This window comes from Medicago truncatula, chromosome 4 (assembly GCF_003473485.1).
Source record: "Medicago truncatula cultivar Jemalong A17 chromosome 4, MtrunA17r5.0-ANR, whole genome shotgun sequence".
NCBI lineage: Eukaryota > Viridiplantae > Streptophyta > Magnoliopsida > Fabales > Fabaceae > Medicago > Medicago truncatula.
In genome coordinates, this window is record NC_053045.1 from 58,558,392 (window position 1) to 58,671,478 (window position 113,087).

Genomic DNA, 113,087 nt, shown 5'->3' on the forward strand with positions numbered 1-113,087 from the left:
TTTCGGTTTCTCAATCGGCTTTTTTGAAAGGGAGGCGTTTGGTAGATGGTGTGCTTGTTGTGAATAAAGTGGTGGACTTGGCGAAAAGAGCAAAACGTGAATGCTTGATTCTTAAGGTGGATTTTGAGAAGGCTTATGATTCGGTTAATTGGGGTTTTCATATATATGATGAGAAGGGTTGGGATGGATGCCAAATGGATTAGGTGGATGAAGGCGTGTGTTTTTAGTGGTAACATGTCTATTCTTGTTAATGGGAGCCCAACCGAGGAGATTTGTGTCCAAAGAGGCCTAAAGCAAGGGGATCCGCTTGCACCTTTTTTGTTCCTTTTGGTGGCCGAAGGTTTTAGTGGTTTGATGTCAAATGCGGTTAACCGTAACTTGTTCAAAGGTTTTGAGGTGATAAGAGGAGGTACGGTGGTTTCGCATTTTCAATATGCCGATGACACTTTATGTATTGGAGAACCTACGGTTGAGAATCTTTGGTTGTTGAAAGCCGTTCTTAGGGGTTTTGAAATGGCGTCGGGGTTGAAGATTAATTATCACAAAAGCTCTTTGATTGGGATCAATGTAAATAGAGATTTTATGGAAGCGGCGTGTCACTTTTTACATTGTAGAGAGGGTTCCATTCCTTTCAAATATTTGGGGTTGCCGGTAGGTGTCAATCCTAGAAAGTTGTCAACTTGGGAGCCTATGTTGGACCAATTGAAGAAAAGACTCAATTCGTAGGGGAACATGTATGTGAGTCTCGGAGGTAGAATTGTTCTCTTGAATTCCGTTCTAAATGCTATTCCTATCTTCTATCTATCCTTCATGAAGATTCCGGCTAAGGTGCTTAAGATGGTTATCCGGATCCAAAGAGAGTTTCTTTGGGGAGGGGTTGGTGGAGGCCGGAAAGTTTGTTGGGTGAAATGGAGCAAGGTGTGTTATCCTAGAAACAAGGGTGGCCTAGGTGTTAACAGGGCCGGCCCATAGCCCGTCGAGGCTGGGCGACGACACCGGGCCTCCAATTTTTTTTTTTTTTTTTATATGTAAGCCACGAAAATAATGGTTATATATCTATTAAAAGTAAATTAATTTAATCTGTACAGCTTGCTTTAGTGGCATGGTCACTTTTTGATGAGTGTGAGGTCATGTGTTCAAGACCCACAAAAGTGTGATTTTTAATATATTTTTTTTAAATAACTTATTTATTTTTTTGGGGTCCAGATTTTTTTTTTTTTGCATCCCTTATAAAATTAAAACCGGGCCTATGAATTTGTTAAGACGGCCCTGGGTGTTAAGGATGTGAAATTGGTCAATTTAAGTCTTTTGGCTAAATGGAAATGGTGACTACTCCAAGAAGACCAACCTCTTTGGAGAAGGGTGTTGGAAGACAAATATGGTGATCATGTTGGCGGTTTGGTCCATAGTGAGGTAGCTAGATGGCTGAGGTTCACTTCTCTTTGGTGGAGAAACTTAAGGTCGCTAGAGGATGAGGAGGGAGGCTATTGGTTCACAAACCGGGTGATGAGGAAATTAGGAAATGGGAGTGGAACTAGCTTTTGGAAGGATAGTTGGGTGGGGAGCGCCTCTCTACTTGACATTCCCTAGACTTTTCGCCCTATCAAATCAAAAGGAGGCCAAGGTGGGGGAGGTGGTGGTGGTTCAAGATGGGGGGCGTTAGTGGAATATTACTTGGCAGAGGGATCCATTTTTGTGGGAGCTTGAATTAATTCATAATTTGATGGTTTTGTTGGAGGAGGTAGCGTTTGGTGGTGAGGAAGATAAGTGGTTTTGGGCACCGGAGGAGGATGGTTTATTTTTCGGTCAAATCAACCTATTCCATTTTGGAAAATCTCTAGAGAGTGCCTAAATAGACGATGAAAGACTGGCTTTTTGAATCTGCTGCAGAGGCTTCAGTGGCTCGGTTTTATCTGATTTCTAGTGCAGGTGGTTTTCATTGTGTAGGCTATAGGAAATGTTTTTGTATAGTTTGTTTTTTGGCCTTTTTGCCTATTCCTGTGGCTGTTTTTGGCTGTACTAGCTCTGTTTTGCTGCTGGTTTTTTCTGTCGATCAGTAGGCTCCCTGCTGTTGTGTTTTGCTATAGCCATTTTGCATTTCTGGTGCGTGGTGTTATAATATATATGCCGATTCAAAAAAAAATGTGTATTTATTTTTTTAAGAATAAATTTTAGTATATATTTAATGTTACAAATTATATATATGTTGCCCACATATATAAAGGTATTGCACCCAAGAGCGTTTAAATGAGATTAAACGGGTTTTTTATAGCTTAACCAAGATCCAGGAATTAGTCTCCGCGGAGGATACCCGATTTGCACCAAAAGAAATACATAAAAGTTCTAGGTGCATCTCGTGGAACAACAAAAGAAAGAAAAAGCAACAAGGATGCTGAGATAAATGGATAGTGAAATGCTTACCTCCTGAAGAACAAAGAGTTTGTGAAATCTTGTCTACAATAATTCTTGTTTACATTCAGTATTTTTCATAGTTTCGTTCTTTCTTGCCCATGTTTTATAGCGATTCAGTAGCCATAGATATTCACCCCTTCGCTATGATGTTGCCCATGTCTCAGACGTGCATATGTAAACATAACTCAGTTGATAAAAGACGTTGCATTATAAATATGCTGGGGCGGGGTTCAGGTGTCACTCATTTTATCACTGTAATTAAGTATTGCACAATGCCAACACCAATATATTGACTAAGGTATGATCCTTAGATCCTTATCTTATATCAACCAGTACTAAAGGCCAGGTTTCTTGAATTTGGAACATAATCATCTAATTGCCCTTCACTTTGTTTTATTTGGGGACTTAGCATATGGATTCATTTTTCTCTCTTTTTTTTGGTACAACATTTTTATCTTTTTTGATTTACGACATACATGATAATGTGCATAATAACAATGATTATTTATCATATTTTTAAGGAGCCATGATTAAGATTTTGGGGATATATAGTTATCTTAACTGTTGTGTTTCTTAAGATTGTTGTCAATTGTGTATGCTTCACTTGTGCACCATATATAATAGTCTATTTTGGGGATATGTTTTTTCCCATTAAATCTAATTTAACCTGTATATAATAGTGATGAGAAAGTTCTTTGTCAGACTTGAGATTTGGTCTTTTAATCCACTTATTTAAGCTAGAAATTCTCGATTTTGATTCGAAGGGGTCCAAAATGGGTTCTAGAGCTTTAAATGAGTTTTTATTTTCTCAAGGAATATCGGATTTGGTGCAAGAAGAAGATTGATAGAGACCCGAGTAGAAGTCGTAAAAGAGATATTGTTATGTACTCCCTCCGTCCCTATATGTAATCACCCTTTTATTTTTATTTTTGTCCCTAAATGTAAACCCCTTTTCAAATTACAACACGCATTAATTATTTTTTTCCATATATACCCTTATTTAATAGTACTACTAATTCTAAAATTACAATAAATTGACTTTTCACATTATCTCATTAAACAACACCGGGAAGAGAAAAGAGATTAATTCTCTCTTTGGTTGTATGCATCCGTAACAATTACTCCCTAGTGACTCTTGATAACCTTACTCTAGTTTGGTAGGAGTAGTATAAAATGAAAAGTCATTGTTATTATCAGAACCATATTAGTACTACGGCACAAATGGAGGTAGTCCAAGATTCATACGATTTTGACATTACAATGGAGGTAGTGGAAGATTCCTATGATAGTGTTTCATCAGAGGTAGTCCAACAAGTTGCTGCTATGGTACATGCTGAAGAAGATGAAGTCCAATCCAAACAAACTGAAGAAAATGAAGTCCAAGGTGTGCACATTGAGAAGTTCCCCGAATATGAGTATGAAAATGACAGCTATGAAGAAAAAGAATACAAAAAAGTGGTAATGAGCTTTTATTTTGAGGCGTTGTCATAAATATGGTGGTGTGGTTCTTGATCTTCATTGAAAAAGTACAATTAATGTAAGTATAATAAAGGCAACCGAGGTAATCCATTAATTGTGGAATGAGGGTAGTTTAGTAAAATTGTAACATAAATCAGACACATTAACTGCACAGACAACATTTCTTAAGAAATGTGAAAAATGTAATGGGGGGTTATATTAAGGGACGGAGGGAGTAATAAAGAGTGTGGTAAGAATCTATGGTAAATAATGAGTGGTTGGATGCTTAGTTGACTAGTTTGTTATGTCTTAGTAAGACAAATAGTTAGGGGATGATTTGTAGTGGGTATGCAAGATTATTGTGGGAACTGGGAACCATTATGGTTAAGTATAGAGAGTGTTCTCCTCTGAGGAGAACGTATGTGTAGCTAGCTCCAGACCCTGCCCTACAACAACTTCATGTTATGCATAGTGCCTTAATTTTTAATCCTTATAACGTCTATTATTATGTCTTTACAACTCAGCTTCTATTGCCATTGACTATTAAAGAGATTTTGACCAAAAAAAGATATAAAGTAATGTACGTCAGCAAATATGCAAAGTTATGAACCTTTTTTAAAATTTATTCTTTTAAATTGTAATAACACCACATAATCAATTCACAACTACTACCCTACCACTTGCTAATATTGAAAAAACAATGGTTTCTTTGTAACACAGTATCCATTTGATGAAATTTGTGGTCCTGCACTTTTAAAGTAACAAACATTTTCTCCTTTTCACTACCTTCTTCTGTACAACTTTTAAATAGTGACACAAATATTTTGTATCGAAAATTTAAAGTAATTTGGGGTTGTAAGTTTGTAACAGACAACTAATCCAATTAACAATACATGAAAGAGACAAAAAATGAAGAAAAGATACTTATGGTGGCAAAGAAAAATAAAATGACTAACCCCAATCAATATAAAAAAGTTTGGCGATCATCACCTTTTTAAAATTTATATCTCACCAGAGACCCATTCCCCTATGAATCGGAGGGTTATAACAAAAAAAATCGTTATATCTTGTTTATATATATTACATTGGCACGCAAATGTTGATGAAGACCTCAATCTCAGACCAAGTATGCTATATAGCTCCATGACCAGCTGTTTGTAGCAATTCATATACTCCAGGAACTTAAGTATATGCACATCTTATGATTATATCAGCCATGAGTGACAGAGAAAGAATAGTTCCAAGGCTGTACCTAGGACTCCTTTCTTTGGGTGTTTTCGCCACTAGCAGACCGGGCTGCCTGGAACTGAATGACATACTTTTTTTGCAACTCTCTAAGCCTTTCAAGCAGTTCCAGAAAAGTTGGTCGACAAGTTGGATCACTGGTTGGAATGAACAAGCATATAAGTAGACATAATATGTTTGGTTATTGCACAACATTGGCTTCAATATTAATGGAATAAGAATACAAGGCTGATCGATAAGATTAATAATTTGCATAAAAGAGTATCAATATCAATAAGAGAAGTGCTAGCAGCACCCTTTTCAATACCAATAACATACAAAGTGTTGGAAAGAGTGTCAAAGAGGCATCGCTAGCAATTCTCTACTAAAAAATCCAAAACCAAAGGCATTTATGCAACTACTAATTTCTTATTGCATTGCGGTACGGAAATGAAATATGGGCTTCATGATGTATGCTACCTAATATTAAATAAATAAAAACGCCAGGAATTTCAATTTAATGAAACAATAATTGATGTTTTAGGTAAGATGGCCACCTATTTAGGACACAAATCACAATTACATTGATCTACGTTCTTTTGGGTGATAAAATTTATGCTTTATTCAGAGCAATGAGGAAAAAGATAACAAGTACAAAGTTTAACAATGAGATGAGAATGCACACCTGTGCCAACAGATCTCAATTAAAGAAGCCCACCCTGGATCAATATCTTTTGGAATTTCTGGACGCTGATTCATGAACCCTACAGCTCCAATTACCTGCAAGATTCCTAGAGGAAAAGTTGTTCATATATGAAAGCCACAGTGATACATATAGTTGCATAAAAAAGAAATATTCAGAGGTCACATAAGAAGGAACAAGGCAAACAAAATTTAACTGCTGCCAACACACTGTTCTTAAAATATCTAACCAAATTGAGAAACATTATTATTTTGGCAGTGGCTTTTCATTCAATAGGTTTGCAATCTTCTTGTTTTGTATGTAGTATGTATGCATGAAAGCAATACCTGCATTGGGTTGAGATTATCCCAAGGAATCTTTTCAGTCGCGAGTTCCCATAATATCACCCCAAAGCTGTACACATCAGACCTGATGTTCACAAGAAGCAGAAAAATAAGATATTCAAAGGCTGAAATTTATGTTAAAACATGTGGGAGGAGAGAGTAATAAAGGGCGCAGATTGAACACACTTCTCATCTGACGGTTCATTACGAAGAACTTCTGGTGCCATCCATTGAGGCTACAAAAAAGAAAAAAGGTAGAATCAATAAGAAATTTTGAGTCTCTTTAGTAGTGAAAATGTAAAGGAGGCAATTTCAAACAGATTTAAAATATTATGCTCCATGAAAAAGATGACGAGCCTACCGTGCCCCTTCCTGTCTTAGTTGTGAGATATGTTTCATGCTTAAGACGTGAAAGACCAAAATCACCAACCTATATGGTTAACAAGTAATTTAAGATATTGTCCAACCCGATAGAAAACAATGCTATGAAATCCTCAAAGCGATCAAGCGCAAGCATCCAATCCAACATTGTAGGATAAATAGAAAATGACAAGTGACATACCTTCACAGTCCAATTCTTATCAACTAGAAGATTTGAAGACTTCAAATCTCTATGGACAATCGGCGGGTTATAATGATGAAGATAATTTATGCCTCGCGCCTGAAAAAAAGTAAGCCTTAAGTATACAACATTGCATTGCTTCAAATACAGTGAAAGAGGTGCTTTTTAAGATGGCAATGGAATGCATGTTTCATTACAATGCAATATCTTTACTTTTAATAAAAAAGAAAGATATCATGTAGTAGATTATTCTATTTTAACAAATACTCACAATATCCAAGGCCATCTGAACTCGTCGTCTCCAGTCAAGTTTGGGTGTGTTTCGGTGTAACAAGCGACACAAGCTTCCGCTGAAGTTATCAAATACAGTTACAAATGAAAACAACAATAATCGGCCTACTTCAGTACTTTGTGAGACACAGCACAATTATAATCAAAATGTGAGGATACAAAGAATCAACTCAAAAGTAAGGTTCAGAACAAACCGCGGGAGAAACTCTGTCACGATGCAGAGACGTTGGGGTGAAGTCACTGCTCCCATAAAGAGAAGAATATTTGGGTGCCGAAGTCTTTTCATGACAGATACCTTCACATAACAACATATCGTCAAATTAATGTTAGGAAGAGTAAATTTTTAGGGGGCTGCCAAGCACTCGGGAGGTTCACAAGAAGAAAGTGATCAAAGAAAGAGAAACTTGTAAGAAATAAGAACTTGATTTATGGCTAAACTCAATAACTAATAGTTCCTCTTCACTAATCCAAAATTTCTGGCATTCATTTAGTTAACAAAATATAAGAGATTTTAAACAAAAATTTTGGAAACAAAAATATAATGCAATCTTGGTTAAAAACTAAAATCACAGTATTGTGTATGATAAAATACTATGTGGGCATGTGGCTAAGAAAGTAATGCTGACAAACTAACTAGTATTTTAATTGAAGGATGAGTAATGAAGACATAAATCCATCCAATCAAAAGGAAAACCAAAACTTTTTTTCTTTCCTCAATAAATGAACTGACCTCCCATCCTCTTAAACAATTTAAAAAGTAACAATGTTATGTCTCCTAGGTTCATGGATGTTGTGTTTAAGAGGATTGGTTTTGCCATCCAAAAAGGGTTAGTGGCGCAGCTTGTTGCCCGCTTGTCTTCCATTCCTTTGTAATTATATATATTTTTTTGGTGGTGTCTGGGATTCGAACCCAGACCTTGCATATATTATGCATTATCCCTACCAACTGAGCTAAGCTCACAGGGATTTGTAATTATATATTTTAAAAATATATAAAATTATTCAGTTATGATACTCAAAAAAAACAACTACTCCCTCCGTCTAAAATTAGGTATCCTATTTCCTAATTTTCTTTGTCTCAAATTATTTGTCCCTTTAATAATATCAATACAACATTTATTATTCTTTTCCACTAACATACCCTTATTTATTGCATTTCAATCATCTATAACTACTTCACTAACTATAATGGGTGTTTTAGTAAATCATACAGATTTTACCATTAAAATCAACACTATTAATATTAATCATTTCCTTAATAATCGTGTGAAACTCAAATGGGACACATATTTTGAGACGGAGGGAGTATCTCTTTCATTTATTACTTAAGTTTGTTAAATCACTCTATGATAACCATATATTCATTGTTAACCTAAATATATGGTTTTGCATTTCATGATGCTGATTATATCCTTTCTATAATAGGCCATATACCCCTGCTAAAGAAATAACATGGGCTCTCATTTATGACAAGTCAATATAAGTTTTCATCACCTTTATGCGTAGTTAAAAGCACAAACCATACTGATCCCTTTAATATGCTTAGCTAATTCAACATGATCACTGTTGATCCTTAAAGAAAAAAAAACCTAAAATACTGAAGCAATATCATATTCTCTATTATAGATCTGAGCCCAACTTGCAGTGCATGTGGATTAGTGTGTCACAAAATATGCAGTAGATGGTAAAACAAAAGGTAAACAACGTCTATGTTAAATCCTTAGAGGAAAACCTATTATCTTTTAATGATTTTTCCTCTCCAAATCATATTGGCAATGAAAAGATGTTTTTTCAACTTAAGCCGACTACCCGACCTTATTGGATTAGATTCAGTCTTAGGCCCAACATAGTCAGCAAATTAGACTGAAAGAAAGCATACCTCTTGTCGGAAGGATAGTATCAAATCATCTGAATACTCTTGCTTTGAGAAAACCTTGACAGCAACATCCTGCAAAAACATGAATATAAGCGGACATCAGAGTTGCAATCACCAAAATTTAGTTTGTCAACCTGTAAGATGCATTCTAACAATGTCAGGCTTAGAGCAGCCAAACAAATTTTACAGGCCTACAAGAAATCTTAATGTTCTTTAGTTCCAAAACGTCGAATTCGACACATTAAAGGACCTCAGTATATTAAATGCTAGTAACTCAAGTAGCAATATAGACATAACTTTGTACGATCAACATATATGAGAAACTCAACTATATACCGCACGCGACAAAGAAATATTGTCCTAGTAAATTGCTTGTAGAATATACTTTTATAATGCATGAATACAAACCGAAAATTAGAGGAAGAGAAAACAGCATACCGATCCATACCACAGAGCATGGTATACAGTTCCACAACAACCTGCGATTCAACAACAGAGAGGTGAATAAATCACCATTGATAACTAGATAGATATTAGGGTTCGCAAGCTTGGGCTCCATAAATTATCAAAATCCTTAAAGAAGCAAACAAAATTTCATGCTGAACTCTGAAAACAGATAATTTGTCAAGATTTTAAACAAATACTTGTTAAAGTATAGATATAGTCAAAAGATTATTTTTACAAACTTGCCCCTTTAGTTAAGAGTGCAACTTACCCTGTCCAATTTGTTCTCGAATTGTCAAATCCTCCCACAAAATTTCATAATCAAAGCAATCATTGTCTGCGTCCACTTTACTACTGACAGCACCACTGCCAGCACTTCCGCAGCTGCTGGCACTACTTGTGCTGTTAACATTATAGGAGGAAGAACGGGATAATGAAGCCTCATTATTAGTAGGGCGATTACTTTCACCAGCCTGGTTTTCGTGCTTCAAGCCAGAAGAAATAATCTTTTGATTAACTGACTCATTTTCTTGATCATTCTGCCTCCACGGCTCAGCAGCACGAACGTTCCTTGCCTCTGATTCTTCTCGATCATTTGTTCTCCACGGCCATGTTGATGTTTTCTTTTGAATCCAGGTTTCGGGCTTAGTAGGTAAACTTTTGTTAACAGGTTTTCCTTCACTCTCATCACCAGAGTCTCTCGAAGTTTTTGCTTCAAACTTTTCCTCAACACGATAAAATACACCAACAGGGGACTGTGGCAAATCACCTTTAGGCGTGCTAGCTCCGCTTGAATTAGCATCTTCTCTGTGTTCTGAGAAACCGAGATCAGAATGTTGACTTTCTCCATTCCCACCATCACGGTCCATGTTATTTTCTCCTGTCCAGATCTTCGATTTGACTTTGTTACCCATCTTCGACGCCTGTTTAACAGTTCTAACAAATCACAAAACATACCACAGGATACTAAATTGCATAAACATTCAAAGTTAACGAGCTAACCAAATTTGAAATTTTAGATGCTAGAGCAGTTTGTAGTGGCTGCTGAGAATCAAAACCAAGTTTATTTGAAACACTACTGCTACGACGAATACCATAATCCGATTCAGCATTCTTTACACCAAAGAATGGAGCTCTCATTTCAAGAAACGGCCGTGAATCACTCGACACACAGATAATCCCAACTAAACTTCCATCATCATAAAAAGGAGTATTAGTTGTTACAGCTAAAAACTTTTCTCCTTTCTTGTTCTTGACTAGGAATTGACCACTCCATTTCTCTCCCTTCATAACACAATTCACCGTATCACAAGCTAATTCCCAATCCCTAGAGTCCACAAGCAAATCAATCCCATCCTGTCCCAAAACTTCATCTGCTGCATAACCGTATAGATTTTCCGCACTACGGTTCCTGCATACATCAAATCCAGGATGTACATTAATTTTTAAGTATAGGTCTTATCGTAGTTCTAAATTGCGGTCATAACGTGAATTTTGATATTGCAACAAAATTTAGTAAAAATTCAAATACAATGTAGACTGCAATTTAAAACTAAGAATCTAATACATTATATCTCACAAATCATAAACTCAATTTACCATTAAAAACAACATTGAAATAAAATAAAAAAGCAAAAAATAGAAATACAAAAAATAGAGAAATAGAATGAATAATCATTATTACCAGTAAATGATACGAGAATTAAGATCCAAAATATGAAGAGAATGTCCCAAAGAATGCAAAATATTGAGATAATGTTTCTCAGTGAAATTAACAAGCGCGTGAGCATGAGTTTCCTTTCTGAGAGGTGAAGAGTGTTTGAAAGAACAAGAACCTTTGTTCCAAGAACCTAATCTAGAACGTTGAGGTGACACAGAGTGAGACCTTTGACGATGATGATGTTGTTGTTGTTCTCTTCCATCACTAAGTTTAAGCTTTGACATTTCTTGTTTCATGTAAGCATGTCCTTCTTCTAACTCTTGGATCTTCTTCTGAACTGCTTTCTCTCTTTCTTCACTTCTCATCATTTTTTCTTTAATTATTATTACTCTTCATTCTTCTTATTCTTATACCTCTCTCTCTTCTGTTTATGTCTATCTTAAACAGTTAATTAATACTGAAATTAAACTAACAAAGAAAGTCTTATCTGGTTTCATTTTTTCTTAGATATTCTTGTTTCTTACTCCATTCATATGTATGTATCAAAATTTTGTGCAAAGTGTGTTCTATCTTTTTTCGTTTTTTAATTAGATATTTATCTTTAGCTGATTCTTTTATCATAATAGTTAACAAAACTCTCATTATTTAATACGGATTTTAATTAAATTTGGATTTAAATCTGAACCAAAGTATGTTCTATTCTATCACAAAATTACGTAATGAAATAATCAATGATCTATTATTGATTAAAGTTTAGTTACATTTCGTCAAATTCTACGCTACAAAGACACATTCTTTATTAATCAAAGATAACCAAAAATACACAAAGTCGCAAGATTTTATTGTTGATAATTATTGTAATTGTAAAATCAAAAGTTAACAACCACGCTCGAAACTGGAACTTGTGATGTAACGACCCGTGATTGTTTTGAGTTTTTAATATTTGGCCAATAGAAATGGAGCGTGTCATCCAAGCTTAGTTTGAGCGTTTGATTAAGTGTGTCTCTGTTTGATTAAGCAATGTTGATTTTTCTTCTATTTCTATACACGACATTGTCTTTTAGCTTGTGATTCGGACAATACTACTGGGCATGATAATATTTCCTCCTTTTATTGAAAATTGTTGTTCCCACATTTGGTTTGACTGTGTCATACAAGTAAATTACTCAAATGCTCTTCGGCAGTTAACTGCCGAAGTTTTAAAAATACGGCTGCAGTTAACTGTCGAGGAAAACTTCGGCAGTAAACTACCGAGGAAAACTGAAAAACTTCGGCAGTTAACTGCCGAGGAAACCTCAAATCTGTTTTTTTTTTTGACAAAATCCATAAATTGTCATTAATAACAAACCTTTTTTTTTTTTGACAAAAACCATAAATTGTCTTTAATAATATTTATTGATTTTGAATGTTTCAATCATTATTTTGATACGTTTCAAACAATTGCAGTATTATACTTATGCGTATATATCTTAATAAGAATAACATTTAAATCAGTGTAAAAATTAAGCATTTGAATATTGTTTTGCACATTACTTAAATACAAATAATAAAAAAAATTCGTTAAAATAATTGTGCACAACGATTTTTTTTAAGGTATAATATATTGTTATATTTTCTACATTAAAATAATTGTGTACAAAGATTTTTTTTATTTATTTAAGTAATTTGCAAAACAATATTCAAATACTTAATTTTTAAACTTATTGAAATGTTTAAGCGGGTAATGTGTGAATTCCCCTCTGTGAGGAGTACGTGGTGTCCCATGTTTGGCTTACAGTCTTCATTTTCACATCATAATATGTTGAGGTGGCCACATGTTCGTAGCTTATCTACCATGTGGCTTCAGTGCTCATATATAGTCGTTTCTGTTAGTGACACTATAAATATGGAGCGTGAGTTGATTTCCTAATTGTCTTGTTCCACGAAGCTTGATTAAGCCTAATGACTTCACAATTTTTATATACCTCAGTAGACTCAAAAAAAATCCAGGTTGCATGTATTAGACTTCGTTTGTGCTTGCCTAACCTACCATTGGAAGAAGATGTGGGGGTACTCTTCCAACTTTGAGTCATATGTAATCTCAATCTCACTAAAGCCTTCCAAAATGATGCGTCGTTTTACTTCATACCTCCATATTTATACTCTCACCCCTATCCAACCATATGATATTTCTTATATAAACTTGTTTGTAGCCCACCAAAAATAATTTTTTTGGACTAAAAAAATCTAACAAAGGAAAGTTTTTTAAATTTCCATATTTTTAAAGATCTGGTTTGAATATTTAAATAGAAAGTTTTGTAAGCAAAATATCAAATATGAATATAGATATGGGATATTTGGCACCACCAAAAAAAGATATGGGATATTTGGAAATTCAAAATATATTGTAATTTCCACAAACTTACTTTTTTTTATCTTTGGTAATTTCCAAATTTTACGAGAGTAGCCTAATCCATAAACTTTAGATCATAATAGCCAATACCTTTAAAGCTTTGGGCCAACTTTTTCCTTATACAAATAAAGATGAAAATATATTAGTTCGACCGATTTAGATCTGGCTAGGTTTGAATTATTTTAAATAGATCAGGCTAAGACTTAAAAAAAATCATATTTAGCTAAACATGTCAGACTTCAAGGCTTAAAGAAAGCCTTTTCCAGGTCTATGAGGCCGGCCGGTATATTTGAGTAAATATGAATGTTTTTTCATAGTTTTTCTTATTATATTAGATTGTATGCTCCATGTTAAGCATGTTTATCTTCTTTTTTTTTACAAAAGATATCTTCACAAATTTAAAAAATATTAATTCACATTAATTTTTGACGTATTTAAATATATTATTATAAAGTGTAATAAACAATATTATTACAAAAGGTGAATTCAAGCCACCAGACTACTTGACAAAAAAAAAGTATAATAAAAATATTTTTTGTCAAAAATAAACAACATTCATTCATTCAAATTGATAGCATAAAATGACAAAATACATATACCTAAAACATGACTATATTCAAGCAATCGAAAAACGCATGTCTTCAGATCTGCAAAGTTGAAGCCGCAAAAGTCATTAATTGAATATGCACTTGATCAAAGTTAATCTTTTCGACTTTGGGTTGTGTTGTGGTCCTTGAGTTTCAAACCTAAATCCAGACACATCAATGAGTGGTCCATTTGTCGCTCTCTAGTTTCTCATTCTCTAACCTAGCTTGTTAAGGTGTACAAAGAATACCAACGCTGTCTTGTAGCTTCGACTCTTCGTATTCTATTTTTAAGTACTCATAAGCTTTCAACATACGAGACATTTTGGTTGAGTTCTTACATTCTCTATAAGAACATTCAGACTCCCTACATTTGGCTCTTGCTTTATTTTTATCTTTCTTCACCCACTTAATTAATCCTCCCCATTTGTATGGTATAATCATGTACAACATACTTTAAACTTTCTAGATTTCCAAAACTCCATCTCAATCGCAAGGTACACATTCCCTAATCTCCTAGTTTTACGGAATCGTGGATATACTTTCTCACCGCCATCATCTTCGTCATTGGTGCTAAGAGTGATAAGAGTTTGTCATCCTCTCCATTTTCATCATTGACATCTTCTAAGTTTTTCACGAGTCTTTGTCTAGAGTCAACTTCACTATGAAACTCATTCGATGTTTCATGAGAAACAATTTCAAGTTCACCTAATTTGTAGTCATCATATGAAGAATCTTCAACCTAAGATATGTTTCACTATAAAACAACATCATTTTACAGATATCATAGAAAAATCAGAAGAAAAAAAAATAGAGGTTCAAAAAACACAAAAATTAAAACTTAATAGAAACATATTCCATAAACAAGGTCATATAAAACCCTAAAACTTAATAGAAACATTAATCAGTAAATAATGTTGGAAAAATAGAAAATCATAGAAAAATCATTCGAAAAATAGAATCAGGGACAATGAAAAAATGTTACAAAGTGTCAGAAAGTTTCGACATGAGATCACAAAACCTAAAACCTCTAAAACCTAACTAAGCAACAATCAAGCCAAAAATCACCCAATAATCAGACATAATCTTCACTCAACCCAAAACATAACCATTAGTTTTTTTTATCACAACTTCAATATAACTTAAGGGTTTGTGAATAAGTGAAGAAGATGAAGAAAAAAGGCATAGATATGCATACTCTACTGCAGCACTAAGAAGATGCATAGATATTTAACACATAAGTAGTAATTTTTGCTCTCTATATAATTTAACTTATGCAATTTTTTTTTTTTCATTACATATGCAATTTTTTGCTTGCTCGAGTTTTTTAGCGAAAAAATAATTACAACTTTATATATAGTCAAATTAATAATAAATTAAAATGGTCATAAATTACATTTTTAAATAAATTAATGACATCATATATATATATATATATATATATATATATATATATAGTCAGGATCCGTTGACACCAAATCCTATCCGTCCTTTTTATCATCTCAACGGCTGTTATTTATTCACTTTAGATGTTTAGGTGAAGACCCTTAGCTGATAAAATAAACCACACTTCTTTTTTTTTCTTTTTTCTTTTCTGATAGCTATGGTGCTTTTATATTTGCAGAAAAAGTTCCATCATAAGATTGCTCTCTTATTTTTGATTTCACCAGGAATAGATTTTGATTATGTTTCTCACAATTTCAAACTTCACTTTGTTATTATCAATTTTTTCTATCGATCGGCACCCCCCTTTCCATTTTATATGATTAGCTCTCCTTCTTATCTTAATGTTTATAATCAAGCAAATTTTCTACATATCAATATTATAATGGGGGATAAGTATGGATTATCACTCACAACAAACCCTGCAAACTTTTAATCCCCTTTTCGTTGATAATTTATTTCCAATCACCATCAATAAAAAGGTTAATTAACTAATTCATTAAATTTGGAATCCTGTGATAAAAGAAGAGAGTAACGTAATCACCAGCAAGGATGAAAGAAAACTGTTGTTAGATCAGGAAAAGGAAGAAGAAGAGAGGAGATTTCTTTTATCAGCGAAAGAGTCTTCATCTGAACAACTAAAATGAATAAATGTCATCCGTTGAGATGATAAAAAGGACGGATAGGTTTTGGTGTCAACGGATCCTGACTCGTATATACTACCTCCGTCCCTAATTATAGGGCCCTTTTGAAAAAATAACGGGAATTAAGATAGTGAATATCTGTATTAAATATGTTTGTAATTACTATTGTTTTTACAATTTTATCCTTTAAGAGTGAGGAATGGTTTATGTTTTCAACATGTTATTTATTGCTGATTGAAGAAAAAGATATATAATAAATAGGGGCATATATGTAAAGAAATAATTAATGTAGTTTTAAATAGTAAAGGGGTCTTATAAAAATGGACAAAAAAAATTCTCAAAAGGGTCTTATAATTAGGAACGGAGTTAGTATATATTCAGATTCTCTAACATAATATAACATTTGAAATTAATTAATTAATTTTTTTATTATGTCAGACTTAGACCTTGAATTAATGTTATGTCAAATTAATCATAAATTTATGATAGTAGTATCTCTAAAATATTACGCTAAATATTAGTAAAATGGAGCTTTATTTGATTGGTTATCAGCTCTTTAGTCTATTCCAAAAAATGACATATACTTTAAATACGTTTTTATAAAATAAGCATTTACATAAACAGACCCAATAATTTTCAATTTTTTTTTTTTTAAGAAATCAAAATGAAATTATATATCACACCAAGCAGTAGCTCCCAGGCACAAGGTATGCCTAAGATACCACTAAAAGTTACAAGAGATCAGTATCACAACAAACAGAGATTACACAAGTTAGCCAATGTCAGACAATCTAAAGGGTTTGACCACCACCTCTGCGTACCATAAACAAACACAACCTTTTTAGCTTTCAGCCCTCCTAAAGATAACAATTTAACCTTATCTAACATTTGAGGGACTAAAGTAACAGTATTATTGAACAAACGATTATTACGTTCGTTCCAAACTACCCAAGAACACAAGAGCCAAATAAGCTGCATGAACGAACTTTTAGCTTTACCAACACTTGTCAAATGAGTAAACTGCATTAGATGATCTGCAATAATATTAGAGTCCACTCCAACAAAACCAATCCAATCACGCACCTGCTTCCATAAAGATGCAAACGTAGGACAAGATAAGAATAAATGTTCGGCCGTCTCCACGTGACCGCACCCAGAAACACAAAATATATCATCCGTAGGAATAACACCACGAATAGCCAGGATAATTTTCAATAATAAATGAGGGTTAAAATAAATTTTCATATATGTTACACTTTTTGCCTGCAAGTGTAGCCTCTGTGTTTAAAAAATATAATGAAAAATAATAATTTGTTGGAAGATCTAAAGCTATAATTTAGTATGATAGATATACGTTAATTAGACCTAAATCTTAAGTTTGTTGACTATAGCTAGGTCATGCTTGATCAATACCAGACTTTTATATTTTATGCATACCAATACCAGAATTTATATTTTTTAGAAAATTGCTTAATATTTTGTAAAAAATAAAATAAAAATTGCTTAATATGTGTTTATGAATCTTCCAGCGGAAGTGGCTAACAGTATACCCAAGAAAGCTATGTGTTAATTGAAATTAGCTAGTAGTGCTTTGAGCTGTCCATGCACGGCTATCTCTTTCATGTATTTTTAAAATATAATAACTAGCTAATAGTAATAACTTATAAAAAATTAGGAATTGTGCATGGTTATATATATAAAAAAAACAATTTTTTTTGGAAAATAAAATACTTTTTAAATAGTTGGGCACAGATTAGCTAGTATTAAAAAAATTACTTTTTTGTTATTACAATTCTATAACGTAGATATAGGTGATTTTTCTTTTTGTGTGTAACTCGCCATCGTAAAGAAACTACAAAAGATTAATCTCTCAAGTTATGAAATCTAAACAAGTGAATATTTTCTCTAATTTTTTTTACCAAAGCTCGAATTTAAACTCATGATGTTGATTAAACTAAAAGTTAGAAACTCGTGTTATCTCTTGAATATAATGTAAATAGTGATTGAATTGATCATCACTTTTTGTTTACCCATTTTCTTGTAAAATAGTCAACTTTTTCTACGGTATATATTTACTCCATTGAATGAAAAACATTGATTGATATTCTAGTTTGATTGGCTAAATATCCAAGATTGTTATCAATAAAGGTTGTAAGAAATTTACTCACCAACTAAATCGTGAGTGCAACTCTAATCTTGATAAGTCTCGAACCGAACTCACCTAAAAAAAATTCTCATAACAAAAAACATACCCAGGAATGCTAATTTTTTTTTTTTTTTTTTTTAACATACCCAGGAATGCTATATTTTAAATTAAAATTAAATTTAGTCTGATTACAGGCTGTGAGCTTATTAATTTGGACACCGGCATGATGGCTGATAATCTACCTGATCTCATGCAAATTCCTAATGTGGTTTTGTGGCAACAAATATCACATGGTGGGGGCAAGCTTGCCATTTATAGGTGACATGAAATATATAAAGACGTACTTATTGATCGATCGATTCATAAATGCATTCTCACTCATAATTTTTAATGCTAGGTACAGTTTTTACTTATATAAACTCTAAATAAAAAGAAGTTAACCTTTTTTGGTGATACATAAAAAAAAGAAATTAATTAATGGTCGATCTATATATATGATATATCCTTGATCTAGACCAGTTATGTTCATTAATATTCTTACCAACTTGGACTGAAGAAACAGGCTTGTTAATTTTTTTTCTTCGGAACCAATTATATCAAAATAACTGGAAAATGATTTTCAAAATAAAACAAAAAATCATTTAATGTTTTAAATTTGAAAAGTTTTAGGGACTGATTTTTTTCTTCCTGATTGATGTTCATTATTGTAATTTGTAACTCAAACTGTTCATAATTTTCATTTAAATTGTTAATGATTGGAGTCAAGCTTCTCCAATGTTACTAGTACTTACACTTCGCAAAACTTTGACATCTTCACAAATAGTAAAATATTTTTTCACATTGAGTATTTTTTTTTTCACTCACTTTTCTTTTTATTTCGCTATTCCTTTACACTCATCTAACAGTTTTCACTAGGTGCGCGGGAATAGTGTATTTGAAAAAGACTAAGGTTGTTGATGGTTGGGACATGACAATTATGAATACACCGGCTAATAGATTGTCTTCCAACAAGTTTGACATTTAGGTCATGTAATGTAACTAGTCAGAAGAACTATATGAGAGATGCCCCCAAGTCTTTGTGTATTAATGGCATGTGCTCCTATAAATAGAACTCCAATTGCCAAGCATTCTCATTACAAGAGCAAATCAAGTTTTTCCAGCTCTATTACAATTTTCTGTTTTAATTTGTGCAAATTAAGATGGGAAATTTACACAAGTATGTTGGAGTACTAGTTGTGATATTTGCATTGGTGATAGGAACATCGGAATGCCGAAAAATACAAAAAGATGAATTTGTTGACAACTTTGGTAGAGGTGGCTTGGGTGGTGGTGCTGGCGGAGGTTTTGGTGGCGGCAGTGGTGGAGGTGTTGGAGGAGGACTTGGACACGGTGGTGGCTTTGGAGGCGGTGCTGGAGGTGGTGCAGGTGGAGGGTTTGGAGGTGGTAAAGGTGGTGGTTTTGGAGGAGGAATTGGAGGTGGTCATGGTGGTGGAGTAGGTGGAGGTGGCGGTGCAGGTGGAGGGTTTGGAGGAGGTCATGGAGGTGGAATCGGGGGAGGAAGCGGTGGGGGTGGTGGTATAGGTGGAGGTGCAGGTGGAGGCATTGGAGGTGGTGGTGGAACTGGTGGAGGTGCTGGAGGTGGCTTTGGAGGTGGTAATGGTGGTGGTGTAGGTGGAGGAGGAGGAGCCGGTGGAGGTATTGGAGGTGGTTCTGGCGGTGGCATTGGAGGTGGTAATGGTGGTGGTGTAGGGGGAGGAATTGGTGGGGGTGGTGGTGTAGGTGGAGGTGCTGGTGGAGGCTTTGGAGGTGGTGCTGGATCTGGGGGAGGTGCAGGTGGTGGAGTAGGTGGAGGTTCTGGTGGAGGCTTTGGGGGTGGTGTTGGAGGTGGCGGAGGTGCAGGTGGAGGAGCTGGCGGAGGATTTGGTGGTGGGGCTGGAGGTGGTGCTGGTGGAGGCTTTGGAGGCGGTGCAGGTGGTGGTTTCGGAGGTGGTGCCGGCGGTGATAGGGTTTGAGTTAAAATATTCTTAATCCTATTATAATGTAATGGGTTATTCTTGAAAAATGAAATAAATGCAACTTCTTATTAAATATGAATTGATCTTGTTCATTTGTAAAATTGGAGTAAAATTGATGCAAATTTTTAAAATATTTCATGCATCTCCACTTGTACCGCCAAATTCTTGCAAATCAAAGCACAGCAAATCTAGTGATTTCCATTTTCGCAAAAGATCGATTTCTCTTTTATACTTGAATGAAAATTGTAAGGCCATATCAGAAAAATGGTATAAGTAACCTCTTTCCTAATAAATTATGTGTATGGTGTAAAAAGTATAATATAAAGGGTTAACCATATTTGTTTGACTTGTTGTTTTTTGGTCTTTTTGGATGCACATGTATAATGTTTATTTTAAAATAGAAAATATATATTTTTCAGAGGTAGTTTCATGTACTATATCATTCTATTATAGGCTTGGTTTATTTGGAGGGAGGGAGAAAATTCGGTGTGTATCTTCATTCTAATTATAATTCTAAACCATTAAAATGCTTTAGAAAATATAGATACTATAAAACACAAAAAAAAAAAAAAAGGATTAATTAAAAAAATATGATACATGAAAATATAAATGCAATAAAAGAATATGTATCTGCAATGTTCATTCGTAGTTGTAGCTATAATAAAAATTTACAAACTTGTGTAAAAATAGATATATCCGTTGACGTTATACATTGAAAAATCAAAGGATGCGTATTCCATTTCCATATAGTGTTGATCATATGACGGAAGTGAAGTCATTACCTTTTTATATCATGGTTGAACTACTCCTAAATGGACAACTCGAACCAGCAGTAAAAATATATTATGGAGCTGGCTACTGGAGCCATCACATTTTAATGTTTGGAGTCAACCGGCTCTTGATGCTTATCTTAACTAGTTACAATTGACAGTAATACCAAAAATTAGGATAGGAATAAAGTTCTAAACAACTTAAATCTCTGCTAAGCTCACCAAACTATGAGTATCCCAATATCTTGGAGATTACCATAAGACAAAAGGATATGGCATTGCCACTGAGAGAGATGACCTATACTTTGTATCTAACAATATACACATAATGGAAACCGAAAACATTTCTAATTAAGTAGCATAATAACTTCTCTCATCATTGATTGTGAAATAATATGAGTTGAAGCACGTACTTTTCCACTCCTAATTGCAGTGTTGAAGTCCTCAGGAATTGTTGGAGGAGTAAACTCCTTCATTGGTGTGATATTCCCTTCTTCAACCTAACAAAACAAAAGACGCATAACTACAATATTATTTGGTGGACGGGGACAAATTACACTACTTGAAATCTGCGTTATTCCAGTGGAATTACCTACGGATTTTGGGAAATTCTTTTTCCATCCTCAAGACTTCTCGAACATCTTACAACATTATGGATTATATAATGTAAAAATACGATAAAAACACTCTCCAACACTGTACAACATTTCCGATTTCATAATCTAAACCAAGTGAGAATGGTGGAAAAAGAAACTCTTGTATTTTTTTTTTTTGAGTAATCTTGTATTTTTATTATAAGTGATACATTTACAAGATTATTAATTTACTTATGGGAAATAAATGTGTCTAATAAAATATATGACTGAAGAACCATTTTACTAAGTTTTCGGATTTTTGAATACCATGTGGTTCATTTTAGATAATATTGTCTTTTTTTTTATAAAAAAAAATAATAATCTACAAAGATTTATGAATTTTGTTATCAAAGGGACTAAATTTTCCGTTTTTAAATATTGTAAGTGACTTGATTGTTCCTTTTTAATTATTGTCAGGGATCTAATTTTCTTTTTTAGAATATTTTTAAGGGCTTAATGTCCCCTTATATATAAATGAAAGAAAGAAAATTATTAAATTGACTTTGCACACACAATAAATTTGGATGTATTCTATTCCAAATATAATATCTAAATCTTCTTGTCAATAGTTGTGTTCTAAAATCATTTCTAAAAATAAGAAACTCAAAATCTTACAATTTTTATAATTTCATAAAGAAAGAAAAAAGTTAAACTAAACCGCAAAAACATCCGTAGGAAATCAAATTCTTAGAAATACCTGCGGAATTTTCAAAGGATTTATTAATGGGAACGCCGCATGTAAATCCACAGGAAAACAAAAATTCTACAATATTTCTCCAGGAAATTTCTTCTAAATACCGGTATTAGTAGGAAAAACGAGAAATTCTAATAGTGAAAGTAAAAAAATCGTAACTAGAGAGATATAAATAAAATTTAAAGATAAATTAACTTATATAATGTAAATATAAATTAATCTTTGACACCAAAACGAAGATTTCAGGTAATTGAATTAGATTTTTAAGGGTACAAGCAAAATTTAAGGGCACACACCTTATCACTCAAACTAGTTTACTAACACTTATTTATATATAAGTAACACAAGGTGTCTCCCTATTGAATACTTGGGCCAAGGTGGAATTACCAAAATTAGGTGTTACACTGGTCATATATGTAATTAAAATTCAAATGTTGTTTATGATATGACATGCATCTTTATCTTTTGAAAAATATTTAATGAATGAATATCTATTTTTTTTTTTTGGTCAAGTAGCCTAGTGGCTACAGCTCGCACAATTAAATTGTGGAGAAGTGGAGTGTCCGGGGTTCGAACCCTGGCCCCTGCATATAATATGCAATATCCTTACCAACTGAGCTAAGCTCACGGGAATAATATCTATATCTATATTATAAGATGACAACTAGGGTACCCATGGAAGAATGGTGTATAATTTACCTCAACCAATACACATTAGCAACATAAGCACATTTTTAAGTGGTATCCATGAACTATCTTGATCCCACCAACAAATTGCTCATTTTCATTGATTGGTGGATAAATTACCCACCATTCTTCAAAGGTAATCTAGAAAAAACCATATTATAAACATTTAACTTGCACAATTGGTATAGTACACGTCTGTCCAAAAAAAAATTTGGTATAATACACATGACATCTTCCTTTATTGAACATAATTAGTGCTTTTAAATACAACATCGATCCTATACATGTTGCATATTATTCTAAAGATTACATAAAATTGGTAAAGATATGTGATTTGGGCAGACTTATGCAATTGATACTTAAATTATATTGACAAAATAAATAATTTTTTTGTTACTAATTTATCATGGTATGTAAGATAAAATGAACCAATTGTAGGTATAGCCTTAACCTGGTATGTAAGGTAATTTGTTCATGTGGTTTGCTTTTTTTTCTTTCTTTTGAGTAATCTTTCATGGTTTACTAAAAGGCTTATAATGATAAAATAATTAAATATTCGATTACTATGTTTGCTAAAAAAATCTCTCAAAAAAAAAAATATTTGCTAAAAAAAATATTGTATGTTTGCTCAAAAACAAATCATGGTATGTAGTAGAAAATGAGTAAGTTGTAGTATAGCATTAACATGGTATATAAGAAAGGTAATTTTGTTTAAAAAAATAGGTTAAATTGGATATTATGTCCCTTTCATTATTTTATTTTGGTCTCATAACTTCTAAATCGTTCATTTTAATCTCTCAAACATTCTCTCATCTATCAATTTGGTCTCAAACACTATTCCACCGTATTGTGAGAGTATGGTCGTCGTTCTCGCAAGACTAAACCACCACCACCACCACCCCCCCCCCCCCCCCGGTCATTTATATCTCTTTCTTCTCTAATAAATGTGTACATATATAGTTTGAAAAATATTTCTGAATAAAAAAGGACAACCTACATTATTTCCAAACTTCATTAATGATGAAAGGAGTTAAGGCAAGTTTTAAGTCAAAACTTCCCCATTACAGTTTACGCGGTTATGAACAAGATGCCAGACATGTTCAACTAGTATGGTGCAACCTCATTCCTAACTGTTGATATAACATGTATCACTATGAAAATAAACATTTTATTTGTTAAACAATTTTATTTACCTGTCATTCTTATTTCTTCCATATGCTGCAGACCGAAAAGGAATGGATACATTTGGTAGGTATCATCTTATCTATAGCAACGATTAAGATATGAGAAATGTTAACGAGTGTTCTGAAATACTCTTTAAAAATCTTAAATGATAAATTTTTATAAAAATATATATATTCAATGCATTAGAAATTGTACCATTTATCAATACATTAGAAATTGTATAGTTTATTAATTTAGATTGTCTAAAAGAGGTTTGGAGAAATTCATTAGTGAGACCCGGAAAATATTACTCCCTTCATTCTTTTTCTTTTTTTATAAATACTCCCTCCATTTTTAATTATAAATAAATTTAATTATTTAAATTCATTTAATTAATGATATATGTGGTTTTAAAAAATTAAATTTATTTATAATTAAAAACAGAGGGAGTACATGTGAGAAATTCATGTAAAGATCGAGTAGTTAGTTCCATTTTTTCTTACAAGTATAAATTTAATAGGTGAAAGTTCATTGATTCTCAACTTTGACCAACCTCCTACTTGATGGAGAAGATTTATTAAGTATATGAAACCCATGACCCCATACTCTGTTTCCATTGTGTTGCACTTAACTTCACATGATGGATGAGATTCTTGGAGGTCAGTGAAGAAAGCTAGGAAACAGTGTCACATGTCTAGGTGATATTGTTGTAGTGCATAAGTGTGAGTTATATGTTCCACATCGGTTAAAAGAGTAAAGGTTGAACATCTTATAAGTAAGAGGACTCATAAACCCATTATCTTAAGGTTTTAGGTAAGAGCGTGGTGTCTCTCTTGCTTGTGTGGTTGTTCTAGCCTCGATGTGCACGGTCCCTCAAAGCTCCCCATGATCCAACAGATATATGTTCCAATGATTATTCAATTTTATGACCAATCTCTAGCTATAGTTTTTTATAATTCCTTTTTAGCCACCCACTGAGCCAAATATATAAAAATAAAAGATGATTTGATCTTCCTTAAAAAAAATGATGATTTGATCTAATTCAATCACATTTATTCCCTCCAACCAAATGGTTACTACGGCTACTACTAGTTAGTTATATATATGCAATGCAGGGCAATTAATGTTACTTCATCACAATATTATAATACTCTATCCATTAGTTTCTTCAGCTAGTGGCATGTTTTGTGCACATTATAAATCTCATTGATTTTGACACATTTTAGCAAAGAGGTCCATAGCATAAAACAATATTCTGATCATTCAGAACTTCATTACTTTGATAACATATTTTATCGTGCACTTTCTAATGGGGATCAATTTGAACAGGGTCACTATTGTTGATATTGAGCTTCGAATTTTCTTCATAGTCTTGGTCTTTTTTAAGATTTCAACTTCAGACAATCTACCTGCAAATTTTGTATTTGGAGATTCTCTAGTTGATGTAGGAAACAATAATTACATTATTTCTCTCTCAAAGGCTAATTTTTTGCCTAATGGTATCGATTTTGGAAGACCAACAGGGAGATTCACCAATGGAAGAACCATAGTTGACATCATTGGTAAGATTTTATTAGTAATAAAATTATTTCCCTTATTTCATTCTACTTGATAGTCACTATTTTTATATAACGAGTCTTATATTCTTGCACCACCGCAACTGAGATCTAACGCAAATGATTGACGCATAGCATAACTAATTGAGTGTTGTAAACTTTGGGTATCGAGATTGGTTCTTAGTGATATATTCTTGTGCTGCCAGGTCAGGAATTGGGTTTTGGACTCACCCCGCCTTATTTGGCACCTACAACAATTGGACCAGTGATTTTGAAGGGTGTCAATTATGCCTCTGGTGGGGGTGGAATTCTCAATCACACTGGACAAGTCTTTGTAAGTTTTTGCTTCATTTGCTCTCATGATTTCATTTTAATCTCATAATTATGCATGGAATAATAACAATAATAATGTACTTGTGATTTTATTTATATAGGGTGGTCGACTCAACATGGATGCACAAATAGATTATTTTGCAAATACCAGACATGACATAATCTCCTACATTGGAGTTCCTGCGGCTCTCAATCTATTACAAAATGCATTGTTTTCGGTTACAATCGGTTCAAATGATTTCATTAATAACTACTTAACACCGGATGTCGCACTTTCCGAGGACAAATTGGATTCACCTGAACTCTTTGTGACCACCATGATATCAAGACTAAGAACACAGCTCGCTGTAATTTTCTCACAACTTACAATCTTTATTTCAGATTAAAAAATTTCAATGATGTTTGAAATTAAAAATCATAAATCTCATTATTATTCTATATTGTACCATCTGCAGAGGTTGTACAATCTGGGAGCTAGAAAAATTGTTGTGGCAAATGTGGGGCCAATTGGGTGCATACCAAGTCAAAGGGATGCACACCCAGCTGAAGGAGATAATTGTATCACTTTTGCTAATCAGATGGCACTTTCATTTAACACACAATTAAAGGGTCTAATTGCAGAGCTAAACTCAAATTTAGGTGGTTCAATATTTGTATATGCAGATATATATCACATTTTAGCAGACATGCTCGTAAATTACGCAGCATTTGGTATGTATATGGTGTGACAATATATATTAAGCTATTAGAATATTAAATTTCTATACTATTTTTTAAACTAATTAATCAATAGGTACTAATTTGAATGTATTTGTGGCAGGTTTTGAGAATCCTTCTTCTGCTTGCTGCAACATGGCTGGGAGATTTGGAGGGTTGATCCCATGTGGTCCTACGTCAAAGGTTTGTTGGGACAGATCCAAATATATTTTTTGGGACCCTTATCATCCTTCTGATGCTGCAAATGTTGTTGTCGCCAAACGCCTACTAGATGGTGGTGCCCCGGATATTTCGCCGATGAACATTCGTCAACTCTTTCAATCTTAACTTGTTTCTTTATGTGAGAAACTGATGTTTTCAGGCTCTTTAGATAATTTGAATTTTTTAATTCAATGTATGACAAATTGTATAAGTGCTATGTCCTCCTCATTCTATGAATTATATTGTTGATAATTCCAGCCATCACCCCTTCACTTGCTTCATAACCAAGAAAAAACATAATGAGCTTATGTACTTTGGAAATGAGAATTGGTGTTCTTCCTATTTGATTTTGGATTTTGAATGTGTGGATTGAAAATGTTGGATTTCTAATGGACATCAACATGTGCTTACGAAAATTTGAAGTTTGTTGTTTTTGATGGAATAGATGTGAATATGGGAATTTGAATGTGTGAATTGAAAGAATTGTTTGTGAACGTGTTTACTGTTCAAATATGTGTTTTGGTGAGGTGAAAAAAAATTGGGGGTAGTGAATGGAGGGAGGAAGATGGTGTTTTAGATAATGATGGGGAGTGAAAAAATTATGTTTTGAAGAAATTAGATGTGTGTTGAAGAATTTCTAGGTTGAAGAAAATGATACGAGTTCTTCAATGGAAGTGGTTGAAAGGTAGAAGATGAATTTGTTGGAAATGATAATTATTTATGTTTTTTTTTTTAAAATTTTTAGTTAACGAATATGCCACGTGTATAGTGACTGGATAAAGAAAAAAATAAAGAAATTATATAGTTAGTTTGCCAACTCAGCAGATTCTGCTGACATGTTTTAGTGAGGGATCAAAAGTGGAAGAATCTGAAATGATAATGACAGAATTTAAACTTTTTTTTTTACGAGGACCAAAATTGGAATTCGCTAATATTACAGGGACCAAAAGAGGTATTAACCCTAATTTTTTTTTAAGAAGTCAAACTAATCTATTAAAATAGACACATTAAAGAAAATCAAACCTAAAATAGATACATGAATGATTTAAACATGCATGTGTGGATTTGACTTGTTGGATTAGGTGTCGGTACTTCTACGGTAGGACAGACAGCCTTAAAAGTTGCGTCAAGCAAGATGACCAAACATGAGAAAGTGTCTTCCGACAATCAACATGCTTTCATACCATTTGCTTTTGACACTTTTGATTTCCTTACACCAGAGACTGTTGACCTTCTACGTAGAGTTTAAAGGGCCATGCATAACAATGCCATGTCTCCCAAGTATATGATTGTGTTTACGAGGATTTGTTTTGCCATCCAAAAAGACCTAGCGGCGCAGCTTGCTGTCCGCTTGCCTTATATATATATATATATATATATATATATATATATATATATATATATATATATATATATATATAGGACATATCTAGTGAGAATCACTTATTTATATGAGAATGTGAGAATACTTTTTAAGCTATTAGATTAAAATTGATTGGCTGAGATTAGAGAGCCTCATTTAACAACATATATGCCTCTCTCTACTCTATCATCTCTTTTAAACCTTTCTTCCTCGCCGTCTAATATTCATCAGCTCATATGGCATTTTCAGTAATTTCTTTCCCAACATTTTTTTTGGGTTGTCGTTGTTAAATACAGTGTACAAGCTAGTTGAACCTATTACTATTGCTGACTCATATACATGAGTGACACGTGTATTGAGTATATAATGAATGAATACAGTGATGCAAATTAGAGCTCACTGAATATTATTTTTTGTTGTTCAGATCTAACAAACTCTTCTCTCTCTATCATTGTGAGTGTGTGAGTATAGTGCAGTGAAGCACTCAAGCTCCAACAGTCGTTAGTTTTTCTTTAGATTAGCACCACTTCTTTCTTTGTGACCAAAACTTTTCAGATCTCAATTGATAATCCCAATTTTCGTTCTCTGAGAGATCCATCACCGCCGACGAACCATCTCCGCCGCGGTAGCCACCGCCCACCGAGGTGTTTTTCTTTTGTTTCCCTCGCACCAGATCGTCTCTCTCTCTCTTGGTTTCCGACCACGAACGGGTACATATAGGTGGCGACGACGGGATTCCGGAATAGACCAGTGCCAGAATAGATCAGTGTGCCTCTGGCAACGTTTCACGATTGTGAATCTGATTGTGAATCTGAATTGTGAATCTGAATTGTGTTTTCATTTCATCTCTTGTGTTTCCATAGATTTTGAACTAATTTTGATTTTGTTTTCATATAAAATTGAGTTTTACTTTTAATTATTTTTTTAATTGATAGAGATCATAAATCTAATCATCAATTTTTGCCTTAATATACCAATGTCGACGACGGTGATGAAGTTGAAAACGTAAACAGATGTGGGTGGGATAGATGGAAAGCAAGGTGTTTGGTGGTTATATGAACAGATATTGGCTACGGTTAAACATGCTAATTAATTAATTAGGCTTTTAAATCTCAACCATTTATTTGTAATCTAATGGTTGATAATTATTCTCACCATTCTCATATGAAATAATCATTCTCATATGATATGTCCTCCCAAGTATATGAATGTTGACCTTCTACGTAGAGTTTAAAGGGTCATGCATAACAATGTCATGTCTCCCAAATATATGAATGTTGTGTTTACGAGGATTTATTTTGCCATCCAAAAAGACCTAGCGGCGCAGCTTGTTGTCCGCTTGCCTTCTATTTATATATATATATAGGGGGCATATCACATGAGAATGGCTTTTGTACGTGAGAATGGTGAGAATGAATTGCAGCCATTAGATCAAAATTAAAGGTTGAGATTAAAAAGTCTCACATGTGTCTCATCACATTCTATTATTTCTCATGAACCCTTTCCACTCTCCATCTTCTCCAATCCGCCATCCTCAAACGAGATCTGGGCTCTGCCTTGCCACCTGACCTCGCCGCCTAGGTCCACTGTTTTGGCCGCCGCACCTTCAAACTAAGTAAAACGAGATCGGAGAAAGAGAGAGAGAGAGAGAGAGAGAGAGAGAGAGAGAGAGAGAGAGAGAGAGAGAGATATTCAAGGGTGAGAGAGCCGGCGAGGTATGAGCTTAACATAGATGGCGGCGTGGGTAAGATAACATCAATTGTTCTCAATGAGATGAACAACAATGGAACAACAATTTGAGATGGTGAGGCAGCGAGAGAAGACAACAATTAGGAGAGATGATGTGTTAAAGAGAGATAATACAATAAGGAGATGTGCAGGTTAAAGTTTTTAATCTCCACCATCTAAAACCAATCTTAGGGTTGACAATGATTCTTATCATTCTCACATAAGTTATCCATTCTTATGTGATATGCCCCTATATATATATATATATATATATAGACACACACACACATACATAAAAGATAATCTATATGTCAATAAAATTGTAGTCCATTTTAAAAAAAAAATGTTATTTAAATTACATAATAGATTACTAATGTATGTAAACGCTTGAATGAGATAACAAGAGATATCTTACAAGTTAACTAAATGTATTAAATTCAAATCAAAAATAATCAATGTTAAATTTCTTGAGAGAGATAAGCTTATAGAGGTATTAGATTCAGACTTCAAATAATCTAAGGATGTGTTTGGATCCTTGAAAAGATTAAAGAAAGAAAGGCTAGGGTAAGAAAGTGAGTGGATACAGTACATTTCCATCCTTTGGCAGCACATAAAAAAGATGAGAAAAGAAAGTTTTGATGTGGGTCCCACGCTCAAAATCTTTCCACACATCCATGGACGGAAACATGTAAAAAGCACCAACTTCTTGAGAAAAAGTCCAAAATAGCCTTGATTATGTTATTATTTATTAGCATTGTGTCATTTTTTAAGGCATTAAAACGTTGCATCATGCCATGTACAACTACAAGCATACTAGGCAATTAATAATTTAGACACAAACTCTACAAAAAATTTCTCCCGGCGTAAGAAACATACTTAAATTGTTATATTTAGATTAAAATATATTTTCCTTTCACTTTCTCTTATACCAAACAACTAAAAAAAAAAAATTCTTTTCTTATATTTTCATTTCTTTCACTTTCTTTCCTTACACATTCTTCTGCAAACCAAAGATACACTAAATGTGTAATTTTACATTATCTTGTAAAGGTGTTAGACACGTGATTTTCATTTCCTTGGGCTGCGCATCACGCACTTCAACACAATCCTAAAGAAGAAAACGATCCCATATTCCAAAACAAACAAAATAACCAGATCAAAGTAGCAATTGAACCGGACAAAATCGAAACGGTTCGAACATGTCATCGCAGAAGCTGATACTCGTCAACCGCGAACCAAAAGGAATCGCGGTGGTGACTATTAACCGTCCTGATTCTCTTAACTCGCTAACTCGTGCAATGAACGTGGACCTGGCTCAAGCTTTTAAGAGTCTAGACCGGGACGAATCGGTTCGGGTGATTATATTAACCGGAACTGGTAGATCGTTCTGTTCTGGCGTTGACCTCACGGCAGCGGAGGATGTTTTCAAGGGTGATGTGAAGGATCCGGAAAGTGACCCGGTTGTGCAAATGGAGCGGTGTCATAAACCGATAATTGGAGCGATTAAAGGATTTGCTGTTACCGCTGGATTTGAGATTGCACTTGCTTGTGATATTTTGGTTGCTGCTAAAGGCGCCAAATTCATGGATACTCACGCTAGGTTCCTTAAGTTCCTTTCCTTTTTATTGCAAAATTCAATTTTATTAAGGATTGCTATCATTGTCAATGATAATTCAATAATAGCTTATATTATATGAGAAGCAGTTATGTTATAAGCTGCAAATTAAATTGTTTACCCAAACATGGCTTAAATATATTGGTAACGTGCAGATTTGGGATATTTCCTTCATGGGGATTGTCTCAGAAGCTTTCACGCATTATAGGAGTAAATAAAGCCCGTGAGGTATCACTTACGGCCACGCCTTTGACTGCAGAGGTAGCTGAAAAGTTGGGTTTGGTGAACCATCTTGTTGAAGATGGTGAACTGATGAAGAAAAGCAGAGAAATTGCGGAAGCCATTGCGAAAAATAGTCAAGACATGGTTTTGAGGTACAAGTCAGTGATAAATGATGGCATCAAGCTGGATCTTGGCCGTGCTCTTTCCCTCGAAAAGGTTAGTGCTGTAGCATTAGTGTGTTAAAAACTACATAATATGGAGTCAATTATGCATATCATTACATAATACGGATTCAATTTCTCAGCAAATTATGTACAGGGTGCAGCCATAAAGCCATTAATCATTCCTATCATTTTGTGAACTTTACAATTGTAATTTAGGCAAATAGATTTGCACTTAACTTAGTATAGTTGATAGAAATAAAGGGAGCTTAGAGCAAAATTTCACTATCTAAAATTCACTCTGTATTTTGCAGCTGTAAATACTGTAGTTAAAAACACTAGTTATTTAGCATTGTTGGAAAACGTTGGAAAATTATTTTGCACGAGTCTATTCATTATCAGTTACATTTTTTGTTCTGTGTCAGTAATTCTTTGCATATATCTTCATCCTTATATTTGCATCTTAAGCTTTGAGCTGCACAGTTCAGACTATTTTTTATGTAATTTTGATGGAGTTATCTACCTGTGTACGAAATTTAGGAGAGGGGCCATGCCTATTATAATGGAATGACGAAGGAGCAATTCAAGAAAATGCAGGAATTCATAGCAGGAAGAAGTTCCAAGAAACAGTCCAAACTATAGGTCTTTTATTCGCACCAATCTCTGAAACTGTAAAGATACGTGTTTTGTTTCTCAGAGTTGAGGTTTTATGAGTTAGTACTCGTAAAAATCAGCAGACAATGTTTATCATATAGAAATGTATCCCCCCTAATAAAAGTTCCTTATTATCAAATTAAATGTTCTGTTATTAGTTTCATGTTATGAATTTTTATTGGTTCATATGTGTTTTTAATTCCTTAGGACTTGTTTGTTTATCTTCCCCTGTGAGGACAAAATAATGAAGAACTACATTCTTTCGGGGCTGTGTTTACATTGTGTTTGGATTTTTTTTAAGAAGCAAAATCATATTAATAATAATAAATGATAGCAAATTGTAAAAGACGCTCCTTATTGCATTGCCACACACTTTCCTTTAATTTTTACTCCATTATGACATGGGAGATGCTAGTGAGTATTCTTGTTTCCAACTTTATGGACACCTACCCAACTTCTTTCTCACTTCGTTTTCTTCTTCCTTGTTTCTTTGCGTGTGCAAGTTGCTCTCAATCATGACCATGTGAGGTGCTAGTGAGTATTTTTGTTCATCCAATGATTCCTCACCCTGCAACGGTAAGAAGAGAAGGCTAAAGGTGTTGGTGTAGTATGGAATCATCTAATTCAATACTACACCATTTGAATCCAAGGAGAAAGTTCTTTGGAGCGTTCAATACAAGAAGGTAAGGTTCTTGTTCTATTTATGATTGGAAATCCTCCTAAATTTTTTGGTTTGTATGGAACACCATTTGAATTTATTTGAGCAAGGCCATGGGAGGGCATGCAACTTCTTTGTGTGGTATGACGGTGAGGTTAATGAATGTGACAAGGTCTCTGTTATAATTGCTTCCAAGATAAAAGAAAATTGAGGGATAGACTACCAACAAATTGCAAAGGAAAATCAAAATCGCATAATCAACGTAGTTGAAAGATTAAAAGTGGAAGCAACTCAAACTCTGGAAGCAACTCAAACTCTTTGCTAGCATCGTTATCTTTAACACGTATTTTTTCAACATATATTTATTTATCAATTTAAACTCACATGAACTCAACCAAATTATATGGGTTCCATTCCTTAAAAAAAAATATAAAAAAAAAAAACTAAATAATATGGGTTCCATCTAAATTTTAATTTGTAAAAAAATATATTGAAAAATAAATTAAAAAATGTGTTATGAGCATTATTTAAAGTGGAAAAGGAATTAATCTACGAGAATATAGTGGACTGGTCAAACATCAAGCTCAATCTAGTAATAAATATAGTATAAACATTCAGTTTGGTTTTTAAACTACCGCTATCTTATCAATTTGATTTCTAAATTATTTTTAATTAAAAAATCCTTAAAATATCTTTCGTCAATCAATTTGATTCACGGTTAAATATTTTAGAGATGAAATTGGTGACTTATATAATTTAAAGACATTTTAATAGTTTATGATCAGAAAACGCTAATAGTTTAACGATTAAATTTAGAGTTTTTCTAATAGTTTAACGATTAAATTTAGAGTTTTTCTAATTACATCCTGTTTAATCCTGGTTGTACTCTAAAATGATAAAATTATCCTTCTATAAACTTTAATTTTTAAAAAGCATCTTCCTTTTTTCTTGGTTACACCCTAAAATCCTTTTTCAGTTTAAGTATGTCATGCAAACTTAGTGTCAGTAGGTCATGTAAACTGAGTTTAAGTGTACATACTTAAACTCAATTTAAGTAGGTCATGTAAACTGAATTTAAGTGTACATTTAAAAGTTCAACATTGTTCAATGATTCTACGTAATCTCATTTTAAGTATGTACATGTAAACTTATTTTAAGTAGGTCATGTAAACTAAGTTTAAGTGTATATACTTAAACTCAGTTTAAGTAGATCATGTAAACTTAATTTAAGTAGCTCATGTAAACTGAATTTAAATATACATACTTAAACTCGGTTTAAGTAGGTCATGTAAACTCAGTTTAAGTGTACATACTTAAACTCAGTTTAAGTAGATCATGTAAACTTAGTTTAAGTAGCTCATGTAAACTGAGTTTAAGTAGGTTATGTAAACTAAGTTTACATGAACTTGCTTAAACTGAATTTAAGTTAACCTCAACAATGTAAAACTGAAACTGTCGTACACTGCAGTTGAACAAGAAGAAGAAAATTGAAACCAACGTTATTGAAAAAGAAGAAAAAATTCACTTATTTATATGTAATCGAGTATGAATGAAAGATGTTTTGATTCACTCTTTAATCTTCCATAGAGATTAATTGAACATCAGGATTGTTTGATTGTTGTGGGTGAAAGAGAGTTAAATTTTAGTGTGACAATGAATGAAATCAAGATTTTAAGAAAATTTATGTAAAAGGACAATTTTGGTACTATCAAAAACTTTTTAAAAAAATTGGGTGTAACCATAAATATATAGGGTGTGAATAGAAAAACTCTTAAATTTATTTTGTGAAAAAGAAAAGAGACATTCTTGCCCAACACATTATTCTTACATCCAACCAATAAAAATATGACACATGTTATTAACTTTAAAAAAAGTGTAATTTTATTTAAGGAAATGGAAACATAAATGGTGGTGGGTGGTTCTTGTCAGTTAAAGAAATTGGAAAAAGGAAAGAGAAATATTAAAAATAATGAGAAAAAATTCTAATATTAATTCTTCATTATTTTATTGAGATGTTTGATTTTAATTAGTTAAGTGTAAGAATAATGCGTTCAGTAAGAGTTGACGTAAAAATTTTCAAAAGAACAATGGACGAAATTCATGATTTATTAGCCTAAAAAAAATGTATCGGACAAACAAAATAAGTCATTATTCTCTCCAAAAAAGAAAAAAAAAAAAGTCATTATGGTCACTACAAATTTACAAGAGTTTTTCTCAATAAAAATTTACAATAGTTATCAAGGGCATTCTGGGAAAACCGTTATTCACATTTCAGAAACAGTGAAGTCCCGGCGGGTGGACTAAGTTGTTCTCTTCATCCCAGTGAGCTTCAGCGACGGCTGATTAATTCATCGCAACCAACAACAAATTCTCAAATTCATTCATTCACTCACAATAGCAACCAACAACAACTCCGATTCAATCAATCAATCTAACTCGGCGAGGCGTCATGGCGCCTCCTTCGATCATCACACTCATCATTCCCATTTTTCTTCTATTGACTCAGTCCGAGTCAGCACCACAACCCTTCAAGAGAGAACCCGGTCACCCTCAATGGCACCACAGCGCCTTCCACGACGTTCGAGATTCCGTCCGATCCGATATTCGCCGCATGCTCCATTCTCGCGCCGAGGTAGTACCTCATCTCTCTCTACATAAATCGCATTTTAACTCGCAGAAATAAAATTGAAATAATCTCTTACTCTTACCGTGCTTTTTGTAGGTTCCGTTTCAAGTTCCGTTGGAAGTGAACGTGGTTTTGATTGGTTTTAACGGCGATGGAGGATATAGATACAATGTTGATCCGCATAAATTAGAACAGCTTCTCAAAACAAGTTTTCCAACTCACAGACCTTCTTGTTTGGAGACTGAAGAACTTATTGATATTGAGCATCATTTGGTTTATAATGTGTTATCCGTAAGCTACTTTTCATCTTTCATTTCTTTCTCTATCTTTTATCCTAATTCTTGTTAATCACGTTGTTTCTGGAGATTCATGCTTTGCTGGGAGAGCTTATGTAAACAACTTATGACATAGTTATAAGCTATTTTTAGCTTATTTCCAAAGCTCTCCAGGTAACTTATATGAAAGTAGTAGGGACTCAAGTGTTTTATGTGATACTAAATTACGCTCAAGCTGAGTGTTTTTATTGGACAGCTACAAGACCGGCGATGTTTTACGGGAGAGAGTGTTGGTTGGCAAAGAACCAACACAAAAATAAATTAAGCTTAACACAAATGAGAATGTTGTGTTGGATGTTTGCTAAGACTTGACGTAATAGGATTAGAGATGACAACATTAGAGAGACTCGGGGTAGCACTAATAGTAGAAAAGATGGTGGAAACTAGGTTTAAGTGGTTTGGGCATGTAGAGAGAAGACCTGTGAATTCTATATTAAGGAGAGTAGACCATATGGAGAGGAGTTAAATTACTAGAGGTGGTGGAAAACCTAGAAAGACTATAAGAGAAACTACCAAGAAAGATCGACAGTTTAATAATGAGTTGGATAGAAATATGGTATTTGATACCATTATTGTGTTGTTTGATCCATGTAATCGACCCCACTTAGTGGGATAACGCTTGGTTGTTGTTGTATAGAAATAGCTTATATATACACGCTTATATGATAAACAATTATGCTTTAAGTGTGTAATTTAAGTGTTTATCCAAACAAGACACTGGTTCTTTCTTGCATGGTCACAGAAGGATATCCTTGTTACTTTCTTAAACTGCTCATAGTATAAAATAATAGAATTATAACCACTGGTAAAAAGCTTCATTATGTCAATCGTGATGCAAATTGTCAAGTTTTAGATTGCTGAAAGGAATGAACGCCAAGCTTGAGATTAGAGGAACTTAATTTTTTTTCATAAACTTTCACCGGGTTTTTTTCATAAATTTTCACCGGGTTGTGTATCAAAATCAAACTTTACTTTGAATTCTTGAAATTAATCAAGCCTATGTTCTTTTAATAGTTCTTCGTGCGCATACTACAATCGAACTATTTTTTATGTTGCTTAATCATTCTTTACATAGGTCATCCATGTAAATATCCCTTTGTCTGAAATCTGAAAATTTATAACAATTTAAATTGAAATCTTACCATAGGCTGGACAGCCTGAACTGATAGCACTTGAAAAAGCGTTGAAAGAGGCAATGGTTCCTGCAGGAAAAGCAAGGGAGGTAACTTTTTCTTTTCATGTCACTTTCTGCTTATTTTAGTTATAGCCTCCATCCTGAGATATGATTCTAAAGTTTTTTTACAACTTACAGTCTGATTTTGGAAGGGAGGTGCCTCTATTTGAAGTTGAAGCAACAGCTGTGGAGCCAGTATTTCAAATGCTGTACTCCTACATATTTGATATGGATAGTGTGGGATCTTCTGTCACAGAGATGGATAAGCCAGTGCCAAGTGCAATATTTATTGTAAACTTTGACAAGGTATAACCAACATGCAGTACGTTTAGTTGTGAAATGTAAATTACCTTGCTTTATATCCTACAAATTTAATTGATATTAACTTTATACCAATTGCTTGTAAGTTGTCACAAATAATATAATTGGTAAGCTTGCTTTCACTAAGAAATATTAGTGACTGATTGTTTCACTTCATTTTTCCGGCTTGTTTAGTATCATCTTCCACTTTTAATCTGGCAGTTTATTTTACTGCTAATTTAAATTTTAAAATATATTTTACAGGTGAGACTAGATCCTAAACTCAAGGGAATAGATCTTGATAGTTTAATGTATGGAAAAATTCCTCAGCTAACTGAGGAAGATATGAAAAATCAAGAAGCAGATTACATTTATCGTTATCGCTATGATGGTGGAGGAGCAACTCAAGTTTGGCTGAGCTCGGGCAGGTAAGAAAGGCTGTTTTTTATCTAACTTTTCTGTTAAACTTCAGTTTCTTTTGTTAAAAGAGTGTCATCAATTCTTGGAGGTTCTTTACTGGGAATAATTGGTTTCAACACATGTTTTGTGCCTCACAGTTACAAGCAAATTTTCAGTCTTGATTTTTTTGTTTGTTCAGATTTGTGGTGATTGACCTTTCAGCAGGGCCCTGTACTTATGGTAAGATTGAAGCGGAAGAGGGAAGTGTCAGTTCTAGAACCCTGCCAAGATTACGAAATGTTGTGGGTCTAAGTAGCACAGCTTCTTATCGATCCAGCAACGATATTTTTCTTGGACAGCTTGCTTCTTTGGTATCAACCACGGTGGAACATGTTATAGCACCTGATGTTAGGTAACGTAATGTTATTTATAACAATGAAACTTTATGTCACTATAGTTGGGTTTGCTAGTTGCTACAAGGTCAAGGGTTCATTGGAATCTCTAGCAACCGAAATTTCTGTAAAACTCTTTAGGGTGAGACATTTTATATTAGTTTTCTCCTAAAGTTTTCTTAGGTCTTTTATGGGCCTCCAATAAACAGAGAGGATCTTAACTCCCAATGAAGTTCTACCATAGAAGAGGGAAAAGGAATGAGGGTAGGCTGGTAAATGATTTGGGAAATTAAATACGGAAGAAGTCTGCTATGCTAAATTTTCACAGACTGGAAACGTAGCAGCAAGATAGAGGAGAAAGGGATGCTGGAATCATTAAGGGGGACATGAGTATTAGAGGAAAGGAGGGTTGTGGTAGAAGGTAGGCAATCATTTGGGTGGCTGTGCGACAGGTCGTAGAAGCTTTCTTCTCTGATGTTTCTTTCTATTCTAGTTTCTATATCTTTCTGCCCTTGCCATTGTTATCAGAGATGTGTCAGACTTTTCTCTAATCTATACTATTTCAATATAATTTTCTGTTCCTGTCGGTCTTCCATTACCCTTTCAATTGGACTGTCTTTCATTTGGTCTAATATTTTTTTACTGGAGTGTTTATTGGTCTTCTCATGTGACCAAACCTTGGAAAATGAGTAACCATCATTTTCATTTCAATAGGTAGTTTCTCAGCTTTCGCTTGGGGAATGCATGTGTTTCCTAGATTTGTATTTTCCTTTTTGTCCAGTCATCTATCTTGCCATTCTTATATTTGCTGCATTATTTTGTTGTAGTTGGTGTTTCACTGCCCAATGTTGAATGCCACATGGCACATCTGATCTTATTGTTGTCTATAAGATTTTTGTGTGTTTGTAGGCTCTTTAATTATGCCTGAACCTCTTTCCCATTTTAACTGTCTACCTGTAATTATGTTAAAATTATGGTATGTGTAAAGAACCCATATTTCTGTATGTGGGATCCCTATCAATGCCCCAATATGATTGTAATATGGGTTCTAGATATCCATGCTGTGAAATTTATGGTATGATGTAATCCTTATTTTTCACCCAAGAACCATTGCTAACTCATCCCCTTTTTATGCACAGTTTTTAATACTTCTATGAAAGTTGGGTTGCCATTTTCGCATCTAACATGCAAGTTATAAGAGAACGTGAATAATTAAATTAACTGACAGACTGATAACTGATGTATCATCTTTAGAATCTAATTATACTTTTATTGATATGTTCAGGTTTGAAACTGTTGATCTTACTTCAAGATTGCTTATACCAATAATTGTCTTGCAAAATCACAATCGATACAATATTATGCAAAAGGGCCACAATTACAGTATAAACATCGACGAAATTAAGGCAGAGGTTTGTAATTTCCTATGGAGTAGGCTACCAATTATTTTACCTCGGAGTTTGAAGATTCTCTGGTGCAGTTACTAGAATCAATATTTTCTGCAACTTAGCAGGAGCATGCAAGTGTTATAATTTATTCTTTCCTCAGGTGAAAAAATTGCTTAATGATGGACAAGAAGTAGTAATTATTGGGGGTACTCATGCACTGCATCACCATGAGAAGCTGTCAATTGCGGTTTCAAAAGCTATGCGTGGACATTCGCTGCAGGAAACCAAGAATGATGGCCGTTTCCATGTTCATACCAAGACTTATCTGGACGGTGCTATTTTAAAAGAAGTGGGTGCTATCCAGTTTCATAAATCTTCCATTTTTAATTTCTTATATAATTTTACACGGGCAATGTGGTCTCTTCCATTTCACTGGATAATTAGTTGAGAAATTTTGAGTAACTTTTAAGTTTTGAATCATGAGTATGTCTTTGCTGATGCCTTTAATTAGATAGACAAAATTGAATACTTTCCGGTCATGGTACTGCTCATGATCTGTTTTAGCCTATCTGAAGAACATGCATAATTCATTATCCATAATAGATGAATATGTCTTCAACCTGCATCTTAGATGCTAAATATCAATTAATTTTGTTATTTTTTAACATTTCTATATGGACTTGCAACCACCTTTGAACAGGAGATGGAACGTTCTGCTGATGTGCTTGCTGCTGGATTGCTTGAAATGGCTGACCCATCTCTTTCAAATAAATATTTCCTCCGGCAGAATTGGATGGATGAATCTGAGGGGTCGACTGATTCAGTACTTAAGCATAAGCCTCTTTGGTCATCATATAACTTAAAACATGACAAGAAAAAGAGGAAGAATGTAAAGAAACTAGGAGATCTTCAACCAACTTTTGGAACAAGAGTAGTTCCTGTGTGCGTACACCACTATCTCTTGCCTAGATTCATGTTTAATCTACAACTTTATAATCAGAGTATCTTTGCAGTTGTGTTTTTCTTTTCGGTAAAAGCTTTCATATGTTTATTTATATTTATTTATTGTTTATTTTACTAGTAATTAATGTCTTCAATTTTTTAACTGCTCAAATTAAGCTAAATAGGACCCTTGAAATTTATGGTGAACAAAGACAATATTGGTAAGGTAGTACTGTGGGCTATCCGGACACTTGGCAGCCTTATCAATATGAAAGTGAATGCATGAATAACTTGAAGATGTCAAGACTAACTAGCCAAAAGAAAAAGGAACAACTCTATAGGATGTTAGTTAGTTGTGTATTTCAACAATTGGATTGATTATAGTTGAAAAACTCTAGGAGTTGGACTTTTGTAATATAAAAAAATTAAGAATGTTTGGCTGCGTGTGAAAAGATATTATTGCAAAGCAGGGTGTCACTTGGTTGAAATGCTTTGGTATGAGGTGCATTATATTGCTACTAATAAAAATTGATTGGTGTCAGCATTATTTTTGTTTCAAAACCAGTTCAATATTGAAATTTTGAAATGCTATGCTTGTTATCGTGCAGTTTCGTGCTATCATTGGCTGATGTAGATCCAAATCTTATGATGGAGGACGAAAGTATGGTGTGGACAAGCAATGACGTTGTAATTGTGCTTGAGCATCAAAATGAAAAGATTCCTTTGAGGTGGGTGAATATGATATACGGATATCCAGTACTTATGAGTTGAAGATTGATGCATATCAATGTTATTGTAGACATTGCGACATGTAGATGATAGAGGAAGGAATGTAGTTTGCTTATGAGTGATTGTTACTTGCCAACATAATATGCTTATTGTAGACTGTATGAAACATCCAGTTTTTCTAAGCAGAAACTCAACCATTTTTGTCCATTGAGTTTAAACATCTCAATTGACTTAAAAACAAAAACACATCTCAATTCAAATAAACTGACTATGACATATGCCTTCCCTTCTCTCAACAGGAAAAAGAAGATGCCATTGTATTATGATTATTTTCAACTTTGTATTTAAATATGTCTGTCTGTTTTTGTGTAGATGTATTGTTGATGCAGTGAAATATAATTTCCTATAGATCCATTTCATTTAGTTCAGTCTACTGCAAACACTGCTCACTTTTCATGCTGATTGTCTATTTGGCTTTGATTTAATGGACTCTAAGAAGCCACTGAGTCCACTTTGATTTATCTTGGGTTTCCTCATTAATTGTCTGTTTTCTCTTGTAAAATTTGACATCACTCTTCGTTGCCTTGTTTGACAGTTATGTTTCAGAAATACAGAGAAGGCATGCCATCCCATCTCAAGCACAACGTCATATATTGGCTGGTATTGCCTCAGTGGTGGGTGGTTTAAGTGCACCATATGTGAAGGCTTCTCATGTACATGAAAGACCTATTGTGAATTGGCTTTGGGCAGCCGGTTGTCATCCATTTGGACCATTTTCAAATACATCTCATGTCAGTCAAATGCTTCGTGATGTTGCATTGGTAAGTGCCCTCTCAATATACCGATATTAATTTTATATACAAAGAGCTATTTCTCAAATTGGCTTTTCGTTTGCTGACAGAGGAACTCAATATATGCACGTGTGGATTCTGTACTTCGTAAAATTCGTGAAACATCAGAGGTAATTTGTACTCATTTGAGTTATGTTTATATGTTACTTGTTTATCTGATTTTGGATCCCGGTCAATTCTATGCACAGACCGTCCAAGGTTTTGCAGCAGAGTATCTGAAAACTCCCCTTGGTGAGCCTGTGAAGGGAAAGAAGGAGAAATCAACCACTGAACTGTGGTTGGAGAAGTTCTACAAGAAAACCACTAATTTGCCTGAACCATTTCCACACGAATTAGTTGAGCGTTTGGAAAAATACCTCAATGTAAGTTGTTGTTACTCTATTGAAGTTTCTGATCTCTCTGGTCGTTTGGATTGTTGACATTTTTCAATATGTATATGTTTTCCAGGGCCTTGAGGAGCATCTTGTTGATATGTCTTCATTATTATATGATCATCGGTTAAAGGATGCCTTCTTGAACAGTTCAGATATTCTTCAGAGCACCATGTTCACCCAACAGTAAGTTACCTTATTCAATTTTTTATTTTTCAAAAATTGGGAATATGTTTTTATTTTAGTAATAGCAATCGTGCCTTTTCAAAAAAAGTAATAGTAATCGTTCACGATTTTGTGAATTGCAGATACGTTGACCATGTTTTGACGAGTGAGAGGGATAATATGAAATGCTGCAAAATTGAGTACAAGTACCCTGTGCACTCTTCTCAAACGTACATCTATGGGGGAATTCTGATTGCTGGATTCATTGTGTACTTTGTTGTAATTTTCTTCTCATCTCCGGTGCGCTGATCAAAATCATGAAGCCAGCAAACAAGAAGCCTTATCACACCAGGCAGAGCATACCACTGCCATGCCGATATAAAAGAATATAGAACAGTTTTGAATGCACAGCGATCAATGCAGGACAGTTGAATAGAACAAATTCCCGGAGTAAACATAACATCGACTAGGCTGTGTCTTTTGTAGGTTCTGTCAGCAGGGGGCTTTGTGTATTTATATTTGCTTCGACTCTTATACAGTGTTAATAGCTGAACAAAATCATGTGCACTTTTACGCCCTTCCAAAGGAGCGAGGAAAACATGTTTTAGGCGTTTAAATGGAATGTTTAGGTCTCCTGAAGCAGATTTAGCGAAACTAAATGTTGAACTTGATGAGTTATGACAATAGGGATAAATGTCAAAAACAAAACAAAAAAGACAACAGGGATAAAATGGTGTTGGACTTAGTCACGTGTGGTGGCATTTTGCTTGCTAATCTATCCGTTTAAATGCCTATTTAATTGATCAACCAAATGGTCAAAAGAAAACCAAAGATGTTGTGAAATAAAATAAATGAGAGCAAAATTGAGTATAAAATTAAGAGTAATGAGATGAAACTGTGAGATAAAAATTTATTATTCCTCAAATTATAGCAGCCATTTTGTTTGCTCTGTCTACGATTGATTTGTAACATTCAGTTGTTCCCTTTTCTTTTTATGAATGAATGAATATTCAACGATATTCTAAAAGAAAAAAGTTTATTTGTATTTACGGTAGTACTTGCATGAAAGTTGGCAAATGAGACTGATCGGATAATTTTGTTATCAAACAAAACCTTAAACCTAGGGGACCGATCATTTTGAGCAATTTGGAGGTCTTGTTTGGGGGGTGGCAGAGTTTTTGAGTGTCGAGTAAAAGTGGTTTGTTTGTTAGCATTTTGGGCAATCCGGAAGGCTAGAAATATGACAGTGTTTCACGGTAAGGAAGTGAGGGCGGAAAATTTGTTTCGAAGAGATAAAAAAATTGTCTTAGAACTGGTTGAAAATCATCAAATTAAATAGTATCAACTGGAATTGGACTCTCCGAAGCATGGACACCTTTAAGATTAGGCATGTTCTTGTGTCGAACAGCAAAACATGTGTTTACATTCAATTAACTCATTTTCTCAAGTTATCACATGTGTCAATGTTAATCAGTTCAAATATGATTTAGATTGTGGAAATTTGTACAACGTGATATCAGTTTTTCCAACTGGTACATCAATTCTGCTTTCCTTGCTGATTCGTTGATCTCAAAAGCATTTTGGATCAGGATTTGCAAACTGGAAGGATTGGCAACAATTCTTTACGTGCGTTGTTGCGTGGTTTTTCTTGGTCGTGGTATTCAGCTCATTTTAGTCTGGGATGTTTGGAGCAGAGAAGATTGGATGGTCGCAACTTGTATGAGCTGACTAATATTGGTATGTTAATGAGAGTGAATTTTTTTTGAAGCTTACCTGGTTGGTACACTTTGATACATTATAAAGGTCTCTGTATTGTATTGGTAGAGGGAAAAGTTTTGTGCTCCTAGTGTTTTGTAAGGCAGTTTTTTCTGCTCTTTTATTTGCAACTTATCAGACGTCTGTGATTATACTCTTTGATCTAGTCATTGCACTCCTTGTGGTTAGATTATAATCTTATTAATATAATTGTTTTAAAAAAATATATATTGTTCTCACATACGGTGATACATCGTTGTCTCAAAAATCTATTTAAATTCCATTGTGTTTTACGTGATATTCAACCGTACCTTATTTTCTTGAGTTAGGTGTCGACATAGTTGAGATTTGAGTTTCATGTAATGCAATGTTTTGTAATAGATTAAGTAATGTTAATTTTGTATAGGAAGGAAATTTGAAGTTGAGTCAACTTAACCAAGTTTCAATAAGAAGTTGACAATGTGGCGTATAAAATTGATCTATCGACCATAATAATAAAAACGCAAAATGCTTTTCGTGCCACAGTTATACAATCAATATCCTTAAAATGGCTGGAATTCATCATGAAAATTTCGAGAAGTTGTTTCTTTATAAGTCTGACAATTTCATAACACAATTAATTTATTCATGAAGTTATTTCTTTGTTCTTTATAAGTATTGGATAATTTTCATTTGACAAGAAAAATGGTTTCACCATACATATTGTAAATTATTTCTTTGTTCTTTATAAGTATTGGATAATTTTCATTTGACAAGAAAAATGGTTTCACCATACATATTGTTTTGTTCTTGCTCGATCCCATTCACTTATCTTCGACAAAATAGAAAGCCTTTGGAAACATTAAACCTTGTGTTTATTTTCTATTCCTTTTCCTCTTTAGCTGATAAATGAGAACAAATTTTTAAAGAGAGGTTCGACATAAACATGGTTTTAGGTTTTCTCAGAAAGCTTTGAGAATAGCTTGATCAGCGATCAAGTGAGCGAGTTTGAGATAGGGAGAAGCCGATAAAAGCTCATGTAATATTCTTCTCTGAAATCTGTTGATTCTCCGAGCAAAAGCTTCCGCGAAATACTTAGCAACCTTACTCATCGCTCCAGTTGGCAACGAAGCTGACAACACAATACGATTCACAAGCATGTATGCGAGCTCAAGATTGTTTAGCTGAAGAGCTTCGCCACACACCATCAAAGTGTGAACAAGTTCAACCCCTGCTTGTGAGTCGAAGAGGAACCACCGATCTAATGGGTTCAGTCGACGGAAATAATGTTGAAGTTGAAAGAATGTCACTCCCATCCCATTCAGTCACCCAAGTTGTTCCATGTGGGTCAATGGGAACCACCGGTGGTTTAAACCAGAGATAATGTTGAAGTTGAAAGAATGTCATTTCCGTCTCATTCAGTCACCCAAGTTGTTTCATGTGGATTGATGGGAACCACCGGGGGTTCACTGGACGGATACAAGGTTGAAAGAATATCATTCCACATGTTTAAATTCAACAAAATATTCAACCTTATAAGGAGGAGTTTCTGTGCTTAGGTGTTTTTTTGGTTTTGCATATGTTTCATGCCAATGTACAGCTGCTGTGCTGATTGTTTTGTCCATTGTAACAATCTGCCTTTTGCACATCTTGTGCTAGGCTCTTTTCTATATATAATATGCTGATTCAAAAAAAAAAAAAAATACAAAGATCAAGATTACTATTACCACAAAATATATAGATAACTTCATGAGTTGTTTACCATGTCTTAGAAAAATTTATTTTACTAGTGTTTTTGAAGTAGCATTAACCTCGTTTTCGCAATGACATGACATATTGCACAATGCACCAAATTGAGTTTGATTAATCGGTATTAAGAAGTGTTGCAATCGGTTAATCAAACCACTTATCTTCAACAAAACATGTATCCATTTAGAAGTGCTAGCAACACTCTCTCTAGATCACTCTCTTATTGGTTTAAATGATTGTGTGTCTACACTTTGAAAATAGAAACCATACAAAGTGGTGAGACATACTTTGATTTCATCCAATAAAAGAGTGAGTGAGAAAAAGAGTGTTGAAAAGTTTTGCTAGCATTCCTGTTGGAAACAATAACTTATTCTACTCATTTTCAGCCAGCTGAAATTATAAATGTTAGAAATGTTATAGAAAATGGTTGATAGCATATAGTAGCATATCTCTAATCCCATGTCCGAACCAATTTTCAAATCTCCAAAGTAAGTTTTCCCCCACATCTGGTTCTCCATTAAAACAATAAGTATATTTAGAGAACCATGACTGAGGAGATTTGTTATCAGAGGCTGATTTAGCAAAGGAATTACAAACATTACAACACCTACATCAAAATACGTAACCATAAATACAACAAAATATTTCACATTTAAGACTCAGTGATCAAACACCATACTCTATTACTGAATCAATCAGTAGTATGAATTGTAACAATCAAATTTAAATTCAACAAAATATTCAGCCTTTGAGAACATTATCTTCATATTACATAATATTATCAAAACTTGGACACTGGCATGTAGGATAAATAATATAATAGTAAAGTAGATAAGATCAGCTACCCTAATTCACCTAATTAATGGGTTAAGAACAAAAAGAGTCAGATATAGCTTTCTAGGCTAGCAATGTGCATCAAATTATATGCTCAGAGCCCAGTGCTTATTCATCATTCATATTCATATAAAATGAGTAAATAACAAATTAAAAAAAAAAAAAAAATAAAAAAAGATAAAAATAATTAAATGGATCCTCAGTGAGTATGCTTATAGCTGACATCAAATTAAAAATTCAGGTCTCAAAGATTTCATGCCATCATAGGATCCAACATTTTTTACCCAAACAAACACAAACATAAAATTGTTACTACTACAAAATCAAAAATTTGGGAATTGAAAGATTTAACAGTCTGTTTATTCACTGCACCTGTGGAAAAACGAAGGTGAAGTGACTCAACACGGCTGCAAAAAATCTATGCCACTTAACATAGATGATGAGATTAACCATTAATCAATTGAATATCAATCAATGGCATCTCAAGAGGCAATATTAAAATTTATAAACTATATAATAAATAAATAAATAAAACTACATATCTAATCTAATTACATACAAGACGAAAGAGAAAGAGGATTTTCTGCAGCTACAATATGAAGGTGGAGGCGTTCTTGTGATATTTATAGTTGGGGTTGTTAAATTAGGGTTTTTCACCTGCTGGAAAGACTATAAAACCCTCAGTTTGGTTGGTTTATTACGAGTTTACCTTTCCTTTCTAACTCTTAATAAACGGCCCACTCATGTAGGATGACCTAGTAAATCCAGCGGAAATAAATACTACTTCGTACCACCCCCCTCCCACCCCCACCCCCACAATCTTCTTAAATTCAATTTAATTCGTGATTTTTTTTATTTATGTTTAGGTTCGATTCTCTCTTGTGACAATTTCAGGGGGTTAGTTTAGCTTCTTCAAAAAAAAAATGACTTAGTAGACTTATTTATATATCCAAGTGTGACTTGTTTAAGTAAATAGACTTTAAAAAAAAATATAAAAAAGTGGCAGAAAGCGTCTTCTGACAATCAACATGATTTTATACCATTTGCTTTCGACACTTTCGGTTTCCTAGCACCAGAGGTTGTTGACCTTCTACATAGAGTTCAAAAGGTCATGTCACATAGGTCCATGAATGTTGTATTCACGATAATTGATTTTGTAACCTAAAAAGGCCTAACAGCGCAGCTTGTTACTCTTTTATCTTCTATTCATGTGTAAGTAATCTTGGATACATCTAAATAAATAAGCTTTTAAAAAAAAATCTAAACCTACAATTTTTCTGAAAAAGTTAGACTAGTCCGAACATTAGGGTAAGGATCATCTCCATTTAGCAAAATAAATTGAGTATGCAATTTGGAGACAGATAGACACGTAAAATAGATATTCGATCCCACCATTAAGTGAGTCACATTATCATTAATTATTATTTTCAATTTTGTGTCTTTTTCTCTCCTCCCAATGGTGGAAATTGAGAGGATGATAAATGGAGAAGATCTTAACTCCTTAAATAGACTGGGTTATAGATGTTTATCCAATGGTCCGACATACTCCCTTAAATAGATGAGTCAACTCTTTTCTTACTAACGGAAAAAATCTTGATTGACATTATTTCTTCACTTTCAATTTGTTCATGGCATCTCGTGATCACTGACTGTATAACTTTTTTTTCCTTTGAATTAATGTCGACAAAGTGAAGGACCACTGCGTAGCATAACAATTTACCACAACCAGCATGAGTGTTAATGGACGGTGGAATCAGATCCTAAACAAAGAAACAAACAAATCAATGATGTCATGACACACGTAACAAAATCAACATATTCCACGAAAAGTCGAAAAAGTTTACAAAGTCCAACAACACCTTGCTGCCCAAGTCCCGTGTTCCATGTCTTACTAAGAATCGATTCTATGCATGCGTTCCCAATTGTGTGGGTCCCCAAATTCTCGGAACCCCCTATTTATTCAACACACACGTAAACGTTAAAACCAAAACCTACACAACACAAACACATTCATATTTTTCTTCATAACACAAAAAAACATCATCATGTGTCCATCTGACCGCAACCTCCGCCCACAACCTACCGCAACCGATTTTCGACCGGCATTCGACATTCTTGACACCGATTGCGATGGCAAAATAAGCCGTGATGACCTCCGTTCGTTCTACACCACCGTGACAGGTGGTGTGAACGGAGGAGACGATGCAATCCGTGCCATGATGTCGGTGGCGGACACCAACAAGGATGGATTCGTGGAGTACGAGGAATTCGAGCGGGTGGTTAGCGGAAACAACGGAGAAAAGAGACCGTTGGGATGTGGGGCCATGGAAGATGTGTTCAAGGTGATGGATAGAGATGGTGATGGTAAGCTTAGTCATGGAGATTTGAAGAATTATATGGCTTGGGCTGGTTTTGCTGCTTCCGATGAAGAGATTAATGCTATGATTAAGCTTGGTGGTGGTGATCAAAACGGTGGCGTTAGCTTCGATGGTTTGATTCGTTTATTAGCTCTTGATCATTTTGTACCAGCTAATTAATTTCATTTCATTTCATGTGTGACTCAATGATTTTTGAAAAACCCCTTTTTGATTTTGATCATAGGGAGGTGTATTGTGTTTGTTGTGCGATAGGATGTGAAATTGTTGAGGAATGTATTCCGAATGAATGAATTTTGCTCTTAATTGCTTCAATTTGAGATGAAATTTCAGAGTTTTTGTTGGTTTTGATAATATATATAATAAAGAATTCATGGCATGGTACGCATGTCAAATTTAAAATACACAAAATAAACAACCTGTACGTGGTTAGTGTTTGATAGAATAGAACACGTAAAGAAGAATTGCAATCAACCAATTTCATTCGTTCCTTTATCATGTTTTTCTTTAAATAACAAAAATTAGTGATTAGTGATTAGTGATCGTTAAATTTAGTTTTTAAATTTTTTTTTAAGTCAAAACCCCAATTTTTATCTTTTGATTTAAACGAGTCGAGATGTTCAACCCTTAATTTGTTTCTTTTATCGTGTAAAAGAAGTAGTAGCCTTATAATTTGTTTATTTTATTGGAGTTTTTAGTCCATAGTGTGATAAACCTCTCATTTCCCATCTGAACTAGTATTATAGGGATTTGGATTTATTGTTGTTACAGCAAGATGCTGAAACACATGAGGACTGTCTGTATGATAGGCAATGAGAAAATTGCGTGCTCTATTAACAGTTGATCTATTGCGTGCTTTGTTATAGTAGGCAAACCCGTTTTGTGTTACAGTATAATTTTTCAGTTACTTGGTTCGAATTGTTTATTTCTCGCACTATTTTAATAATTAAGCAATGGTTTTGTTCGGCTAGAAAAATGTTTTAGCTTGCTTGAATCGTAACATTTGAGGCATTCCTCTTAGGAATCAAAACTTTTAACCTGCTCTAGAATCCAAACAAACTCCTACTATCCTTCAATTAAATATGTAGATAAAATCGTGTTAAATTCCCTTATTAAAAAAACTACACTCAACATCAATAATGATCCATAATGAATGAACTTTTTTTCATTTCGCACATTAAAAAAAAAAAATGCTCTAAATGAAAATTTAATGTATCTAAAAAGTGAAATTTAGTTTATAATAGTGATGAGATTGAGTACAAACTTGTTACTCTATATTTAGCGCCATAAATTATTGGAGAGAACATTGAAAGCGAAATAAATATGATGGCATTTTATGGTGGAAGAACTCTTTGTACAAAATTGTTACTCCAACCAAGTTGCTTGGGAGAACAACGATTGGCCAGAACGCATGCCTCTACGCACGAGCCGGATTAGTCGCCCACCATTAGTGGGTCGGAAACCGATGCAAAAGCCAAAAAAAAAATTGTTACTCCATATTTAGCGCCATAAATTATTGGAGAGAACATTGAAAACGAAACAACATATTAGTGTGTTCACTACTGCCATAAATACAAGGAGAAGATAGTGAAAAACAGATAATGATATATGGAGTATTAATTAGAGAAATATGTCATGAATTTAGTCAACTCTAATTTTTCGGTTGTCAATTTTAGGGTGCAGGAAGTGTTGAGGTAGGTCCAACCTTGGGGATAATGTTCTAACAAAAGGGAAAATGCTAAAATTGCGCAACAACTATATATATTGCAACTAGTTTGAAGACGTATAAGCTTATCTATCTTGCATCTCTATTGATGATATGAAGAACCTTCCACCCGGATACCCCGTTACTTCTGATGTACATTTTTGGAAAAACTAAACCAGACAAAATAATTTGAGATTTTTGTCTTTTTTCTTTGAGATTTGACACTTTTAGTTTAGACTAGTACTAGTATAGACTAGCATTAGTATAGTATGTCAATAACTTGTGTTTCACTCTTTAAATAGAGAGGAACAAAATCCCTCCCTCAGAAAGAAAGAGGAACAATTGTCATTCATAAGATGCATCAGATTTAAATTGCCTCTAAATATATTATAACACCTACTGTTTCATCGTTTGTTTTTTTGATAATCTCCTTTTCTGCCACTACCTAACCTATTCGCCTTCCTCGTGACAAGCCAACTTGCTTTGATTTACCTTGCCTATATTTGATCATCTTCCCGCTATCCTATTATTTGCCGCCCCCACTCTATCCACCTCTAGGCACTCGGTTTCAATACTTTCACGTACAACTAAAAGCTAACACTGCACTGTTCTTTCAAAAAAAAAAAATAATAATAACACTGCAATCTCTAGAACACAAAAACTCATTTATAGACCCTCCGATATTGTGCCCGTACCACAAACTTTCTCTTGTAATCGTTTTAAAATACACATAAATATAGCCAACACAGAGTGTTCACAATAGAACCCATCACATATTCACAGGCTACTCAGCGACATGTCATCCATTAGTGTTAAGGTTGACCAAAGTCGTAGGTATGATGAAAAAACTTGAAAGGTTTTTTCCCATTAAATCTATTGCACCCTTTCTTGACTGTTCTGTTTTTTCAAGAGAAATCTCTTGATATTGGCATCATATATCCCAACGATTCAAAAACTTTTTAAATCGGCAGACGATCCACAATCCAACAGGCACCGGGCACCATACTGGCCCCAAACCCAGTGGCTATTAGGTTAAAATATGAATAAATTAAAGCAAATACATAGGTCCAGTCAGACTAATATAGAATAGGACCAAAAATAAATCCATAGATGCACTTTACGTTCACCTAGGGTGATGTCTGATCACTCGTTCTTCATCCAATACAAAACTGGCATTTGAAAATTGGTTGCTGTTGAACAAGGGGATAGATGCACTCTATTTTCACCTAGTGAGATAATGTCTGATAACTCCTCGTTCTTTATCCAATTCAAAATTGGCATTTGAAAAGATGCTGCTGTTGAAGAAGGGGGTCAGATCATATATTTCATGCTCTTGAGCCTGCAGTGTTAAACAAAACGACAGTCAGCGACAATTACCTCAGTTAGAAAACAAACATAAAGTACTAGTGTTAATTACCTTGAAGGAGAGATCATCTACTTTGATATCTACATGGGTTAGACTTGATGTAGATCCAGTGAGAATGTCTTCCAAATGCAAAGCATTGGTTACAAGCCCACGGAGAATATAAATGAGCATATCATTATAGTCTTTCTTGAAAGTCATATACTTTCTAAAGCTCTGCAATATCAAGACCATAATTTAGGAGAGGAGCATTTGTCCAGTACAAATTTCATGAATTCCGACCAAATCACTATAGTAATGTGATGGCATATAAAAAAATGCCAAAAGAAAAGGTAATTTGTAACAATATGTCAATATTATTTGCATTTCATAGAATTCTGATGTAGATTGTTTTTCCATACCTTTTGCAGTGCTTTCTGCACCCCAAACTTTTGGGTAGAAATGAATGAGTCAAGTAGTACACGAATTGCCATGTCGACATCCTCTTGTATGACATGCTGTCTGAGATGCATTCGCGCATGGGCTTCAGACATCCTTATCATTGATTCAATGTGCCTTACAGCGATGGGGACTCCTTGTCCGTGCTGAACAAGAGAATAAGAGCAGCATGTTAATGAAACCCGCACAAATAATAACCACAAACAAAATTTCGTTGAGTAAAAAGAGACAGGACATTACTGATGATTCCTTCCGCAGTTCTGCATATACATGTGACAGTTTATTCAAATCAGCATCATGTAACCTTGGGAAAACATTCAACTTGGCATATGTAACGTACTTCTTCAACAGATCTTGAGGAAGTATCTGCAAACAAACCAAAAATGCTTTCAGTCACAGAAGACACAGTCTAAGTTTATCTTAAATTGATGTTACTGGCAGCAGCAGGAATTTAGTTAAGGACCTCTGGGTCAATTGGCATGCCAGATGCATCTTGGGACTCGCTCACGGAGTCATTGTTAGCACCCTTAGGTTGTGACTTGAAGTGACTGTCAACAACAAACTTCGCAAGCATTTCATCAGTGACTGGATCAACTACATCCTGTAAAATCAAGAACTCAATCACTATATGAACAAGTTAAAAGAGTTTATAGAAGAATCGTTGAATTTAAACATTACCTTCACAACACAGAGGATATCGAAACGAGAAATAATAGGATCTGTCAATTCAACGTTTTGAGTAAACAATTTTGATGAATCATATCTGCAAATCCAAGAGTTCAATTAGAAACCTCAAAAAATTGAAACTAAACCATATATCAGAAATCAGTAGTTGATTCAATATCTTTCAATGTGTGACATAGAAGATGAAGTCTTGGTTTGGACACTGATGAACAGTAACCTTGCATATTTGCTTACCTTCCTCCAATTGGATTGGCAGCAGCAATGACAGAACAGCGTGCCTGAAGAGATGTGACAATTCCAGCTTTTGATATGCTTATGCTCTGCTGCTCCATGGCTTCATGGATACTTACCCTGATAATATTTATCTTAGTGGTAAAGCATAACTGAAAACATATGATAATCATAAATAACATAAAAGACTACAATATCTATTTTCTTACCGATCCTGGTCATTCATCTTGTCAAATTCATCAATAAGACAAATTCCTCTGTCAGCTAGAACAAGGGCTCCCCCCTCAAGGGTCCATTCCCTTGTGACTGGATCTTTGTGGACTGCAGCTGTGAGACCCACAGCAGAAGCCCCTTTGCCAGTGGTGTATACAGCTCTCTGTCCAGTTTTTTCAACATATCTGACAGCAGAATTTTGTAATATTTAATAACTAATTGATCACCATTAAAAATTAAAAGAATCCTATAAATAACAAAGGATAAGTTTATACTTAAGAAATTGAGACTTTGCTGTTCCTGGATCACCGAGAAGAAGAACATTTATGTCTCCTCGTAGTCTATGCTTCCCTTCAACATTCTTTTCTTGACCTCCAAACATAGCTAAAGCTATTGCAGTTTTAATATCATCGTGACCATAGATTGATGGAGCAATGGACTTGATAATCTGAAATTCAATTTATAGTCCATCAACAACAAATAATTAAATGGAAAAAAAATACAACTTGGAAGTTCTAAGGAACAAACCCTTTCTCCAATTCGGGGGTCTTTGCCCAAATTTTCAATCTCTTCTTTGTCTTCCTGTGTAAGTTTGTAGGCAGAGAAGAGGTCTTGCTTCTTTGTAACATAATTTGCCTCAACAACAGTGGAAAACACTGGAAAACCATTCTTTGTGTTCAGGGACAAGTCGAAGTTATTAGTATAAACACCTGTGACCTCCTGAAATTTTTATCAGAATATAGACAGCATAAGAAAATCATTACAGAACACCCACGGCCAATATAAACAAGTCAAAGTAGAGGATGTTACAATCTCTTCTCCAGGTCGAGCACAGTCAATCAGATCATTCAATAGTATCACTTCCTTGTATCTCGGCAGCCGTCCTGCAGGAACTATTCCAGGGCTCTCTTGAAGAGTGAGCTTTTGAAAATTCCTGTAAATTGTCTGTAGTATAGAAGTAAAAAATAAATGTTACTTTTTATACAAATATTAGTTGTCAACTTATTTAGTCAGTACTTCCAAAAAAGTTCCATAATTTGTTAATCATGCTACAGTGCATCTAAACTCGGCAAGTCTTATGCTGTCATTTAGCCAAGTCAAAGCGAAGAACAATAATCAGCATGAATTAGGCTATTTCAATGTCCTCATTCTTAACTTATTTTGCAAAACTTTGGTTTGAAATCACAAGGATTTGAAAGGCTGTACCTGTTCAATATTGACAGTGAACGGTCCTTTCGATTGACACTCAGGACAGGAACCAACTTTCACCTCTGAATAGGAATTCTGAAAAAAGGGTCCCAAAACTGCCCCACATTTGCCACAGTCATACTTCACCTGTTGCAACTGGGGGAAAACTCCGGAACGCCTGGTTACAACTCCCCCAATTCGAATCATTGTATTCAAATGGATCTGCCTGCTCGATATAAGGCAGCTATTAGTTTTTCATCCAATGGAAGACATAGGAGTGTAATATATCAGTTGGTTTTTTAAAGTTACCTGATATTTCGAATCTGGTCATAAACCGGTAAGTTGGTAATGCGAACATATATCTTTTGATGTATATGTTTGTAATTGGCATGCAAGTTAAAGACAACACTTTTAGCAACATCTTCCATTACTTCTAAAACAGAATGAGGTGCATCAGCCAGCCAAATGGCAATGTTGGGATGGACATAGATAAATTGCTTGTAATCTATCTCCAAACTGCACTTGTTAGCTACAATAAAAGACACAATAAATTAGGTGGTCAAAGAAGATACTTATGACTGTTGCAGCTACAAATCTTGTAGAAAATGTATTACCTGACACCATTTCACTTATCAGACGCACATATTCAAAGTCTCCATGTTCATTCTTTGGATTGACGTAAGAGAGTAAGAAATCCTTGAACTTCCTGGCTATGAAACGGCGCACTTCATCTCTTGTAACCCATTCTCTAAGAGTTCCTTGAACACGGTACATCTCATACCCAGCTTCATCATCAAAATCCTCCTACATTCCATTACCCCGTAAATAAAATAACAAGATAGCTACTAAAATATCTAATTCAAAAGAAAAAAGTAATTCAAAACTGAAAGTACCTCATATTGATCATCCTCATTTTGATCAGTGGTTGGATTATCCTCCCTTGAGTGTCTTTGTGACCTTCCAGGTGAACTATTCATCCCATCAAGATCATCGTCACTCGGTGCAGAAGACCTGTGATCAGCTCTAGCCCTTTTAGAGGGCCTGTAACTGTCATCATCCGTATCTGCAATACAAAGTTCACATATCAACAACCAACACCTTATACTTCATAAGTCATTATAAGCCAAGAACTCAACCAACAATAAATCTAAGTATTTCTCCCTAACTCGCTTAAAATAAGCATATAACTGTTAACCAGGGCGAATTGTGATATATCCTAATCCATGTTCATTCTCAAGAACAATCAGAAAAAACGTCACTAACAAAGAGTGAAGTTACCAAAAAAAAAAAAACATAGCATTTACAAACAATTTGATAAAATTTAATCACAAACAATAATTCAACCTAAACCCTAAATAGTAGTTAGTAGTAACTAAGCATGAATAATTAATCAAAACTAAACGAAATGAAAGAGAAATGGTTTACCTCCGTCATGGAGAAGCTGAGGAAGTTTAGAGCGATTGGAAGCGCGGCCATCGCGAGTATCAAGTTCAATCTCAGCAGCTCTACGATCCTCCATGATCTGATCAAAATCTCTCTCATCCTCAACCGAATCATCCAACCCAACCGATTCGAACTGATCGGCTTCACCCATCCTCTGATAATCACTGTTCAACAATCATCAATTCAATAAGTTATAAAAATTGAAGAAATGAAGTGAGAAATGAAAAAAAGAGAAATAGAGGAACTGACTCGAGAAAGTTATCATTGTAGAGATCTTCTCCATCTTCCTCTTCCTCTGGATCGGGTTCATCGCGAATGATATCGGGATCAACGGAAGCTTCGTCGTCTTCAGATGCGCGGCTGGTGTGAGTGTGAGGAAGTTGATCAGTGTTGAAACCGGCGGATGGTGAAGTTGGTGAATCGGGAGTTGATGCAGGATTTTCTGGATCCATGATTCTTCACTTCTTCTCTTCTAGCTCTGAAGTGTTTCAATTTCAGTTTCGCTCTGAATAATTCGATTGTGTGTTTAGGGTTGCAACTTCCGAGGGGTTATCAATGGGTGCTGGTGGGGTTCACTGATTTTGGCGCGAAAACATTGGCGCCAATTCTATTGTTGGGCCGGAGCGTGCTTCCGATACCCGGTCCAGGTTGCGCCAAATCATTATAGAAGCATGTGTTCTTGGGCTTTGCAGCTTGAAAACTGCTCTTCTCCCCTCACGTTTTGCTCGCTCTCAACTGAACTTTCGAAAATGTCCCTGTATAACTTAAGTTTTTCTTCTAATCAAAGAAAAAGTAGAAAATGATGTCACTTTAACTAGTCAAAACTCAAAAGTTGTTTAAATGTATGCAATCAATTACGTGTGACTTTAAAAATAGTTATGATAAAAGTTGAGCGTTTTTAATAGTCAAACATTTGTTATTGATTAATGGTGTAAAAACTTTTGACGCAATTTATAAAATTGATTGACAGTGTTGGAACTTTTGACGTGCTATAAAAACAATTTTGAAAATAAATTTGCTTATTCATGTTAAGGTTATTAAAATTTGCAAGAAAGTCTTTGTTGAAGGATTCTATTTAAAATGAACAAACAATTTTGTTCCTTTTAGACCAGTTTGTAGAATTATGGTTTGAAGGTCTTGCGAGTTCAATATCTAAATAGTTTTAAGAATATTTTTCAAGAGTATTAAAACTAACTTAAAGTTAGCATCGAAAGGAATTCATGAATAATTAAAAAATGGGAATCAGTCAAAGTTAAGTACCATTTACGCTTTTTATCATTTTGATTTGATATTGTGACTCATGAAACTATATATATCATTCGTACAGTGTACGTTAGTTTTTTTGGCCGCACATTGTGCAATCTGTAATATAGTTAAGAGTATTGATACACCGCCTTGCGCGGCAAACTCTCCATTCTACACCTCCATATAGCATGTTTGGTGGAAGTGAGAGAAAGGAAATGATAAAAAAAAGAAGAGAAATAAAAAATAAAAAATGCCACAGGATGGTATATGAATGATATGGAAAAAAGGGTGTCAACCCATAGTTATCCTTTAGTTAAACATATGGAATATGTAACTTAGTGTTTATAAAAAGATGTTTAGCCTTACAACTTTGATTAGACCTTCCTTCCAGAAAAAATTGATTAGATCCATATATGCAATTAGAAGATAATTCAAATTTTTTTCTTTCATTTTGATATATGCTAACTTATACCCTTAGGACCAAACATCTAAGAATTTCATTTTAAGGGAGACCATAATCAAGACATGAAATCTTTAAAACTTTTGCAATAACAGACTACACAACAGACTACACAGTTAATATCATACGTAGGTAAAGATAAACACATAAATTTAGTGCTACTCCCATCACTTAAAATCTTTTATATATCTGTAAGTAGAACGAGAACTTGGATCTGAATGGATTGCATTTTTATTCACTCTTCTTTAGCTTTCTACTTTTGAATTTTAACATTGTATTATGTGGTAGACAAATTTAAAACTCTTTGTTCATTTCCAAATAACAACACCATAGCAGGGAATTCAACATATGTTGTGTCTCAATATTAGTTATTTTATGAAAAATTCAACCCAAAAATATCTCAAACTTGATACTTAAACTTAAATTATTAGTCTTGTATTAAGAAATCACAACTCTCCAAGAGTACATGCTTTGTGGTTAATTAATATCAATGTCAAAGTTTTATTTAGCTATCCATTGTGCAAGATTATCATTTCCGGCATATCTTGCTCGCCCTGAAACAATACAGTATAAACAAAAAGTGCATGATTATCTAATTGGATATAAAATGATATGGCAAATGACATTATACAATCAACTATATATTTTGCTTACGAAGGGTAAAGGGGTATTGTGATTTGTGTAAGTTTCTTACTATCATCTAAACCAGTGGTGTGTCATTGCGTAAATTAATAGGAGACCCTATTTGTTTCTATGGTGGGGTGGGACATGTCATGTGTTAATTTTCTTTTTTGGATTTTAGGGGAACCATAGCCTCCATAGGTCACCGTTTACTGTGGTGGCTTCACCACTGTTCAGGCACACGTTAAGAAACTAGAATATGGAAACATTTTATTAGAAATTATACATTTATTACTTTAAAGTTTTGTTTGGGAGTTTGGAGCGGAAGGGAAGGAAAGACTTTGAAGGATAAAAAATATGAGGGAAAATAGAGAATTCTTTCAAAAAATTTAAAAGGATAGTTTTTTAGAGAATGATAGATTAATGCATATGATTACTATATTTTTAATTTTAAAAGTATTATATCAACATAAATTAAATTTGAAGAATTCATATAAACCCCTCAAAACCCTCATTTAATTAATACAATTTTTTAGTTTCCTTGAATGAGGAGGGTTTTGTGTTATGAAGAAAACTTAACCCCCAAAACCCTCCTCTTGGTTTTTTCTAGATTATCCTCTCATGTTTATGGGGTAACAATCAAAATGTAATATACATTGGTAACATTAAATGTCAATAAATGAGTCAATTTTTTCTAAAAAAAATCAACTTTATTCATAAGGTAACTTTATTATTATTTTCTAACTCAATATTCAAACTCAGCATAAAAATAACCCCAAAATTGAGAGCAGCTTTGCACATCAATTTTGTTGTTTTCGGAACAATCTTAACTTTCGTAAAGCCTAACCCTTCTGCCAGTGACTTAGCCTCCACCATCCGCCTTGCAACATTTGTGAAATTGAGATTTTGATTTTTGTGTTTAGAAGAAGATTTGAGCTGAATATAACATTAATTCACGATATTTGAAGATATATTTTAGTATAATTTTTTTATTTATTTAAAGAAGAACATCTTCATCATATTTCTGAATTTTTTTCATTTTTAATAAAAATATATTTTTATAAATAAAATTATGTATTTTTTAATAAAAAAATGAGAAAAAATATGTATATGTGCTTTTAAGAGAGATAAAGGACCTAAATAGGAAAAAATAAAGATAAAGGGCCAAAGTGTTACAAATAAATAAGATAATGGACCCCTGATGTAATCTTGCCTTAATTATATTTAGGTGTTCAATCTTAATTAATTTACACTACAGGACTGGCTTAGAACAATTAAAATTTCACATCAAATTTCTATCTGAATGTCCTTAAGTTTATAATTTACATTCATAAAATTTCTTGTTCTCATTTTGATTGTTAAATTATGTCGTTCTAAACTGCCGCTTTTTTTAATTTTCGTGAGAATCGTCGTCGTTTGATTCCAAATATCGTGAGAATTGCCATTATTTCCAGAACCACGTCAAGTATGGGGACTTGATTTTTCTTTTTGATTTGATTTTTCTTCGTTGTGAGGTAGTTAATTATAACAATTGAGTAAGTCATCCGTTGTACTTTAAGGACTGTTAGCAGGTGTTGCCGCTGTGATGTTGTGGGAGTTTGCTAGCTTTTTTTCCGGTTACTGCTGAAATGGTTATGTCATGAGGCTTTTGTTCTTTTGTTTGGACTTAAAGGCTTTGGCTGATAGTGCGATTCTAGAAACAACGACAATTCTCACTATAATTGGAAACTGCCGCAGTTTGGAACGATAGAGCTGAACAATCAAAATCAGAAGAATAATGTAAAGAAACAAGAATTGATCAATAGGGAAGAATAAAGAAGAAGAAATTTGAATGAAGAAGATATTTTTGTTCTCACGTTCGGGGTTTTGGAATGGATGAAATTTTATGAATGTAAGCGATGAATTTAAGGACATCCAGATGAAGAAAAAAAAAATTGATGTAAAATTTTATTTGTTATAAGTCTTGTAGTGTAAATTAATTAAGATATTCGAACACCTTAATATAATTAAATAAAAATTAAAAGTATTAAAAGTTACCTAATGATTAAAATTAACTCTTTTATTTAGAAAAAATTGACTCATTTTATTTGACATTTAATGTTGCTTATGTGTATATTACATTTTGATTGGTTGATATCATTAGAGGGTAATTACCCCCTAAACAAGAGAGGGTAACGTAGGCCTCACCCTTCCTCTCCCATTTTCCTCTATTTCTTCCACTTACTTATTCTTTTTTTCCCACGCCTTTTTCTCCCTTCCCCTCCAAATTCACAAACAAAGTCTAAAAGGTTAAAAATTTATCTTTTAGTTCTTAAACTCCTTAACTTATATCCTTAAAGTTTTCTAAAAAAAAATGTTTGTCCTTAAGTTAACACGACTCTTTAATATAACTATGGAGTCATAGATGAAGGAACGAGACTTCTTTGATTCTTTTAAGTGTCAACCTCAATTTTGTCTTAACTCAGTGTTTTGATGTTCAAAATCCTCTCATTATTGAACATAGATCCGGTGCTTGCCGGTGTCCACAAGGTAACTCTCGGTGTTCAAAAGTATCTGGATTTATAGAATTTCAAACTACAAAATATTTTACCCTCTAAATTATAATATATTTTTTTTATGTAATATTTGATGCTTAATTATAATAAACACGTTTAATATTATTATTCCTTTTTTTAATTTAAAAATATAAATTAACTTTCAGAATATTAATTTTTATACTTAATTCATCAGTGTATGTTTTTAATTATTTGTTGTTTCAATATAAAAATAGAGAAATGATATTTAAATTTGAGACAACTTTATCTAATACTCTTGTTAGGCTTAATACATCCTCCAGTCCCTCAACTTATTTTAATTTCTCAGTTTAGTTCCTTAACTATTAAATGTTTTAATTTGGTCCTTATCTTTGTTTTCGTCATCGATTTGGTCCAATTTTATTAATTTTAAATCCCTAAAAAAGAAGACCGTTGGATAAAGGAAGTTCATCATATCTAACCGTGCACCAGCAACACCTAAGTATATGAAATTAATTTTTAAAAATAATATAAATTCATTTATATTAATTTAGAAATAAAAAAGATTGGAAAATTAATTTTTGAAAATAAAAAAATTCAGAATTTTTTAATAAAAAAAACCTGGAGAATTACTTTTAATTTGGAAAGAAAAATCTGAATTTTTTCGAAATATATTTTCTAATAATTGGCCAAAATGGCTTTTTGTTAGAATCAGCCAAAATCGTAAAATCTTCATAATTTCGTAAAAAAATGATTTTTAAAGTAATCTGAATTTTTTCGAAAATAATAAAATTTTGAAAAAAAATAATCTGAATTTTTTCTAAATTTGTATCAAGATTATTAAAAGTTAAAAAAATTTCCAAAATTTTAATTTTGTAGAAAAAAATTTAAAAACTTTTTTTTGAAAAAAATCTGACATTTTTTTTAAACTTTTGAATTTTTGCTTTTTTTGTATTTTGAAAATTAAATTCCCGAATTTTTTAAAATCTTTTTATTTTCGAAAAAAATCTGAATTATAATTAATAAAAATCCATTTTGGCTAATTATTAGAAAATATATTTCGAAAAATTTCAGATTTTTTTTTTCGAAATTAAAATTAATTTTCCAGATTTTTTTTTTTTTTATTTTCGAAAATTAATTTTCCAATTTTTTTATTTCTAAATTAATATAAATGAATTTATATTATTTTTAAAAATTAAATTTCAGATAGTTAGGTGTTGGTGGTACACGGTTAGATATGATGAACTTCCTTTATCCAACGGTCATCTTTTTTTGGGATTTAAAATTAATAAAATATGGCCAAATCGATGACAAAAACAAAGATAATGACCAAATTGAAACGTTTAATAATTAAGGGACCACACTGAGAAATTAAAATAAGTGAAGGGACCGGAGGATGTATTAAACCCTCTTGTTATATGCTTACTCTCTCTATTTCTCTTTCTCTCTCTATATATAGGGAACTTCTACTGTACTCTCACAAATTGAGGTTTACCGGTACTCTTACTTTATAATTTTATAAAAGAGTAGTGATACATAGATCACCTTAGGTAGTATGTACCACTTATACACCCATACACAATTGTGACATGTGTCCATGTGGTCCCCACACACACAAGAAACTCACATTCACACACTCTCATATGGGAGTGGTATATAGTATGTATGGAGAAAATGGTGTTCATGAAACATTATCCTTTATAAAATTAACGATTATTTTTTATGTAGTAAATAGCTATTTGTCAACATTTATATTTTATAGAATATCATTTCATAAGAAAAAACATCATTTCATTGTTTATAAGAATCATGTAACTAATTTTTTACATATTATCGTAAAAAATAATGAATGTTCTCAATTATGAGTGATAAAAATTCAATTTTTTTTTTTATTTCAGTGACACTTTTGATGAATAAGATTTAGTTATTATAATTATAAATGATAAAAAAAATTATTTTTATTCAAAAAACAACTCATTTAACTATCAATTTAAAAAGTAAATGTACCGGTACACTCTAATATACTGGAAGTACCATAAAATTTGTCTTTATAGATATCAATACTTATTATAAAAACTATTCATTTATTCACCCCTTAAAATAATATTCCCTTAGTCATGAGCACCTTGCCTGTTCTTCATCTTATTCTTTGGGAAATGTTAAATGTTAATGGGTGCCTCAGAAGCGTTGGTTAAAGAATTAAAAAATAAAATATTTTTTTGGAAATTGTGTATTTTATTTTTTTAAAGTTAAAATATTGCTCTTTTTTTGCTCAAAAATAAATATTGCTCTTTTCAATATAAATCATGTCTTTTCTTTTTACTTTTAATATCTTAATTAATATTTCAAAGACATCGGTTAACAAGACCTTCTTTTTTTAAACACCTCTTCCATCTATTTGATGTTCAGTGTCTTACGGCCGGTGTCTCACACAGGGAAACACCCCCCCGGCATGAAATCATACCTTGTAATGATTTTGCTTTTCAAAATATTATATGGTTATTATGAACATTGAACAATTCTTGTTGGATGTTCCCATTATACACATGTGAGATTGAAGATTGTGCTTGTGGCTATTAATTTTATGGGGATAAAGTAAGGTTATTATTAGAGTGAAGAAGTGTCCCATAATTTATGGTATACTCATACTTAAAAATGGTTTAAAATTTTAATATGTCGTTAACTTTAATTAAAAGTTGAGTTTTAACATTCGAGACGCTCTGCTAGTCAACGTTGATATTCAACAAAAATTTGAAGATAAAAAAAAATGTAGATTTTGCTAACAAATGCTCTTAGGACATTAGATAAGAATTCGAAAAAGAAAATAATTATATTGAAGAAGTTACTTTTTAATGTTTCATTGTGTTGACTATACAATTTACTATTCCACTTTAAATTTTTTATCAAGTGCCTCAAGAGCACTTGTTCTTGTGAGCATTTTTCAAAAATGTAAGTTGGATTTCAAAGTACTAAAATAATATAATTATTTCTCTTAATTTTTTTTAAAACATCAATTGAGATCGTTCCGGTAAAAACTAGGGTCTTGTTGACATGTGCCTATAAAATAACATATTATTAGTAAACAAATAATATGTATCATTTAGCTTGGACCTGTGTAAGTATTGGTCCATAATAAACCAATATTTATAACCATTGAATTATATGTATGCACAATAACATAATGCACCTCACACGTCTAATTATTTTCTTTACTCTTTTCAAACTATTTTCCTGCCTTCTTTTTCTTTCTGTAATTTCAACATTCAATCTTCAATTGTTTTTAATAAAAATCCATCGTTTTCGATCAATATTTAGAATTTAATAATTTAACATATCTTTCATCATATATCATCTAACACACTTCTCCACCTAAAAATCACAGCAAAATAAACCATCCAACCCATATGAAAAAGAGTGTTCGCCTTAGCATATGTTTGATTTTAATTTGGAGGGTCAAAAGTGATTTTAAAAGTTTTTTAGAGAAAAATAACGAAACAAGAATCGAACCCAAATTCGGCACATAAATAGGGCGGACCTTTACCACTGTAGTAGAATTGATTTTATTAGGTTTTGATGATTTATATGAGAATTGATTTTGCTCGTAGAACTAATTCTAATTGAAGTTAGAATTTATAATTTTTGACTACTACGATGGATGTTAGATATAAATTTAGAATTTATTGTTAAATCCAAACACAAATCATTGTAAACACAAATTTATTGTAGAACTATCACCCCAAAACTAAACTTACACTTCGGGCTTAGGCAATCATTTCTATATTAAAAAAAAAAAAAAAACTAAACATACACTTACACTATGTTTGAAACTGCTGATTCTTTGAGAAAAGATAACATGAAGGAAAGAATCACACATTTCAAGAATCCTTCTTTCGTTTGGTTGATCAACCAAGAGGATGGAAAGATCACTTTTGGTTGGGATCCACTAAAGATTGTCTTCTGACCCAATATGAGAAGAAAGGCTAGAGAAACAACAAGTCTTTTGAAAAAGACAAAAAAAACCTTATGCCAATATGCAATTATTTTGGTTTTTACTTTTATTTTTAATTACATAAAGCAAAGATGGATCAAATATATTACTATATATTAAAACACGTATTATATTTATATCCATATATTTGTACTATATTTGTTGAAACACGCATCTATCTATATTAAAATATATATTTTATTTATATAAATTGAGTTTATTAGTTATATTATATATATTTTTATATAAAGGACATTTATGTCATTTGAAAGTTATATATTTTTCTTTCCTTTCAATTTCTAATCCACTTTCATTCCTACCAAACAACCAAATAAATCATCTCACTTTTCACTCACTTTCTACTTACTTTCAATCCTCTAACAATCATTCCTTCTACTTTCTTTCCTTTTACTTTTTCTTCTCATCCAAACAAGCCTTAGTTTTAGCCTTTCATTTGGAATTGAAAACTTATTTTTATGTGTAATTATTGTAACCTTATTTTCTCGTATCCCTCGAGTCCCGAGCTTCACCAAATGAAGTAGGGACAGAGTCCTAAATTTTCATTCGTAGTGTCATAGCACAATGAACGAATAGGAACATGGTGGAAGGCAATAAGAACAGGAAAAGGACAAACATCACCTTCAAGCTTCCTCATAGGCTTAATTAATTACGAAATTATTGAGAATTAAATTGATACTACTACTACAACAATATAGGGGACTGAGATCTATCCAGAAATTCTAGCTCAACTGGCAAAATACTGAAATTGTTAAGCCGGATGTTATGATTGGGATTCGACTCCGGTACCTCCATTTATATGTGTGAGTTTATAATGGTTTTACCATTTCGTCTATCTATAAAAAAAAATAGGGAACTGGGACCTTAATTTCAAATAATGTGTAGCATATTGATGGTTGTCAAGAAGCTGAAAAGGGAATAAAGATATCCAGAAACAACAAAACAAAGCCGAGGATACGGGAAGTGCCAGAGAAACAATCCACATAGCACATGCATACCCCTATTGTTTATTGGATCATTACATTACACCTAATAATCATTGCAAGGGATGAAAACAAATAATTTGTGGGCCTAATACTTTGTTTTATAATGCACTCAATAAGTGGAAGCCAACACCATCCATAAACTTATCTAACGGTTATCCAATTAATTGCTCAATGCTCATCTTTTATGAAATTCGATTCGATATAGTATAATGATGTGTTTGGATTTACGGTCAAAACATCTTTTTCACGTCCCGAGACAATTTTTAACGTAATTTAAAGAAGCTTCAAAAGGTAGTTTTTCCTCAAACGTGGGTTTTTACTGCTGAATTAATAAATCAACCGCTTGCACAAACATACTATAAGTAAGATAGACATATTGATCAATTTAATACTAAAACAGTAGAGTCCATAACCATATGGTAGTAATTTATAAGAGCTGTGTAGGTCCTAGCTACTCCTACCAAAGTGTAATGCATCCAGACCCCAAAACTGTTCCATTATCTCAAACATTATAATTACTGTTATGACTCTGTTTTGTAAGACCAAGAAGCTGCTTATAACTTATAGCGGATAATTTATAAGCTCGTTTGATAAAAAAAGTTATCTTTGGTAACGGTTTTTTACAACGAGTTTATAGCTTATTTCACGAGCTTATAAGCTATTTTTCAGACGCTATTCCAAGTAGTGTTTGAGCTTATGGATTATTAATATTTCTTCCACTTCTACCCTTATTATTTTTTATCAAAACCCACTTTTACCCTTCTGTTGTTTATTTCATTGCCTTTGTGTAATAGTCCAGCTGCACATATCTTTTTCATTGCGTGTGTGCCTTCAGTTATTTTTTTTTCATAGAATAAATATGCATTCCATTATTTATTTTTCAGCACGTCAACTTTTAATAAGTTTTTTCATTCAAATATAACCTCTTCTGTTGTTAATAATATAGTACATGTAACATTCAAAAAAAAATAAAAAATCAAAAGATAATATTCATTATAAGTATCTGTTGTTTGAATGTAACAATCGATCAATTTATTCAAAAGATAATATTTCCTCCGTCTCGTATGTTTGAGTTTCGAACTTCGATTCTTATATATTATACAATATCTCTACTAATTGAGTTAAATTATAAGAATTATTATTCTTTTGAATTTTTTGAGTTAAATATTATCTTTTGAGTTAATATTCATTATAAGCATCTATTGTTTGAATGTAACAATCGATCAATTTATTAAAAAAAAATTCAAAAGATAATAATAATATAGTACATTTAATAATAATTCTTCTAAACAAATGCATATAATAATAATGGTCTATTGTTACATATAATTGTTTTATAAAGTACAATCATTTAATTAAAATAAAATTTTTGCCAATAATTTTTTTTTTAATAAATTTAAATTACTTTTAAAAATAATAAATTATTAAATACTTTTATTATATATATATATATATATATATATATATATATATTATTACGAATTAAAGATGACCTTTTATGTCATTTTACATTTATCAAGTTGAACCGTTAATTTTACCAAACACTTAAATTAACTTATCAGCTATCAGTTATCAGCCATCAGCTATAAGCTATCAGCTAGCTTATCAGCTATCCGCTATTTTTACCAAACAGACTAGAGCTTATGAGTTTAGGCGGAGCCAGCGAAGGCATACACAATCTAATTGGTTTTCTAACTTGCTTTTATAAAAAAAACGTAACACCCAATTTCAATTTCTTTCAAAATGATTTAACAATACTGGAGTATTTCGGTATCATATGGTTTTTCTATTGCTCGTTAACCGTTATCATACGATGATGTATACGTACTTTTAGCCTGTTTGGTATCACGACTGAAAAGTTAAATGCGTGTCTAGAGGGGCTTTCACTGCAATTTTTAAAAGCTCAAATTCCAAGCTTCATCAGAAACGCGGTTTCTGAACGTGAGTTTGGTAACTTCACCGCTAAAGCAAACACACATTTTTATTTATGGTTGGTTTTCTTGTGACTAGGGTTTAGTGTAATCAGGGTGAGTAATTTTTTTGCAGCATGCCTTATTAATACGTGGAAATAAAATCTATCAAGAGTCTTATCACAAATGTTCTAAAATAATCTTCTAACTAAAGACGAAGTGAATATAAAAAAGGCTTAATGATGTGTTTCGTCCTCGCAATTAGGCATCATTTAAAAATCAGTCCATGTAATCGTTAATCTTAGCAATTTACCCTTGCATTGTTTAATCATTTAAAATTCCGTCCTTTGACCAACTTAATCACTGCCACGTCATCAAATTAGCAAAATGGCATGGGAATGGACAAAAATACCCTCGTCTTTAATATGAGAAGAAGATGAAGACATGGGTAAAAATGTCATTTCAAGAATGGATGACGAGGGTATTTTTGTCCATTCCCATGTCATTTTGCTAATTTGATGACTTGGGAGTGATTAAGTTTGTCAAAGGACGAAATTTTAAATGATTAAACAATGCAAGGGTAAATTGCCTGGATTAACGATTACAGAGACTAATTTTTAAATGACGCCTAATTACAAGGACGAAACACATCATTAAGCCTATAAAAAAAGAGTGAATAATAATAACTAAACCCAACTAAATAGGTGAGAGAAAAAGGAAGAGAATTCTTGCAAAAGAGAAACAATTATAAACTCCACCAATGTGCCACTAATCTAGTCGATAAAATTCGATCAATTTATTCTAATTAGTATTTCCTCCGTCTCATGTTTGAATTTCGAAATTCGATTCTTATATATCATGCAATATCTCTATTAATTAAGTTAAATTTACGAAGACGGTGTGATCATTTTTTTTAATAACCATGTATACTCAAATGAGACATCTAATTATGAGACGGAGAGATTACTCGAATTTTACCTTTTTTTTTTAACGCTTATTGAAACTCATTAAGCACTAAACTTTATCCAATTGGTTTTTTTTGCACTTATATTTATATTCTTTCTCCATTGTCACTTTAATTGAAGGCAAAGAGAAAACGACATGTGCTTTGTAATTGTGAGTCTATTATTGTTGTGTTTGTGAGTCCTTTATAAGCATCCCACACCGTTACGTTCTTCCTCCAACCTCCCAATTGCAGGGACACCTCACCCACTCCGTCCCGTTCCGTTCTCATTCATCTCATCTATTCCAACTCAACCACCTTCACTCTTCTTTCATCTCTCAAATATAGGTTTCTTCATTTCTCTGACTCACTTCCTTTTTTCAACAAAAACAAATTAAACAATCATCACTCTCTCAACAATCTAACCAGAATCCACAATCAGTTTCTCTTCCATTTTTACTTCAAGCCAAGGTACTCAAATGACATCACCATCTACTACAATACCAAACATAGTAACAAACACAGACATATCACGTGACACAAGAAGAAAGAAAAGAAAGAACAAGACACAGAAACATCATCAACAAGATCAAATTCAAATCAACCCTAAATGGAAATCCCAAGAACAACAACAAATCTACTCCACCAAGCTCCGTCAAGCCATAACAAGAGTCAACTCATCATCCACCCCGCGCCGAGGAAAAGCCGTTCGAGAAGCCGCTGATAGAGCTCTGGCGGTGACGGCCAGAGGAAGAACTCGTTGGAGCCGGACCATTCTAATGACCCGGCTCAAGATCAAGTTTAGGAAGAAAAAACCTAACAGGGTAACGGCGCTGCCGTCAACTAGGTCAAAGAAGTCAAGGGTCAATGTTTTCCGGTTGAAGGGAAAGGTAGTACCAAGTATGCAAAGGAAAGTAAGGTTTCTTGGAGGGTTGGTTCCTGGTTGCAAAAAGGAACCATTACCGGTGATTCTTGAAGAAGCTATTGATTATATACCTGCACTTGAGATGCAGGTTAGAGCCATGAGTGCTCTTTTTAACCTTCTTTCTGCTTCTACTTCCGGCGCCGGCGTCAGTTCCGGTTGATAAGATATCATAAGATACACTTTTGGTTTTGGGCCTGTATGTAATATATGGCAATTCATGTGTCCATATTTTAATTTTTATTATTGTGAATTATTATTATTTGCCTCTTTTAAGCTAAATATTTATGCTTTATTTTTCTATTTTTGAAGTGTTTGTGAGAATAGGAACGGCATCTTTCAATTTCCAACGACGAGGTTAAATTCTTGGAACTTGAAAATTTAACGTTTATGAGAAAGAAATGAAGTACTAGTTCTAGTTCTAGTTATAGGTCATGGCTCCCCATCAAAGGTGGGTTTAGGTACCTGTTTCCTTACTCAACAAATGTTACCCTCCCTTAAAGCATAAGGAAGGAAGTTACTGCATTCATTCCTAGTAAAAAATTATTGATAAATTATTACTAGTACTGCACTAAAATAATGGACCAATAATAAGCAGATAAGTTTAAGATTTGACTTTTTATTATTCAGAGTCTATCTGAGAATGCTGATGTATGAGAATTTATTGGTCTTCTTCTCAGCTTAGAACAGAGCAATTAGTAGTAAGTGGATGTATGTATGTATGTGTCATGGAAATTGAATGAACCGAATGGCTAACTCCACTTTCTATAAAGTTTTTCATTCTTTCATTCATGAAAGCGCCAAAAAACAAGCTTATTGGACACAAGGAAATGGTCTAACATGCCATGTGAATTCTCGTCCCCACCACCTATTACAACCTAACTGACATTTGACATTGTGCTCTTTACGTTCCTTGTCTTTTTCTTTCTTTCTTTAGAGAAATGATATTTGAACAACCATTTTTTGATAATTTTTGAGATAATTTTCTCTCTCATATTCACATTATCATTCTACTCTCCCTATTGCTTTGATTTTGTGCCACTACCTAAATTTCTTTGTATAATTTAGTTGTCCAAAAGGTTGTCACAAGAAATAGTTGTTCAAATAACATTGCTCCTTTCTTTATATTTCAACCAATTTCTAATTAAGTGTTGGAATATTTAACATTGAAATATTTATCCGAGATATTCAAATTTTATAGATACAAGAAATGATATAGTATTTGTAAATAAACAATATTTAACAAGTGTGTATAAGTTCCCTCAAAAAAAAAAAAAGTGTGTTTAAGTTATTCTCTCTCTATCTCTCTTGATGCTTATTACTGAGGAGAGATCTTTTTTAAGTATCAACGGCCTAACCAAACAAATAACATAAGTACATAACCCATCACATGTCAATATGTCATTTTCAATAGTCTATTTATATTTAAATAAGTACATTAAGATTTAAGATATAAAATATATAATTGATATTGTATTTTAAATTTCTATTAATTAATTCACATGTCATTGTTAAACTTAAAAGTTAAACGATGAATTGATTAATATTCTTCTTATAATGATTTTCTTTGCGCTTCAAACGTTTATTCAGAAGAAAATGCTTTATTTCTTGGTTGTGGGCTTTTTATACCTCCTTTAGAGAGTATTATGTAAAATGTTGGTAAGTTTTTTGTGGCCTATTAAATTAGCGAATGCATAAGTTAGGATAAAAGACATATTGCAAAAATAGATTTGTTAACTTGATTGTGTGTGTGGTAAATGAAATGTTTTTACATTGATGGTGTATGTGGTACCCCATATTTGACCTGTTTTCTCCCATCCCATGGCTGCATGGCATTTATATTTTCAATAATCATGTGTGAATTACAACTGCAGTTTCTCCCTAAAAATAATTTAATCATTTTAATCATCAAGATATGTACTGAATACCCTAAATTCACCAAATAGTAGTTAGAGAATTCTTAAAAAAAAAAAAAAAAAAAGTATAGTTAGAGAATTCATTCTTTATAGTTTGGTCTCTAAATAGTAAAGAAAAGGCGGATTCTACTACAAAGGGAGAAAACAAAATTAAAAATGTGGGCATGATTATCTAAGATGCTTTGATTAATGAGTCACACACCCTTGCACACAAGGATATATGGTCTTAATAAATACTATAGGTCGCTTTCTCACTTTCATTCCCGTGGCTGTGAGTCAATTAAGGCACACGAGTGCATGAGTTTCATCGCTTTCAACAGAGGTATATACACTATTCACCATACTCAAACCCTGGTTACAGACTTACAGTTTCATGCATACCTCGGAAATTTGTTCATACGTGACTTTCTTTTGGAGTTACATGGAAACTGGAAACACAATTTATAACATCGTTTGTATTTTTTAATCATTATTTTCTCTCATGTCCGATGAAATTCAAACTTGATCGAGTGTATTTTATATATAATATTGGACAATTTAAAATGTCGTGTTTTGTGTGTCTAAATAATACAATTTAGTTTTTTAGGGTTTGGACTAAGTTTTGTTACAATAGCACTATTTCAACATTTCTTTTGAAGCACATTCATTTCAGCATTTAAAAGTGTGACCAAGCTATAGTTCAATACATTCCCATGCGGTTGTTGATGTTGAATCACCTTCTTACATTATGAATGATAAAGCGGAAGATGGAAATAACACAAACACACTTTAAATAAATTGAAACAGGTCATTGTTTTATGCGTCCACATCGATCACTAACACCAAAGTATCATAATTTTCGACAAAAGGAAAATGGCCACAATTCTAATCAATCTTCATTTACTTAATGAAACTCGTGTCACCAACTTTAAACACAAATGTTACTATCACAGCCACTTGATGAAAGATAAGAAAAGTTTGAATAATAAACTAAAAAATAAAACAGTGTCGTCCATTCATTGGTTCATGCGTTTCTCAAAATGTTTCCATCTCCAAAAAAATATTCTCCATTAATTTACCTAATGGAGGACCAATAATTACTTCCCTCATTCTTTTAGCTTAATTACCTTTTTGTCATCTAACTATTTAATTAATTGGTAACTAAAAATTGATTTATTTCGGTCCTTTAAGTTTCTCACCGTTACTACATTTAGTCATTTTTGTTAGTTTTATTCAAATAAACGTTAGGGTTTGTGTTATGTAGGTACCTGACCTCCTGTTTCGCACATACATATGAACCATAACAGTTACCAATAATATTAGTCACTATTTAATCATAATACCTTAACAAGGCATATGACCAAAATAATACTAATAAATAAAGTTAGAGGACCCACATAACATAAACCATAACGTTTATTTGAATAAAACTAACAGAAAAGACTAAATGCAGTAACGGTGAAAAACTTAGAGGACCAAAATAAATCAATTTTTAGTTAGATGACCAATCTGATACCAATTAAATAATTAGAAAACCAAAAAGATAATTTAGCCTATACTTTTCCTGTCCTGTTATGTTTTCTATGTGTATTCATTCTCTTGTAATTGCTTTGAAGTATAGTTACATATTAAACATATACTTTTTTGAGGTAATAGAAATCAAATAATAGATTCCCGTCATATGTTCTTAAAGAAAAAAAGACAGAGACATGAAATAGGGCTCCACAAACTGACAGGAACACCTACACTTCAAATATATGTAGGACTTTATATATCTTTCTCTTCGAACGACACTATACAAAACTAACTAACCTGAGATAATCTACTCTCACAAAAATTCTCTGATTATGCAGATAGGGATTACAACAATCATTCTTAACAACGATGCTATATAGTAAATTAATATGAATAAATTACACTTCCCTCCCCTATATTTTGCTTTGTTATTAATTTTAGTCTTTTCTGTTAGTTTCTTTCAAAAAAACGTTAACTTATGTACCAATAGAAAAGACTAAAATTAGTAACAAAGCAAAACATAGGGGACCAAATTGGTACAAATTATAGTTAGGGGACCAAATTAAGACAATCAATTAAGTTAAGGGATCAGATGATTGAATAAGCCTGAAAAAAATTAGCCATTTATAAATTTCAAAATTGATTATTCCAATTATTTTTTTTTATTTTTTATTTTTTATCTTATGGTGTTTCCAATTGATGTCTTGAACGATAAATTTCAAATTGCTTTTTTTTTTTAAAGAGAAAATTTCAAATTGCTTTATATATATATATATATATATATATATATATAATAATAATAATAATAATAATAATAATAATAAAAAAATAAAGTAGGATTTAGTAGAGGATGGTAATTTACAAAATACAATTCAGTTCTCTAAAAAAAAAAGTACAATTCAGTTGACATCCCTTGACATAAGGATGCAATAATAACAAAATCAAAGTATTAAATGCGGAGACGAGGATGAGATAGGGATATTCGAGCCTGTCGAGGATAGGGATGAGGTTCAATTTCTCATCCCCTTTGGGTATGAGTAAGGTAATGAATTAGTATATGAGAATCGGGCATGAGGACGGGGAATGTAAAATCTGTCCCCACCCCCACCCCATTGCCATGCCTACATAACACAAACGGGTTATGTGAGGTCATCATCTTCGATATGAGTTCTATTTAAAACATTGCATCTTTCATTCTTGGCATTCATTAAGCGCCTTTCACTTCCATATATTCTTTTTATTTGTTTAGAATCCAACGTAAAGACCGACTAATCTGAAGACCCAATTTCACCGTTCATTTGCAGGGCTCCGCAAAACTCTGTATAGACTAGTTCGTCGAAATTGACATCAGAGGGAATCAAACGGACCTTGAGAGAAGCACGAACCAGTGTAGTTAAATTAAAGGTTTAAATGCAATTTTGATCCTCCTATTTTCAATCTTGTTAACTTTTGATACCTCATTTTCAAAAACCAACTTCTTGGTCCCCTTATTTAAAAAGTCAACGGAATTTTTTGGTCCCCCCTCCTATTTTAATGGTGTGCCTCGCTCATTAATGACGTCGATCCAATGTAGCATTGCCTATTGGTACCGTCATTTGACACCTCATTCCACATCATTATTATTAAAATTAAATAAAAAAATAATAATAAATAGAATTTTAAAAAAAAATTGAAAATTTAATGTTTATAACATTGAAGAACCCTAACTTATAAAATCCTTTAAGTTTAGTCAGCCCGCCCTATCAACAGTCTTGCATAGCCTTGTTCTTGTTCCATTACCCTTGTTCCATCGTTTCTTCATCACCCACCCAATTTTGATTAGTAATGACTCAAGTGAAGCAATCAAAGTTTTCTTTGTTGACAAACGAAGACAAAGTACTTTAGTCACATGGCAAAAGGTAGTTTTTATCAACATCTTCATTTATTATGTTATATTAGAAGTTCAGCGACAAAGCATATAGGTCAGAGGGAATTTTGTCCCTACTCCCCGTCCTCTTCTTGAGTCTTGAGGACATTATGGAGATGAAAAAACGACGGAATAAGGGTGATGATTCAATTTGAAGAAGAAGAAGGATCGGGGACTGATTTAATTTGAGGAGGAAAATCAATTTGGGAATTCTTCAATTAAATAAATATTTTTTTATAGGTTTTTTTTATAAATTTTAATGATTAACTTTTTTGATTTAATTTTAATAATAATGATATAGAAATAAGGTGTCTAATAGCAGTAACAAGTAGACAATGCTATGTAGGATTCATGTCATTAATGAGCGAGCTACATCATCAAAATGAAAGGTAACCATAAAATTTCGTTGACTTTCTAAATAAGGGGACAAAGAAGTTGGTTTTAGAAAATAAGGTAGCAAAATATATATTTCTTCCGGTCTTTATTATAAGAAACAATTAACTTTTTTGGTTCATTGTGTAAGTGATGTATTTAGACTATATTTACAATAAGATACATTAATTATTCTATAAATCTAAAGAGTCAACTTTTTCTTATAATAAGGACCGGAGGACCCTCCGGTCCTTATTATAAGAAACACTTGACTTTTTTAGTTCATTGTGTAAGGGATGTGTCTAGTTTATATTTACAATATCATTGTGTAAGGGATGTATCTAGTTTATATTTACAATAAGATACATTAATTATTCTATGAACCTAAAGAGTCAACTTTTTCTTATAATGAAGACCGGAAAGAGTATTTTTTTTAAAAGAATAGAATATTAAAAATTAACAAGATTGAAAATAGAGAATCAAAATTGCATTTAAATCTAAATTAAATAGCGGCATTATGGTATGTTGTCAAACAATGCATATATTCACGTTATTAGCATTGTTGCATAGTAAAATTTGAAGAAACCTAAAATTTGAATGTTGTCAAACAATGCATATATTGACGTTATTAGCATTGTTGCATAGTAAAATTTGAAGAAACCACTCTTTTCCGCTGTTGACAACAATGACATCATTGTTGTGTCACATTTAGTGATCGATCTTGAGTTTTTTTTTTTTTAAGGTGTCAAATATTTGTGGAATATATACTAAACGGTTTCAAAAAATTTATATTGTTTTAAAACATTTTCTGTGAATTTCTATTATGCATTCAGAGAAACTTCTACTTCATAAGATTTTGTGAATCAGTTTTCATTTATTCTAGCAGGCTTCAACGACACAAGCTGGTTGAAATGAAAGTTTCTTGGTCAACAAATGAATCTTCACGTTTTCTTGCCTTATATATCTACACATTCTACTTTTCCATGATATCAACTTTTATATATAGTTGGTAAAATTTTAATTAGAGGCTAAATATAAGGAACTTTTTATTTGATTCAAGGTAGAATCGGTAGAAAGGAGTAAGATATTTTGATGTAGCATTAAGCTCCTTTTTGTTTTGTTTTTGAATAAGTAGCATTAAGCTCCTGTTGGACAGGATCACACAACAAGCTCTCTTTGCTTCGTGATATGTCATAATTTTTAAGTAATCCCCATGAGCTTAGCTCAGTTGGTAGGAATATTGCATATTATATGCAGGGGTTGAGGTTCGAACCTCTGACACCTTACTTCTCCACATTTAAATGTGTGAGCTTTAGCCACTGTGCTACTTGACAAAAAAAAAAAGTTGTATTTTTAGTCTCTTAACTTAATTTTAGGTAACAATTTGAATCTTTATTTATTTTTATTTCAATTTTGTCATTTTAGTCCATTTTCATATGGATTTTTAAACTTCAAATCTAATATTATTATGTAAATCTAGATGAAAACCATAAATCTGAATATTAAAATGTCATAAGAAAATAAAACTATGAATTTGAAGCTTGAAAATTCATATTTAAATGGATCAAAATGACGAAATTGAAATGAAAAAAAAAAGATAAATGACAAAATTGTTACTTGAAATTAAGTTAAAAGACTAAAATTGTAATTTTGCTTAATTTTTACTATTATCATTTTGAAACTGGGTTCACGGCACGGGTTCCACATTTTAATTTTTCAAATATACAGGCCGGATATTGAAACTACGCCAAACCTTTGGGATCACAACTGTACAAGTGAAGGAGTTGCATTGTAATTATTAGAACTGTTTGGTCATTATATATGGTTGATAAGCCAAATCTTTAACCATATACAAGCCCATTTCAACACGACCGGCTTTATATGTATATAATAAAGGCTTAATTGCACTTTTGGACTCCTATCTTTTCAAAAGTTGCAGTTATGGATCCCTAACTAATTTAAATACAAAACAACCCCTTATGTTTTGATTCTTTGGCAGTTTTGGACCCCAAGTCCATTGTTGACTCGGTCAACGCTGACGTGGCACACTAAGTGAGGTGCCACGTGTCATTTTTTTTTTTTTTTTGCCTTGGGGTCCAAAACTGTCAAAGAATCAAAACATAGAGGACTGTTTTGTATTTAAATTAATTAGGGGTCCATAACCGCAACTTTTGAAAAGATAGGGGTCCAAAAGTGCAATTAAGTCTATAATAAAAGTACCACCCGACCCATTCTAAAAGTACTACACGGCCCATTCTTTTTTCTCAAGCACAATTAGTTCATGCCAATTCTATAAAATGGCCACCTTCCTTCAAAGTTCACGATCAACACGGAAGAAAACCTAAGCCGCTAATCGGCTAACCTAACCCTTAGATTCACAAATCGTTCTTACACATTCTCTATGATTTGGTTCGATGCATGCTTTGACTTCTCATGTAATTTTAAATCGTCGAGCCCTTAATTAGTAACTCACGATTCTATTTGATTTATGTTCGTTCTGTGAATCCCCTTTTCAAATTTTAATCGATCTAGTTTACTTTTGAGATTTTGGTCATTCGGGATTATGTTCTACTTAGATCCTTGCTCATTTTTTGGTATTGTTCTACTCACACCCTTGCTTATTTTTCTAGCAATGAGGGTTAGGCAAATATGTAATCTCTTCACATGTTCGTGGATCTTGTTTATTTGATTGAAGATCAAGTTGTAAGCCCAGGCGTATGAGCGATGAGAAGGAAATGTCTATGTATTAATGAATCAAATCCATCATGATGGTATGTCTTTATCCGATATCTTGACCTTGGGTGAGTTGTTTAATATCTAAATATGAATTTATTTTATTAAATTTAATTTTGAGACCATATTGATGTTGTGAATTTAATAGTTCTAAGTATTGAGAGTTTATAAACTAGGTGGTTATAATAATGTTTCTTTGTGAGCTCTAGCTCCTTTTCATCATAACTCTCTTCGAGTTAGAGTTTTAGATCAGCTAGTATTTTCGTGCAAGATTTTCTCTTATCTCTAATGGATGCTTTTTTGCTCTTGTTGTTCCTGTCGTTGAAGGGTGTTCATAAAAATCACAAACAATTTTTTTTTTTTATTCCATTGATATTGGTTGGCACTGGAATCGTTACAAAGACAAGAGTAAAAGACCAATTGTTTGTGATTTTGGTGAACACCCTTATTGAAAGAGAGTTATGTTGGTGCTGCTAAGGAGGAAATATTTGAAATTCGGGCTACATGAAGACCGGCTTGAAGATAATTGACCTCTTGGACTCATTTATTTCAGAGATTTGTGAAGAAAATGCAGTGCAAGTTGATAGTGACAGTGGCAGAAACTATGTCTTATAGCAGGTAAGAATGTTATTTCTCTTAATATATAATTGTATTCATGTGATAAATGTAATTGGTTACTCATCTAGTTCATTTGTTCTACTTAAAAATAGAGAATGCTAACCATTGCTCTTGTGACATTGGATAAGAGGATAAAATAGAAATATAACATTGAAAAATGGTAAAAAGTGATAAATTTAACTTTTTAAAAGTTAAAATGTTGTTGAAACCAATGCAAACATGCTACTTTTGGTTTCCTTAACCATTGACATCGGGGCAATGGTTAGCAAGACCCAAAAGATAAATATCGTAGACTATTTTGTACTCCATGTACCACCCATTGTTTGGGATTTATCGTTAGAGGATATTGGAAAATTACCCACCGTTAATAGGACAACAAAAACGCAATATATTTTTGGGTTCATCTACAACCATACCATGGCCCTTAACACAATGAGATCACATACGGGAGAAGCTGAATTGATTAGAAGTGGGGTTACAAGGTTGCAACAACCTTTCTCAGAAAAGGAAAAGAGGCTAAGGGGTAAAGGGCATATGCTATAGTTCTCATGACATCATTTTGGAATGATGTTCTATACTCTCTAAATTTTCTATGTGCAAGAGGGTTTCCTTAATAATTTTATAGTATTTTTTATTTTAGCACAATTTTAATAATTGCTGATTTATTTTTTATTTAAGATTTTCAGTCCATTAGATTTTGTTATTTCCCTATTTAAGTTTAACATTTGTCGCATAAAAGACAACTTTTATTTATTTAATGTTTTTACTGCAACATTGACGATGTTAACAACATATCTGAATAACAACGCCAACAACAACAACAATAGAAAAAAATCAAAACAAAAGATGTGAACCAATTAGTGTTCCACGTGGCGGAACTAATCAAATTATTGTGGGGACTGTTAAGTGGTAAATTTTGAATAAATTGATAAAGTTGATGCTGCATAAGAGAAAACATAAATAGAGAATAAATTTTCGATGAACAGTCCATAAGGGAAAAAAACTACTGGAAGGCTCAATTAGGTTGAGGCTCCTAGTAGTTCTTTTTCCCTTCTGAACTACTCACAAAAATATTTATTCTCTATTTCTGTTTTTTTCTTCTGCAGCCTCAACTTTATCAATGTATTCAATATTTGTCACGTCTCCTCAATAATTTGATTAGTTCCACCACGTGGAACCATAATTAATCCTCTTGTTTTGATTTTTTCTGACGTTCTTTTGTTATTGTTGTTGTTGGCGTTGTTATTCAGCTATGTTGTTAACGTCCCTAATGTTGCCGTCAAAACATTGATGGTCGTGGTAAGAGTCGTGGTTATGTCGACAAACTCTGCTCTCGTCACTGGTTGATCTCCCATTGCTGATCACGTTACAAAAAGAACATGAGAAACCTTCAACTGACGTAGTCGGAAGCGGAGGCTAGCAAGCGCTACACTTAGACTGAGAAGAAACAAGTTTGCAAGCGACAAACTTGTGAAAATTGAAGTGGAAGAAATAGTCACAAGAAAGGGGAGGTTTGAATTGTGACCCTTTTTAAATTTAATCGTGAAACTTAACAAGTTTATGTACTCAAGAAAATCCTTGATAAATGTTAGATAAAAGAAGATTATAAAATATTTAGATATTTAAACAGTTGTTTTTCAAGGACCATAATATTATGGATAAAGTAAGGTTTAAATAATTAAGCAATTTTACTAAGGACCAGAATGTTCTCGATAATAATTATATAATTAATTATTTAAACTAAATGATAAAATAATATTATGGTTAATTAAGGACCAGAGAACTCTGGATAAATATAAAACAGTTATAATTAATTATTAAGATGAATGATAAAACAATATTAATGGTTATTTAAGGACTAGAGAACTCTGGATTAATTTGCTTGTGATTAATTAGGTCCAGGATATCTTGGAGATAAATAAATATTAATGTGTGTGATAATGTGTGCATATCGAGTAAAAATAAAAGATAGAGAGAGAGGGAGAGAGAGAAAGAAGAATAACACAGGAGAGTTATCCTGGTTCCCCAAACCCGACTACTTCCAGTCCCCACACTTCGTGTGAGATTATCCACTATAGTATTCCGTTGGTAGAAATTTCTAACCAACACTATAAGGTCTTGATCACACCAGATCAGTCCGTAACCCTTGTATTATCAACCTCAGCAGGCTGTTACAATTCTTTGCTTTCGCTCAAGAAAGGTTGGAACTTTCCTATCTCAAACTATTAAGCCCAATAGACTTGAGATCTATTTTACACTTTGTAGGATGATTGTTTGGATCTAGCGTCTCAAACAAAAATATTGTAGGATGTTGTTTGGATCTCCGCGTCTCAAACAAACTATCCTTTTACAAATACAAACTCAGATTTTCTCAAATAAATGAGATAAATATGATAAATAAAGTGAAAGATTATGAAGTTTGTTAAAAGATTGATGAAGAGATTGATTTCTTTAGCTTTGAGAGAGAGATATCAAAACTTTTGTTTATCAATACTCTTGGTTTTAGACTTGAATGCTTTCCTCTATTTATAGAAGCTTGAAAACTTTGTTCCCCACTTAATAGAACAGCTGTCTTTGTTTTCTTTTGAATTTTGTTTTGCGCTCCACAATTGTTTCTAAAAGAAGCACATGTTAATTTGCACTTGAAGATTGTTCTTGAGATCAATGTTCCGCAAATCGAGTGTTAACTCTCCGAGTTTACGTGTTTAGGTACCAAAATCGTGTTAACTTTGAGGTAAACTCGATTTCTGGTAAAATTGGAAGGTTTGACGAGTTTGACCGAGTTAACACTCGGTAAACTCGTGTAAACTCGACCGATTTTACCGAGTTTTACGAGTTTACATCTAAAAAAATAAAAAATAGTTTGACCCTTTTTTTGGGCCCATTTTTTTCAAAACCCAATTCCTTTTCTACAAGCTCAAAGACTGAAACTCTGAACAATAACACGTTGTTCCTGAAATGAAACATTTATTTTTCCTTTTCTTTCGATGCCGGTTAGGGTTGCGGTGGTGGTGTTTGTTGACCTTTTGAAGAAATTAACTAGTTTATTTTTTAGATGGATTTATTAACAACTTTAGGAACTTGTGAAATTTGCTTTTTTGGATGGCTTAAACTTAGAAACTTATGATTTTGTGTGTTAATTTTTGTATTTTGATGTTAAGTTGAGCATAATATTTTATTATGGTAGTTTAATGTAATTCGCCTTTGTAATTAAGTCATATTTTGCACTATTGATCTATTTATAATATTATATTAGCTTATATATGTCTTGCATATGATAAATTTTATATAATTTTAATTTTAGATAAACTCATATGAGTTCTCGAGTCGAGTTTACCTAGGCAAAATGAGTTGAGGTAAACTTTCGAGTTGCAAAACCTTGCTTGAGATGTTCCAAAATGATCTTGAAAATTCCAGCTTGCACGAAAACTAAAAGCCACGCGCATTCAGCTAGCTACCACTGATGTCACATAATGAGATAATGTATTGTAGATGTCATTTTTGGATGGATGCATTCATGAGAATGAGTCTTTTTCTTTTAATGGGTCGATAGACATTCTTTCTTTATTTGGTGAGACCATTTCTCATAATAAATTTCTTGATCAAAATGATGTCATGCCTTATAAAAGTTTGCTTTTGTCTTTTGTGTGAATGCCCTTTCTTTGTGTTGTGTCAAAAACATTCTCATGAAACATTTCTCACAAAATACATTAGTAGATAACAAGATAATACATGTAAATATGTGTTATCTTTAAAAACATCAAGTGAGGATGTTCTCTTCATTTTGTATGACCAAAATGTTCTTCGTAAGAACATGAGGAACCTCTCTCAAAATAAAAATTTATTTGATTGATTTCTATTCTCCCAAATCATATCTTAAAAAAATGATGGAAGATTCTTCGATCATCCTAAATCTTTTATGATAGTATCTTCAAGCATATGATCCCAAATTTTCTTTTTTGATATTTTTTCCATCAATATCATTAATGAATGACTTAATAAATAATTCATTCATGAATTGGTTTCTCTTCAAAATTGATTCTAATCATTTTAATCAAATGATGAGAATAATCTTGAGTGTAAGAAGCATCCTCTTCATGAGAATGTTCTTTCATCGGAGTTGATAATGTTCTTTTTTTATATGAGATGACAATACCTTCTTGATTAATTAACCTTGATTTTTTTTGTCGATGATGCAATTTATCACATAATTTCTCTTGGTGATTGCACACAATGTATTTTGTCCATTGCATATCTTTGAGATGTTTTAGTTTAGGCATGCATGTAATGATGAAGGCACATTCAATCATTCTCTTGAATGAAACTTTTGTGCATTTTCCTTAAACTCTTTTTAGAAGCTATTTGAAGATCATTCCTTTCAAATAGTAATCCTTTATTCCTCGAATCTTTAAGGTTTTGCTAAAAACCATGTGGTGAGGAGGATGAGTCAATTGATCATAAAATTCATCTTCTTGTTGAATCTTCAATCAACACTTATTTGATTCAAACAATATTCTTTTTATATCTTCTTTGAGCTTGTGATACTACTGTTTTGGTATTTTACCAATGAGTATATATATGCACTTAGACTTCTTTCTTGTCAACTTATGTGAAAAGACTTAAGTGCAAACATCAGTAGATCACCATTTATAAAACTTAGCGTTAATTCCATAAGGTTTGTTCTCAATTTCTCATTAAAACATTCATGATTTTTGGTTCAACAAAAATAGGGTTCTGGAATCCACTAGAAATTGAGAAAACTCTCTAAAATACTCACTCCTTTACAAATTATAAGCAAATTTCATTCAATTAATTATGTATGTGGTCTATAATATGAACCACATACATCATTAATTGAATGAACCTAAAAAGTCAAATTTGCTTATAATTGGCAATGGAGGGAGTATTATTGAATGAATAAAAGTTGTCTCTTAGGTTACCGCCGCTAAACTTAAATAGGGAAATAACAAAACTCTGATGAGCCGAAAATCTAAAATAGAAAATAAAACTGAAATTATTAAAATTTGGCTAAAATAAAAATACTATAAAATTACTAAGGAAACCCTCCTACATCAAAAACAAATCATGAAAATGTTATAATATCAATCACTGATTTTTTACTTAAAATAATAATGAAAGATTGTATATAGTGGTAGTCCCATCCTTAAATTGATTATTCTTAGTAAGCAAATGCATACATTACACACTGATTTCCTCCCCTGACATTTTCGACTCTTCCACTTTCTTCTCAATTATGATTATATATCTCTTTATTGTGCATGTATATGTTAGATTATAACCAAAGTATATATAACCTAAATCTCCAGAAATCTTTTTTTTTTTTTTTTATGGACTCTAGAAATCTTCTTGATATAAATTAGTTGTAGTTACTGACTTTTTACTTATATATTTAATTTGTTCAGGTTATGAATGCTCGTGTGTATAACTGGGATGTTCGTCAATGACAAATTCAACAATCTGGTTTCGCGACTGCTTAAAAATTGCAAAAAAAGAAGGGAAAATGTATACCTACATCTTATGTCAGGGCTTCTATAATCTATAATCTTTACATTTTCAGCTGAGGGTATGATTATAGTTTATGTTCAATTTCTAAATTCTAATTGATGAATTATTGTTACTCCTTGTGATCCCAATTACAGTTTCACTACAGTAGAATCATGTAGGAATACTACATGCAGCAGGTCTATATATGGACATGTATTTGGAATTATTTATTTGGGCATGTTCTACTCTGCAATTTTAGTTTAGTTCCTCAATTTTATAATAATGGTATTAAGGTTAATTTTCTTAATAATATATAAAGATAACATTCTTTTGGTGTAGCCTTTTTTCCATTTCAAAATTACCCTTCCCTTTCTTCAAGTTTTAAAAAAATAATCTCTGCATATAATGAGTTGATATCAATTTAATCAAACAATTGTTATTTTGAATATATGAACCACAATTTCTTTTCCTAATTATACTTTAACATGCCTCTCAGTGACTTTTCAAATTGGTTTTGTTTATAATGGAAAAGTTTTTGATAGTTAATTAGTTGGTAGATGCAAACATGATTGATATGGTCCAGATTCAGCACAACCAATATAGTTTATTCATATGTTGTGTAAGATATAAGATTTGGCATTGAGCTGCATATCATTTTACATTTGTTCATTGTTTATGAAAGCCTGTACAATTTTAAAATTCTGAAACTTCATTTTTCTTTCTCTCTTAAATTTTCTTCTTTCATTTTTTATTTATTTAGAATATTCACTCATGAGTTTATATTTAAAATTCCTAACAATGGAATGTGGAAATATACAATTAAATTTTGTAATGGACTTGATACAAGAAAAGATGACGTTCTAAAATAAATAAATAAAAGAATACTCGATTCATTGTTGTTGGAGGTGGATATAGTAACACAATAAAGTTATTGCACAATATTCCATTAAATAGAGTTTAAGATGAGATAAAGTGAATATGAACGATTTTTATCGAACTTAATTTACATCAAAACCGAATTTTGAATTACTAGGATCCGTATCCTTAGAAAAAAGAGGGTTAACAGAAAACAATAAAAATAAAGAGAGATGGTAGAATGTTTTCAAGTTGGGTTTCCTGAGAAATACAAAAGGAAATCACAAATCTATTGACTCAACTACCTACTTTTTAAGTTATTTGTCTAATAAAGGAAAAGAGACATGCCTATGTTTCATGCATAAGGTTTATTAATTTTCTAGGTTCCCTAAAAATAGGTTTTCAATATAATTAATCAAAACCCTTTCAAAAAAATATAATTAATCAAAACGAGTTAAAAAGAAATATATCTATTTTTTAAATGAAAAAATGAGTAAAAGTAATAATTTTGGTGTCCCTTAAAGAATGGTCTCAAAGGCGGCTGCTCATGTTTAGAACCACCACTGATTGGGGGTCCTAGATTCAAACCTGGGTAAAGGAGAAAACTAATCTAACAACCAATATTTGCAATTCAAAATTTTTCTCTATTTTATAATACTTTTTTTGTGAACAAAGATTAAGTATTAATATTTTGTTCGTATGACTTCTAGATGTCTCTTAAAATTAACTTTTTGATTGATATTATAATAGGGAGTTGTAAGCTTAACGGACATACCCCTGGCCAATTTTGATTCGTCGCAAGCAGGACCTCTCACAATTACAATGACATATTGTTTTTAAGTCTAACTGATATGAAGAAAACAGTTGCGTTGATTGATGCAAGAATTCTTGAGGTTCCATTTAGGAAACTTCTTAATGTCCTCTTAGATGATATATGAGGGGCTTGCATGCCTACAAGTTTAGTATGGTTTTGTAGTTTTATTTATTTTGGGCGTTGGTCTACGTCGATGCCAGATCACCAACATTTGTAACAAATAGTATTATGCATTATTACACAAAGATTTTTTTTTTTTTTTTAAGGAATACGAAGAATAAAAAAATATACATATACACGAAGAATGAAAAAGCGGATTGACACGTATGCATGCTAGTAATAATAATACAACAACAACTAAGCAGGGTCGATTACGCTGTTGATTATAATAATAATAATAATTTTAGGTGAAGAAGTCTCTCAGTCGATGGAAGAATAGGCGATGCTGAACAATAGTATGAAGAGAACTAATTATTTCTCAAGATCATTAACTAAGTAGGTAGGTCGTCGCAGAAGCCTCCTCAAACTGAGTCAAGACATAATGAGACTGGAAAATTATGCAAGAAAACCCACATTCCATGTCTGCAACACCACTAACCACATTGAGGGACGAAGGAAGAGACACAACTGTAATGGAGCAGCACACAAGGACGATGTCAATAAATAATGTCACGAAGGATGAGATTGACAACCGAGCAAAGGTTTAGTGGTGTAGGCCACATTATTTGGTTAATAGACAATATCTTTGCTATAAATACTCGATTCATAGTTCATACAATGGAACTAAGACATCTCATCAATCAAACAACCTTATTTTGCATCTGTATCCTTTTATCTTTGTGCTTATCTTTATTTTTATTTTTTTATGATTTTTTAGGCGTAAAAATAGTTAAAAAAATTTAACTTACTGAAATATATTTAAAGTGAAAAAGATTCAGAAGTCTAATATGAGACATAAAAAATTTAGGAGTCTAAAGTCCTTTCTTTAGTTGTAGTCCCCTTGAGCCGACCTTAAGCTCAACAAAAACAACCATATCTACCTAACGTTGTTCTACTGAAGAAGTTAGAGAACGCAAGAACAAATTTCTACATCAAGGTCTATCTTTTGAAGCAAAGTAATTTACAAATGAGGATATTCCATCATCAGCTCATGATACATTTTTTTTATAAGAAAATAAAAATTACATTAAATCATCCAGAAAAAGAAAGAAAAGGAATTGACTCATCGTCATCACGAGAAATAGGAACATGTTCAAATTGATCTCACTCAATCAGACTCTTGAATTTCTCCAATAATGTTTAGGAAATCAATGCATTTTCATGCACGTAGTGCTGTTTTTAATGTCAATTTTCGATATAATCATTAAGTGTACACTTCCATATAGGCCAAATACATCCCCAGGTCCTTTAAGTTTCACGTTTGTTTTAGATAGGTCATTTAAGTTTCTATGGTTTCGGATAGATTCTTTAAGTTTCGAGTTTGTTTCGGATAGATCCTTTAAGTTTCTAAGGTTTCAGATAAGTCCTTTAAATTTTGAGTTTGTTTCAGATAGGTAATTTCTATCAAATCAACTTTGGCTTAACGGAGGTTGATAGAAAGGACCTATCTGACAGAATTGATTTTGAGAGAATTGATTTATGTTTGGATACAATAATGCAGAATTGATTAAACAAACTGAATGTTGTTTGGATAGTTTTGATCAAAATTGATTTTGAAGGTATAATTACTAAAATGGACATATCTAAATACAAATAAATGGATATAGTTGAATGTATATGTAGAACAATACTAAATGTAGATATCTTATTTATTCTAAATAAATAAAATTTTATATTAATTCAAAAAATAATAAATACGATCATTAAACCAATTTTATTTTACATAATTCATATATTTTATATTTTTTGATAAAATATATTAAAGTTAAATAATAATAGAGTTAGTTGCCAAAAATGATAAAATATAGCGTAAAAGAAAGGTAAAAAAAAAATACAGTAAATTTGAAAGGAAACACCGTAAATGAAAATCTAAAATTTGGTAACTCATGACCATAAATATTTTATGGGGGCTAATTTGGTTCGTTAAATTTTCTGATTAAATTTGGTTCATCAAATTAAATACAAAGCAAAAAGAAGAAGAATTGATAAAGGGCAATAATGGAAAATAACAGGTTGTAATAATCAAAATATTAAATTTATTGGAGAATTGATTCTAGCTAACTCAAAAGCTAGGAATTGTAGCTTCATCCAGAATTGCTTTTGGAGATGAGAATTGATTTTGAGAAGTTGAACCAAACATATTGAAATTGCAAGTGTTCACTTTTGAAGCTATCAGAAATGCTTTTAGGAGGTGTAGAAGCTGAACCAAACACACTCGAAGTTTGGGTTTCTGTACATTTTCAGTTGATAGTATGATTGCTAGTTTCTATTCACATTCTAGTGTAGATGAATTATTTTTGCTTCTTGTGTTCGTAATTATGGTTTTACTACAGTTAAACCATTCAAGGATATATAAGAACCAATTTTGACACATGTTGTTGATTAACTTATTTGATCTCTAAAACCTTTGTAAAAATACCATATGCAGCAGGTCCATGGACATGTTTTATAATTTAGTTTAGTTGCTAAATTTTATAATTTTGGTGTTAAGGTTAATTGTTTTAGCAAACTGTTATTTAAATTCAAAATTCGGGCTAGAGCCTAAATGAGTAATCAAAATGGCCCTACAAAATCTAAATTCGTGAGTGGAGTGTTTTGGTAAAACTATGCAAAATGAGGGGACATACTATTTAGTCAAATGTTCCATTCCAAACAATAAAGTAGTATTTGTTTGAAGTATAAGATGCAACAAAATAATGAAAAAAATGCATGATCTTAGTCTTAAAGCTCTTATAGTTTAAAATTTTCTTGAGTTAGGTAAAGTGGCACTGTTATTCATGTGCCAAGACAGGATTCGTTGTTGTGTTCTAGCATGATGTGTGCTTGACTATTTGGTTAGCAGGCTAATAAATTTTATGGGTTTAGACTCTTCAAATTGGGACCCATAATGGTAACTTGGTAAGTGTCACAAGTCAAATGTATAATCGACCTTTCAAATAGGCTACTTCTCTTTTCCTTTTGGTTATTCAGTTATGAATTATATAAAAATAGGGTTTATCTGCATATCTTTGGCAGTGTCAATGCCTGAATCTCCCTTTCATAGGAATTGTTGTTCTTGCTATTTTTCATTGAGTAATAGCATTATATAACCAAAAAATGTTATATAAGTGTCCTTGAACACAACCTTATTTAATATGTCTAATTCGGATAACATCAGGTCTCTAACCTGATATCGGTAAAAAATATAGTCTTTAAATAAATCTTAGTTAGGGAGAACACCTTAGTTTAACAAAAAAAAAAAAAAAAAAAAAATAAGAAGAAGCTTTTCAGATGGTGTAGTTTGTTGGAGTTGATTCAAGATTTGACTGTATATATAGTTGAAAGTTGGTGGTTAAAAAGTGAGACCCAGTCTCAGTTTCTTACATGGATATATATTATCCAACCCTACCATTAGTCTATCGTAGTCCCAAGATTCTTAGAAGCTTATACTTTTTTATACCTTTCAAAAAAAAAAATCTTAATTTCTCTATCAATATTTTGTCCTTATTATTATCATTATTATTATACGGCAACACAGTTGAAAAGGCCTTAGTGGACCAAATAATTGTCACCACATAAACCAAAATTTTGTTGAGATTTTTCTTGGTAGGGTTCATGCATCTCAAAACACAATCGTCAACCAAAAATTCAAAAGTATAGGTGTGGTTGACCTTGGCCAATTTATTAATATTGATTGAGGTCCAATCCTACTCTACTGCCACCATATATGTAATTTGACGACACCCTTCACAATAGTCACACAATGCACACGTTAATTAATAGACTTCCCTTCATCATGAATTTGCTCTCCAAAACAAAGATGTTGATGATGACTTCAATTTAAGTAAACGATACATTAGTTCAATATTTTTTTAGTGGAAATAAAATTCTAAATCCAAAATTTACGACCTGCGCTTATAAGATATACAATATGAAGCATAGTTTGAAATATTATATGTATGTACATCTTTTCTAAAAATAAAAATAAAAAAACAAGTGTGTACATCTCTCAAATTGCTACTTGATTACTATTACTATTACTCCTCATAAAAGGGGTCGCAGTGACCAGGCCCGGGCGACTGTTTATCAAAAACACAGGTCTTCGCAAAGTCGTAAGACCATGTATGGGGGCTGACGTCTGTCCAGTGCCGGAAGGTTAAGGAAGTTGGTGACTAATACAGATATAATTCTATAGATAAAATTCTTCAATAGGATATCTTGTTCAAATAATCAACATTATCATGTCTAAAAAGTGATCATCACGAGCACAAACTTCATAGGAAAATGTTACATAAACACCCTTTATTTCTATACACCCTTGTACACCCCATGCACTAGGAAGAGAGAAGAGGAGAGGAAATAGAAAGCGTGCTTGTGCGGAATCCACGTGACCACGTGTCAGATTTTTGTGTGGGTGTCAAAGGGTGTATTGCCACCTAAAGATGTCTATGTATCATTACTCAACTTCCTAACATGTAATTTTTATTTTCTGAAAATTATTGAAGGGCACAGTCTGATTGAGCATGGCATATTCTACAACATAAACTAATATGTTAAAATCGAATATGTACTAGCTAAAAACTCTCCCCTTGTCCTGTAAAATAAAAAACCTCTCCATACATAATTACATATGCTATACCAGTATAATGGTATATTCTTGTTCACATGTATCCACCTTAATTAGATATGGTACGTCAGGAATTATAATTAATAAAAAATGTTGCAAAAAACAACGTCCACTTTAATGGTATAAATAAATGTATACCCTCGTATACCTTACAAATAATTGAGGCACGAAGTGACACAATATACTTTTTATTTTATTTTTTTTTATTTAGGAACAATATACTTTTTAATGTAAAAAAGAAAACACTGGAATATTTCTGAAGTTGTATAATCAACAATGATATTATCGGGTAACTTCTTTAAATGTCGATAAAGATATTATACGCAACGACAGTGGAGTATAAAGTATAACCCTCCATATACCAGTATTTGTTCTTCGTAATGTTTTGAAGAATCCATAAACGTAATATATATTCTTCGTAATAAATAAAATAATTATATCAACAAAGAATAATTTATTATATTTTATGAGGATGTATGTGATATGCACCACTAAAAAATAGTTTAAAAGTTTTTTTTTTTTGAGTGATGGTTTAAAAGTTGATATTTACCTTTTTTAGTAAAAAATAATTTTTATAATAATAAAAAATGGTGAACAAAAATAATATTTTATTAAAATTACTAAAACAGTTGAAGTCTACATTTAGACGGGGCTCAAATTAGACGACTTTTTTTTTTTTGAAGGAAAAAAATAGAGTAAAAAAAAAAATAGAATCGTCTAATTTGAACTTTGTCTAAATGACGACTCTATTTTATAATATAACGATTCTTTTACTTGAAATTATTATTGAATAATTATTAGTGAGATTATAATATAATACAAATTTTAATGGAATCTTCATTAATTAATAATGAAAAAAAAAATTAGGATAATGATGTACGCAATAACAATGAAAGCTCAAGATGAAATTGTTTAAAAAAAAGCTCAAGATAAAATATGCATGCATATTATTTTTTTAGGGGGATACATGCACATTAATTAGAAATATCTAGCAAATAGCCTGATATTTTTTAAATGGATTATTTTTAAAACGACAAATATTGATAGTTAGTTTTCATGCATTTTATATCCTTCAACTCCATCACCGTATTAGAAATGAATAGTCCATACACATTTTGCACCATTTCATTTGTAATTGAGTAAGTATATGCCATATAATATTTCTATTTTTTTTCTTTGATTTCCACACATCAAGATTATCATGAAATTCGTCACCTGGCTTCAACAAGTTATAAATAAATATTTTGCAATTTTATTTTTGAGGTACAATATTTTGCATCTGTCATTCTTAAAGTTGTTAATGTGATTTAAAATCATAAAAATATCCGATACGTTGAAAGAGATACCTATCCCATATTACTACTACATGTTTGAAGTATTCAAACTTCATAAAATACTACTGAAAAACTCACCTGAAAATACTATTGGTGGAATTTTACTTGGAACGTGTTGGTGTTGCACCGATTCATCAATAGAAAATGGCATGGCTACAAAAAACAGATGGAATCCCTAATTTTTGCAAAGTCGTGCACGCAACCCTATGTTGTTTGATACGTCCTTATTATTGATTGCCTCCCAATTAAAGACCATTCTTTGTCTCTTGGTACTCTTCTACGCGTTTTCAACTCCCTTTCACCTTTGACTATAAAAGAAAAAAAAACTTTTTTTAAGGAAAAAACATATAATCCTTGTAACCTTTCAATTAATTCAAATTTTTAACTATATTATTGGAGTGAAATATTCATTAATTTTACTAGTAATGACTAATTTCAACTGAAGAATTTGATTGATCGATTTAACTGAGTTCTATATCAGATGAGATATGACAAGAACAAATATTTATAAGTGGATACGATTTCCTTATTAAAAGGATAAAAATATTCTTTAAAAAAAAAAGAGATAAAAATATATCAAATCGGTCTACAAAGGCTTATGACTTATCGCACGACACGCTAGAGCAGAGTTTTTTTTTCTTAATTAGAGAAGACTTGGGCATTTGAATCATATTTAGTTAAAAATGGTCAAGCCATGAGCCATAAAAAAGATTTTTAGAACTATCAAACCGACCTACTTAAGTAGAATGAATGTTTTTTTAGGGGTTGAATAATATTTTTTTGCCCAAGTGGCCTAGTGGCTATAATTCACTTTTTAAGGTGAATAAATGGGATTTTCGAGGTTCGAATTTTGGCTCTGCCAACTAAGTTATGCTTACGGAGACGAATAATATCATTTATCACTAATTCTATTATATTATATTTTTATACTTTAAATTAGATTATAAATTTGTTAACATTTTCAGTAATTTAAGCTTACTGCTATGCATTGATTTTCGCATATTTAAATAAATTATTATAAAGTAAAATTAAAATATGATATAATATATAGTCAAAGTCTCTAAAAAAATTATTGATATATTAGTTTGATAGTCTATTTAAACTTAAATCAGAATAGTTATTTAAAGATGTTCATAAGAAATATGCATAGTTTATATATATATATATATATATATATATATATATATATATATATATATATATATAGAGAGAGAGAGAGAGAGAGAGAGAGAGAGAGAGGTGTTTTGGTAAAATGAAACAAAGGTTATTAAGGATATTTTTGTAAAAGCACCATGATCAACTCCTCTAAAACGACATTAACTACTAAATAAATGACTCAATTTTTTCTAAAATTAAGAATTGACCCTTTAAAATTTTCAAAAACTATAAACCCGCCTCTCAAAACTTATGAAATTTGCAAATTGACCCCTAATTTTCAATTTTCAAAGTTGATCCAAAAAAATTGACAGGTTTATTTGCCACCCACAATAAAAATAGACGGGTGAGTTTTTAAGTCATACACCTCTAATTGACCTACCCTAACACACTTTTTTAAGACGAGTCAACGACAGTGAAATGAGACGAGACAAGTTGATCCGTTTTACTATCTTATCATTTCTCAAACTCACATTTACCACTTTCTCTAAAACGACATTAACTACTAAATTAATGACAGTGAAATGAGACGAGACGAGTTAATTCAATTTTTTTTCTTCGTAATTTCATATTTTAAAATTAGATAATTATGATTCAATAAATAAATTGTCTTTCAAGTGTAATAATTTCAATATTAAGGAAACTTTTTTTAAGCGTTGAGTTAAAGAGATTAAATATTTATTGAATATTAAAATTAATATTTATAAAATAAATGGTATGTACAGAGTCTTGAACTATATCGCAAAATGACAAGTTATGGTGGATTGTCTTAATTAACGGTGATTACGGCAGATGAAGATAATAAACATTAGTCTAGTATGGAAATCATAGATAGCGACACTCGTCTAGAAACATAGCTTTATATTATTACTCCTTCAAAAGAAAATATTATTAAAAATACAATTGGGTTTTGTTAAGATCTTTTAAAAATGAACCTTATAAAATTCTATCAAAGATCGGCACGTTAATGAATTTGGTTTCACATTTGCTAACTCTAATATTCAAATGTGAGAATATATGTTCAATGAGTTTGCTAAGGTGATAATGCTTCTAAAATAGCATGAATCTAGGCAAGTATCAAGAACCATAATATATAAGAGGATAATTATTGAACCTAACTAAACCATCAAATATTCTCCGATGGTTATAATAATAACAACACAATTTAGCCATCTTAATAAATTCTATACATTCAGTTAAAATATAATGGTCGGTTGTAGAATAAAGATGGTGGTTTCAATTATAAGATGGCAGTTGTTGGAAGTTGTGAATGAATTTGGATACCGTTTGAATGAGTCGCATTGCAACATTTTTGTTTTATGTGTCCAAATTGGTTTATAAATTGGATGGGTCAACGAGTTATAGACTTATAAGGGGACAAAGAACGAAATTGATGTGGTTGGACTAGAAACCGCCTCTTATCTTTGGTTTGTTTGAAAAGAAAATTCACCACTTGAGAGATAAATTTGAAATATGTATTTTATAAAATTTCAAAAGGATTAATCTAATTAAGCAGTTGAATGCAAACAATACTATAATTAGAAACATAGAGGACAGATTAAAAAAACTAGGCTTAATACATTTCCTGATCCCTTAACTTATTTTATTTTCTCAGTTTGGTCCTTTAACTATTAAGTGTCTCAAAATGGTCCCATAACTCTTCTATCGTTTACTATTTTGGTCATTTCTGTTAATTTTTAACCTTAAAAGTCTAAGGTGAACCAACTTTATAGGTAGTCCACCATAGACCTTATTAAATTTTTTATTTTTAACGGTTCGATCTTTATTTTAAATGGAGACTGTTGGATCATGGAGGGATCTATTGTAGTTTATAATAAACCACAAACACCTAATTTTTTCTTATTTCTTCTTCTTCTTCCTTCATCTCCTTCATCATCATATTCATACTCCATAGTTAATCTTCATATAACCTAGAAAAAAATCAAAAAATAAAATAAAATAAAATTCTCTTCATCAACAACACATAATATCATCATCAAAATCAAACCCAGAAAATCAAACAACAACAACAAAACTCATATGAACATCTTCATCCATATTTTCATCGTCTTCTTCCTTAATCAAAGTGCCCAGATCTCAATTAACCTTAAATATATCAAACCCTGAAATAGTTCCAAACCCTAAACTCATGAAGATTGAATAAAACATGCAAATCAAGAAAGGTTATGGAATGCCTTTTGAAAGACATGGATCTAAATCCTCATAAACATCTGTGAACGGGAACAAGACCAGAAATTTTGATTTCAATTACTGTTGTTCGATTTACAATCACCATTAACCTTGAAGAAACTTTATCAGATTTAGATTCAGATTCGGTTCCAAACTCTCTCAAATTCGAATTCGGTTCCAAACTATTTTGGAATTCGACATGAATTTTTCTTCTCAAAATTGGATCTACAGTCAAGTTTCTGCAGAATGATTTCGATGATGATTGGAAATGACAGTGGAAGACGAATCAAATTCTCCTTGCTGGATTTTTTTAGAAATGGTTATATGAAAAATATCTTATCAATATTGTTACTGGAATTATTTACATTTGCTGCTCATAGAAATCTGTAAACGACTTTTAACATCGAATAATGGAATAACCGAATAAGTGACTTCTCTTCTTCAATTGTAATTTTGTTGATGAATCAAGTTTGTCACAAAAACAAAACAATTTTCACGCTTTCTTTCATGGTAAAAAATAAATGTTGATGAAGATGAAGAAAAAAAAAAGATTAGATGTTGATGGTTCAGTGTTGTACACGGTAGACCTGCAATCAAACGGTTGAAATTATATAAAAAATATTAGACATTAGAATACTAACAGAAATGACTAAAATAGTAAACGACAAAAGAGTTATGGGACCAAATTGAGACACTTAATAGTTAAGGGATCAAATTGAGAAAATAAAATAAGTTAAGGGACAGTGGGATGTATTAAGCCAAAAAACTACTATGAGAATAGCTCAAGTTAAAGATTTAATAGAGTTGGAAAGTTCAAATTTTATGTAAAAGATAAAATACTATCACAAAAATTAATACACTAAAATTATTTATTTATTTATTTTAAGGGAATATACCGACATTATTATGCATATAAAAAAAATAAAAATCAAAGAGTCTCCTAATACCTAGTTTCATCCATGTTCTACCAAAAAAAACCCTAGTTTCATCCATGTGAGTCCCAAATCCAAAAATTATTTGAACACTATAGAACTCCATCATTATAATTATTTTTCTTCACAACATCATTATCGGTTAGTAAAATATATTTACCATATTTTTTAAGAGATTATAAACTTTTAATATGCCGACGGTTAATTACTATGGTTTGGCTTTATAGGAGATGACTAGGATTTATACTAGGTTTGATTTTGGCTTTGACAATATGTTGTGTGGTTTATTTGGAAGTTCCATAATGAATTTATCTTAAAGTAGAACATGTTCTCTGTTGATCTTGTCTCGTTCTTATTTTTGGTTGTTTCTTGTTAGTTTTTATCTTCTTCTTTGCCCTACTATTTTACATTGTTGTTTCCTCCTCTAAATGTTAGTCACTGTGTCAAGAACATGACAAATATTGTTAGTGTAGGCTATTTTAGGTAGTATGAGTTTATAAATACTAGTTGTAAACAAAGGGTAACATGTAAGAGATTTGGTTAATTGATTTGTATGGCTGAAGTCTAAAGAGAAACATTATTGTCTTCAAAGGATATACTTTGAACTAAAACATGAGTATTTGTGACTTTGAAGGAGGACCATGAGTGCAATTTTTCAGACTGGTGCATAATCGATCAACCTTTTAATATGTTTGAAGCAACGAAGTTAAGTCTCTACTTTACAATTATAAAAATATAGTAATGTTATTACTATGATCTTTCTTTCATTTATTATTCTTTCTTGATCCGTACCATCGAAATCAATGAGGGAACAAAGCGAGAATACCACCAGTACTAGTATATGCACAATTAATTTAGTGTAAGTGAAAAATATTGTGGCTGGGATTTTTATTGTGAGGATTGGATGACATGGAAATTATTGCAGCAAATGCAACGATTGACTTGGGGATTGGAGGAACAGAAAGCCAGACATGGAAGGCACGTTCTGAACCTTCTTAATAGGATTAAGAAGATTCATTTTGATCCTTTGTAATTTTTCAATTATCTAATTCAGCTTCTAGCAAAAATAAAATCGAAATTAGCCATTGATGTATAAGCAAATTTTACTTTTTAGGTTCATTCAATTAATGAATGAACCTAAAAAGTAAAATTTACTTATATTTTAGAACGGAAGGAGTATTTACTTAATGGGTCTATGACTCATTATAATAAAAAGGGAAATATTAACTTGTTCCCTTAGGGTACATGTTAAGAATTCTATTAATAGAAATCATGTACTCCCTCTAGTCTCAAATATAAGAAAAGATTCTCTTTTTAGATTCATTAAATAATTAATATATCTGCTTTACAATGTAGACCAGATACATTAACTACTCAATGAACCTAAAAAAATAATATTTTCTTATATTTGAGACCGAATGAAGTATTGTAAATTGTGTTAATTTATTGCTTAAAATATTTAATATTAATTAGGAACAAGTTAACATGACCCTGATAAAAAATGGTCTTGTTAATGAGAAACGAAACATTTAAAAAAAAAAATTAAATTAGAAAATTGTTCTTTTCAAAAAATCAAAACTTTGATTTCCAATGCACATAATTCACACGTTTTCACAAAACGAGTAAATTTAGATTTTAAAGAGTGGTCCTAGAGCAATTATCATTTTCTAAAAAAAAAAACTAATTTATCCATAATATGAAAATGTCACGGAATAACTTACTCCCTCCGTTCTAAATTGTATGTCACTTTAGAAAAAAATATTTGTCCCAAATTATATGTCGCTTTACAATACCAATGAAAAATTAATGTTATTTTTCCTATTATATCCTTAACTACTCCCTCCGTCCCTAATTATAAGATCATTTTGAGAATTTTTTTGGTCCTTTTTATAAGACCCCTTTGTTATTTCCAACTACATTAATTATTTCTTTACATACATGCTCCTATTTATTATACATCTTTTTCTTCAATCAGCAATAAATAACATGTTGAAAACATAAACTAAACTTCTTTCTTAAAGGATAAAATTGTAAAAACAATAGTGATTACAAATAACTTTAATACAAATATCCACTATCTTAATTCCCGTGATTTTGGCAAAAGGGTCTTATATATAGGGATGGAGGGAGTATTTATTACTTTCTCTTCTTTCAATTCCTTCATTTATCTTTCTCATATTATTTATTGAGGACAATTTTGTAATACAACTCATAATATATTTTTCCACACAATATTAATTACATTTCTTAATATGTGTGAAATGCCCAAAACGTTATACAATTTAGGACGGAAGGAGTAATTTTTAATTTTTTCAAGACTAAATTAAGCTTTCAAAAAATTGTGAAAACAATTCAGAGAATTCAAAATGTAAAATACATAGACATATATTTGTATTTTCTTTTAAGTTTAGGAGGTTCAATTGAACCCTCTTAAAAGATTGCCCCCACCCCAAGACAGAGATTACCCCTCAATAGATTTGTATCAAATAAAATATGTATACTTCTGCTTATATTTTAAGGTTTAATTCACTCGATCTATAATATAATAGAGATTTAATTTCTAAAAACAGTTAATATACAGATTTTTTTTAGATTACCTTTGAAGAATGGTGGGTAACTTACCCACCAATCAATAAAAATGAGCAATTTATTGGTGGGGTCAAGATAGTTCATGGATACCACTTAAAAATGTGCTTATGTGGTTAATGTGTATTGGTTGGGGTAAATTACCCACCATTCTTCCATGGGTACCTTAGTTGTTATAGATAGTTTTTGTACCGTCAATGAATCATAATTACATATCATATAACATGATTGACTTTTATTTTGAATCACTTTTAAAATCACACACAAGTGACTATCCGATATAAAACTTTAAAAAAATGCTAACAAATGTACTTAAAACATTGTTTAAACAATTAAGTAGTAAATTTTACATAGAAAATTGTGTAATGTGACTTTTATGAATGCTTCATTTAGGGAAATTTTATCCTATACCCCAACATATATACTTTCACCCCTACAAATAATCAAAAACTCCAATTTTACCCTTTTTCTATTGAACCTTTTACATATTAATTTTTCATCCTTACCTTCAATATTACCCAATTGAGCATTAGTTCACCGGTGACATTTAGAATACATAAGTGAAATTTTTTGTATATCATACCCAAATTTGCTTTTCACCATTGATATAATATTAAACAATTGAATGGCCAAGATTGAAGAATGGGTACTTTTTTGGGATGAAGTGTATATCAACTTGCATGTATACTTTTCACTTCTTTTCCTTGGATTACGAAATAGATTATCATATTTTGCGCAAGTGCATTAAAATGAGACAAAAGGGAACGTTAGATAACAATAAATTGAAGAAAATGAAGGGTGAATTTGGTAAGAAGAAAAATTACAAAAGAAAGAAAATACCGCGAAAAGGAAAAAGAGAATCAATATAGAAAACTAGAAAGGGAGAGACAGAACCAATGGACCATCACATGCGGTTGATCAGAGCGTAAAACCTTTTACTACAATCCCACGTGTACACTCCCTCGTTCACACTAAATCCGGTTACCAGTCAAATAACCGCGTGAAGTGGGACCCATAATTGGTCCTCAATCTTGCCTCTAAACCGGTTGTTGCCGGTTACTATGCAAAGGTGGGAAACCTCCATTTTCCAAATTCAACTCCAACTCTACTAAATCCAAAACTCCATTCACACACCAAAAACAAAAAGAATATAATTAAATAAAAAATTAAGATAAATTACCCTTTTCATCTTAGGTTCATGAGATCGTTTGAATTTATCAAAATCATGTTGAGTTATTGCATGATATGTAAAAACTACATTTGTTGATAATAAAATGCGCTCGACAAAATCACAATGAATTATAGTAAAAGCTATAATTTATAGTTTCAGCAAAATTATGTTGTCGGTGTGATTTTGTCCAACACATCAAGATATTAAACATGGATATGATATAGTTTTTCTAAAATTACAGTAATTTATTGTGACTATCCCACTGAAATATCAAACATGCATTTTTGTTTTTTGAATTCATTTTTGTATTGATCATCTCTCTTTGAATCTGTCAAATATTTCATTCTTCTTATTGTTGAATCAAACGCTTAATAACCATAATGTATAATCATCTAAAAATATTGGAAACTCAAATGAAACTAAAATTGAAAAACCTAAATGACAAAAGTCAAACTTAAAAATAACTCGAGCAAACAAAAATTTAATTCATTAAAAAAACTATATCTCATTCTAGTGATATAAGATTTGAAATTTAGAAGTGTGCTCTTTAAAAAAAAAAGTGATCTTCCCTATGTCTTATGTTCAAATAATTTAGGTGCTAGATCAATCTAGAACTTTGATGTGAATTTAATTGGGTTCCGCTAATGGACGATAAAATTAATCTCCAGATTGGTCGGTCTTTAAGTCGGATTAAGAAGAAAAAAAGAAAAACTGAAACCCCTAAACTGTCCTTTTCTCTTTCTCATCTATTAGAAACAAAATTGAGTTAATAAAGAGGCTCACTTTTTCGGAGTTAAAACAGATTTCATTAAATAAGGGTAACAACTAGGGTACCCATAGAAGAATGGTGGGTAATTTACCCCAACTAATACACATTAGTCACATAAACATATTTTTAAGTGGTATCCATTAACTATCTTGACCCCACCAACAAATTTCTCATTTTCATCGGTTGGTGGGTAAATTACCCACTATTCTTCAAAGGTAATCTAAAAAAAACCTTAAATAAGATAGAAAAAATAAGAGAGAGAGAAAGGTGAGGAATATGTGCAAAGGTTATATAGCACTCACAAACACACAGTCCATGAAAACAAACAGTAGAGAAGAGAGATAAACGATGAAGAAGAACATGGCGAATTCTTCAACAACAGCATTTTCAGGTGAGATTCCAAACAAGAAGAACAAGGGAAGTTGTGTAATCAATTTCCCTTTCTCACCTGCTTTACCATCATGCAGCATCTTTGATATGATTCCACCATCACAATCTGATGATCAACAATCTTCTTCCTTTGCTGGTTACATCGATTTGTTGAGTACAAATGATTTCACTTCTTCTTCTGCTACTTTATTCGATTGGTTTCCCACCATTGATACTGACATGTCAGCACCACCTTCCACCACCCAGCTGCCTCCTTTACCGGCACCTTCCCCTGCCGCGTCTGAGGTCTTGAATAATCCGGCCACCCCTGTCTCCGTTTCTTCTTCAATTTCTTCATCTTCCAATGCAGCTGGTGTTGCAGACAAAGTCATGGTAGAAGAGAATGAACATGAACATGAAGAAGAACTTGAAGGAGATGAAGCAGAAGAGAAGGATGAAGATCATGGAATCAGACTTGTAGAGAATCAAAATGATCAAGATCAGATGAAGAAACAGTGAGTTGATTAAAATATCATTTTTATTTTATTAATTAAAAATTGTAATTGACTAAAAAGAGAAAAAAGAAACAGCAGTTCCAAATGAAGACGAGGAAGTTGAAGATGATGTATGTTTTTTGTGTGTGTCTGTGTATTCAATTACTTTGAGCGGGCTTTCCGGGTTATTCACTGTTGTCAGTGTCATTTCCATGTGTTCTTGCCGTTTTGTTTACTTTTGTTTAATGTATGCTAGTTTGACAATAAGAAAAGTAATAGAAAAAAACATTAAAATATTGATTTGATTTACTGAATAAAGCTGAAACTGGTGTTATAGGTTGAAGCCAAAGAAGAAGAACAAGAACAAGAAGCTACGACCAGCAAGAGTTACTTTCAAGACAAAGAGTGATGTTGATCACTTGGATGATGGTTATAGGTGGCGCAAGTATGGCCAAAAACCAGTCAAAAACAGCCCATTTCCCAGGTATATACATACATACATACATACATGTACCATCAAATCAAGATACTATTGCATAGCCTTTAGATCTGAGTGCAAAAGTAGATGCATTTGATTCCCTTGCACTAAGATTTGAAGGCTTTGTCTAAAAATCAAACTTAATTTTTTATTCCATTTAGACTATATATTTGTAACTATAGCATACACATACTCTCCAATTTGGCTTACATTTTTTTTTTTATCTTGTGTGATGCAAAATAGGAGCTATTACCGTTGCACCGCCGGGAACTGTGAGGTGAAGAAGCGTATAGAGCGTTCGGCTGCAGACTCTTCGATCGTGCTAACCAGCTATGAAGGCCATCACATCCACCTATCCCCGGTTCTATTGCGTGCTGCTAACCTTGGGATCATGTCTGATCCTTCTGGTTTCCAAGAACAGGTCCACCAACATCACAACACAACTAGCGGCGTTGTTGGTAGTTCTGTTCTTGGAAACGAATTTGCGATGTCTCAATCACAACAATATCAAAAATTTCAGGATCAGAATCAGAATGTGCTTCATCACCAGCGGCAAGCAGTGCCATCTTTGTTATATAATAGTGATTATAACAACTCCTTCAACATTTCTCCACTTTCGAATATTGTTAACTCTGCTGATAATTTGATGATCTCTTCAACATCTTTTGGTGGATTTCTTCAAAATCAAGAAAATTATGGTGGAGGCAATTCTTCTCTGTCTTCTTCTATGATGACAAGTACTAATGATATGGTGAGGAACAATGGGCTTCTTCAGGATATGATTGCTCCAATGGAGATGGGAGGAGCTGGAGCCAAAGAATGAATATGAAGCTGAAGATGTATGTTTGGTTAATGATACTTATTTATGGTATTAATTAATTTGATTAGTTTGACTTGTATATCAATTAGTATCTGATATTAATTAGTAGCTGGTAATTTAAGGTTATTTAACTTAATGATGATGGAAAATTCCAAGTCTGTGCCGCTGAAGTGCTTTAATTGTGTTTTGAAGGTTATTTCTAGTGAAAGTGAAACCACACTTCGGCTGGCATGTGTTCATATGAGACTTGAGACTTTTTAATTAGAGTTTCCTTTATTTATATGATTAATATATCATGACTGTTATCTTATTAGATTCTGGTGATTTTGCTGCTTTTAACTTTTCTTGTTAATTTCCTTCTATGGGGTTATTTATTCCTGATTGTAACTAGATATTTCTTTCCCATTTTGGTACTTAGTTTTTTTTTTTTTTTTTCTTTTTAAATTAGTTTATCTATTCTCCTTTTTTATCATGGCATCACCATTAACGGTTTGCATTGTTTTGATGGGTAGGATTGTTCTTGTTCATGGTGGAAAAATTAACCAATATTTTTAGGGTTAGGGTTTTGCCTTAATTGTTACAATGCTTAGCTTGCATGTTGTGATCAATCTCTTCTTTTCCAACTCTATAGAGACTTTATGGGGAAAGGGAGACAAGATCACGTAAGTTGATTAATTAGAAGAGATGAAAATTAACTTTGTGTTATGATTGCCCCATGACATGACACAATACATTAAGTATGAAAAAGCAAGCAACATGATTACAAGAGCATAGCTAGTAGTACCGTTTAGCTTTTTGTATATGATGGCCTTTTCTCATCATCTTACCCTATAAGCTATATACGAAGATGGGCTTCTACCATTCAATCATGATGTGTATTTCCTAAGAGGGAAATAGCAAGAGCATGGCTCGTTTCTTGTTGATGGCAAAAGGTAGATGATGTGAATTGTGATGAGATAAGCTATATGGATTGCCAGGACATATATATTTCTTCATGCCCTATTGCATAGAAATAGTAATAGTAGTTATTAGCAAGCAAATTTTTTTTGAAATAGTAATAGTAGCAGAAGCCATTCTCTATATACTAATATAATTCCTTTCCTAGCTTGGGTATTTTCAGCCCAAATGAATGCCCTTGGTTGTTGCCTGCATAGTGTAAATATATAATATGAATATATACCCCTTAGTCTAAAGACCCTTAGTCAATAGTTTATTTACTATATTAAGTGATTTGTCAAAAAAAAAGTTAGTATTTAAGTGATGGAAATTAAATTCGAGTCTGAGTTTGCTTCATTTAACTACCCTTATTTATATATCTCATGGTTTTTTTTGTCACAAACGTATATTACCTCGCCTTTTTGAGTCTGCTTGTAAAGAAATACTTGAGTGGTCATAATCTCAAGTAAAAATCATTTGAGAGCACACAAAAAATATACATAATTTAATTATTTTAAACATACACATCCTTTAACTCTTTTTTCTGTTTTATTTTTGTGATCTAAAGCGTGTGCTTAAGTCCTGTGACTACACAAAACTATCTCAGGTTTGTATTATGAGTGGTGTGTTTGATCTTACGGTGTATTATTCGTGAGTAATTTTGTTGACCATTGGTAGATTTTAGTTAAATTTTTCTATTGTTATGTTTGTGGTTTAAAGTACCCCGGCTGCTTAATATATTTGATTATTTACTGTTCATCTTATGTTCCAATATTAACAAGTGTCTCAATGGATCCTCTAAAAAAATAAGTGTCTCATTTGGATATCTAGCATACATAGTAACATGTCAGTCTGCGCGATCCATGACATTGATATTACTTGAATTAAAATTTAGGGGTTTCATCGGTTTCTAATTCTCGTTCATACTAGAGAGGGAGAAACTTAATTAACCTTAAAAGGTGAGAAATACTCATAGTAGGTGTATGTTTTTTTGAAGGACATGGTAGGTGTATGTTAAAACTAACATGGCACACATAAAGTACTACATAAAGTATTTGGGGATCATAAAAGACATAAAGTACATAATCGGTGAAAAGGCAAAACTGTGAATTGTCATAATTTTTTCGTAATTACTACTAATTACTAGCTTATACAAATTCAAATTTTATGTACCATTTCAAATTCAAATTTGTCAAGGATTATTTTATATGGATGGATAGTTAAATTCCCGTGATACAAAATATGGGGTGGGCACACAAAATTTGAAAATTAAATATTATTTATTTCATGGAATATTTCAATGATGGTTGAGGATCAAAATATTGCTAATTAATGTTTGTAACATCCAAGATAGAGTCAATTGTTCATATTTGTTGAATAATTCAGCTGGCTGTTAGAGGTTTCCCAGATTCTAATTCTCTCCGTCTCTCATTCATACTAGGGAGAAACTTAATTAATTAACCTTAAGGTGAGAAATATTCATATATTATGTTAAAAACTAACATGACACACATAAAGTACTACATAAAGTATCATTCATTAATTCATACATAAAGTATTTGGGGATCATAAAAAGACATAAAGCACATAATCGGTGAAAAGGTAAAACTGTGAATTTATCTTAGTATGAACACAATTGCACATAATAATTAAAGGAGAAGAATAAAAATCATTTCAAAAAATGAAGAGGATTTAGATGTGATGAACCTTTTAATTGATGCTATTTTTCAACCGTGTGCTGCTGGTGAATGCATATTCTCTGCATGAAGCATGACTTTTATGGTATTCTAAAACTTTACAGCCATATATATGTTCACAAATTGCAAAAGGCACGCAACAGAAAAGTGTGGTATCTATTTGTAATCCAACAGTTGAAGAGCCAAATAATTTGATGCTATAAAAGAAATAAAGCATCAAAGGAATCAAAGGAAAGTGTGGAGGGAGGTTTAGTCATTGTATACAACCCGTATGATTCGTTGGAATTGTAATCAAGCATCTTAATCCATCCAAACTCTATCAAAGCTAGTACAATGATTTACTCATTTAATTATGATGTGAGTGTGACATTTGATATTCTAGTAGACATGAGAAGTGAGAGAAAATGACAGGATGAAGGTGACAATGATGTTATCCACGATAATAGTATTGTTATATTGAGTTGACACTGATCAAAATCATGTATTTATCTTTTATTATTTTATATTCTCTTGCTCTATTTTATATCATAAAATAATAAAAAATAAATAAATGAATGATTTTGATTGGTATCAATTCAACACGAATAATTCTAATCATCATGGATAAATAAGAACTTCTCTTTAATTTGTTTAATCATGTCTCATATTTTTCCTTTCTAATCATCATGTGAATATCTAACGTTCTATATTATTATCACTTAATTCTCTAAACTCATCCTTCTTTTATTGGAGAGGAAACTTTTAACTAGTCATTTTTTTTGTGAATCTGGTCTCTCTAAATTTAAAGTGAGCATTATCATCCATAACTATTAACTAACAATTTAAGTTGGATATTAATGGTATGTTATAACAAACCCTAAGTTTATTAACATGATTGATATTTAATTTTTGGTCAAATGTATCTAAAGGTCCTTTTAAGTTTTTCGTTTTTTTCAAAGTGGTCCTTTAAGTTTCAAAAGTCTCAAACAAGTCCTTTTAGTTTTTGAATCGTTTTAAACAAATCTTATTGTAGATAGCATAGTTGGTAATTGCTTCATTGAACTCATCTTTGGTACCAAATCTGACTCCTAACACCCACTTAAAATTAATCATCTTTTTAGGCATGGTAAATGGTGGATAATGCTCTTTGTTGCTATCATCTGAATCATCATCATCATCCTTTAAAATGACTTGTTTGAAACGATTCAAAAAATAAAAGAACTTGTTTGGGACTGCTGAAACTTAAAGGACTTGTTTGAGACTTTTGAAATTTAAAGGACCACTTTGGAAAAAACGAAAAACTTAAAGGACCTTTAGATACATTTGAACTTAATTTTTTCACTTACAGTTTACACTATTGTTAAATTCAAACTGTGTAAACGTGTTTTCACCATAACTCCAAGAAATTTTCCTGTATGCATTTGCAAACATTCGAGTGTCAATTCTCCATCCATGGCGATCGGGAAGAGGTTATAGCAAGGGATTAGACATGAGCCTAAAGTAACCATGTTAACCACAACCAGATTATCAATCTCAAATATGAAATTTATGATATTCAACTAACTTGTCATAACTATTCCAATGTAAATGGCTCATAGTTCCGCTCACACATTAGAGTATGAGTCAAATCTATCGTAGAAGCCACAAATGGACCAACCATGAGAACCAACTAAGCAATCCTCCACAAATAGAAATCTCTTATGACTATGTATGAGACCCGAGTAGAGTAGATGGAAATATTACCTGTAGAACAAATTCCATCAGTTAGCAAATAACTGTTTCCCCAATAAACATATCCACAAAATGCAACCCAGTCTATCAAGCAATAAAAAGGTAGTTCTAGTTGCCTTTGTTTTAAAACTTAATTGAGCAGATAGCTGCTACAAAAAGATTCAAAACACCGAAGAATCCATTGGCATTATATAAGGGCAAAGCAAGAGGTGCCAAATTGAGTACTAAGAGGCAAGAGCTCTGATAACATCTTAGAAATCGTGGTTGGGCCTAACACAACCCCACAAAACCGGCTTGTGGGGTGAGGATTGCCCCCACTTATACACACATTGTCAGACCATCACCTATCCGATGTGGGGCTCTTAACACACCCCCTCACGACCAACACTATTGGGCTTGGTTCGTGGACATAAATGGTGGGTGGCCCGATAACGGAAACCTGATAGCAGGTGGTCAAATATGGATCTTGGAGAGGCTCTGATATCATCTTAGAAATCGTGGTTGGGCCTAACACAACTCCACAAAACCGGCTTGTGAGGTGAGGATTGCCCCCACTTATACACACATTGTTATCATGTGGACTTAACAGTTATCAGGAGGATTTACAGTATGCAAATAAAAAGCTTATGCGATGAAGGAGCTCAAGAAACTTCATTGCTTGCGTCTCAAGGATGAGATTTAGAATCATCATTAACGTTGGAAGGGGATACAATAAAAGTCCTCGTAAGCTTAGCTCAGTTAGTATGGGCAATGTATAAAAATATGCAAAGTAAGGGGTTCAAACCCCGACTACAAAAAAAAAAGAGGATACAATGAAATTGTATTGGTTAGTTATTACACGAAGAAGCTGATTACCAACTAAATACTTTCGATTAAACACCAGACTATTTATATCTTTTCAAAGCTTATAAACAACAACACCAAAAAAAATTCCTCTCGAAAAAGAAAATTGGCAATTTTCATGTGTTGTATAAATATCAGGAGTTGTGACGTTCCACTCAAGCCATTAGAATATAATCCAAAACTAAAAAGCTTACTTTAAATATCTTGAAAGATAAGATCATTCCAGAATATTTTGTTAGTTATTAGATGTGTACTTAAGAAATAAGTGAATATATTTAAGAGATAAGAACAAAGATTGGGGGAGTACAATACACCGAGTTCGGATATGCTCCATTTAGGCTAAGCTCCATTTATTCTATTTAGGGTTTGGATGCAAGACATGTGGCAAAAAGATATCTAACGGATGAGATTTTAAATTAAAAAATAATAAAAGGTTGTTGCGATATGAGAGAAGAAGGGAACGCGTTTTTTTTTTGGTGAATTAAAATGAAACAAAAAACAAAAAAAAGAGCAAAAAAAAAAAAACACTAAGTGTCCAGGTTATCCCTAGACAGCTGATCAAAGAGGCCAGAAGGCGGAGATGACCATGTAGTGACACTCATAGCGGAAGAATTTCTGTATTTTGCTAACCAATCAACACTGAGATTAGCTTCTCGAAATATATGATGCAAGACCAAGTCTGGGGCATGGTCGATCAAACTGGTAATCCTAAGCAGTAATGAATTATATTCATGAATCTCTAACTCATTTCTTCGAGTCAACAACTGAATAGCCTCTAGGCTATCTGATTCTATGATTGCTTTTGAATACCCATGTTGAAGCAGAAGAGTGATACCATGATAAATTGCAAAAAGCTCAGCAATTAACACATCACCTTGACCATCATTGGAGGAGAACCCAGCAAGCCAATTACCTTTATCGTCCCGAATAAGCCCACGAGCACCAATCCCTCCACGAGAGTTGCAACTTCCATCAACATTCAATTTCACAAGACCTGGTTGTGGAGCTAACAACCAATCATAGCCAAATTTACAAGTATAAACCCTTGTCTTAGAGTCATTCCATATCCACATATCATGTTTCTCTTCACTATAAGTAATAGGAGGAGGGTGTTGGTCAACAAGTTGAACAATATCAGAAGGTATATTAGTCATTAAAGCATTCCAACTCCAACAACCATTTGAGCCAACCGCCCTAAGCGTTAGATGAGTATATGAGATGTTGACAAAATCAACCTTGTGACACAATCTCCCCATCTTAGTCTATAAGATTTTTAGCTGCCTCCAAAATACTTCGCCACACCAGAGAAGGGCTTCTCACTACTTCGCTGCTCCATAAAGAGCCATTCTTAATATATTTTGCCACTCAACAAGCGCACCCAGAGTTTGTTCTTATCATGTAACAAGCTCCACACCAATTTTCCAAGCAAGGCTAAATTTGTGTTTCTAGCATCTCTAATAGCTAACCCGCCAAACTTTCTAGGAGAAGTAACTGTAGTCCATTTAACCATGTTCCACTTTCATGTTACTCCATTTCCTCCCCAAATGAAACTTTTAGTAATCTTATCAATACCATCACACAATTCCTTTCGGAGAAGATTAATTTGCATAGAATACACTGGCATAGAAGTTGTGACTGATTTTTCTAAGCAAACTCTACCTGATTTATTCAATAGCTTACCTTTCCAAGAAGCCAACCTATGGTGCATTTTCTCAATAATATGCTTGTATGTTTCATTTGTGACTCTCCCTTGAACTAAAGGAAAACCTAAGTAATGGCCCAAGTTAGAAACCAAACGGATCGACGAGATACCCTGGATATCTCTTTTAGTCCTCTCTGGCACCCTCTTGGAACACATTGATTTTGATTTTGTCACATTAACTTTCAAACCCGAAGCAGAACAAAACTCATTAAGTGTATCAATAACCATTTGTACCTGCTGTGTATTAGCTTCACAAAATAAGAGAACATCATCAGCAAAAGTTAGATGGGAAAGACCCGGGCCATCCTTTGAAATATGGATAGGCCGTCAACTTCGATCCTCCACTTTTCCTTGAATATGCATAGCTAATTTTTCCATACAAAGGACAAACAAATAAGGAGAGAGTGGATCTCCCTGTCGCAAGCCTTTGGTGGGCTTGAATTTGTTCGTCTTGGCACCATTCCAAAGAATAGCCAAATCGCTAGCCTTAACACAACTCATGATTAATCCAATAATATGATGGGGGAAACCAAAGTCATGTAATGTTAGCTCCAGAAAGGACCAATCTAGTCTATCATAAGCTTTCTCAAGGTATATTTTTAGAGCTAACGTACCTTTTTGGGACCTAGATGTGTGCATGTAGTGAACAACTTCCTGAGCGATAATAGCATTGTCTGTTGTGCCTCTTCTGGGAATAAAGTTGCTTTGAAAAGGACTAACAAGTTCATCAAGGAAGGGACGAATGCGGTTCACTAAGACTTTGGTGATTACTTTGAAAATCACATTACACAAACTTATGGGTCTGAAATTCTTGAGGTGAGTTGGATTATTCTCTTTTGGAATCAATACTAAAAGTGTTTCTACAATAGCTTCATCTATGAAGCCACGTCGAAAAGAAATATCCACAAGTTCCCAAAGAGATTCACCCGTTTTTTCCCAAAAATGCTTGAAGAAAAGGGGTTGAAAACCATCGGGGCCCGGTGCTTTGTCCGATTGCATGGAAAACAAAGCATCTTTAACCTCCTCTTTCAAGACCGGAGAGCTCAAACTACGGATACCAAGTGCACATAAGGTAGGAATTAAAGGGACACGCAAACTATGGGGATTCACAGTACGATCTTTTTGAAAAAGATTTTGGTAGAAAGAGATTGCTGTTTTTTGCAGTTGAGTATCATAAGTACACCATGTACCATCATCCAGATGGAGACCATGAATTTTATTGTGTTTCCTGCGTACTATAGTTTGAGTATGGAAGAACTTAGGCGTATTAGATCATTTGGTCCCTTATTTAATTTCATGTCTTCATTTTAGTCCCACAATTAATAAAAATGGCGTTTTAGTCCCTCATCTTTTCCACCGTTTGCCAAATAAATCCCTACCTGTTAAGTTTAACCCTCAAATGTCTATGGCGGATAAACCTTAGAAGTGGTCCACCATAAACTCTATTAATTTTTTAATTTCAACCATTTGATCTATATACTTATTAACTTTTTTAATTTAAACTGTTCAATTTGTTTCTTATCTAGTGGCCAACAACATTGTTACACACTCAATCATGTCTCTCTCTTTCTCTTACCTTCCTCGCAGATCTAGCTTTTCTATCAATCATCCTAGTTCATCACTAACTTGATCAAGTTCACGTTTTCCTTTCCCATTACACTCAAAATCACAATCACTCATTCATTAACCTTTTAATATTTTTTCACTCACATTCCAATTTTTGACCGAAAATGAAGAAATCAAAACCCCAAACCCAAACAACACCATCTTGAAGATCTTCAACAGTATCTTCCCATTTAGCAATGGTGGAACTAAAACAAAAATCTTAACCTCCTCTAAACTCTCAGATCGCGACATTCACCAAATCCCACTCGAAGATCTCGAAAAGACCATCTGAACAAGAAATTTGATATTTTGAAAATCAAGTTTTGATTTTGGATCTAAAAAAAAAACGAAATTGAAAGTGTGGAGTTCAAAGGGATTTTAATTTAGGAGTTTTTTTTTTTTTATTTTGTGTTGTTGTTTTGCAATTTCCGGTTGTGGTTGACGAAGGAGACACGATGGTAAAGGCGGCGGAGGAAGTTAGGAGCAGAAGAGTTCCCGACGGAAGAAGACATGGGATGGATCAGATAAGACCCAGAAGCTTGCTTAACAAGACGGCTGCGGATTGAGATCTCATAGCCGGAGTTCATGGTGGCAGAGGAGGTGGTAGGAGAGTTGACGGCGTGGGGAGAAGGAAGCATGTCTCAGAGTAGTATGAAGTGAAAGGAGGAAACGAGAGTGAAAGGAAGAAAATATAGTTTTTTTGAGTTTTAATTTTTTATTATTTTTCTGGGTATAAATGAATATGAAG

The 113,087-nt window shown here is 32.6% G+C and overlaps 9 protein-coding genes, 1 long non-coding RNA gene and 2 other non-coding genes across 14 annotated transcripts; 7 read left to right on the forward strand and 5 right to left on the reverse strand.

Moving 5' to 3' along the window:
• Positions 1-4,629: 4,629 nt before the first annotated feature.
• On the reverse strand, positions 4,630-11,549 carry LOC11422322 (probable serine/threonine-protein kinase drkD). Of its 2 annotated transcripts, none has more exons than XM_003609733.4 (13): positions 10,978-11,545; positions 10,296-10,704; positions 9,565-10,216; positions 9,288-9,328; positions 8,853-8,921; positions 7,168-7,268; positions 6,954-7,032; positions 6,683-6,781; positions 6,482-6,550; positions 6,307-6,356; positions 6,124-6,205; positions 5,780-5,874; positions 4,630-5,252 (listed from the first exon to the last, which is right to left on the reverse strand). In XM_003609733.4, the coding sequence occupies exons 1-13, from the start codon at positions 11,319-11,321 to the stop codon at positions 5,123-5,125; spliced, it is 2,220 nt and encodes a 739-aa protein (XP_003609781.1). In that variant the 5' UTR covers positions 11,322-11,545; the 3' UTR covers positions 4,630-5,122. The 2 variants fall into 2 exon arrangements, 1 of the variants encoding a protein (XP_003609781.1); XR_005645756.1 differs by having other exon boundaries at positions 5,216-5,252; positions 5,780-5,885; positions 10,978-11,549.
• A 7,691-nt stretch (positions 11,550-19,240) lies between these two features.
• Positions 19,241-20,523, forward strand: LOC11422323 (glycine-rich cell wall structural protein). The gene is made up of 2 exons (XM_039832992.1): positions 19,241-19,611; positions 19,996-20,523. Exons 1-2 carry the CDS (start codon positions 19,362-19,364, stop codon positions 20,172-20,174), a joined length of 429 nt encoding a protein of 142 aa, XP_039688926.1. The 5' UTR covers positions 19,241-19,361; the 3' UTR covers positions 20,175-20,523.
• A 4,913-nt stretch (positions 20,524-25,436) lies between these two features.
• On the forward strand, positions 25,437-27,153 carry LOC11444191 (GDSL esterase/lipase At4g16230). Its single transcript, XM_003609737.4, has 5 exons — positions 25,437-25,689; positions 25,890-26,017; positions 26,118-26,363; positions 26,472-26,727; positions 26,837-27,153. The coding sequence occupies exons 1-5, from the start codon at positions 25,437-25,439 to the stop codon at positions 27,058-27,060; spliced, it is 1,107 nt and encodes a 368-aa protein (XP_003609785.1). The 3' UTR covers positions 27,061-27,153.
• Positions 27,154-31,031: 3,878 nt separating this feature from the next.
• LOC11418333 (probable enoyl-CoA hydratase 1, peroxisomal) lies at positions 31,032-32,876 on the forward strand. Its single transcript, XM_003609739.4, has 3 exons — positions 31,032-31,625; positions 31,796-32,078; positions 32,564-32,876. The coding sequence occupies exons 1-3, from the start codon at positions 31,225-31,227 to the stop codon at positions 32,663-32,665; spliced, it is 786 nt and encodes a 261-aa protein (XP_003609787.1). The 5' UTR covers positions 31,032-31,224; the 3' UTR covers positions 32,666-32,876.
• A 2,700-nt stretch (positions 32,877-35,576) lies between these two features.
• LOC112421336 (uncharacterized) lies at positions 35,577-43,756 on the forward strand. Of its 2 annotated transcripts, XR_005645715.1 has the most exons (16): positions 35,577-35,967; positions 36,058-36,252; positions 37,444-37,518; positions 37,609-37,776; positions 38,035-38,198; positions 38,369-38,581; positions 39,847-39,973; positions 40,110-40,298; positions 40,650-40,891; positions 41,500-41,619; positions 42,216-42,441; positions 42,522-42,581; positions 42,660-42,833; positions 42,919-43,028; positions 43,151-43,421; positions 43,500-43,756. XR_005645715.1 is itself a non-coding variant. In XM_024782741.2 (15 exons), exons 1-15 carry the CDS (start codon positions 35,785-35,787, stop codon positions 43,314-43,316), a joined length of 2,412 nt encoding a protein of 803 aa, XP_024638509.1. In that variant the 5' UTR covers positions 35,577-35,784; the 3' UTR covers positions 43,317-43,756. The 2 variants fall into 2 exon arrangements, 1 of the variants encoding a protein (XP_024638509.1); XM_024782741.2 differs by having other exon boundaries at positions 43,151-43,756.
• Positions 43,757-47,370: 3,614 nt separating this feature from the next.
• LOC112421540 (small nucleolar RNA snoR118) lies at positions 47,371-47,447 on the reverse strand. The gene has a single exon (XR_003011866.1). It is a non-coding gene; the product is annotated as a small nucleolar RNA snoR118 (small nucleolar RNA).
• Positions 47,448-47,519: 72 nt separating this feature from the next.
• LOC112421496 (small nucleolar RNA R66) lies at positions 47,520-47,593 on the reverse strand. Its single transcript, XR_003011822.1, has one exon. It is a non-coding gene; the product is annotated as a small nucleolar RNA R66 (small nucleolar RNA).
• Positions 47,594-49,277: 1,684 nt separating this feature from the next.
• Positions 49,278-50,033, forward strand: LOC11412744 (calcium-binding protein CP1). Its single transcript, XM_003609742.4, has one exon. The coding sequence runs from the start codon at positions 49,370-49,372 to the stop codon at positions 49,859-49,861; it is 492 nt and encodes a 163-aa protein (XP_003609790.1). The 5' UTR covers positions 49,278-49,369; the 3' UTR covers positions 49,862-50,033.
• Positions 50,034-52,050: 2,017 nt separating this feature from the next.
• On the reverse strand, positions 52,051-57,500 carry LOC11413210 (DNA replication licensing factor MCM2). The gene is made up of 17 exons (XM_003609743.4): positions 57,214-57,500; positions 56,947-57,128; positions 56,415-56,584; positions 56,136-56,325; positions 55,831-56,050; positions 55,540-55,747; positions 55,144-55,278; positions 54,862-55,053; positions 54,609-54,781; positions 54,330-54,518; positions 54,124-54,240; positions 53,884-53,968; positions 53,669-53,806; positions 53,446-53,571; positions 53,169-53,351; positions 52,822-52,983; positions 52,051-52,743 (listed from the first exon to the last, which is right to left on the reverse strand). Exons 1-17 carry the CDS (start codon positions 57,414-57,416, stop codon positions 52,627-52,629), a joined length of 2,790 nt encoding a protein of 929 aa, XP_003609791.2. The 5' UTR covers positions 57,417-57,500; the 3' UTR covers positions 52,051-52,626.
• Positions 57,501-69,791: 12,291 nt separating this feature from the next.
• Positions 69,792-70,852, forward strand: LOC11411718 (transcription factor bHLH148). Its single transcript, XM_003609746.4, has one exon. It carries the CDS (start codon positions 70,128-70,130, stop codon positions 70,731-70,733), a length of 606 nt encoding a protein of 201 aa, XP_003609794.1. The 5' UTR covers positions 69,792-70,127; the 3' UTR covers positions 70,734-70,852.
• A 31,027-nt stretch (positions 70,853-101,879) lies between these two features.
• Positions 101,880-104,159, forward strand: LOC11409051 (WRKY transcription factor 23). Its single transcript, XM_003609749.4, has 3 exons — positions 101,880-102,569; positions 102,886-103,032; positions 103,270-104,159. The coding sequence occupies exons 1-3, from the start codon at positions 102,034-102,036 to the stop codon at positions 103,847-103,849; spliced, it is 1,263 nt and encodes a 420-aa protein (XP_003609797.2). The 5' UTR covers positions 101,880-102,033; the 3' UTR covers positions 103,850-104,159.
• Positions 104,160-104,264: 105 nt separating this feature from the next.
• On the reverse strand, positions 104,265-106,872 carry LOC120580286 (uncharacterized). The gene is made up of 2 exons (XR_005645987.1): positions 106,490-106,872; positions 104,265-104,845 (listed from the first exon to the last, which is right to left on the reverse strand). It is a non-coding gene; the product is annotated as an uncharacterized lncRNA (long non-coding RNA).
• Between the last annotated feature and the right edge of the window lie 6,215 nt (positions 106,873-113,087).

Bases quoted from the DNA above. Each gene is read 5' to 3' on its own strand.
- LOC11413210 (XM_003609743.4), bottom strand. From the start codon at position 57,416: ATGGATCCAGAAAATCCTGCATCAACTCCCGATTCACCAACTTCACCA. The intron at 53,572-53,668 runs GTCCTTAACTAA...GTTTGTTTGCAG, and splicing joins GCATGCCAATTGACCCAGAG to ATACTTCCTCAAGATCTGTT. The intron at 52,744-52,821 runs GTAATTAACACT...TTAACACTGCAG, and splicing joins TAGATGATCTCTCCTTCAAG to GCTCAAGAGCATGAAATATA.
- LOC11444191 (XM_003609737.4), top strand. From the start codon at position 25,437: ATGGGGATCAATTTGAACAGGGTCACTATTGTTGATATTGAGCTTCGA. The intron at 26,018-26,117 runs GTAAGTTTTTGC...TTATTTATATAG, and splicing joins ATCACACTGGACAAGTCTTT to GGTGGTCGACTCAACATGGA. The intron at 26,728-26,836 runs GTATGTATATGG...TATTTGTGGCAG, and splicing joins CGTAAATTACGCAGCATTTG to GTTTTGAGAATCCTTCTTCT.
- LOC11422323 (XM_039832992.1), top strand. From the start codon at position 19,362: ATGGGAAATTTACACAAGTATGTTGGAGTACTAGTTGTGATATTTGCA. The intron at 19,612-19,995 runs GTGGTGGTTTTG...GGGGAGGTGCAG, and splicing joins AGGGTTTGGAGGTGGTAAAG to GTGGTGGAGTAGGTGGAGGT.
- LOC11418333 (XM_003609739.4), top strand. From the start codon at position 31,225: ATGTCATCGCAGAAGCTGATACTCGTCAACCGCGAACCAAAAGGAATC. The intron at 31,626-31,795 runs GTTCCTTAAGTT...GGTAACGTGCAG, and splicing joins TTCATGGATACTCACGCTAG to ATTTGGGATATTTCCTTCAT. The intron at 32,079-32,563 runs GTTAGTGCTGTA...TACGAAATTTAG, and splicing joins GTGCTCTTTCCCTCGAAAAG to GAGAGGGGCCATGCCTATTA.
- LOC11411718 (XM_003609746.4), top strand. From the start codon at position 70,128: ATGACATCACCATCTACTACAATACCAAACATAGTAACAAACACAGAC.
- LOC112421336 (XM_024782741.2), top strand. From the start codon at position 35,785: ATGGCGCCTCCTTCGATCATCACACTCATCATTCCCATTTTTCTTCTA. The intron at 42,834-42,918 runs GTAAGTTGTTGT...TATGTTTTCCAG, and splicing joins GTTTGGAAAAATACCTCAAT to GGCCTTGAGGAGCATCTTGT. The intron at 43,029-43,150 runs GTAAGTTACCTT...TGTGAATTGCAG, and splicing joins AGCACCATGTTCACCCAACA to ATACGTTGACCATGTTTTGA.
- LOC11409051 (XM_003609749.4), top strand. From the start codon at position 102,034: ATGAAGAAGAACATGGCGAATTCTTCAACAACAGCATTTTCAGGTGAG. The intron at 102,570-102,885 runs GTGAGTTGATTA...CTGGTGTTATAG, and splicing joins CAAGATCAGATGAAGAAACA to GTTGAAGCCAAAGAAGAAGA. The intron at 103,033-103,269 runs GTATATACATAC...GATGCAAAATAG, and splicing joins AAAAACAGCCCATTTCCCAG to GAGCTATTACCGTTGCACCG.
- LOC11412744 (XM_003609742.4), top strand. From the start codon at position 49,370: ATGTGTCCATCTGACCGCAACCTCCGCCCACAACCTACCGCAACCGAT.
- LOC11422322 (XM_003609733.4), bottom strand. From the start codon at position 11,321: ATGATGAGAAGTGAAGAAAGAGAGAAAGCAGTTCAGAAGAAGATCCAA. The intron at 10,217-10,295 runs GTTAGCTCGTTA...ACTGTTAAACAG, and splicing joins CATCTAAAATTTCAAATTTG to GCGTCGAAGATGGGTAACAA. The intron at 8,922-9,287 runs GTATGCTGTTTT...ATGTTTTTGCAG, and splicing joins ATGCTCTGTGGTATGGATCG to GATGTTGCTGTCAAGGTTTT.